The sequence below is a fragment of the Polyodon spathula genome, chromosome 2, assembly GCF_017654505.1.
Source record: "Polyodon spathula isolate WHYD16114869_AA chromosome 2, ASM1765450v1, whole genome shotgun sequence".
NCBI classification, from domain to species: Eukaryota; Metazoa; Chordata; class Actinopteri; order Acipenseriformes; family Polyodontidae; genus Polyodon; species Polyodon spathula.
The window spans coordinates 37,296,044-37,440,222 of NC_054535.1; the positions used below are offsets into that span (position 1 = coordinate 37,296,044).

The 144,179-nt window shown below is 38.1% G+C and overlaps 4 protein-coding genes and 1 pseudogene across 5 annotated transcripts in view; 1 reads left to right on the top strand and 4 right to left on the bottom strand.

Moving 5' to 3' along the window:
• The first annotated feature begins 31,809 nt into the window (after window positions 1–31,809).
• On the top strand, window positions 31,810–75,820 carry ecpas (Ecm29 proteasome adaptor and scaffold). 2 transcript variants are annotated; one of them, XM_041221389.1, is made up of 49 exons: window positions 31,814–32,028; window positions 33,644–33,774; window positions 33,900–34,016; window positions 34,469–34,587; window positions 38,883–39,032; window positions 39,306–39,477; window positions 42,904–43,043; window positions 43,436–43,517; window positions 44,713–44,832; window positions 47,245–47,330; window positions 47,972–48,047; window positions 48,163–48,212; window positions 48,522–48,588; window positions 48,684–48,806; window positions 49,784–49,887; window positions 50,209–50,332; window positions 50,822–50,902; window positions 51,203–51,422; window positions 52,244–52,335; window positions 52,645–52,779; window positions 53,600–53,765; window positions 53,877–54,049; window positions 54,476–54,577; window positions 54,886–55,009; window positions 58,336–58,481; window positions 58,745–58,799; window positions 59,250–59,364; window positions 59,735–59,803; window positions 60,110–60,227; window positions 60,730–60,897; window positions 61,207–61,286; window positions 62,508–62,613; window positions 63,026–63,073; window positions 63,342–63,460; window positions 65,327–65,477; window positions 66,224–66,289; window positions 66,714–66,803; window positions 67,878–67,944; window positions 68,247–68,338; window positions 68,424–68,490; window positions 69,329–69,520; window positions 69,954–70,165; window positions 70,304–70,347; window positions 70,695–70,887; window positions 72,873–73,020; window positions 73,337–73,442; window positions 73,857–73,945; window positions 74,448–74,519; window positions 74,893–75,820. In XM_041221389.1, exons 1-49 carry the CDS (start codon window positions 32,007–32,009, stop codon window positions 75,030–75,032), a joined length of 5,529 nt encoding a protein of 1,842 aa, XP_041077323.1. In that variant the 5' UTR covers window positions 31,814–32,006; the 3' UTR covers window positions 75,033–75,820. The 2 variants fall into 2 exon arrangements, with proteins under 2 accessions (XP_041077331.1, XP_041077323.1); XM_041221397.1 differs by lacking the exon at window positions 73,857–73,945 and having other exon boundaries at window positions 31,810–32,028; window positions 74,893–74,985.
• A 2,409-nt stretch (window positions 75,821–78,229) lies between these two features.
• Window positions 78,230–87,673, bottom strand: LOC121326519 (annotated as a pseudogene).
• A 7,024-nt stretch (window positions 87,674–94,697) lies between these two features.
• Window positions 94,698–96,894, bottom strand: LOC121296160 (interleukin-8-like). The gene is made up of 4 exons (XM_041221422.1): window positions 96,754–96,894; window positions 95,842–95,977; window positions 95,598–95,681; window positions 94,698–95,235 (listed from the first exon to the last, which is right to left on the bottom strand). The coding sequence occupies exons 1-4, from the start codon at window positions 96,809–96,811 to the stop codon at window positions 95,223–95,225; spliced, it is 291 nt and encodes a 96-aa protein (XP_041077356.1). The 5' UTR covers window positions 96,812–96,894; the 3' UTR covers window positions 94,698–95,222.
• A 7,317-nt stretch (window positions 96,895–104,211) lies between these two features.
• Window positions 104,212–105,835, bottom strand: LOC121296152 (interleukin-8-like). Its single transcript, XM_041221408.1, has 4 exons — window positions 105,681–105,835; window positions 105,287–105,413; window positions 105,071–105,157; window positions 104,212–104,790 (listed from the first exon to the last, which is right to left on the bottom strand). Exons 1-4 carry the CDS (start codon window positions 105,739–105,741, stop codon window positions 104,772–104,774), a joined length of 294 nt encoding a protein of 97 aa, XP_041077342.1. The 5' UTR covers window positions 105,742–105,835; the 3' UTR covers window positions 104,212–104,771.
• Window positions 105,836–144,161: 38,326 nt separating this feature from the next.
• The window catches only part of LOC121296164 (interleukin-8-like), a 1,709-nt gene continuing 1,691 nt past the window's right edge, over window positions 144,162–144,179 (bottom strand). Inside the window, exon 4 of the mRNA XM_041221431.1 lies at window positions 144,162–144,179. This exon is cut by the window's right edge and continues 641 nt beyond it. The gene's annotated coding sequence lies outside the window, so the exon portion shown is untranslated.

A 144,179-nucleotide genomic window follows, 5' to 3' on the forward strand; every position in this document is an offset into this window, starting at 1 on the left:
CAGGTGAAAGCCTTTAATGCCATATGTAATTAATTATACCTAATACACTGGTTCAGCCTCACACAATTAAACTGCAGTCCTTAGTTAACTATGGAGGCCATTACCCAGATCCTTGCGTATTGGTTCCACAGTCCTCGTTTTATCAGTAGGTAAGGATGGGTTGTGCAGCCCCAGACTGATAAACATTTAAGAAGAAACATATTTGTCTGTCTTAAGTTAGGTAAAAATAAATAAAATAAGAAAACATTGGCTGTGACAGAATATCATATTTTCAAGAAGAGAAAGCTGATTTTTAATTTCAAAGTGGGATTCACAATATTGACAGTTTTATTTGGTTTATTCTGGTATACAGGGGTTCTAAACAATTAATGAACTTTGCTTTTTTTTGTGGCATTTTAATCCCACATATCCATATATTTCCAGCACTGGTGAGCAAAATGTGATTTAACACTTAGGAGCCATTCATATTTTCTCACAAGCTATTTAAATTCCTTTGTTGTCTGCAATTTTGTCTATTTGCAATTTCCAAAAGAAAGACAAGCTTTCTCACATGTTGCTTCTATTCAACTTTAACACATACACCATTTCATAATTACAAGGTTCAATCTTGAATATTATTTGTAGAAACAAGGTATTTCTACAGATTACAAGACCACTTGCATTGTGACTCCTACCTTGTAATGCATCTTTTTTTCAGTTTTCCTAACTACTGTACCTGAACTTTGAAATGTGTAACCAGACAATCGAAAGAATGTAAGCCCATGGCTCTTTGCATTTTATTCATTAATATTTAAATTGAAATCAATAAAGAAAGAAGATTCTATTCAGTTCCCATTTCTAGATATGGATTTGCAGCCTGTGCCAGTGCAGCTGTAGTGAGTGTCCATAGTTAAGATTTAATTGAAAACCACTGAAGGGAAGGTTAGGTACTGACTAACAGTGAGTAGTATTCCATATCAAATCTGAATTTGAATAATAATGTTAAATCTTTAAGGTCGCTTACAAATGTAAGGTCATAGAAAGCAACATATTATCAGTGTTGTTTAAACTGCTATAAATACTACCAAAATTAAACATGAAATAGTCCATTTTCATTTCCTTTTTGATCAAGGTGGTTTACAGTGAGAAGGTTTTAGATCACTGAAGTAATAGCTGTATAGTAAATCGAAAAGAAATGGTCTCCAATTCATGCTGGAAACTGCCACTACAAAGAAATGTTTGCCAAGTGTCTTCCTCAGACTCATCCCAATGAATCTATTAGTCTACCAGGCATTGCTTTGACTTTGATAGTGGATTGGAAACAAAAGTTACTCAAATGTTAAGTAAATATGGGTCACTATTTAGAATATGAGGCATATATACCATGTAATTACATTTTAGTCTCTGTGTAACTACCAATGGTTTATGATCTTACATGGTAAACTACTGGTGGAATAGGTGTGTACTTACATGGATATGGCCGTCACCAAGGTGATATCAACAAATTATACCTGGTAACATGTTTGCCACAATTTCCATTTAATAACACAGTGCATGCCATGTTAGAGTAATATAATTAAAAGGTTATTCATGCCCTGTAAATCTAAAGTGGTACCAAATTCAGATTAGCCAAGATCAACAAATGTACATCTCTCACAGTATGTTACAATAATGTAAATAATGATGAAGAGCACAGCATGCCACTGATTAAAAATAATGTGGTCCTGTGCAACTACACCATTTGGCCACCTGTTAAAGATAAACATTGTGAGCAGATGGTGCCGTATTTTATGAAAATGCCACTGCATTTAAAATATTAAAAATAAAAATAGAGGGACATTTATAAAAGACACCTTCTCACAAGCCTCAAAAACATTAACGACTGACAATCCCACGTTCAGAAAATTTTGAGTAAACAGATAAGGTCAAATGAGAGTGATGTCCCTCTTCTGTTATTTTCATTCACTAAATGATCTTTCTGAGTCCAGAATATATTTTCCTGTAAACAGCGTTATGAAGAGCAGAAATGCATTTGTGAATTCAAATACCCGGTTTGAAAATAAATCAGTTGTTGTCGAAACAAGATAATAAATTTATAAGATGCAGACCAAACAGTACTGAAAAATATATGGTTATTTTGAGTGTCTATCTCTAGTGTTTCAGCTCTGTAAACTGTTGAAATTTATTTTAACACAAATCAGCACCCTCTGCAGTTCTCTTAAATGACGCTTTCATTAGGTTTGTTTGTCCTTCACACTCAAAAAATAAGGCTGTGGAGGTCACACAGTTCAACTAAGTCACATACAAGGACTGTGTGGGAAACCTTTGGCCTCCAGTTCAAAGTCATTAAATACTATGACTGTCAGAAACAGTGAACATTCTCAATGTAGAACCAGAACCTGTCTAGTTTTTTTTGGTAATGTGTTTAATTCCAAGTGCAAGACTCCTCATTTTATAAATATGTTTAAGGGCTTTTGTATTTTGCTAGTTTAGCATTTACAAATCATGCAGAAGAAATAAACCAGTGGAAAGTTAACTACTGTATTAGCCAGAATTAGGCAGTTTAAAGAAAGTACTGATCATTTAGAAACATCAGAAGCACTTGACAACACAGATATGATATCTTGCTTATCTTGACTGAAACTGACTTTAAAAAGGAATGTGCAGTTTAACGGGAAAATTGTTTAGCCAATTCACATTTTTCTATTGAACCTTGATTGTAAATGCCTTTATGTGTTTACCAAGCGTAGCAATACATTTGTACATGCAGCATCCTAATAAACGCACGCATAAGAACAGACAGATGGACAGGCTTCTGCATATATCTCTAGATTAAAGATATATAGTATTTAAGCATATACATGAGTCTCTCTACTAGAGTATATCCCTATGAACAAGATACAATTGTAGCAAAAGTATTGGCACCCTACACTTATTATTCCATAATTCAAGGCAACAGATTAGGGACAAGACTTTAGTAAACTTGAAAAACTTTTTAATAAAACTAATTTAAGAAATAATCTTTAAATTAAATACATTTTTGATAAAGTATTTGTTCATGACAATAGTATTGTCACTCCTGCTTTAGTATTTTTTCTCATACTATGGCTTTCTGATGTTTATGATAATTCTTAACCAGTGTGTTACATCTTGTTGGTGAAATCTGGGCCCATTCTGTCTTGCATATTTCCTTCAGCTCGGACAGACTGGATACACACAATGCTTGGCTACTGCTTTTGTTTTTCGACCAAGGCCATTCCAGAACTTTTATCTTTGTTTTCTTCAATAATTCCACAGTTCACTTAGTTGTATGCTTTGGGTCGCTGTCTTGTTGGAAGACTGTCCGCTAATCAGCCTACGAGTAGATTGTATCATTGTTTTTTGTAGAGTGCTTTCATACATCGCTGCATTCATTCGATCTTCAATCAGATGAATGTCTCCAGTCTCTGAACTGTTAACAAACCCCTATATCATGACTGAACCAACATGTTTAACTGTAGGTACAAGGTTTTCTTCATTGAATGCTTCATAGGACCAAAGCATTTTGCTTCAAACTGCTTATATTTCTTGGTGTTCAGATTCCTTTGTACAGTTCTTTTGTACACTCTTGTGTCTGATGCCTAAATCTTTCTTTAAGTCCTTGGCTTGGAAGATTCTCCTACCTGCTGTACCCCACATTTTCTTTGGACATCCACTTTTTTCAAGCCTTTCATTTTAATTTGTTCTGTGGTAATTTCCTAATACTTTGAATACGGTGTTTCTGCGATGCAAATGTTATATGTGATGTTCATGAATACAACTTTTCAGTTGTATCCGATAGTATGTCTTTCATTTTCATAATGAAGCCGTTTAAAAATGTACGGGTCAAAGTGACCCATGTGGCAGTTTTAGGTAGTTCAAAAATCCAGCGGTTGTAGTGTTCAACTACCTAAAATTTGTATTTTGGCCTTTGTCATATTAATTAATGGCAAACGTTCACTAAATGCTTGTATTTAACATGTTTTCTCTAATTACCTTATATTTAGTGTAGGGTGGCAATACTTTTGTCTCTGACTGTAAATAATCTCACGTGTGTCTAATTAAGTTCAATTAAAATTGGAATGGGTCAAGCCTCTATGCAATGATACAGTGTTGTGTGCACATGAAGGGCTGTATCCTGATCACAGCTCAAACGGCGCTTGCTCCCGTTTCTGTGGCGCAAAAATGGAGTAGAGTTATAAAAAAACCCCTGCTGCGTTGAAATGGTATTCTGAAGACCATGTCCTGCACTGTTATATAGCACCTGTCCCATCGCCACATGTCGGCATATTTCGGGGTGTGGTATCATTAATATTCACCAAAGCAATTTCTTATGACAGCGCTATGGGGTGACAAATAGACAATTGAGCATCATGTTAAAACATGCTGAAACCAGGTTTATTAGGTGGTGCAATCTGGAACTTTAACAATTGAACACACTATAAAAAGCAAAGTAGTCCTAAGTAGCAACTATGTGTGTGTTTTGACTGAAATAGAAAGATGAAATCAAGGAAAGAAAAGTAATAGAAAAAAGAAAAAAGAACCTAAGATGAAAAAATGACAAAACGTAAGATACTAACAATATTATTCGTAAATTAATAAACAAATATGAATTTGAAAAAAAAAAAAAAACTCTTTTGAAGATACAATGGAGTACTACATTTATTTTCACGAGGACTGTAACAATTTATTTTCATGGCAATTATTACAAGTGAAAATATTTACATAGTGTATGGAGAGCAGCATAACAGGAGCACCCCTTCTGTATCTGTATGTCTGTCCAGGACAGTTGGGCTCCAGGAAATATTTCATGAAATTAAAGCCCTGGTTACATTGAAACTCTAGTACATTACAAGCTCAGAGGGAACTTGAAGCAGCACGTCATGCCCCGCTAGATAATTAATCAGCAGCCGCTACTGGCAGACAGATCAGTGAGGGTAGTAAGTATTTACACTTTACATGAAATAATGTATCTTGAATTTTTATTATAACTAATAAATGATTGCCCTACGTGCATCTACCTCTTCCATTAATATATGAATCTCCTGTGTCGTGAAGCGTGGTTTACGTATTCTTTCTGCGAGTGACCTATCACTTGCTGTTCTGACTTGCGCTGTTTTTCCTTGCTCTGTGCTACTGCCGCTCAACATGATCGCCACTTCTACATTCAAAATGGAGCCTTGCGGTGACACAAGCGCATTCTGTCTCTTAAAGGGATTGTTGCCTGGCCCTGATTGGCTAGTAGATTCCCCAGCTTACTCAGCATTGATTGGCTTGGCGCTGTCACTGCACCACTAAACATGCTTGCGCTGGGTTTTTATTTTGATCAGAAGCGCAGTTTTGGAGAAGCCACACCCTACGGGGCAGAAGAGTTTGACTTTAACCACTGCATCTGCAATTGCGCTTGTTTCATCAGAATCAAGCCCCTAATCTCTTCAACACAGTCCTAGTGCCACACAACAAGCAGATCATTCTGTTGTATTCAGTTCCTGTTACACCGTGGCTGATTCTCTCCCGAAGGCACATGGAAGACAAATTACTGCTAAGTACTTCTGCGAAAACATTAAACACTGTAGATAGTAACAATTATAGGTAAAGCACCTTGCCAAAATATTAAAGTATTCCAATTTCATTTTTTTTGAGCTTCCCCCATTTTTGTTGATTTTATATATATATTATGTATTACCTCTAAGGACTAGCCCAGAAGCTGTTTCATCCAATTTATTAAAGAATATACTTAATGAGTCACAGGAATTTGAATGTATTTTTTTTTTTTTTTTTAACTTTGCATTTTACCTCAGCACTACTTTTTCATTTTTATCTTAAGAATCCATTACTTTGCACATTCAGCAATTATCTAGAAGACTGCTTATTAGACATGTGGAGAATACTGAGATTTAAGCTTGGCTTTAGACAAACTCTGAAATGCTCTATAATAGCAGCACAATTAACACCAACATTATATACTCCCATATAACTACATACCAGCAATTTGAGTGTACTCATATATTCACATAACATTAAAAAAGCACAATAAAATGCTGAAGATAAATGTTTCCAATAAATTCCCAGAAAATACTGGTAGGTATTAAATCAAATAAAGGGACCAGCAAGATGTGGCCTTAAACTTGAATAATGGGAATGTAGTTAATTAAGTCACCCAGGTATGGGCATGAAATGTAGCCATCTAACGTATTCTTCTTATTGTTTCTTCTGTCATCACGACTGGACGGCGTAAGAAATGTGTCAGTAGAAAAAAAAGACAGAGCAAAGGTGGCATTTCTTATATCAACTGGGAGCAGTTATGCAAGGGCACAGGGTGCTTTAAAACTTGTAAGTGACAAAACGTCACAAGGATGTAATGACTAAAACAACAACAAGAAAACATCAGGCCCACACCAAGTTGCTCTTTAAACTGCCATCAATAGGTGAAATCAAGACTGTAAAAACAGTGTCCTTTTCAATTATTTAATTCTGAGACAGGAACTAAATCAGGACATAAAGTATGTTCCCATGTAACAAATGCACAAGCATAGTTTATCGTTCAAAATACTGAAATACTTTTATAGGGACACAACTATTCTGTTAACCGTTTCCTGTACGCTACCTGTGCTTGCTTTCACTATGAAGGATTCCTTAGATACTAACAGCCCCAGCTGATTTACTTTGTTTAATTTTACAAGATTACATAAATAGAATTCCACTCCAAGGCAGGACAAAATGCGTTTGTGATGCACTGTAGCAGTGTGACCTCCCCTCTGCATATTTATGTTTATATGTTGCGTGTTTTGTGTTAATGTTGGTGTATAGTCATTCGTACATGGGACATAAATGGGTCTGTGTATCACAAGTGATTTAAAATATATATTTGTATTTAGGCACGAGAATTGCACAGCACTTCACGTGCAGGTAAAATGTAATAATTTGTGAGCACGGGGAATTGCACTAAATGAATTCAAGTGCAGTTGTACAGAGACAACAATTGAATGATTGATAAGCAATCGAGTCTCGGTAGAGCTGCATAAAAGCAGCATGTTTTAACTCACTCAGGGTTGCGTGTACAGTGAGGAGGTATGGGTGAGGGAGAGTATTATGTTAGAAACTATTGCTAGGTGTGCTGGGAAGACCAGCACGATACTTGTTTGTCTGTGCGTCCCGTTTGTCTTGTTTAGTGTTAGTCTGTTTGTTTGTTTATTTATTTTGGTCTAAGGTGCCGTGTAATGTTATGTTTCCTATTCAATCCCTTTATTTCTGTTTAAATAAGTGCACAGCAGTGCATTCATCATATCATTTCATCAGTCGTCTCTGTATTACTTCCTTGTTCTGACGTCACCACTCTACTGTCTTTGTGACATGCATCCAGTCTTGTTTTTCATAATTGCCTTAGTTGAGATGAAGACATTACTAAATCTGCTCTGAAGGAAATGGAGTTATCTAACCTAAATAAATCTTACCTAAGTCATTAGGTCTATAACTGATTACCTGCACGGTGAGGCACCAATGAAGGGAAATCAGATTACACTAACTCGTTCAAAAGCATATTTAGCATGGGCCAAATAGCATAGATTGCTAGAACCATATGATAACAAAGCTAAAAATACCATGACAGTTTAAACCTTCTGAATGTAGCCAAAACTGTAAGTGGAAAAAATAGTACCCAAAACACAAGCTGTCTTATCACAAGAGGGATACATGCAAAATAATTACTTTATATGACTATATGAATATGACTTTTTAAATAGAAGCCTCTTGCTTAGAAGACATCAGAAAGTAAGTAAAGTATCAGATTCAGGCTAATCCTCTTGCTTGAAATGCACATTACAGATACACCTACACAAAATTGAAAAAGGAAGAAAGAAAATCCTCAGGTGAGCCACCAGCTAAAGGATTCCACTCTAAGGCAGGACAAAACTGCAGCCGTTATTAGATGAGATTCTGATGTCTTTTAGATACAATATTTGTATGTGGCACAGTCAATCAAGATTTCAATGGGAATGGAAGATGAAAGTAGTCAAGCATCAAGAGCAAGTATTATAATGTGGGACAAGATAATGGAAAATAGCCTGGCTTTTTGTATAATTATGTATCAACTCCTGACTACCAGCGTACACGAAACGGTTAACAGAATAGTTGTGTCCCTATAAAAGTATTTCAGTATTTTGAGCGATAAACTATGTTTGTGCATTTGTCACATGGGAACATACTTTATGTCCTGATTTAGTTCCTGTCTCAGAATTAAGTAATTGAAAAGGACACTGTTTTTACAGTCTTGATTTCACCTATTGATGGCAGTTTAAAGAGCAACTTGGTGTGGGCCTGATGTTTTCTTGTTGTTGTTTTAGTCATTACATCCTTGTGACATTTTGCCACTTACAAGTTTTAAAGCACCCTGTGCCCTTGCATAACTGCTCCCAGTTGATATAAGAAATGCCACCTTTGCTCTGTCTTTTTTTTTTCTACTGACACATTTCTTACGCCGTCCAGTCGTGATGACAGAAGAAACAATAAGAAGAATACGTTTCATGGCTACATTTCATGCCCATACCTGCGTGACTTAATTTACTTTTACTTTACTTTATATTTAATACATGCGTTTGGTATGTTCAGAATGGTATTTAATTATTTTGTTGGCCATTTATTAAGATGAACAAATTAAGTTGATAGGGTGTGCTTGATTTTTGTCTGCCTTTCTCCTGCTTTAACAACTTTGTTGAGAAAATATCTTATGACAAGTATGTTAAAGTGATGTGGTCTTGAAATCTAAATGCTATATTATGTTGTATAATATACTTTTCATAAAATATTTTCTCAACAAACATTAATTTTAATTATAATTAAAAACATGTATTGAAAACTAAATAAATGAAACTACTGTATTTGTATTCACTAGAACTGCGTCCTTGGTTACAACCCATGCCTCTTTCCTTTCACTCTCGTCAGTGTTAGCATTTGAGGTCATCAATGTGGAATGGCACACATCCAGTGATTGGCTCAAACAGGCAATAGGGGATGGGAAGCATGCAGCCTTTTGCCATTATTTTAGACGGCTACTCCCGTATTCCATTCTGGCCATCTGAAGAAATGGAAAAATATGATTGGCTAATAGACACGCTAACATAACTATAGAGAAGGCAAGCACCCGTCTGCCTGTGTCTGCCTCCTCCAAATGTACAGGGGTGACTGAGTGGAGAATTTTGATCGGGCGGCTGCCTCCACCTAAAATTAAATAAGTTGCATATTACATATAAATAAGCGCTTACTTATTTTAAAATTATCGAGTAGGCAGTGCCTCCTCTGATGAGCCGCCACTTTTGGTTTGAACAATTTGGTATATAATTTTTTAAACAGAGTTATATTTGCCGTGGTAGTCAAGGTAATAGTGATAACAGGTTTGAAGATTGTATTTTGTCTATTAGATTAGCAAATAATCTATGATAAAATCGGAATTAAAAAAAAAGTTACAAATCATACATTTTAAAATGCATCGTAGAGTTGTTCATTAAGTTTTTGCAAGATATGCCCATTTGCTAATAAAAAAAAAGTAAACAAATGGTTTGGCTAATGCCTCGAAAAGTGGGTTCTCTTGAGCGCATTCTCAACATCTCCGTCAACCAATAGTGCTTTTCAGGCCAATTTAATTCAGGTGGATGTCAACATCTATTTTACTTGAGGTCAAAGATAAAAGTTTCCCACAATCCTTATATGTCACTTAGTTTATCTGTGTGACAGTGATTTCATTTACTTAGTTTGTGTGATTTGTAGTGTGAAGGATGGCCTGTCAGACAGCTAGCATGTTTCAGTAGACTGCACCTTACTTTGCCTTGCTGTGGATAATTATTAGAATAGACACCCCCACTACCGGGTGGACTTTAAATATATGGATCAAAATTACTGCAAATAAACAGCCGATAGTAAGCAGATTATTCTAATTTCAATCAGCTTTAACCACAATTAAAATAAAAGCTTACTAAATCTCATCTCATATTTATGTACTATTTGACCTAAAGTGATTTTTACAGTTTGACTTTGTGATTATCAAATTTCATTGAAAGGGTCATACCAAGACCAAGGATGTTTCCTACTGAATGTGTACGATTCCATGCTGGGAATGTTATTCTCTGATGTTGGCTGGTGGATAAACTTTTTTAAAATAACTCTGTTCATCTGCCCCCTCCTTCTGTAGTCACTTCCAGAATATAATGTAATCATCCATCGACTACAAAGTGAGCATAGGCTCTGCCCCAAAAATCAATTGGAAAAAAATCCAGTATAAAAACACATAGACAACAAATTCAGATAGTCTTAGGGTGCCAGGAGGGTGGGTAGGATACAACATGGTATCTTACACATTTAGTAGGAAACATCCTTATTCACAGTAAGACCCTTTCTTTACCTGAATGATCGATTCCATGCTGGGTAAATACCAGAGCACAGTGAAAATGTTTTAAAATGGTTAAATACTGCTAGATACGTAGCAGGTAGAAAATGCCACAGACAGTACGGGCCAGGCCAAAGGTCACTTATCCAGACATAACATCCATATTATAATGTCTGGTAAAAAATTGAGAGGATGCCTAAGTGGCTGCTCTATAAATGTCTTGCAGGGGCACATATTCCAGATCTGGCCATGTTTTTGCTGCCCCTCTGATATTGCCCTCCTGACATCCAGAGTATGAAATAACTTCTTCCGTATTCTTGTGAGGATGAGGGTAAAAATGTAGGAAGAGAAATGACCTGAGATAAATAAAACACTTGCTCCAAGACAATTTTAGGGAGAAACTTTGTGAGGGGTCTGTCTGTATGTCTATTTAGTATTTTGTTTGTTGTTTTATTATTAAAAGGGTGCATTAGTGCTGAAACTTCCAGCTTCTGTGTCTGAGTCTCACTTCCTAGTAGTAAAACCCTTGCATGTGACTGTTTTCGCCACACCCTGTTAAATGATTTAAACCCAAAGACAGATCAGAAGCCAGCGTCCACTGTTTAATATGATGCTATGACAAAGAGTGAATGAATCCTAATCAACAATCTCCCTTCCTACCTATGAGGACACTGTATAGCCAGAGCAGAACAGCCTGGAATGGGTGGTTGGGCAGTTGATTCTAGGGTCAGTCGGAAGCCGATCATCCAGGAAGGGGGCGGAGCCACAATACCAGAAGTCAGAGCCTGAATGCAGTAGATGATGTGTCAGTCACAGATTGGATGAGACGTGATTGGCTACACTACCGAAAGAGGGCGTGGTGGAGGGTATTAACGGGAAGTGGCCCCAGTGATCTGTTTCTTCACTATGGTTACGGAAAGGACTCTGTTGAGGTAACGGAAGTAATTAATAAGGAGAGTGAGTGTTAAGTGTTTTGTTTGTTTTGCTAAGTGTCTGTGTTTGTCTTTGTAGACAGCTAAATATCCAGGAGCTGTCGATATTCAGCCAGCATCAAACCCAGACTGAACTGCACTTTTACTCACTGTTCACTGTTCAAAACACCACTTGCGCCAGGAGCACTCGCTGTTGGACTGGTGATCGTGCAGATGTTTTAAAGTGTATGTTATTGTATTATTTGTTCAGGACTGAACCCCGTGGTTTTGACTGGCTGTACACATAGTTGTGTATAGTCAGTTGTAGTATTTAAAAGCAACAATAAAGCTTCGTTTTGACCACTGAACTGTTGTTGAACTGTTGTTTATAATCACTGCCTCACCTCTACACCTGTGCACTACCAACCACACGTTGACAGATGCTTAAGGTGATTTATTCCCTTCATGAATTATTGAACCAAGGTGTGTACCTGAACCAGGTAAAATGTTAGCTACTAATTGTTCCATCCATTCCAAAGTCCAGGAGATCCTTTAGATAATCCAAAAACTGAAGGTGTTTCTCCAACATGTGTGAAATTCTTCCACTTTTTGTTGTAGGGTAAAACAGTGGAGTCCTTTCTGTCTGATAAAAAGACATTAATTACTCCCTCAAGAATACCATTGTGCTTTAGCCTGTGCCTTTCAAAGTCAGGCAGTTATATGGCAAGCCAAATTGGATTTTAGGATATTTTTAAATATTCAGCTCCACTACAGCAAGTATGTCTCTCTCCACTGGGGGCTTCATCACAGTAGGTACATCGGCCTTACAGCAATTGGTCCCATGTTGTTCTGCCCCTCATTGCTTTCATCTCTTCTTCATTTCTTTTGCTCCCTGTTCTTTTGTGGGTTGTTTTAAAACTGGCAGTCTGTATCCTTTAGCTCGGTATCTAGCTTTGAGCGTTTTCATTGTTTGGTGCACATTGATTCTTCGCATTCCACTTAGTGCTTTTTCACCATCATCGAAAACTGGCAGCAATGGAGCACACTGAGAAAACATGCGCAGTTTCATCACACACATACAGTTTACTCCATTTTTACAATCTCTTGACAAGTGATCAGTTTCTCAGCATTTTCCACACTTCAGTTGTGACAGTCATACTGTTTAGGCTGACCAGGGTAAAAACAGTGAACATGGCCTGATCCAATTATGAAGGTGTTTGGAATGGTATCCCGTCAATTTGTAATGCTCTTTTCACCACCAACAATTCATCTCCAGCGATAATTCATCACAAACTTCTCATCACAAACTTTTCATCACCAACAATTAATCACCAGCGACAATTCATTACGGACAATAACTCACAATATATCATAACAGCTGTGCTAAAAACAAATAGAGCTATAATAAATCATAAATAACAGATACAGTACGTATACACAACTTAAATAAAACCCATAATTTACTAACTTTTACTAGTTTGTGACCACCCAACTAACAAACAGACAAGCAAAAAAACAAAACAAAACAAAAACAACAATTTTGTTTTTCAAACCTTTATTTTAACACTAGAAGCGTCAAAATTTCAAACTATCTACAAGCGGCGCACCGGTCATTTTCACCTGTAGCATTTTAAACAGCTGTGATATGATAATGTACCCTCTGTGATGTCACTGGTGATGAATTGTTCCTTGTGATGAACTGCTGGTGATGAATTGTTGGTGATAAATTGTTCTTGATGAATTGTTAGTGATAGATTGTCATAGACCCATTTGGAATTTGATGGAACCCAGGTTCTTCATCATCTTAATCAACTTCCAGCATGTAGTCTGGAATCTTTCTGTTTTAATTACTGGGGGTGGTTGATTTGAAACCTCAGAGTGTCTGTTCAACCAGAAAACAATGTCATTACATCAACACTTTCATTCCTGAAAAAAAAGAAATTCTGACATCAGACTGGGAAACTGGGACTCTGAAGTTCGCCCAAAGTTGCGTTTTCTTCATCTCCTGGTACTTTATCCAGAATTTGTCCATGTGGCAAAGTGCCCGCCCCTGTGTATATTTTATGTTATGCATTGTGTTTTAATGTTGGTGTATAGTCATTGGTACACGGGATATAAACAGTATTTAGGCATGAGGATTGCACTGCACTTCACGTGCAGGTAAAATGTAATATGTGAGAATGGGGAATTGCACTTCATTAATTCATGTGCAGTTGTACCATGACTCCAATTGAATGACTGATTAGCAGTCGAGTCTCCATACAGCTGCATAAAAGCGACATGTTTTCACATACTCGGGGTTGTGTGTTCGTTGAGTGGAGAACGGGATAGGAGACGGAGGTAATACTGGTAATAAGAATAATAGTAATCGTTAAAAATAGAAGCTCATCGTGTGCTGTCTGTAATCCATTTTGTTTGTCTTTGTTTTGGCTACCAGTGCCGTGTCCTGTGTTTTTGTTTGTTACAACCATTTATTTTATGTCTGTCTGTGCACTATTAAATGCTGAGCAAGACCATTCACTCAGCTCCACCAAACTCCACCTCTCTCTGTCGTTTATTTCCTGGCTCTGGTCAGACACCACCCACTCTGGCCGTCTTTGTGACAGTCCAGCATTAATCCATTTAACGGCAGGTACTTTTGAAGGTAATAAATAAATCACACACAGAGAAGTCCAGGTGTGTCATGTTAAGAATGAATGGCTGGACAGCATTTGATATTAGTTGTCCCTTATCTGCACAGAATTACAATTTCAATTTTCCTAATACAGAAGTTAATCATTTTTATTTACTAAAATATGCATGAATCAGCTTTATATTAATGTACATCCCTGTAATGTTTGAAATGAAATCTAGCCAAACAATGCATTACATTCATTATCTTGAAACACTAGCATTATTATAAATTACAAAACAAAGTTTTTACTACAAGGCATTTCACATGTTTTTTTTTGTTGTTTTGTTTTTCAAAACAGCGCCTATGCTCTTTGTTCTCTCATCAAATAAGACTTCAATTGTATGATCACTGTCCATCCTAACAAACCACACTGTCCTGAACATGGCATTACAGGGATCAGCAAGCAGGCACATCCAATACAGGTCTTGTCCTGGGGTCAGTGAAGTTATGACTATACATTTTCAGCACTTAAAGGACATGATAAACGGGTTACAACAGGTTTTCTGTTGGACACCTCTGAGTCATCCCCATTTATAAACTGAATCAGATTTGTCATTAATATAAACTGGTTTCTTTATGTCTGACAGACAGAAGGTTATATACAATAAGAGAAGACTTAGCCTTTCATAACTATGGAAGGACCTCATCAGTTAGACAGCACTCATAGCAATTCACTATGAACACACATTTAAATCTGTTCCAATTAAAATTTAATCAACAAATGACAGGTATTGATTTAACTTGCTTTCATAAGAAACTACTTTGAAATGCTTTCAACCCTTTTTTTTTTTTTTTTTTTTTTATCTTTCACAGACCTTAAACCGTTACATGAATTTATTTAAGATCCAGAGATTGAAGATTCAGTTTAAATCAAGTTGTAATTCATAGCTATTTCTCTCATTGGCATTCATTAACTTTCTAGATGTTAGTCACTTGTGAGATGAATTACTTCTTCTATATCACTCATTCCCTACTGAAAAAAACACACAATTTGCCTTGCTTTGGATGTTTAGTGTTAAAGAGCTCACCATACAGCTAGATAGGTTTAAGCTTAAAATCTCAGAAATTCTTGTATGACCATCAACTGGGTAAAATGTCAGCCGGGTAGCGTAAAGTAACAGTAAAGTAACATGCTTTCTGCTAAACTGAAATAATACATTTAGTTCCCTTTCAAGTGGAATGACAACCATTACCGAATGGGAAGAGCGTCTGACTCAATCACTGAGCATATATAAAAAAGCTGCCCTATCAGGGCCCTGCTTTGAAGAAGAAGTCCCTCCCACCTCCTGCTGAAGTGGGACGTCCATACAGTAGCATATCGCCATTTGTTCTCTCGCCTCACTGAGACAACACACGGATTGCCTTGTGCTTTTCTTTGTGCTGGAAATTGGTTCATTTGTACAGTTTCGACCTACAAATTCGATTCATAATCGTAAGCTTCATAACTACGAGTGTTTTTGAGATTGCTAGTTGCCTTAGTCTCACTTCGGTAGATTCTACTGATTAGAGTTGGTTTCGACCCCTCTGTAGAGACTGGCGCCAGGCTTTTATTCTAGATTATTACCTTGTGTAGTTAAAAAACTGTTTGCCAAGTCATGTGAGCTATTGTGGTGCTGTAGGGTGACCCCGTGGGCTCACGGCACCATCCGCTACGCCGATTTACTCGGCTGCAGCTACCATCCAGCTCAGGCTGTCCTAGCGCTACCGCGCTCCTCCTCGACGATGCTGCCAATTGACTCGACTACAACAGCCTGGCACCGACTACGCTCGTTCTCAGCGCCGACCCTGACACTGACTGAACTCGGCACCAGCTCGAACAACTCAGCACCGACAGCGCTCTTCTTCGGCACCGACCCCGGCGTCGATGGACTCGCCCCCGACTGCTCGGCACAGAGTGTGCTCTCCCCCGGCGCCAACTGCAACAGCCCAGCACCATCCGTGCTCATTTCTGCACCAACACCGATGCTGATTGGTTCTGATTGGACTACGCTGACAACGGTCACCGACGCAGACAGCTCAGCACCGACGCCCCCGCACCATGTCAGTGCGCTTTGCAGGGTCCTCCGCTGGGTTCCACCAGTGCAACCAGTGTGCAGCCAAGCTCCCCAAACAGGATAGGCACACTTCTTGTGCATGGTGCCTAGGGCCAGACCACGCGGCCAGGGTGCTGGCGGGTGATTTGGACTGCTCTCCCTGCCAGAGGGTCTCAAAAAAAACAAAGCGCAGGAGGGTAGCCCTCTCCCCAGCGGATTCTCACTCATAAAGGGCCTCTGGAACCCCGCCTGCCTCTGTGACCAGGGAGCTCCCTCATACCCCTGGGTCACCCTCCCCTTCCCCACCACTGATGCAGAGATGTAGGCACCCCTCAATAGAATCCAGGCGGACAACGCTGAGGCGGCACCACTCAAGAGGGAGTTCACCGGGAGGCAGGCGATCGTCGCGGAGGTATCGCTCTCCTTCCCCTTGTAAGCGCAGGCGCTCCACCTATAAGTCACCAGAGAGATGCCAAAGCTCGGCTGAGCATCACTTTGAGAAGCTCTATTAAAATCTAGGTGATAGAAAGTAGCCCTTTGAACTACTATACACATTCCATGCGCACCCACGTATATATGCTACAAGCAAAGTTTAAACTTAGCCAATCCTCCTTAAAATCCTCTACTGCTTCCCAGGAGACCATTCCAGATAAGATGCTGCATGTCAAATTGATACACGGCTGCTACACTTCCAGTAAAAAGGCTTCGTCTGGGCTTTGTCTGTAACATATCTTAACAACCAGTGTTTACCAATGGCTTCAAATTCAGGAAGATGATCGTAAAGTTCTAGCCTTCATATTTTAAGCTAATCAGCGGCCAAAAATTCAACAGAAAAGCAGGTCATACAAATGACCCAGATTCTTACATACTTAAGAAAATGTACAGTACTATAATGTTTACAGTTAGTGCAGCAACTATTCCCAGGGATACAAGCAATCAATTCTGCCACAGCAAAACAGATGAGCATTCTACCCCCTCACAGGCACTTCTGTTCTGTATATATATATATATATATATATATATATATATATATATATATATATATATATATATATATTATTAGTATTACATTTTCTCTTAAAAATTATTAAGTTCCGTCGAGACAGGTCCTCACCACCCAACACCATGCTGTTCTCACTACAGTTGTCAAGACCACCCTACAATTAGCACTAATAAGACAGTTCTGGCCTAATTAGCACAGCAAGAAATCAAGAAGAAATCAAGCAGAAATGCACAAGACGAGAGCTTTTAAAAGAGGTCTGACGACTTATGCATCTACTAAGTGCCAATTACTTCTTTCCTCTACTGTTCACATACAACATATAATAGTAACAAAACTTTCGTCTGCATGTAAATTCAGTTTTGAATTTGAAGTCGACAGTAGTAACATAGGAACAGAGGATATCAGTAGTTGTCAAGATAGGACCATTTTCAAATCATTGCACCCCTCCTAATAGAAATAGTTTCTGTTTTTTAATTAAACAAACACAAACAAATACCATGATTTTAAATGTAATTTGCGGTCTTAAAAGTATAGTTTCATATTTTAAATAATGTTATACTGTGTGCTCAGAACCCCTTTATTACCAATCTTGTTACAGCCTGTCACTCTCTTTTTCTTTTCTACCGTATTTCAAAGGGGTTGATTTGATCAACCTACACTATTCCAGGATGCGCCACAGCTAATCTTTATATGTACAAATATATCTGTACAAATGAGTTCCCAGCTTCCAAGAGATTAAACACTTCAACTGGCCAATTAATAAAAAAAAAATGTATTGAACAGCATTTAGCAAAAGAACAAAACCTAACATATTCATTCACAAATGTGATTTTCTCTTCACTTTGAAGTTTTTTTTCCTCCTAATCCTTATTCATTATCTAAAAAGCCACTAGCAAATACCCCCTCTATGTCATAAACTTACTGACTTGCATTTCTATAACCAAAGGTTTAATGTCGCCAATAGGCAACACTTGATTCTAACTTACTTTGACCTGTGATATTAACACAATGTGACTAATCTGAAAGGAAAGCACTGTCAATTTACCCAGACACAGATAAGCTTCTATAATGAATTCTGCGATGTAAAATGTCTATGCATTTCCCCCAAAAGCCTATCCCACTGATTTGTTATATATATAGCACAGTACATACACATGATATTCTGTACCAACAGAATAAAACGCAAATTCCCTTCTGACATAGAACTCTTTACAATCTGCAAACCATGAGTGACCTCTAGTGGTAATAAGCTGTTATAATAAAATAATCAAATCATAATAAAAAAAAGTATTGCAGGTCCTAAGCAATGGAGTATGTGTTTTAGTACTTTGCAACTTAGCAATCGAATTAACAATGTTGAGTCTCCTTTCAAATAAAACCGCAGCTGATTTGGTGCGCATTTCCTTTCTGTTGGGCGACGATAACTCTATAAACACCCAGCCGGCTGCTGACAGTGAGTGAACTTTGAGCACACACATGGCTATTTTACATATAGTAGAGGGGAGTGGAGTGCCCACTGACTACAATGGGGAAAACAGAAGGGCAGTCAATACCTCCAAATCCCAGACAGGAATCCTAAAATCCTGAATACACTTTCTTTAAAATAAACTAGTACACAAAATAAAAGTAGAATGACATGGAATGACGGCTGCTTTCTATGGAATGACAGGCCTGGAACACCAAATTATTTTTGTGTTAAAGAATGTTAAAGAATAGGTTAATTTCATCTAAAATTATCCAAAAATGTTTCAGATTTCCTAGCATTTAAAAGCACTGAGGGTGTTTTTCACTTAATCAGCTGAACAACAAAGGGCTGGTAACCTCTAGGTGTAAACAGTTATATCTCAGAGTTGAATGCTCATATTTCAATTTTCCATAAAATCACTTTTACTAAGTTTGTGTCGATTTTCACAAAACAGAAATATTTTGAATTTACAAGCAAGTCTCACAAATGAAATACTTTGGAAGTTTTATGGTATTTGTTGAAAGGCAGGCTCCATGATACCACTTCCTGCATTGACAACAAAGAACCATGCAGTTGTCAGTTGAAAAGTTGCTGGAACACGAGCTATCTGCACAGGTAGACCATCTGCTGTTGTCATAGTTAGTAAGTGTAGTTAAGTAGTGCATTAGTGGTTTTTCTGTTAGAGGCATGCATATATCTTAGATGTGTTAAGATGTGTGGGAGGTTTTGGTAACCTTGATGAATGGAATCCACAATTCCTCTTTCTCTGTCACTAACAAGGAATGGCATGTATTTTGTCACCATTTAGCAGGTTCAAAATACACCTCAGAAAGCTCTGATGATAGATTTTGATCCTTCTTTCATGTAACAGGAAGGCAACTGGAAACACTGGATCCCCAATCAAATATACATTGCGAATTACAAAGGGTGATATGTAGAAATCACCAAGATTAAATGTTGTATCATATGACAACTGAGGAAGAGCAAGATCATTGCTGCAGATGTCAATGAGGACCTGAGCATCGTTTATGAGAATAGGGTGCCCAAATGAAACCAAAAGATCTGGATAGACTGTTATGTTCCACACGTAATCTTTCAGGTGCACTGCAAGTTCAAACAAGCTGAATATTTCGTCATTGGAAATTCACTGTTTTTTTTTTTTTATTTCTTGGTAAATAACATTTTTCACTTGCTTCAAGTTACGTGGGCGATCCACAGCTATGTGCTTGTCAAAGCCTGTGTTGGACTGTGTACTGAGAACATTTTGATATTTTAAGAGGCTCCCCCTGTGATGTTGCTGCCTCCTTAATCTGCTTCATGGTAGGGATGAATGGTTTTTCAGAATGTTTTTGTAAACCGTGTGGTGATGGTTTGTATAAAGCCTTATTTCCCAAGTAATGTATGACATACATTTGTCTGTTTTGTGACACTCGTAAACAGTAAATATGACAGCGAAGACCAACAATTAAATCTTTTCCTTTTCCTTTGCTGTCGTTTAAATAATAGTACCGTTTCAACACAGCTGGAGGATTCCGTCGTCTAGGATGATAGTATGATCCTTTGGATACCCATCTATACTGGTCAAAACGGACATCAAATGCATTCTCAGTAGAAGAGGATACTGAACAATACACGTACACTTCTCCTCCCTTTGGTTGCACGGGAGGCAGATTTATGATTCTAGCATCTTTAAAATCTGTTGTTGTAAGAATGCCATACACCTGTTCCATAGACAGATCTCTGTCTTGGTTGAACATATATGAAGTATTAAAATATGTAATTTTGTATATTTTTCTCCAGTGCTTCAATCTTTACACCGTACACATGTACCAATAAAATACCACTAAGTAGAGCAGGTTAACTGAAATGTGTTTGTTTTCTTTTATCTTTGAAAACTAATCTTTGAATATTTTCCATACAGTATAATGCGGAGAAAAGTACAATGCAAAATGTAAATAATTCTGTCAAGGGATTATTTTTTAATATGATGTAAAACTTTTGTATTATTTTGTGGTGGTGGTGGTGGTGGTGGGGGTTTCTACTAAAATTTTAAACCAGTAATTCTTAGGCTTTAAACTTAATAAAACAAAAACATATTCACTTATTTTTCTATTAAATAACTAATCCAAATTAATCGGGACTCTGTAATAGTTCTTAAAGACAGCTACTACTTGCTTTGCTGAATACAATATAAAGAATGTTCCGAAGAAATAGCTTGAACCAAAAACAGCTCAAACAGCTAAATGTTAGCAGAAAACAAACTAGATGAGAATAAAACAAATCCTTGCATTTAAACTATTTCCCCCAAAACAAGCCTTTTTTAAATGTAGCTAAGACCGCATAATGCACAATAACCTTTAAAATTTGATAAATTTGATATAGACCGTCAATCCTATTTGTGCTATGTTTTCAGTGTGTTTTCGGTATTCCAGGCCTGTCATTCCATAGAAAGCAGCCATCATTCCACCTTTATTTTGTGTATTAGTTTATTTTGAAGAAAGTGCATTCAGAATTTTAGGATTCCTGTCTGGGATTTGGAGATATAGACCATCCTTCTGTTTTCCCCATTGTAGTCAATGGGCACTCCACTCCCCATTGTAGTCAATGGACATTCTACTCCCCTGTAGTCAATGGGCATTCCGTTTTGTCATTCGCTTTAGTCTGTCCTGTGTTTTTCATTATTAATTAATTTAGTTGCAGAATTCCTTTGTCGTGTGAGTGCATAACATTTTTAGTTGGTGCCTTTGCACCGTCGTTTTATTTTATTTTGTTTGTTTTTAACAGCAGTTTTCCATTTACAATACTTGGCTAAACGCTAGCCCCTCCTCCTTCCCTGTGTGCAGAAAATCAATACTTTTGTTTTTGTTTGTTTGTTTTAATGGCCTACTTAAAGCTTTTTGTAACTTGAAGTCCTATTGGTTAACTTTTAAATACAAAATGACATAACCCCTGTGTATGGCTGCATTGTTTAGTAATCAGGGCTTTTACTGAAATCTGCCCTGCAACACATGACAAATTATTAATTTTGTTTTCTAATCTTCTCACCAATGCTGTTTGGCTGACGAGTGAATCAGATAATAATAATAATAATAATAATAATAATAATAATAATAATAATAATAATAATAATAATAATCTTTCTTATTACCAACAAAACAGCCAGTGGTTGAGTAAGACAATAACAAACACTCAGACAAATTATTATCTACAGATTTGAAAGAGACAGGAAGGCAGGCAGACAAACAGAGATGCAGGTATGCAGATAGCTGGAGAGACTAGCGCTAGTGTAATTGTTCTACAAAAGTGATAAATAAGGATATATTCTGTTTATTAATATGACTACAGAGCACCATCTGCTGGAAGGACTTTAGTAACTAATCATGAACAGTAGAGATACTATACTATAATAAGATCCAAAATGGAAAAGCAGAGATACTATACCTATATGGTAACAGTATCCTGGGAGACAGTCAACATGGTTTTAGGAAAGGGAGATCATGTCCAACTAACCTGCTTGATTTTTTTGAGGATGCAACATCGATAATGGATAATTGCAAAGCATATGACATGGTTTATTTAGATTTCCAGAAAGCTTCTGACAAAGTCCCGCATAAAAGATTAATTCCCAAACTGAATGCAGTAGGGATTCAAGGAAACACACATACATGGATTAGGAGTGGTTAACATGTAGAAAACAGAAAGTAATGATCAGAGGAGAAACCTCAGAATGGAGTGTGGTAACCAGTTCCTAATCTACATTAATGATTTAGATTCTGGTATAGTAAGCAAACTTCTTAAATTCACAGATGACATCACAATGACAGCAAAGGTCATTCAAAATGATCTAGACAAGATTCAGAACTGGGCAGACACATGACAAATGACATTTAATAGAGAAAAGTGTAAGGTACTGCACACAGGAAATAAAAATGTACATTATAAATATCATATGGGAGATACTGAAATTGGAGAAGGAATCTATGAAAAAGACCTAAGATTTTTTTGTTGACTCAGAAATGTCTTCATCTAGACAATGTGGGGAAGCTATAAAAAAGGCCAACAAGATGCTCGGATACATTGTGAAAAGTGTTGAATTTAAATCAAGGGAAGTAATGTTAAAACTGTACAATGCATTAGTAAAACCTCATCTTGAATATTTTGTTCAGTTCTGATCACCTCGCTACAAAAAGGATATTGCTGCTCTAGAAAGAGTGCAAAGAAGAGCGACCAGAATTATTCTGGGTTTAAAGGCATGTCATTTGCAGACAGGCTAAAAGAATTGAATCTATTCAGTCTCGAACAAAGAAGACTATGCGGCGATCTGATTCAAGCATTCAAAATTCTTAAAGGTATTGACAATGTTGAGCCAAGGGGCTTTTTCAACCTGAAAAAAGAAACAAGGACCAGGGGTCACAAATGAAGATTAGACAAAGGGGCATTCAAATAGGAGGCACTTTTTTACACAGAGAATTGTGAGGGTCTGGAATCAACTCCCCAGTAATGTTGTTGAAGCTGACGTCCTGGGATCCTTCAAAAAGCTGCTTGATGAGATTCTGGGATCAATAAGCTACTAACAACCAAATGAGCAAGATGGGCCGAATGGCCTCCTCTTGTTTGTAAACTTTCTTATGAGATGGAAATAAGACTTCTATTGCATAATAGTTTGACCCATTCCTGGTTTAACTATGAGTTTAGTAAGACACACCTGAGCTTGTTACCTATACACTGTGGCTAATCAAGCTCGTAGTAAAACCTGGAACATGCGAAACTGCTATGCAATATGAGTCTTATTTCCATTCCTGATACACCTAGCGTATCACTCACTTCAGAGAACAATTGATCACAATCTTGGATATTGAGTGAACCCACCTCAGCACACACACAGACACACAAAGACACTAATGTTTTCAGTTGTCCAAAAAAAAAAAAAAAAAAAACATGAACTGAAGCAGAACAAACCTACTGCAATTTTTATAAAGACTTATGTTCAACACAAGTCTGCAGACCTGGAAATAACAGGGTTATGAATCAATAATCTATTAATGTATAGAAATATAGTGTGATTCCCTCCATGATCAGTTAAATGTCCTAAGATTGTGCAAGTGTACAGTGGTCAAAGAAATCTAATAAATATCTGATGTGGGTATCGGCCATGCCAGGGAGTACTTATCTGATATTTTTATTTTCTTGTATTTTATATATATATATATATATATATATATATATATATATATATATATATATATATATATATATATATATATATATATATATATACATACACACACAGTGCCTATAGAAAGTCTACACCCCCTTGAACTTTTTTTCACATTTTGTTGTGTCAGTGCCTCAGAGTTTCATGCATTTAAATGAGGATTTTTTTCTACTTCTCTACACACCATACTCCACACTGTTAAGGGGAAAAAAAGTTTTTATTGAGAAATAAATTATATATTGGATAAGTCTCAACCCCCCCTGAGTTAATACTTGGTGGAAGCACCTTTGGCAACAATTACAGCTGTGAGTCTTTTGAGATAGGTCTCTACCAACTTTGCACACCTAGATTTGGTAATACTTGACCATTCTTCTTTACAAAACTGTTCAAGCTCTGTCAAGTTCCTTGGGCAGCACTGATGGACAGCAATCTTCATGTCATGCCACAAATTTTCGATTGGATTTAGGTCGGGGCTCTGACTGTGCCACTCAAGGACATTTACCTTTTTCTTCCTTAGCCACTCCAGTGTAGCTTTGGCTGTGTGCTTTGGGCTGTTGTCATGCTGAAAGGTTGGTTACACCTGAGCCAATTTAGGACTGCTTTTACAAGGGGGGTGGACACTTATCCAACCAAGCTATTTCAGTTTTTTTTTAAATTAATTTTCAACAAATTTCTACAATACTTTTTTCACTTGGAAGTTGCGGGGTAAGATGTGTAGATAAATGAAAAAAACAAAAAACAAAAAAAAAAAAAAAAAAAAAAAAAATTTTAACACATTTTAATTCCAGGCTATGAGGCAAGCAATTCTGAAAGGGCGTGTAGAATTTCTATAGGCACTGTACATCAAAATTGATATATTGTCTGTTTGGCATCCCATAATTTTGTTATACAATTATAGTATCTCTAGGCCATTTTAATAAAACATTAATCATTTTTTTAAACTATAGTACTAGTTCTTAACACAGTAGATCTAGTTGTGACTTTTTATCATCTTTTCCTGTCTGTATGAAACATACATGGTTACTTTTGATGAACAGTTTATACTTCTAAAAAAAGTGACATTGTTGATGACATTGGTATGAACGTTCAGTTAACAACGAATTAGGAAAGCGAGTCAAAGGTTAACTGCATAACTGTTGTTTTAATTGGCCATGTTTATTTCGCTGGCGCTAGCTACAATGAGGGAAAATACAATGCTTATATTTACGTTTGCTTGGCTTTGGCTTTGGAAGTTGGTAGATGGCAGACAGCAGGGTGGCAATACTACAGGTAAAAATAGCACTGTTTTTATATTGGTGACATTTGTTCAGAGAGAATAGCTGGCGGTATGCAAGGGTGGCAGTATAACGCAGGACAACTGTAAATGATAGTGGCTCTGCCTTTATGCCATCAATCCCTGTGAAGGATGACCTCTGCTGCCCTCTAAGGATACAAATCAGCGACTGCAATATTTCTCAACGTACAGAGATCAAAGCAAAACATTAACCTGTCCTCTCTGAGGAACTGTATGGGTAGTAACCTTGTGACATTAGAAAAATAAACACATTGTAATTCATATAGTGATATATGTGTTAAGGTCATCATCAATGAAGCAGTAAGTCTAGAAAGGGAAGATCTATATTATAACCAAGCAGCAGATATCAAATAGTAAGCAATGAATTCAGTCTTTCGTTCACTCCTGAGTACTGGCATTAAATACGATTTAAGCTCACCTAGAATCACATTAATGCATCAACAGCTTAATGCTGCTTTATCTCCCAACAGCTAGGAAACCAGGTAAATGTATTCCTTCTTTACTCTATACTTAATACAGAGGCTTTCCAGAGTAATCCAGTGCTTATCTTTGACAAGGCGTCAGGATCAGACTTTTTCTTTCTAATTCAGGACTTGTTAAAAGCTTTATTGTTAGAGCGAACTTATATAACTTGTTATAGTGAATATTTATGCTTGGTATGTCTCAGGGCCGGCATTAGTGGGGGCACGAGGGATGCGACTGCACCTGGGCCCAGCCTCTACTGGGGCCGACACCAAAGATCTGTGGGCCCCAGTAGAGGTATCTATAATATCTTTGCCCATACCAATTTTTTTTTTTTTTTTCCCCAAAGTCCATTATCGAAAAACACAAAACTGTTCTCCCGGTGATTCAAAAATAAACCATGGCAAAGTTGTACTGTCAGTCAAAACACACATGATCAAATCAGAGCTACGTAGGCGGGATTCAGCGTGAAACTTTATAATAGGTCTGTGTCGATTAAAAATCAACAGAATGTTCCATTTACGGGGTGGGGGGTTGCATTTCTTTCACAAGGTATATAATCACAAATACTTCTGAAAAAAATAAACACATAGGCCTATCAGCCAACTTTTAACTATTCACCCCCTTTGCTATGACACACCTAAATAAGCTCTGGTGCAAGCAATTGTCTTTAGAAGTCACATAATTAGTTGAATGGAGACCACCTGTGTGCAATTAAGGTGTTTCACATGATTTCAGGTTAAATACACCTGTCTCTGGGAGGTCCCACAGTTGGTTAGTACATTTCCTAACAAAAACTACATCATGAAGACGAAGGAACATTCAAAGCAAATCCAGAATAAGGTTCTTCAAAAGCACCAATCAGGGGTAGGATATAAGAACATTTCCAAGGCATTGAATATCCCCCGGAGCACAGTAAAGTCCATTATTAAGAAATGGAGAGAATATGGCACAACTGTGAATCTGTCTAGAACAGGCCGTCCTCAAAAACTGAGTATCCGGGCGAGAAGGGCACTAGTCAGGGAGGCCACCAAGAGGCCTATGGCAACTCTAAAGGAGTTACAGTCTTCCATGGCTGAGCTGGGAGACACTGTGCATACGGCAACAATAGCCTGGGTACTTCACAAAACTGGCCTTTATGGGAGAGTGGCAAAAAGATAGCCATTGTTGAAAAAAACTCACATCAAATCTTGGCTAGAGTTTGCCAGAGGCATGTGGGAGACTCTAAGACCAAGTGGAAGAAGATTCTATGGTCTGATGAGACCAAAATAGAGCTTTTTGGCATCAACGCTAAGCGATATGTTTGGGGCAAGCCTAACACCGCACATCATCCTGAGAACACCATCCCTACTGTGAAGCACGGAGGTGGCAGCATCATGCTATGGGGATGCTTCTCTGCGTCAGGGCCTGGAAAACTTGTGAAGATAGAGGGCAACATGGATGCAGCAAAGTACAGAGAAATCTTGGAGGAAAACCTGCTGAAGTCTGCAAGAGACCTGGGACTTGGGAGAAGATTAATCTTCCAGCAAGACAATGACCCCAAACATACAGCCAAAGCCACACTGTGGTGGCTTAAAAACAAAAAGTTAAATGTCCTGTAGTGGCCCAGACAAAGTCCAGACCTCAATCCAATTGAGAATATGTGGAAAGAGATGAAAATTGCTGTTCACCAAAAGGTCCCCATCGAACTTGTTGGAGCATGAGCAATTTTGCAAAGAATAATGGGCAAAAATTGCAGTGTCCAGATGTGCAAAGCTGGTAGAGACTTATCCAACTAGATAAGGCCAAAGGTGCCTCTACCAAATATTGACTCAAGGGGGTGAATACTTATGCAATCAATTATTTTCTGTTTTGTATTTGTAATTAATTTAAAACAATCTGTAGATTTTATTTTTCACTTTGACATTATGGACTTTTGTTTGCGTTGATCAGTGGCAAAAACTCCTAATTAAATCAATTTTAATTCCATGTTGTAACACAATAAAATGTGGAAAAGTCCAAGGGGGGTGAATACTTTTGAGAGCCACTGTACATAACGTATGGTATATCGAATATGCTATCAAAACACATTGGAGCAGAAAAAACATTTCCCAAAAAGAAGCAGAAAATGCTAAAAAAGAAAGTGTACAGTAAATGGTTTGAAAGTGAGACGACAACAGCAGATGGAATTATAGAGTAGCAGCGGAACTGCCAACCTCCTTGCACGAAAAAATAAACAGTTGAGCCAGAGGAAACACCTGAATCAGAGACATCGGATTGGAAATGTACAACAACAGCAAATACAAGGTACTGAATCATGTATTGTAAACCCAATACCCAGTCAGGCACCTTTATGTGATTTTTATGATCCAGCTACTTGGCCTGACTTTTGTACCAAAGAGCTAAGAGTTTAAATCATGTAACATCAACCTGTGCAGCTAAATAAACTGATGTTGAATTCCCCGAAAGTTAGACATGATTTGTACTCATTTTTGGAAGAAAACTTCAATTAAATTTATTTTAGTTTCAGTTGTTTTTTGGGTTTTTTTTTTGGGGGGGGGGGGGGGGGGTCTACTTCACACTCTTGCACCAGGGCCCAGTGAATCCTAGCACTGGCCCTGTTATATGTTAATGTAAATCCACCCCCAAGAAGGGAGTCAGCAAGATGATCATTTTAAGAGCCCCTAAACTGATCATATATATATATATATATATATATATATATATATATATATATATATATATATATATATATATATATATAGACACACACACACATTACACTTCTTGGCCACTTTATTAGGACCTGATCACGTGGTGTAACATGTGATCCCTGCAGCACTACAGGGCTGCGGGAGCAGGACATTTGGAAGAAATCAGGAAAGGCAAGAAAGCAGCGATGGGCAGAGGGGAAAAGATGGTAGAGTGGCTCACCTGAAATATTAATGACTGTATAGGCCACCCACCCATTTTTGTGTGTGCATACCAGCACCTTTTTCAAACCACTAACACTGCAGAACACTCACACACTCAAACAAAACACGCAGTTCTGTGGCCACGTCCCCTGCTCTGAGGATGGACACAGCTTTTGCTCAGACATAACTAGGAGAAATTTCACTGGAGTATAGTTATACACATTTAAACATAATACTTAGTAGTACTTTACAATAAAGACTTTTTGACAGTTGTTTGGAAAGCTATGTGCAAATGTACTCTGAAGTACTGTACAGTAGCTGTAACCACCGGAATTCATAAGCCCACGATGTAGTTTATCAAACATTTTTAGTAATAGTTTGAAACAGAAACTTGGTAAATACAATCTGTACAATACTTTACAAACACATTTAGATCCATGTATAATTAGTATTATGCAAAGTTCTAGGAAAGACGGAGAAAAAAATGGGGTTACCTGCAACATCAATCGGATAATGGAAATAGTGCAAACAAAACACATTTCTGCTGCCATTTTTGGATGTGGAGGAGGCAGAGATGATTATCAAGAAAAAAAATCATAACTTGGGAAAAGTTATTTCATAGAAAAATATTTTTTAACTCAATGCATTTCATAAGATTTATGATGCTTTATAATGAATATCATATTAAGGCACCCCTGTACATGAATATAAAGAATGCCAGATATAATAGTATAAATTAACAGACAATTGAGTCATGTTCTGATATGCACAATAGGCTCCAAAACTAGAGGGCAGGAGTGAAAGTATCCTACCTTAGCCAGTCCTGCTCTGTGAGAACCTTGAGACTCCATGTACACCAGGTACATTTGAATTCCTCCATGGTAGGTCTGAAGGTCTTTATTTAACATGCCAGGTTTGCAGGGGAAGCCATCTTGGGGCAGGGAATGCAATTTAAAAGTTTAAAAAAGTGGTCAAAATGTTAAAAAAAAATTGATTAATTAAACTACACACACCTTACGTAAACAGTTGTAGCAACACATGGGAACATGTAATACAATAAAATAAAAAGGTCCTTATGTACCATTTAAATGCCTTTCTGAAAAAAAAAAGTACTATTTGACTTTAAAATTAATTACTTGAAATTAATAATCCTAACAAAGCACATTAAACTCTTGTGCTGTTTGGTATATGCTAGAGCCAATGGGGGTGAATTACCTAGCAACAATGTTACGTAGAATATGCATGAAGGTAGCACCTGACAGATATACAACTAAGCAAGGTTTTTTTTTTATTATTATTTAAAGCCAGAAAAATGAACAAATACATCTAAGCTATAGTTATTTAAACTCTTTATTTAAAAAAAATGCATTTACTGAAACAAAAAAAAACTCAAAATGTTTTACCTGAATATTATTTTTAGTTCATAGGAACTTTATAAAACCAATAAGGCATTGGGTATGGGTTGTGCTGGATATTGTCACTTCTTGGTTGGTTGTGGGCACTCGGCTGCAATTCGTGTACAACAAAGCACCAAGAAGTGACAATATCCAACACAGCCTATGCCCTCTTATTGCTTAAATATTTTGCAGCATTCATTGATGCCAATGTCTGAGGAAGAAAAACAAGCCCATACCATCTCACAACCTCCACCATGTTTAACACTGGACGTGATGAACTTTTCTTTAAATTCTTCTCCTCTCTTCCTTCAAACATATTGTTGCTTTCTTGGTGAAAAAAAGTTGTATTTTGGATTCGTCTCACCATAACATTTGGTTGAAGAAATCATCAGGCTTCTTCAAGTATTTAATGGAAAACAATCGCTTTCTTTCGTGTATTGTTTAACAAAGGTTTGCAATTTGGTTTTCACCCATGGACATTCATCTTGTTAAGCTATCGAAGAATTGTTTGCTCATGAATTTCTTGACCATCTTCTCTCAATTCTTGTGTCAAATCTTTTGTAGTAATCCAAGAATTTTGCCAGGGTGTTCAAATGATTACACTGTGTAACAAAATTATTATTTTTTTTGTTCCTAGGTAGTAACTGTTATTTCAAAATATCACTATTTCCAATGGGCAAATGTGTGTCTTTTCGTATAAATACATGTTAATTTGGATTCATATGTTGTTTTTTCTGACTTTATGTGAACGAAAAGACATACATTTGCCCATTTGCCCATTGGAAATAGTGATATTTTGAAATTTCACTGTCCTGGTCACAAAAGCAAAAGAACAAAAATTGTGTTACATATTGTTATTCTTCAAGATTTGGCAAAAATATTTTTTAGTCTTCCACACCTGGAGCTAGTTGCAGTAGTTCCTGTTCTCCTGTGTTTGTCAAGAACAGCCACACAGTGCTTTTCAGTAAACCAAGTCTTTCTGCGATTTCTGGTAGTTTCTCTTTTTTCGTACAGTAATCACTGACATTTTAATATAGTTGCTGAACTCTTTAGTTGTGTTGCTTTTTTTGAATCACAAATTTCCAGTTTATTTTTCAGCACTTTATTTATTTGTTCTATAATTATCAGGTGTTGGCTTTCAATCATGATAATTGTCAATATTTAGCAACAAATGGGTTTCATACAAAATATGTTGATTTCCCAGATACTTTTGTCAAAATATGACATTAGTTTTAGCATGCTATTTTTCATTGTATGTATATTATTTAATAATTTGCTGTTTTATTATAAAGCTGAATCTCTACTTTAATTTATATCTTTCAATAGAACAATCAGAAATTATAGAAATCACTTTCTTTCTGTTTTTTCTTTTTTTTTAACCTCCCAAATACTTGTGTCTATGACTGATTATATGTTGTGGAATTTGTAAAGTTAAACAACACACATTTGATTACCCCTTAATGATTCCAAACTGTGTAGTGTTTATTGGTTTGTAAACAAGTTTTATAACAAATTTATACATGAAAATTGACAACATCATTGACATGTTGGTACTCTAGTTTCAAAAGATAAAGAGCCCATTAGTTATTTTAGAGCCCCCATACAAAGTAAGAATTATGGATTAGTAACTGCAAAAGTATGTGTTAACAAATTGTCTACAATGTTTATATTTCTATTTACTACTGTTTTTTTCTTGCAATTTTACATTAAAGTCTGATCATAACACAATCATTTTTGTTCATGTTAAAGAAGTATGGAAAATGTGGGCTAGTCAATCACATGATAGAGAACTTCAAGTAAACACTATCACAGGTAATAAAGGTGTACACTTTTTACACTGCTAAGCAAAGTACAATGTAAAAACTTACTTGTCCCATGTCCCCATTGTAAACAAACAAACAAACAGACCAGTACTAAATGAACTACCCCGCTCTAAGAAATGGAGACTAGAGAGGTAGGGGTAACATTACAACAGCTGCACGTATGGACTTTGAGCAGAGCAGTACACTGGTTTACAGGCACAACCATGAACACTACAGAGACAGGCTAGTGTGTTTTGGACTCCCACTTTTTGTTTACTTATTGTTTTTCCCCCAGTCATACCTTCATTCCAACTCTAAGTGGTGCTGTTGCGTTACAGTCTGGAATTGTTTTTGTAGTCTCAGCTATTTCTAAATATACAAAAAAAAAAAAAAAAGTTAAAGGCCGATACAGTTGTGTGTTAGAGCTCTGGCAGCAGGATTGCTCTCGATTAACTGTGTGAGGAACTGACCCGCTGCAAAAATGGCTGCTCAGGATGAGCTGAGTAAGTTATGTGTGAAACGGAGATACGACAGTCAGTCGTTTATGTAAAAAAATTACCGTTTGTCATATTTAATGTTAAAGAAATAAATGTGTGTGTGTGTGTTTTTTTTTAAACTGTGGTTTTGTTAACGCCCGGAGCCTTTTAATGTGCAGTCTGAAAAAAGACTAGGCCTAGTGCACAGTCATGATGTGAAAACAAAACTACTTTGTGTACATTGAAAATAATGAATACGTTGTATCCGTATTAATTGGGTAGATCAACACGCATTTAGTAATTTCAGCGCATTATTGGCTATCAATATCAGACTTTTTAAAGCTCGTTTTTAGCTGGTAGACGTTGACGCTGCATGTTGAGAAATGTAAGAATACAAACTACACATAGAACAATACGCTTGCTTATTCACACGGCATAAAAACGGGCAATGCTTCAAATATCACAGTGCTTTTTATTTACTTTTTTTTTTTTTAAATACTTGATACTGTCAAATGGCCTTTTCCAAAAGTTAGACCAGATTTGAAATGTTATTGATACTGGGAATACATTTAATAAATATCTCACAATCGCCACAATATCTGATGTTAAATAATAAACTAGATACAATACAATAACAACAACAACAAAAACATATCCTATTAATTGCACAATCATTTGGGCTATTTTGTATTGAGAATATTGGTAGTTGGTGTGTTTGAACTTGTGGACGGTAGATTTGCTGCAGCCCATCCTTAATTTAGATGAACTGAGAGTGGCATTATAAAGAAAAAAAAAAGAAAAACTTGCTTTACAAAACAGAGAATAGGCAGGGTAAAGATAATAAAAATGTAGGAAACAGTTGTCGTATTTGGAATAGACACAACATAAAAATGAACAAATTAAACATAAGATTTCTTAAATTCAATTTCCTGTGTTATTTTATTTTAGTTGTGTTTTCCATTGGAGTGTAATTTATAAGAAGACTGCTAGTTGTGCATTTTCTGTGCCTTGTATGCTTATGTACAGAGAATGTTGTTAATTTAACGTGTTTGGTATGGTATTTTTTTTTTAACATGTCCCTATTTCAGTGGTTTAGTGAATACAGTATTTTTATTTTATACTGTTCTGCTCCCGCATATTGAGTGATGGGATTCTGATGTCACTCCCTTCTCTGCCTCTATTTCTGCAATGTGGCTGGCTTTCAACAGAATACTTGTTGAGACAGCTTAGCTTAAAAAAAGCAATGATAGTTTTATTTCCTTAATTGATATAAAATAATTCCTGGTGCTTTTAAATATACATGAGATGTGATGGTAATTTCATATACAAGCATTTTTAAGAACAAATTAAGATGGTGTTAGCACCTTGGTTTATCGTGATCACTATTATTTCTAGGCTCTTGAAAATCCAAAACATCACACAAACCTTTCTTTTCATGTGGAACCCTTATTCCACTGTGGGGTGTGCAAGACAAAGTTTTGGCATGCTAGGGATACAATGAGGGGGAGTTCATGTTGATTTAATTAATATTATGTCCTTGCAGTATTTAGAGATCTCCAGTCTTCAGTAGAGAGCGTTACATGCATCGGATGTAAAACCTACTATTGTATATTATAACTTAATTATTAATCTGTCTTATCAGACCAGCTGGAGCGCGTCTTTCTGCGCCTTGGCCATGCAGAAACAGATGAACAGTTGCAGCACATCATATCCAAGTTCCTCCCTCCAGTTTTGCTCAAGTTGTCCAGCATTCAGGAAGGTGTGAGAAAAAAGGTACATATTTTTTTTTTGCATTTTAAGAAGTGCAGTGTCAGTATGTAGTCTTGTTTGGTGATTAAAACTTCTTGTATAATAATTTTGCATCTACAGGATTTTTATTGTATTTTCTACACACTCAGGTCATGGAGCTGCTGGTGCACCTGAACAAACGTATAAAGAGCCGGCCTAAGATCCAGCTGCCTGTTGAGACATTACTGGTCCAATACCAGGATCCTGCTGCTGCCTCTTTTGTCACTGTAAGTAAACAGTAACATTGAAACTCTGATATACCAGATCTGTTCACATTGACATCTGAATCATAAGTTCTCTGTAGTGTTAAATAGTGTACAATAAAGTTTCTCTGTCTGACTTCCTCGCACTTCTTGTTAAATACAGTACTTGGTGGTGTTCACTACTTTTTATTGTAGATGAGATGTTGGAATTAGGGATAGGCAACACGTGGCACTGCTCATGATTTTCACATACTATAGAATTTGTATTGATGTAAAAAAATAAATAAATAAATAATGAAGCTTAATATAATCCACCAGTACTATGCAAAAAAAAAAAAAATGTGTCACTAAAATGGTCCATAGCCCGGCTTATCTTTAGTTCTCAAATCTATTGGAACATTACTGGGTCAAAGTAAAGAGGCTGGGTAAAAGACTACTTTCATATGCCTTATTAGTTCCATGTTTTGTTCCAACAGAATTTCACTATAATTTACATCAAGATGGGTTATCCTCGTTTAGATGTGGAAGAACAGTGTGAATTGGCTCCTACTCTACTAACGGCAATGGAAGGAAAACCACAGCCACAGCAGGATAGGTAATTATTACCATTTTTTAAAACTCAACATGTGTTACATCTCCGACAGTCTAAAGGATTTAAACAAATATTTTCATGTATATATTTGTCGTGGTGCACAGAACAGACCAGTGAATGAAAGGTTCTTTAGGGAATCAGTAGGTCCCATCATTGACATCATCATCCTATAACCTCTGACCACAGATTCCACTAGTCCAGGAAATTGAGATACTGGGCTACATTATGGAATAGTTTTGCATTGAATGTCTTTTAACTGCCATGATTTGCAAGCTTTCAACATGTGTCCTTTCATCAGGGAAAGTGGATGATAATACATCTGATGAATAACTCTTGCACAGCTGTATCTAGGTGTGGCAAAGTGGGGTTTGTTTGGCAACGTTCGGGACCCTGTATGCTCTCTTCTAGTTTAAGGAAATATTACACGCAGAATGTACGGTTCACAACAGGGCAATACCTGTGTGCTTGTTTATTTTCTCTACCAGCGTCCTTACGTAGAAGGCCTTTGGTATGGCCTTTGGTTGTAATACAAAACAAACCAAAATAATTAAAAACAAAGTCTAGCTCGGTCAGCTACTTTTGTTTTAGTTCTGTCTTTCGAATCGGATGACTAAACCATTTCCCGGTTTTTAAACAAACAATTATTTATAGTACCAGTAACAATGCTGTTCTTTAGGCACTCCACTGAGGTTTATTTATTTTATTTAGTTACATTTTTATAGCACCTTTAGCCAAGGCACTTCACAAGTTTAAAAAAAATGGTACAATCAAGGAAAATGGATGAAAAAGAATGTAAGTTTATTGGGCTAGGGTGGGGTGACAGATTAGTTGCTTAAATGAAAGAAGAGGGCCAGAGGCTAGGAAAGGGTCAGGAAAAGAGGGGCATAACAGGAGGTCAGGGGCCAGAAGTAGCAGTAGAATGGGCTAGGGAGAAGAGATGCGTTTTGAGGGAGGAACGGAAACTATGCAGTGTGGGTAACTGTTTTATGATAAGTGTGAGTCTATTCCATTGAACGGGATCAAGACCGGAAAAGGAACGGAAACGGGATTGGGCACAGGGCGACAGAGAAGAACAATAGTGATTGGGAGCGTAAGGGACGTGAGGGAATATAGTAAGGTAATCAATGCAGCAAGATAAGGGGCAAGATCATGGAGAGATTTATACACAAGGGTAAGGAATTTGAATAGGCAGCAATAATAGACAGGGAGCCAGTGAAGCTGGAGGAGGAGAGGGGAAGTATAAAAGGAGTGGGGGAGGTTAAATGTGATACGGGCAGAGGCGTTTTGAATTTGTTGTAATGGTGTAAAAGCGTAAGATGGAAGGCCAAGGAGGAGGGAGTTGCGTGTATGGCAGAGATATGATCAGAAAGGGAGAGGGTAGAGTCGAAGATGACGCAGAAGTTACGAGCAGAGGGGGATGGAATGAGGGACAAGGGAGGGAATGAGATGCTGGGACAGGGTGGGGGTGAGTAGCGGGAATGGAAGAATAGGATTTCAGTTTTTAATGGATTGATGAGGAGGTATCGGCGCGCCATCCAAAATTGGATAGCAACCAAGCAAGCTGATATATGGGCGGCAAGGTCAGGGGTAAAGGAGGGGAATGAAAGTAAAATCTGTGTGTAATCAGCAAAGAAATGATGGGGGAAGTTAAATGAGGAAATAAGAGCTTCAAGTGGTGAGGTGTACAGGGGGGAAATGAGGCTGTTGCAAGCAACAGCAGAGGTGCGTGTAGATAGGTACACACACCACAATCAAGGGGTGTGGCAGAGATGCCGAGGTTAGAAAGAGTGGAGAGATAGATGGGGTGATCGACTGTGTCAAAGGCAGAGGAAAGGTCAAGGAGAAAGAGAATTGAGGAGTTGGCCATATGATTTTGGACAGCGAGAAGGGCGGTCTCAGTGGAATGGGTGGGACGGAAACCAGATTGAAATGGGGAGTAAAGTGAATTAGCGGATATGTTGTGTGATAGGCATGAGTGGACTAAACGCTCAAGGAGCTTAGAGAAATATGGGAGGAGAGAGATTGGGCGGTAATTAGCAGGGCAGTCAGGGTCGAGAGAGGGTTTTTTTAACAGAGGGATGATGGTAGCTGATTTGAAGATGGCAGGAAAGATACCAGTGCAGAGAGAGGGGTTAAAGAGGGAGACTAGGTAAGGGAGGGTAAGATTGATGAGTGGAGGTATGAGGGAGGCAGGGACAGGGTCCAGGTGGGAAGAGGTAGGGTGAGCTTTGTCAATAATGGAGGAGAGTTCAGATAATGATGTGGGGGGAAAGTAGTAAAGAGGATATTAGGAGCGGGAGGAGGTGGGATGGGAAGCTGGGGTTGGGGGCTAGTCTGGGGGAGTGTCAGGTGGTGTAGGTGAATAGTACTAATTTTGGTGGTGAAATAATCAGAGAGATCAGTAGCAGTGAGGGTTGGGAGGGATGGAGATTGAGATGAAGAAGGGGGACGGAGTAACTTATTAAGGGTTGAGAAGAGCAGACAGGGATGGGGGGGACAGAGCAGTGATGAGGGTTAGGAAGTATTCATGTTTGGCTAGTTCCAGAGCAGAGTGAAAATTGCAGAGGAGGGAGCGGTAAGCTTTGAGGTTCAAAGGTGAGGGGGAGGACTTCCAGAGTCGCTGGGAACGTCGGTCATTTTTAAGGGAAGTGGTCAGGTCTATCCACAGGTTTTTAACTTCACACAAACAACCAGAATAAACTATTACACAACTGAAATACTTATGCTTAATTGCATTTAGGTGATGTTCATTACTGTCTTAATCTACAATTAACTAAATGCACCTTGGAAAATGTGGTCCCGATGTCCCCCGTCTAATTTGAGACTACATCTTGCATTCACGAGACCCATAGGTATGGCCCTGTGAAGATCACGGAAATTCTTTAAAATTCATGGCAGTGTCACGGGTAAAGTATCGTATTTCGAGGAATGTGCACAGAACTATTTTATAAATTGTATACCAATTAAATTATTATTTTTTTTTTTTTTTAAAACATCAAATGTACAGGTTAATACACTGACATAATCAAAGTTATTCAAGCACTTTACAATAGCTTATGAAATGTTTTTGTAATTAACAGCCTGTAGGTTAAGTGTATCTACAAGGACAACATTCAGTTCTACTAGTACGTCAGGTGCATGTTCACCATTAGGTCTTGCAAAACAAATACAATCAGTAACCCGTGCCTTGGGCATCAGTCGACTCGTCAGTGATCACTGACAAGCAAGCAGACTGTTTAACCAATTCCATAATCTCCTGCTTGTTATACTCGGCAACTTTAGGTAAGTATTTACATCTCAGCTGGGCTGATGAAGGAATCACTTCACTGTTTGCTACACTCAGTTTGAAGAATTTACGTAACCTTTTTGGTTGTCCAATTTTGGTTGCCCGGTCAAAATGTAATGTGTTTCGTGCTTCACGGTTTTCAGTGGACTTTTGGAACATGGAAGTCACTTTTTTTTTGTTTTTTCTTTGCAAGTAAAGCAGTCGCAGTACTGCTGTGGATTTCCGCCTTTCTCTTTCAGTGAATACTTGAATCTAAATGTGTCAACAGCCAATTCTCGGTATTGATATGTTGCAGGGCATACAGAAGAGGTTACCTCCATCGCTGTGCAAAACTTCTGCTGGACACCGCCTTGCATGATCTGCTGCAGACACATTTTTAGCCTTTTTAGAGACATCAGTTTTCTTGTTTTCAGTGTATAGTATTTTAATTTCCCGCCTAGATGGCATATAGTCTCGTGACATAATCACTGCACAGCACTATGTGCATGACGAATAGTACACATGGGCACACAGCAGAGCTGTACAGTTTCGTTAATGTGATTTTTTTTTTTTTTTTTTTTTTTTTTTTAGTGTGAAATACAAATAATTATGAAATTATTTTTATTTCTTAAGACTATTGTAAAAATATATTATTGGGCTAATTTCACGATTTCAGCTCAGGCCATGAAATCATGATTTACACAGGGCCTTGCCCATAAGGGATACAAACTACTTGTTATCCTCGGCCTTATGTATCTTCACTCTACAACCTTTCCCCACACTTTACTACGCTAGGGTACACTAATGTTTTCTTATCATGCTTATTTTCTTTTTTTGTTTGTTTATAATGTTCACACAATTTACAAACGTTAAATTTGTTGTGGTCTTTAATATATATATATGTGTGTGTGTGTGTGTGTGTGTGTATATATATATATATATATATATATATATATATATATATATATATATAATGTATATACAGGAATGTGGGGATTAACACAACTAAACTTTTTCTTTTTTTTTTTTTCAGCTTGATGCATCTTCTAATACCAACACTCTTTAGTATGAAGTACCCTTCAGAGCCATCAAAAGTTGCTTCTCCCTTTATCCTTGTTGAGAAACCAAAGACTGTGCATTTGCTTCTAGATTTCATGTTAGATGTTCTTCTGATGCCTTATGGGTATGTCCACATTTTTTGTCATATTTGGCCCATTAATACCGTTATTGTTTCTGTAGTTGGTTGAACAATATGTTAGTGAAATATAACACACTAGCTGAAAAGAAGTAAATAAAGCAAGCTAAGCTGTAAACGCAGTTAAGTCAGGTAGCAGCTTTTCTAACAGGTACTGCATGTGAACTTGAAAGTACATACCTGTATCCTTGGATTTGAACTACATAAAGCAGTTGGACAGTAGTAATGTATTTGATTTGAATCTTTTCTTCAATGCTGCAGGTTTGTTTTGAATGAACCCCAGTGTCGTCCTAACCCTGCCTCCCCTCAGAGCTCTGCGGGCAATGGTAGTGCCGGCGGTGTTGGAATTCCTCAGCCACCACCTGGCATGAGTTTTTATGCTGCTAAACGCATCATTGGAGAAACACCATGGACTCCAGAGCAACTTGAACAGGTACTAAAATCTGTGTGTACCATGTGAATTAGTGGTTCTCAACCCTGGTCGCGAGGACCCACTGTGTCTGCTAGTTTTCATTCCAGCTGAGCTCTCAGTTACAACTAGACCCTTGATTGAACTGATAATTTGCTTATTTAGACCTTTTTGAATTGTTTTCAGCTCTTAAACAGTTGCAGAGTTCAATTGACTTATAACAGCTAACTTGAAATATACAACTGTTAAGAGCTGAAAACAATTAAAATGGTCTAATTATTAATTAATAAGGAAATTATCAATTCAATTAAGAGTCTAGTTGTAATTGAAAGCTTAGTTGGAATGAAAACCAGTAGATACAGTTGGTCCTTGGGACCGGTTTGGGAACCACCGATTTAAATTATATATGTATTGTAGTTATATTAAAAAATGTAAGAATATGTACAGTGGTGCCCATAAGCATTGACCCCTCAATGAAATCTGCCAGTAGCATGAAATAAATGTTGATTTAAATTGTTTTAACACTGGGGTGAAAACTTCGAAGGTTTTGGTTCATAGCGCATATTATCTTCAGTTCTCAAATCCAATGGAACATTACTGGATTGAGTTAGAGATTAGGTAAAAGTCTTTAAGAATTAAGCAATTGGCTCTTGTTTTTATGAAAAACTGGCAAAAGGTATTCTTCAGACTTTTGCAAAAAGCTTGTGCATGCCATGCTGTGATAACTCTTAAGGAATTTAAAACCAAGTTGCTGTAAAGCCACACTGGATCAGATTGTGGGTGTCAGTAAAGCCCGCCTCAAGCCATCCGACTCATCTCAACTGGCCGTACAGAATCTGGGTGAATCGTAGCAGTGTGCGTGCCCTTAAAATGAAGATTATGCAGATTTCAGTCGGGATGTCTTCAGATTTGAAGATTGAACATGTTGAATCTTTTTCAGACACAGTTTCGTTCAGATGTGATCAGTCTGTCTGTGTGCGGCGGTTGCCGGCCAAGACTGACTGAGACCAATTAGCCATAAGGGTGTCAACCAATATTAAAGCAGGTTTGAGTGACACAGCTTGTCATGTACTCGTCATACAAGATTGCGGAATATTAACAGCTTTATTTCCACAGGTAAAAATACATTAGTCCTGAATAAAAAAAATACCAGATACAGTGTCTCTCAGAAGTATTCACCTGCCTTGGACTTTTCCACATTTTATTGTGTTACAACATGGAATGGAATCAAAATAGATTTAATTAGAAGTTTTTGTCACTGATCAACACAAAAAAGTCCATAATAAGTCTATTTGGATAAGTCTCTACCAGCTTTGCACATCTGGACACTGCAATTTTTGCCCATTCTTCTTTGCAAAATTGCCCAAGCTCAAGTTGGTTGGGGACCTTTGGTGAACAGCAATTTTTAACTTTTTCCACATATTCTCAATTGGGTTGAGGTCCGGGCTTTGACTGGGCCACTCCAGGACATTGATCTTTTTGTTTTTAAGCCACTCCAGTGTTGCTTTGGCTCTGTTTGTAGTCATTGTCCTGCTGGAAGATGAATCTTCTCCCAAGTCCCAGGTTTCTTGCAGACTTCAGCAGGTTTTCCTCCAGGATTTCTCTGTACTTTACTGCATCCATTTTGCCCTCTTTCTTCATGAGCTTTCAAGGCCCTGACACAGAGAAGCATCCCCATAGCATGATGCTGCCACCACCGTGCTTCACAGTAGGGATGGTGTGCTCAGGATGATGTGCAGTGTTAGGCTTGCACCAAATGTAGTTCTTAGCTTTGAGACCAAAAAGCTCTATTTTGGTCTCATCAGACCATAGAATCTTCTTCTACTTGGTCTCAGAGTCTCCCACATGCCTTCTGGCAAACTCTAACCAAGATTTGATGTGAGTTTATTTCAACAATGGCTTTCTTTTTGCCACTCTCCCATAAAGGCCAGTTTTGTGAAGCACCCAGGCTATTGTTGCTGTATGCACAGTGCCTTCCAGCTCAGCCATGGAAGACTGTAACTTCTTTAGAGTTGCCACAGGCCTCTTGGTGGCCTCCCTGACTAGTGCCCTTCTTGCCTGGATACTCAGTTTTTGAGGATGGCCTGTTCTAGACAGAGTCACAGTTGTGCCATATTCTCTCTGTTTCTTAATAATGGACTTTACTGTGCTCCGGGGGATATTCAATGCCTTGGAAATGTTCATATATCCTACCCCTGATTGGTGCTTTTGAAAAGCCTTATTCCAGACTTGCAGTGAATGTTCCTTTGTCTTTATGATGTAGTTTTTGTAAGGAAATGTACTAACCAACTGTGGGACCTCCCAGAGCCAGGTGTATTTAACCTGAAATCATGTGAAACACCTTAATTGCACACAGGTGGACTCCATTCAACTAATTATGTGACTTCTAAAGACAACTGGTTGCACCAGAGCTTATTTAGGTGTGTCATAGCAAAGGGGGTGAATACTTATGCAATCAGTTATTTTCTGTTTTATATTTGTAATTAATTTAGAACAATTTGTAGATTTTATTTTTCACTTTGACAATTATTTTTTGTGTTGCTCAGTGGTAATTAAATCCATTTTGATTCCATGTTGTAACACAATAAAATGTGGAAAAGTCCAAGGGGGTATGAATACTTTTGAGAGCCACTGTATGTGCGCATTTGAATAGTTTTTTTTAGGTGTTTACTAATCAAAGGTAAATTATTAATTTACCTTTTTACTATCAATCTACTGGCAGCCTATATTTTAAGACTGTGCTAAAACAGAAGTAACCAGTGTGCCGATCTCCAATAAGTCACAAATCACAAGCCCCTAGATCCACACGCTGAGAAAAAACCGCCAAAGTCAAATAAAAATCAACAGGTTGTATTTTATTTACCATAGGCTAAAGTGTAGTAGACAAACTATACAAAAAGTCAAACACTGCCTGAAACGTTTGCACTGTGTAAATGGTCAGTAACTAAATTAATAGGCTAAGCGTTTCTTTTTGGTTGCCTTGTGGCGCTGTCTCCGCTTTCTAATCAGCATATGATCCCATGCATAATATGAAGGTTGCTATGTTGGGCTAAGTTAATACAGAAATGTGTACAGGGCAGTATTAATTAAATTTGCATACATAGTAATCACCAGGATTTAGTTGTGGTCGGTAATTCAGTCTTAGCAGTGTGCAACACCCAGCCAGGGAAAAACTCAGTTGTGACATCAAACCAAAACTGAGCACAACTGATTGCAGAATCTGTTAATACCGAGTCTGGTCGGCTGGAGTCGGGCTGTGTGTGGTGGACTTAAGACTTTTATTAGGTACATAATTCATTTTTATTTTGGACTAATTGTAAAAAAAAAAAAGAAATGGGTTACCAAAGTATTTAATTAACCAGGAACAGTGCATTTAGACTGCTAAGTCCGCAGCAGTTGTATTGATTTTATATGTAATTTTTTTATTTGTATTTTTTTTTTATTTAACAGTGTAAACTTGGGATTGTAAAGTTCATTAAAGCAGAACAGGTGCCTGAAGTTGAAGCAGTTGTGCACTTGGTGATTGCTTCCAGTGATTCTCGTCACAGTGTGGCAACTGCTGCAGATCTGGAGCTAAAGAGCAAACAGAGGTAAGGAAAGTAATGTAGTATGCTGGGAGAGAGCAGCTGAATATACCTTTACCTTATAGTTTCACTTATTTGCAGCATTTTGTACTGTACTCCAGAAAGCTCCCCTCAGCCCCATCGTTCAGTCATTGTGCATGCTTTTGCAGTGCAGCAAATCAATTTATATGCAGTGGGATATACATTACTCATGACAGAATGTAGAGTGATTTTGCAGAATTATGCAACTCGTAGTAAACATTTGTTATCTCACCTGAAATGATGGCATTGTGTGGATGAGAGGTAAGCGATAATTGAAAATGTTAGCTAGAAACTAGATTGGCTTGTTGAGTACAAATTCTAGGTTGCTAAATTGTCTGTTGATTGTTCATTGCATAACTCAGTGTACTCTTTTGCAGCATAATTGACTGGAACAATCCGTCAATTATTAACAAGATTTATAAAGTGTACCTTGGGGATATTCCGCTTAAAACAAAAGAGGTAAGATGATGTAATACAAAAATGACTGCTTCTTCTGTTAAACTTTTTGAACAGTAAATATCAACATTTTTGAGAGGCAAGATGTGTTGCTTCATAATTGAAAAGTGCAGTCACTGTTTAGATTAGTAATCAGTAATATACAAAAGATATCAGCGTCTGATGTTTGTCTTTATGTTTTTATGGTTATATCATATTGTATCAAACTAATTAAAGTAAACCATATAGCATGAGGGCTCAAACTTTCGACAGTTTAGACTTTAGGCAGTTCAGACTACCAGGGTTTGGATTAGAAACTTTTCAGTATGCAAGTTCTTAACAGAGTAGTGTATGTTTATAGGAGACTGTGTGGTCCAGTGGTTAAAGAAAGAGGCTTGTAACCAGGAGGCCCCCGGTTGAAATCCCAGCACAGCCACTGTCTCATTGTGTGACCCTAAGCAAGTCACTTAACCTCCTTGTGCTCCGTCTTTCGGGTGAGACGTTGTTGTAAGTGACTCTGCAGCAGATGCATAGTTCACACACCCTAGTCACGTATCTTTTAAAGTGCTTTGTGATGGTGGTCCACTGTGAAAGATGCTGTATAAAAATAAAGAATATTATTATATAAGTAGGCATAATATATTCAGGCATAAGTCTATTAATGTCATAAAATGCTCTAGTATTTTTATATAATAGTAATAATTTACATTGAAAATTCTTATTATAGATGTGTTTGCTTAATGCATGTGTCAGTGAAAAAATACAAGCAGGTGAATGTTTCAAAATGTTCCATTATCTGTACAAGGACATTTTAAGTTAAAGTATTCTTGTATTCCAGAAGGATCACGCATCTGTTTATTTTTTCTATTTATTTTTTTTTTATTTTTTTTTTTTATTAATTTGTATTCTAGTTTATGATGTAAGTTAAGCAGACCTGTGGTCAGTTATAATTAGAATTACAATTAGAATTACAGCAGTATTACTTGTACAAATACAATTATATTTTGTTCAATTGCAGGTGCAATTATGCCTCTGTAATTGCATTTAAAAAATTAAGTGACAGGTGTGTAATTGAACTGTAATTGATTAATTAATTGGTCACAATTATGCCAGTGTGCCAAGGTTCAACTATGAATTACAAATTACAATTGTAACTGACCGCAGGTCTTAATTAAGGACTATTTTCTGTTTTATTTATTTATCGATGTATTTATTCCAGGGAGCAGCACTGAAACCAGAACTAAAGCGAGAGCCAGTCAGTACACGTGTTAAACTGAAGATCCTCCCTCATCTCCTGCGATCCAGGCTAGCAGCTGACACATTTCCAGCTAATATTCAGGTTGGCTTTTATTCCCCAGCAGAGTTTATCTAGCACTACAAAGTTATTGTTGTGGTGCCTTAGCTTGTATTTAAGCATTCCTGTGAAGGGAGCTTATGTATTTTTGTGAAGCAATGATTGAAGCTCTACTGAATATAAAGTAATTTAGTTTAATCTAGTGTGAACTGATTACTGTATTCAGATAATGGTTTTGGAGGAAAGGTTTTGTTTATTGTTTTTGTATGTGTAAGTATGATGGGGGTAGCCATGCATTTTGTTTTGTTATTGTTTTGAAGATTTATCTATTTATATATGATGGCAGAGGGACGCGTTTTGTTGTTTGTTTGAGTGTGTTCTGCCAGAGGCAAGGTAGCAGCTTGTCCTCTGTCAGGAATAATTAATAAAAAAAAATCTTGTGCAGAAGGTGGCCATCTCCCGAGTTGAGTTAATCACTTAATTAATGTGTTGCTAATCGGAAGATGGTCACTTGTATAAAAACCTGTGTTCAGAGGCGGAATGAGAGCAAGAGAGAGAGAGAGAGGAGAGAGAAATGTAAAATATAAAATAATACAGGATCAGTGTCAGCAGTCAGCCCAGCCTGACCTGTGTGTGTATGTTTGTGTTCGAGACTTTGTTTTTGTTTGACCTTTTATTTGTGCTCTGTGAGTGTTTATTTTTGTTCAGATATTTTATTTATTTTTTTGTCCTTAATAAAAACGGCGCACGCTGCATCTTTTTGCAACTGCAGTACCTGTTTGTTGTTTTTCCGGCATCTGGCCTGACGTCACAGCTCGGCCATTTCCTGTCACAGTACCTCTTAGTGTTAAATCCTTTTTTGAACAGATTTGCTAAACGGATTTGGGCCCTGTGCCAGGCATAAATAATACAATATTTAATGACAGATTAGCACAGGGTACAGGTTGATATTTTTTATAGGTGCCACTGTAGGGTAATAAAAGGCAATGTAAAGCACAGGCAATACTGGAATAAAGGATCATCCAATTTACTGTTTGCGTTTGTCAAAAATGGTCAACTGAGCAAATTCTATAATTTGTTCAAACATGTAATTCTGTTTCAGCATGCCAAATCCGTTACTTTAACAGAAATTCCATTGACAGGAAAATCATTGACCCTACCCTTGCATTATACCCCCTGACAGTGCTTTGTTTTTAGTCACAAAAACGGCCATTTTAATTCATTTTTTTTAAATATATTTTCATATATTGAAAAAATGTATATTTAAATAAGGATAAATTTCCCTATTGGGACAACATGTCCTTTAATATATATATATATATATATATATATATATATATATATATATATATATATATATATATATATATATATATATCGGCTGTTCCGGTATGTCCTGTATATTAATAGCCAACAAGATGCTCGGATACATTGTGAAAAATGTCGAATTTAAATCAAGGGAAGTAATGTTAAAACTGTACAATGCATTAGTAAGACCTCATCTTGAATATTGTGTACAGTTCTGGTGGTCACCTCGCTATAAAAAAGATATTGCTGCTCTAGAAAGAGTGCAAAGAAGAGCGACCAGAATTATTCCGGGTTTAAAAGGCATGTCATACACAGACAGGCTAAAAGAATTGAATCTGTTCAGTCTTGAACAAAGAAGACTACGCGGCGACCTAATTCAAGCATTCAAAATTATAAAAGGTATTGACAATGTTGACCCAAGGGACTTTTTCGACCTGAAAAAAGAAACAAGGACCAGGGGTCACAAATGGAGATTAGACAAGGGGGCATTCAGAACGGAAAATAGGAGGCACTTTTTTTACATAGAGAATCGTGAGGGTCTGGAATCAACTCCCCAGTAATGTTGTTGAAGCTGACACCCTGGGATCCTTCAAGAAGCTGCTTGATGAGATTCTGGGATCAATAAGCTACTAACAAACAAATGAGCAAGACAGGCCGAATGGCCTCCTCTCGTTTATAAACTTTCTTATGTTCTAATACTTAAAAACTCAATACTAGAATGTAAAAATAAAAAGCGCAATGGGAATTTGGTCTTTTTTTAAAAGCTTTTTTATTATTATTTTTGTTTTAATAAATGTAACAACTTTTCACAGAAAACACAAGACAGGTGTTTCAACTAGCGTTGCAGGTATATACTTGGCTTCCTAGTTGCTTTTATTGCCTATAGCAGAACCTGAGAGACCAAAGAGATTAAGTCGTTCTGAATCTTGTTAGTGGTACCCAAGAATGCTGTGGCTATTGACAAGTGATTACTTAACATGCTGATTTATATATCAATCAAAAAGTGTTTGCAATTGTACTTTCAATGTTCCATCTAATTTGAGCTTATTGTTTTTTTTTTTTTTTTTTTTTTTTTTTTTTTAACGTGATAACTCTAACTTGAAGATGGCTGGGGATGTATGTCACTAACATACTTGTTCTTTTTTGCAGGTGGTGTATGATGGATTGTTTGGTGCAAATACTAATAACAAATTGAGATCCCTGTCCTTGCAGTTTGTTCATCATATTTGTTTGGTGTAAGTGCTGATTAATGATATTAACGACCTTAACAAATACCTTGGTTTCATGTTCTTTTGTGCAACGATTTACAATGAGGGAGATATATACAGGAGTTTGTAGAGATCTGCAGTTTTTAGTTGAATAAAAATTAATAGAAATGTGTTTTTCTTTTTAACACAGTGGGGACATGAAAGATACCCAAGTGTACTGAGACTCAACAGGGCAAAAGACTCATGTAGTTTTAATCATCATTTCTCACCAGTGATCCTAAAGGAGGAGTTGCCCTGCCTCTTTAACTTTGTTTGCTTGCTTGGGTGGGTGGGTGGCTGTGTATCTCATAACCATTTTCATTTTTTTATTATAACTTAAATGCGTATATTCAGTTGATTTACAGTGACATATCGAAATATTAAAATCTCCCATTTTACTGAAGATTAAAATACACTGAGGAGACACTATTAGAGATGTTTGTTTTCACACAGTCACCTTCTTTTTACAATTTAAAATAACAGCAGTGTTTAGCTCCCTCACCTTTTTAAGATCATTCCAACTCCTGTACTGATGCTTTTTCAATGTTTCTTCTTTGAAATATTTTACTAATTTCAGCTGTGAAATAATAAATGAAACACTCGTTTGAATTTGTTTTCCCTTTTGATAGTTGCCCTGACAATAATAAGCCTCTGGGTCTCATGCTATTGAACGGACTGACAAAGCTTATTAATGAATATAAAGAGGTAAGAAAAGTGTTTACAATTGGAATTGTATATTGAAGATTAAATAATATTTGATGATGATCATTTTGTGTTGATGTGTAGATGATAAATGCAACACTATTGGTTCTTCTCCTAGGATCCTAAATTGCTGTGTGTAGCCTACTCTGCAGTGGGAAAGCTATCAAGGTAACATTCATATAAAATAGACTTCATATTTAATATGTTTATTTTTAATAAGTAATAAGTCAGTTATAATTCATAAGTCTTAAGTTGAGACTTGCAGTTCAGAGAGGCAGGCTACTGAGAGACATGTCACAAACAAAACGATGGATTTTCATAATGTTACACATTCCAGAATACAATTTATTTATTTTATCATGTATGTTTTGTAATGTTAGCAAATTATTTGAAATACTAAAAGTACTCATTTTGCTGGTGTTTAATTCTTTCCTTTTTTTTGTCGGAGTTTGACAAATTCTTTTTTTCTTTCATTAGTCGGATGCCTGAGCTCTTTTCAAAGGATATAGCACTAGTTCAACAGTTTTTTGAAGCTATGTGCAAGGTAGGTTTAATCAGTTGAATATTGGAAGTAGAGCACCTATTGACTTGATATTGAAATGTGAGTGTTTTTAATATCTTGAAATCATCACGTTTCAGGATGATCCTGAGGTCAGACTCTCCATTCAGGAAGCTCTTTCCATGATGGTGGGAGCATATACCTCTTTACAGGGGGCACTGTTGAATCTTATGGAAGCTCTTGTTGCTGCATATATGGAAAAGGTAATAAAGATGAATTGTGTGAGTTCTAGATATTTGCTGGCGTTATGTACTGAACTACATGCCATAACATGCAACGCATCCCTGACATTTGAAATGGCCATAACAACAAAATGACAGTATTTGTTGTAGAACTTAATACTGCTAGACTTAAGTTCTGGGATTACGGATTGACCCCTTGATTTTTCACATGAACACTTGGTACATCCATTTTAATACCTTGACTGCCACCACTAAAGTTTTAAATCAAAGCTTATGCAGAGCATACAAACTGCAGTGGACAGGCAAACAGAAGCCTGAAAACTGAAATGATTTGATAGCTGCAGAAGAAACTTCAATCCTCTTTCCAGCCGCATTATAACTAGGGCTTCTGAGTTTTGGTGTTTTCCACTGACTTTTCTACTCTCCTTTTTAAAAGCTCATTTGATACCTGTTAAGACTTTTGTATATCTCAGTCACAACTAAGAAACATGTTGATAGTAAAATATATTTAATTTACAAGGTTTTTCTATGAAACAGCTTAATGAGCTTTTGGGTCTTGCTTCTGCTTTGAAATGAAAAAGTGACTCCTTTTTATTAATGTAAATACAGTCACGCAGAACAATTGTAATAAAGTCTGTCCAGCGTAAAATACATAGTTGTTTCACAGAAAAAAAACCTGTAAATTAAATCAATTTTACTATTAACACGCTTCTGAGTTGTGATTTAAATACACAAATGGCTTGATGGGTAGCAATTGAATTCTTAAAGGAGAGTAGAAAAGTCAGGGTAAAGTACCAAAAATCAGAAGCCCTATCCTAACTTTGGAGGGCACGTCGTCATAGAAAATAATATAAATTACCACTAGTGCCTTTTCCATTGTGCTGAATAGTTTTCTGATGTGAAACTATTTAATCTCTGTATTCAGGAATTCAAATATTTTTTTTCTAAACAGCTTACTAAAAACAGGTATGAGCCTTTTTTTTTTTTTTTTTCCACAGGCAGAAGTGCATGTTCGTCAAGTAGCTATGAAATTTGCTAGCACAGTGTTTGCATCTGACCACATACCTTCCAGATACCTCCTCCTCCTGGCTGCTGGAGATCTGTAAGTATTTTATTGTGGGTTGGTAGTCAAACAAATATTAAGTTAAACCTGATTACACAAAAAAATAGCAGTAATTTTATCTATTTATTTATTTATTTATTTATTTTGCAAAGCCTCCATCTTTTGAGTTTCATTGGAGTGTAAATACCACATCGCGGTTGCGTTATGGCAGATAACTTTGTTGTGAAAACGAGATAAAATAATTTACAATGTGATATCAGAAATGGGTCAGCTGGTTGTGGAGTTGATAATGTTACACCACCAATGTCCGTTTGATAAAGTAAGAGGCTGAACATTTTGATAATTATTTTGTTTCCACAGTCGTGAAGAAGTTCATGGTGAAGCTCAGCGTGTACTGAGAGCGCTTCCAGTCAAGACTACTGAAAAGGAAGGTTCCAAAGCGATGCCTTCCTTCCCTGAAATGGTCAGCTACATTCAGGAAAAGGTACTTACTCAATTTCTACTCATTATTCAGTGGTCCAGCATCCTGATCGTTTGTGGAAATGGGAGTTAATTTTGTTGAATGTAATTAAGGTTAAGTCAGCATACAAAAAACTACTTATCCCCTGCCAGGTGCACATGATTCTTTAAGTATTTGAACATGGTACGGAACTGAGAGGACTTACATAATGTGTTATTTTATCCCTGGCAGGGGGATTTTGTATGTTCCTTTCCTGCATTTGTACTAAATGCTGCTTTCTTTCATCAGTTGCACTACTTAAATTGAATTCAAGCTGGATTTAAACTCGAGGAATCTTATCCATAGATGTTATTATCTGACATGTTCCATTGACTGTCAGTTTAAACAGCTTTAAAGAAAAAAAAGATCTCGCCGCTGTTTGCAGAACCTAAACATTCTAGTGATGATGTGTGTCATTGCTTTTTGATTGTGCAAATGTTTGTTTAATAATAAATTAATATTTATTTATTTTAGGCATCACAGAGAATGGAAACACCAGCAAAGTACATTGTTGGAACTTGTACCCTTCCTTTTAATCCTTCTGCGTTTGGAGAGGTAATTAATATTATTGAGGAATCTGTTTCGTATTAGTTAAATAGAAGAAAATATATAGAGTATCCTAGAACATAAAATATGTTGATGCTTTTAATTCAGTTTTTTTCATCTGCTGTGTGAATATTTAGAAATACAAAACTGGAATCCCCTGAGGTTATTGAACATGCCCAATGAAGGGCTGAATAAGGGAGGTCTTTTAAAGGGAGGTCTAATCATTTAGTTAAGTCATATCTTGTTAATCCTAGGTTATAACAAACCAAACCTCCAGTACGGTTCAATTATATTGATTGCCTGTTTCAGATTATCTTGTACCTACGAATGTGCCTTGCTCACAGTGCAGGGGCTATGCCCACCTCCCAGAGTCTGGCTGACATGCAGGATAACTCTCCAGCTATTGCGAGTTATGTCCGAAACCTACTGTGTGGAAACCACAATTCGTTACTGGTGCACAAGGGAGGGGATGCAAACCCTGTGCAGCTTTATATCGAGCTGCTTCAGCAGTTGCTGTCAGCAATCGGAGGTTAGTAAGCCGTTCATGAAAATCAAAATTTGAGTTGTTCCAAAAAGAAATACAAAACTAATAAGAACCTTATTTTTAGTGTGTTTTCAAAACAGAATTTGGGAGGGCAGCTTTCAGTGTTCCTGTGCCATGCAATTTTTTATAAACCGTAAAATAAATAAATATAGAATAGTAATATTAATTCCATAACATACATTGACATAGAAGTAACTTTAATTAATCTTTTAATTTTAAAAGCAATTGGCTTAAATTCTAAAGCCCATTAGTTATGTTTATTTATCTCAATTGTTTATGTTTAGTAAAATCTGCTTTAAGGACAGCTTTATCAGGTTCAGCCAATCAGAACTACACTGTGAAAGGGGGGTTGTGGGTATCCACTAACTGATGGGGCGAGACACGGAGGTGATGTTGAAATGCCACTCAGGCACGCAGGATTTATTTACAAAACAAACAATTGTGTGTGAAAATGAAATAAAGGAAAGGGAAAGCAACATGTGTCAGTCCAGTTCAAATATATTAGAAACTGAAATTAAGAATGAACAAGGCAGGCCAGACAAGCATCACTGACACCTTATTTTGTATTTCTTAAATGTAGTATACAGTGATCCCACAACGCTACTTTAATTGTGGTGCTTGTGTAAATCTAAATTTGCAGTAGGAACTGTCCACAACATAAAATCTGTTCATACTGTAGGTTATAATTGTATGTAGGTTATAATTGTATGTTTTACACTTCAGCTATTACCCAAAATCAAATACTAAAGTTTCAAAGATAACATTTATTTTATATCCTGTTTTTTATTTATTTATTTTTTGTGTAGGTGTTCCTGTTATGTACTGCCTGTTGGAAGTGGTGTCTGTTTATCCACAAAAACTTGCAGCTAAATTCACTGACAAGATTGACTGGATTAAGGTAATGAGGGTTTAAAATTGTGTGCCCTGCGATGGAATGGCGTACCATCCAGGGTGTAGTCCTGCCTTGCGCCCTGTGTCTGTCGGGTTAGGCTCCGGGCTCACCGCGACCCTGTAAAGGATTAAGTGGTTAATGATAATGGATGGATGGATTGGTTTATAATTGTGATGTGTATACCCGCACACAGTTCTGGTGAACACCTTTTTCAGCACTTAGGATAGACTGCTGGTTACTGAAACTGAAGATTATTCTTTTTAAAACACATACAGTATAAGTTGTATAACATCTAATGGTACTTGGGTTTCACAGGGTTTAATGAACACCAATAAAGAAGATATGCGGGAACTAGCTGCTCAGCTGTATGCAGTGGTGGTATCGACCATGTCTGGGAGTGATTTGAAGACTGCTGTGCAGAACCTTGTTAAGATCACAAAAGATAACCATGTAAGTAGACTCAACTATTAGCTGTGACTTGGTTCTTTAAATGCTGAACATGTTTTATTTATGCTCTATTTTGTGGTGACTAGTCTTTTTTCCACTGAGCTTTCAAAAAGAGTACTTCTAATTGTTCTATCAAACAAAATTCTCTCCTGTGAATTCCGCGGACTGAGGAAATGGAAAGAACAAACAAGACTGATTCAGTGATCTTTTGCCATGCAAGCCAGTGCCACTGAGCACATCCCCAAGAGATGGTTTACAATTGTGATTCTGTATATATATCATAGATAGGTTTGCTGAACGTTGTAGACAGTTAGTCTGGATTTTTACTGTCTGGATAAAATAAGATAAATAACAAACCAAAACATAATTGATAATTTATTAATGTACCAGATTAACTGTATTTTATTGGAGTAAATCTTGTTGTAGCTGAAGTAGATAAGAGAAAGAGGCAGAATGGGTGAAAAGAAACAACATGCTTTGTGTATCATTTAGTTATGGGGGTTGGGGGGGTGCATTAAATGGCAGGTTGCCTTTCATGGGCATTTAAGAGAGGGATAGAAAACAATATTAAGCTAGCATCTGTGTTTTTTTCTTCCTGTTGGCAGCTGTCAAGCACTGAAGTATTTTGGTAGAATGTCAGTGTAAATTGTGTAGGGAAGAATTTTATATATGTGTGCCTTCATAAAGTTCATACAGAGATGGATTTTTAATATGTGTTATATAGAGAATAAGTGATGACCTGCAGTAAATTACAGTGAGAATATTTCATCAGGGGGGTAAGAACACAGCCTGTAATATTATTATTGTTATTTGTATTCTCTAGAGTCCAGAAACACAGCATGGAGCAATTTTGGCTTTAGGTTACATGGTAGGGCGATACTTGGCCAAAAAGAAAGTTTCAGCTGCTATCCAAAACCAAGAACTGCCAATGATCACCAGAAGTCTACCTGAAGATGAAGAACTGATCCGGTCTGCCACAAATACTATTGGTAATTTATTTGAGCCCTCAGTCTATTCCGGACATGTTTTTTGTTGAACAGTTTCTGAAAAAAAAAAATCAAGACTAACAATGTTTTTTGTTTAATTTCCTTCATTTTTAGGTTCCTTTTTAGACAGTCCCTCTCCTCTTTTGACTGTTGCGGCATGCACAGCGCTGGGAGAGATCAGCAGGAATGGAGCACTGCTGATACCCAATGAAGGCACAGGGTTCACAAAGCTACATCTGGTGGAAAGCTTGCTGGCCAGAATACCATCTGGCAAGGAGAGCAATAAGGTGAGTTTACAGCAATCTTGAGGTCTTGGCTTTGTGTACTGTATTCCTTAACCTATTTTTGTTTTTGTTTAAGTCCAGTTTAGACAAAAGACAAATTGAACCCACTTTAGTATGTGTCCAGTAGGTGGAATATAGTGCTTGCCAAATATTAAAGCTAAAACAGATTTTGATCATATTTCCAGACATAAATTTGAAAAAAAAAAATTTCCATTCTTGCTTGCCAAAAAGCTCCAAAACCCTAGTAGAGCCCTCAAAACTTTGTTATTGTTAAAGTAGCAACAACTATAAATATATACGTATACACGTTTAATGTTTGTGTTATTTGCTAGCTTTGTATGATGTAGATGTGTGGTTGTTTAATCATGGAAACAAATACATTTTGCTTATGACATTTGAACAAAGGCTAATAGTTTGTCTTTGTTTCAGATGAAGGAGCGAGCTATACAGACATTGGGGTTCTTTCCAGTGGGAGACGGAGAATTTCCTCATCAAAAGAAGTTGTTGCAAGGACTTATGGACTCTGTGGAAGTATGGAAATTTGACTATAATTGAAAGTACTAGATATGCCTGAAATTTAGTACAGTATGGGTGCCTTGTAGGTTATTAATGTGTCATCACTGGAATTTGGAATGGCAAAGAGTGTACTTTTAAAAGTACAAAAATGTAATTTAACTTTAGTTAAGAATATTGTTAAAGCTGTCAACTCTGTGAAATACTTGATATTTTGGACATGAGAAATCTCCTAAAGGAGTACACTAGGGGCTATAGCCCATCATGAATGCCTTGTTTTGAAATTGCCTTGACCTACGGTAACCACTTTTTTCTTTTTGCTTCAGGCTAAGCAGCTAGAGCTTCAGTTCACAGTGGGAGAAGCAATCACCAGTGCTGCCATAGGGACTAGCTCTGTAGCTGCACGAGATGTATGGACCTGTACTGAGGAAGAATACATTCCGCCTGCAGGTACGTTTATGTATAAAAAACGATAAAACACCCCTAATACAAAAAAAATAAGTCGTTGTATAGCCAATAAACACAGGAAAAACAGTGGAAAGGGTTAATCAATTCACTTTAACCACCCCTTTCCCATTAAAAAATAAAACTTACTACAAAAAAAGTTTCCAGTTCAGCTGGGCAACGTCCCTCTTTCCTGACTTGGTATCCACCATTGATTTGTTCTGAATACTTTAAACCCACCCCACCTTCTTAATAACAGCACATTGCTACATTTCTATTGGATACTACACAAGATTACAATTAGCCCCTGATGATTTGCGATCTTTTTTGTGTTTCTGGCAGAGCTTTGCACATCATACCACCCAAATCCTTGCTGTAAAAAAAAAACAATTTCCATATCTCTCTCCCACCCACCCCACTGTCACAATTTTTCTTTTTTTTTACGCACTGGCTCCTCTTGCGGTTCTTCCAATTCGCTTTCTACAAGTTGCTCTTCATTGACTATAATGAGGCTGCTCTTTTCCATTTTCTGCATTTTCTTTCTTTTTCATCATCGATTTTGGTTTGGTAATTTCCACATTCATTGTCACTTTTTTGCTTAGAAAATAATCAATTATTTTTTTAGCAATCATTTTAACATTTCAGCCTCTAGAAGTGCTTAAAATGGAAAAGCCACCCCTTCAACTTTCTGATTGGTTAAATGTAGTATCATGATGTAACATAGCATACAGCTGTCATCTAGTTCCAAGTTTTTATTTTTTCAACCAGCGCTTGCAAGTGATCAAGTCTGTTGGCAGTGCAATCAATCCTTATCGCTAAAGGCACAGTAGAATCTGCAAGACAGGCGGATCAGGGTTGTTCAGCTGGGCGGCGACAGTCACCTAGTCCAGCTGAAACGGTGTGTGGAGAACTCTGAGATTCATAACTTTATTTTCCCCTTGTATTTTATTACGTAACCTAAAATACTGAACACGTTCAGAAAAATAAAATAATTTGAAATACATTATACACTCAATACGAACAGCACTATTCTCTGGCAACGCACAATATGACAAGTAAAACAATGTAAAATAATGTACAGTATATAACAGCCCGCAAAAACTGAGTTATAGTAATGCAGTACAGTAAAACATAAAAGTTAAACAGGTGTGTACAGTACCTTACCTTAGATCTTGTGACTACAACGTAGCAAAACAATGTTAATGGAAGTATACACAGTATTCGGCTGATTTGCTGATAAATAGACTGACAACCATTTGCCTCCATAAAGGCTCATAGTGTTCTGAGGCTCGAGTTTCACAGATTCGCTTTGCCATTTTCTGTATCTTTCTTGCCGGCTTTTCCCACTGTCATGCTGGTTGTTATGTGCTCTACGTCACTGCTATTGCTGAAACACTCAAAGGTTTTTTTTTTTTTTGTACAATGGACTCGTGGACCACGCAGCTTCATGCAATTAAGCGAATGATGCATTTAACTGTATGCATTTAACAATCGCATAAAATGATGCACTAAAAAAACTGTACCAGGTGCTTGCTATGCAATTAAGCAGTTTATGCAATTATCCAGTGTGCAAATAAGCGGTGTGGACTGTATATAAAAAGTGAAAGCCCCCGGAAAAAAAAAAAAAGTATATAAAACTCGAAAATAGCAAAAAATAAGCACCGAAAAATAAAATTGAAAATATATATATATATATATATATATATATATATATATATATATATATATATATATATATATATATATACAGCTCTGGAAAAAATTAAGAGACCACTGCAAAATTATCAGTTTCTCTGGTTTTACTATTTATAGGTATGTGTTTGGGTAAAATGAACATTTTTGTTTTATTCTGTAAACTACTGACAACATTTCTCCCAAATTCCAAATAAAAATATTGTCATTTAGAGCATTTATTTGCAGAAAATGACAACTGGTCAAAATAACAAAAAAGATGCAGTGTTGTCAGACCTCGAATAATGCAAAGAAAATAAGTTCATATTCATTTTTAAACAACACAATACTAATGTTTTAACTTAGGAAGAGTTCAGAAATCAATATTTGGTGGAATAACCCTGATTTTCAAGCACAGCTTTCATGCGTCTTGGCATGCTCTCCACCAGTCTTTCACATTGATGTTGGGTGACTTTATGCCACTCCTGGCGCAAAAATTCAAGCAGCTCGGCTTTGTTTGATGGCTTGTGACCATCCATCTTCCTCTTGATCACATTCCAGAGGTTTTCAATGGGGTTCAGGTCTGGAGATTGGGCTGGCCATGACAGGGTCTTGATCTGGTGGTCCTCCATCCACACCTTGATTGACCTGGCTGTGTGGCATGGAGCATTGTCCTGCTGGAAAAACCAATCCTCAGAGTTGGGGAACATTGTCAGAGCAGAAGGAAGCAAGTTTTCTTCCAGGACAACCTTGTACTTGGCTTGATTCATGCATCCTTCACAAAGACAAATCTGCCCGATTCCAACCTTGCTGAAGCACCCCCAGATGAGTCCAATTTTCAGCTTTGCCCAACATCTTGTCGTCTAATGGTTAGACGGAGACCTGGAGAGGCCTACAAGCCACAGTGTCTCGCACCCACTGTGAAATGTGGTGGAGGATCGGTGATGATCTGGGGGTGCTTCAGCAAGGCTGGAATCGGGCAGCTTTGGCATGAATCAAGCCAAGTACAAGGTTGTCCTGGAAGAAAACTTGCTTCCTTCTGCTCTGACAATGTTCCCCAACTCTGAGGATTGGTTTTTCCAACAGGACAATGCTCCATGCCACACAGCCAGGTCAATCAAGGTGTGGATGGAGGACCACCAGATCAAGACCCTGTCATGGCCAGCCCAATCTCCAGACCTGAACCCCATTGAAAACCTCTGGAATGTGATCAAGAGGAAGATGGATGGTCACAAGCCATCAAACAAAGCTGAGCTGCTTGAATTTTTGCGCCAGGAGTGGCATAAAGTCACCCAACATCAATGTGAAAGACTGGTGGAGAGCATGCCAAGACGCATGAAAGCTGTGATTGAAAATCAGGGTTATTCCACCAAATATTGATTTCTGAACTCTTCCTAAGTTAAAAGATTAGTATTATGTTGTTTAAAAATGAATATGAACTTATTTTCTTTGCATTATTCGAGGTCTGACAATGCCGCATCTTTTTTGTTATTTTGACCAGTTGTCATTTTCTGCAAATAAATGCTCTAAATGACAATATTTTTTATATATATATATATATATATATATATATATATATATATATATATATATATATATATATATTGTCAGCCAGTCTCTCAGTTTTAGTATATTTATTGTAGAGGAAAATCCTTTTACTTAAGTGAAGGTGAATGATGTTGTAACATGGGTTCTCAACATGATCCTCAACAAATACATTATCAGTCAAAATCCTCATGTCCGCCAAGCTTCCTGCATTTGGCTGCTGTCCTTGGTTAAGAAACTCAGCCAGCACAAGGAGATCAAGGTAAAACAGTTTGGTACAGTAGTAAATGGTTAACCTCACAAAGGTTCTATGGGTGCTTTTCATTTTTGTATGCATTGTAACACCTCTGCTCTAGTAGTTCCTAGTTTAAGTTTGTCTGCCTGGTTACAAAGTGCTTATGGTTAGCTAACCAGTAGTTGTTGGAGATAAAATATAGCCTATTTTGTGTTTGCTCCATAATTTGCAAATTGTAACTTTTTTTATTTTTTCTGGTTTTTTTTTTGTTGTTTTTTCTTTTCGGTCAGTCTCATCTGAAAGAAATTCAGACTGCATTCATTTCCATCCTGTCTGATCCTGATGGTAAGTAATTGTAGCCTAACGTTTCTGTTAAAAACTAATTAAGTGACTTTTAGAATAAAGAGTCATCACCCATGAGTGAGTACAGCTACCCCCCCTACATCTTCCAAATGTTTCTTTTTGTGCTATTGTTCATACTTGTTTAGGTGCAGTCTAACATTTGGACACACAACTAAATAGTTGCTGTTGTTCTGCCTTCCATCTATTTTTTATGGTTGAATAATATTTTTTTCAAATATTTTTACAAGCAACATAATAGCAATTTGAGTTCTGGGAAAGTTTTAAAGTGGAATCTTTTGTCTTCTCAGACGAGCAACAAAAATATATGTATATATTCCAATTGCATTAAACCTGTTGTAAAGCAGAATACAGTGCTGTTATAGTATAGTAGGGCAGCTATGACATGCTAAGTGGACAACACTACATCAATGTACTTTATTGTAATGCTTTCAGAGTTGAGCCAAGATGTTGCTTCAAAGGGTCTTGGCATGGTGTATGAGCTGGGCAATGAACAGGATCAGCAAGAGCTAGTTTCCACATTAGTAGAGACCCTGATGACTGGAAAGAGGTAATGTGTGCTTCTCATTATACTAGCATTGATTCAAAAATTGTAAGATAAAAAGATTTTTAAGACTATTTTCAGATGTACCATGAAAAGCATTCTAAGTAAATTTCCGAGTCTGCATTTATGGACCCTGTTCAGAAAGCTTTAGCTAAAATGTTACCCCTATAATCTTCGCACAGCTGCTGTATTGCAGAATCAACCTGTAATTCTTCTACCACTGCCATGCTCATCTCATTTGCACCCCCTGTTATGACATCTGCAGAACATCCTTAATAGTCATGTTGCTTAAATTGGCAATGTGTTTTTTGATTATGATGCATAGTTGTTTATAATTTTAAAAAAATCGGGACATTGTCTGTTTATTCCCTCTCAGGGCCAAGCACGGAGTATCAGAGGACACTGAGGTGTTTCAGGGTGGTTCACTGGGAAAAACCCCAGATGGGTAAGTGTACAAAAAATAATAATAATACAGGTACAGGAATGTCTCAGATCCTGCTCTGAAAAGAGTACCCTCAAGACAGTTGGTGAGAACCATTTGTATTAAAAAAAATGCAGTCTGATTCCAACAAACAGTTACCCGATTATACCAATGTGCAATTTCTAAGACTAAACATCTTAGAAATATGGTTTGGATGTAATAACCTCATTATTGCATTGAGAAGTGTTGGATTATCATAGAATGAAGTGCTCTAAATCCGTCCTGTTTTATATTACATTGTTTTATTTTATTTATTTATTTTATTCCCAGTCAAAGCTTGTCAACCTACAAAGAGCTCTGTGCACTGGCCAGTGACCTTAATCAACCAGACCTAGTCTACAAATTTATGAACCTGGCCAATCATCATGCCATGTGGAATTCTCGAAAGGTAATGTAATACATGGTGAACAATAATAAATGGTGGTGGTGGTTGTGCAAGGCCTGTGTATCGCCAGTTAATGAACACAAAAAACACTGTAAATGTCAACACAAATGACAATGTCTTCATATTTAAAGTTGTATCCATAGAAGACAGGGAAAAATAAGTGGAAGAGCAGAATAACGCATGGTATGTTAGACAGAGGGTCTTGAGTGACAAGGAAAACTTCAATCAAGTTTTCTCAGATTTCTTAGTTTTCTTACTGGTGACAGTGATAAATTGCTTGAGCTAGCACTCTCATGGTGTATGTCACCAGAAACCTTTGGTAGAATTATAGCCTTATTCTGCATAGTTTTATGTTCAATATACGGTATATTACAATCATTTATAGATAAAACAAATTGATACCATTTAAGACATTTCTAAATCAGAGGTTACATTTTTTTTTAAACTTAATTGTTAATGGGATTGCGGCAATGGCTTAATCTCTGTCTCTTGTTTCTGGTACTAGGGAGCTGCCTTTGGTTTTAACATGATAGCAGCAAAGGCTGGAGAGCAGCTGACTCCGTATTTGTCCCAGTTGGTGCCACGTCTCTACCGTTATCAGTTTGATCCCAATTTGGGAATCCGACAGGCAATGACCAGCATATGGGATGCTCTTGTTACTGACAAAAAATCTGTATGTCTCCTTTTTTATCATTTATTGTTTCAGTGTATGTTTGTAATGTAGTTGTATACATAGTTGCTGTACTTCAGCCATTTTTTTACTAATTGGAAAGGACTGCTAACATGATGAGTGGAAAAACTAGCACATTTTATATATTTTAGGCTACCTGTAAAAAAAGTCAGAAACATTTTCCATCTGTGTATATTTAGTTAGTTGTATTTTAAAACAATGCAGCAAAATCCATTTTCATAATGGGTCTTCTAGGTGAGGAGTGGATGTAGTGTACTGAAGCTAAAGTCTTGCAACCTCTTCTCTACACAGGTTGATCGATACTTGAAAGAGATTCTTCAAGATATAATATCCAACCTAACCAATAATATGTGGAGAGTTCGAGAATCTAGGTATATAAGTGTTATAAGTTGTTGCTTTCTTAATAATATACACTTCCTTTACATTCTATATACAGTACATGGCTTTTGATATTGGCTCTGTTACATATACAGTACCATGAAAAGTATTTGTCCCCTCTGATTTTCTGCATTTTTGCATATTTTGCACACTGAATGTTACCAGATCTTCAACCAAAATCTAATATTAGATACAAGGGACCCTGAGTGAACAAATAACACAAAGTTTTGATATTTATTTTTTAAAAAACCCAATGCCCCCATGTGAAAAACTAATCGCCCCCTTTGACTCAATAACTGGTTACGCCACCTTTAGCAGCAATAACTGCAACCAAACACTTCCTATAGTTATTGATCAGTCTCTCACAGCGCCGTTGAGGAATTTTGGCCCTCTCCTTCATGCAGAACTGCATCAGCTCAGTGACATTTATGGGTTTTTGAGCATAAATTGCTCGTTTGAGGTCCTGCCACAACATCTCAATGGGGTTTAGGTCTGGACTTCGACTAGGCCATTCCAAAACTTAAAATTTCTTGTTCTTCAACCATTCTGATGTAGACTTGCTTGTGTGTTTTTGATCATTGTCTTGCTGCATGACCCAGCTGCACTTCAGCTTCAGCTCACGGATGGATGGCCTGACATTATCCTGTAGAATTCTCTGATACAGAGCAGAATTCATGGTTCCTTCAATGATGGCAAGTCATCCAGGTCCTGATGCAGCAAAGCATCCCCAAATCATGACACTACCACAACTATGCTTGACCGTTGAAACGGGGTTCTTACTGTGGAATGCAGTATTTGGTTATCGTAACACAGAACAGGGCCAATTTTGGCCAAAAAGTTCCACTTTTGATTCATATGTCCATAGAACATTGTTCCAGAACTCTTGAAGATCTGAACATCAGTGTGAAAGATCTGAAAAAGATAAATGTGAAAAATGTGCAAAAATGCAGAAAATCAGACGGGGCAAATACTTTTTTACTGCACTGTACATGGACCAATATTTTCAAGAAAGGTATCCCCTGGATATGATTGTAAGTAATAGGGAGAAGGTACGTTATGTCCTGGAATAAAACTAGTAACAATTTATTAGAGGCTTTCCAAAAAGCTCTGTTTTTATATATTTTATTATATTGATGTCTGCTCAGTATTAGCATATGTTCAATAATACATTTTTTTTTTTTTTTTTTTTTTCAATATGTTGTCCCTGGATGTAGTTGCTTGGCACTGAATGATTTAATACGAGGAAGGCAACTTGATGACATCATTGACCAACTTCCAGAGATCTGGGAAACTTTGTTCAGAGTGAGGGATGATATCAAGGTAATTTTATCTACTCCTGTCTGTTTGCAAGTACAGCTTTTGTGTGTTTCAGAAAATATTTAAGGCATACTGATAATACACTACAGATATACAGGTTTTTTTTTTTGATTTCTCAATAAGCAGTGCCACTGAGATGAGTGTATAATAAACTTCTGGAACATATGGAAACCTATAGATTAAAACACATACTTATCATAATTTTAAAATAATTTTTTCTCGATTTCAATATGCTGAGGTATTCTCTTCATATTTGGTCTCTTGAAGACAATTTGAAAGGCTTCATGTGATGGACAGTTCAATTTGTAGTGTGTGTGTGATATTATAGATGGTACAATAAGTGTTTCTCCTCTTTTTTTTTTTTGTCCCACCACTGTACATGCCCACTGGGTATTTTCAATTTATGTTTCCACAGGAATCTGTCCGGAAGGCTGCTGATCTAACACTTAAGTCTTTGAGTAAAGTAAGTCTGCTTTTAAATGTGATGGTTCCAAAAGGAATTTAGTTTCAGAAGGAGTTCCATCAAGGTCACTTTTAAAAAATGATTTTACTGACCTCCTGTAATTGAATCAGAATGTTATTATTTTTATGTGATGTTAAAAGTCACTGATCTATCCTCCTGAATTCAACACATAACACCAGTAAATGAGTTAAAGTACATCCTGATTTGTTTATCAGGCTGTGTTTTAAATCTTTGTAATCAGTCACTGTTTTGTTTTTTTCCCTTGTAGGTTTGTGTGCGAATGTGCGAGCCCTCAAGTGCAGCAGCACAGCGTACTGTTGCAGTCCTTCTGCCCTGCCTCTTAGAAAAGGGCATCATGAGTAACGTGTCTGAGGTCCGGGCGCTCAGGTATACCTCCAGCAGTTACATGTTTAACATAGAAATATCTACTGTAGACTGCGTCTGCTGAAATCAAGAGAACCATTGATACTAAAAAGCGAATTACTGTTAAAATCACTGTATTCCGTTACAGTCAAATTTAGTATTATTTTGTGTTTCTACATACATTCATACGTATATACGTACATAGATAGATGGATAGAGGTGTTTTTGCAGAAGTATTCACCCCCTACCAATAAGTATTTGTAATACAACCATTTTGTTGAATTACAAATAATGCATGAACAGTTTTTCAAACAAACTTTTTTTTTATTCAAAGCTGTAGTGGTTAAACTGAACACTTTTATATGAGGAGGAGGTTAAATGTCAGCAAAACTTGCAAAGAAAATGTACAACATGAAATGTATTGTTTGCGTAAGTATTCAGCCCCTTAAGTCAGTACTTGGTAGAAGCTCCTTTTGCAGCAATTACTGCTATGAGTCTTTTTGGATAGGTCTGTACTAGCAGTGGGATGGTGACATTTTTGCCCATTCTTCACAGGAAATTGCTACAGTTCTGATACAGTTTGTTGGGGGTCGTCGATGGACTACAATCTTCAAGTCTCACCATAAATTTTCAATTGTAGTCAAGTCATTAATTCTCTTGTACAACCACTCCAGTGTGGCTTTGGCTTTGTGCTTTGGGTCATTGTTCTGCTGAAGTGTGAATTTCCTCCCCAGTTTCAGAGTCTTGGCTGACTCAAACAGGTTTTCCTCAAGGATTTGCCTGTACTTTGCACCATCCATTCTCCCCTCTATCCTGACAAGCTTCCCAGTCCCTGCTGAAGAGAAGCATCCCCATAACATGATGCCCGCACCACCATGCTTGACAGTTTGGGTGGTGTTGACTGGGTGATGTGCAGTGTTGGGCTTGCGCCAGATGTAACACTTGGAATTTAGACCGAAAAGTTCAATTTTTGTCTCATCTGACCACAAAACCATGTCTGCAGTATCATCTACATGCTTTTTCGCAAATTCCATACTTGCTTTAAGATGAGGCTTTTTGAGTAATGGCTTCTTTCTTGAAGTTTGGGAGGGCGACCTGATCTAGGTAGTGTCTGGGTGGTATGATACATCTTCCACTCATTAATGATGGATTTCACTGTGCTGAGAGGGATAATCAGCACTTTTGAAATTGCCTTGACACTTCTCCTGCTCTGTGCCTCTCTACCACTTTATCCATGACTTGTTTTGAAAGTTCCTTGGTCTTCATGGTTGCTTTGTTGGATCACTATGTGAGCTGCAGCTTGAAAGTCTTTATATACCTGAGGGAAAGTATCTACAAGTTAAACCACTTTGAGTACATGTAGGCTGAAACCATTTCACTAATTTTGTGACTTTCAAACAAATAAGCACCTGAGCTGATTCAGGGCTACAGCAGTAAAGGGGTTGAATAACAACTGAGATTAATCTGTTTTTCTTGTAAATGTTACTTATTTATAGTCTATTATATATGCATTTTTTAACTTTATCAATGTGGAGTAGTTTGTGTAATCTGCATGTGAAGTCTAATTTGAAAGCGTCATGGAGTACGCTCAGGTGCCAACAAAATGTGAAAACTTTGCAGGGGGATGAATACTTCTGCAACCCAATGCATATATCTTTTTACATTTTTTGTTTAGTTATTTGGTTTCAAAATGTTGATCAAAAATATTATATTTTATTATAGTAAGGTTCCATGCTACAAAATATTTTTCTGAGAAAATGCTTCTAGCTTTATAGCTTGCAAGAAGAATCTTGCTGCAATCTGTTTCCACCAGCTTGCAGAAAAAAAAAAAAAATCTGTCTTTTGGCTTGACCTGCTTTTAAACTAGACTATACATTTATTCTATTTCAGCATTCAGACTCTGGTCAAGATCAGCAAGAGTGCTGGCGCCAGACTGAAGCCTCATGCTCCAAGGCTGATTCCTGCATTGCTGGAGTCATTAACTGTGTTAGAGCCACAAGTTCTTAACTACCTCAGTCTACGGGCCACAGAACAAGAGAAGGTATGAAAATTGAATGTGTATCCTTTTAAGATGAGATGCTGCTTTGTCTCATTACTGGGACACATAGGCTGACAAATGCACAATGAGCTGAAATGATTGCCAGACTGACATTTAGTAAGTCACTGACTGCAGTGGGATTTGAAATACGGGGCCCTGTTAAAAAAAAAAAAAAAAACTTGAGTGATTTTTAAGAATGCTTTTTCAACAAGTCTGTTTTTCCACAGTTTGGTTTTCATTAAACAGCTGTAGGCTGTTATTAGCATCTTTTAATAGTTTAGGGTTTAGGTTTCATAATTATAAAATCTAATTTTAGGTAATGCGTTATTGAAATAACTCGTCAGACCTGTGAACTCTCCCACGACACATTTTCTCCCATATTTTGCTCAAAACTCTACTGTTAAATCTCTGTATGTCAGCAAACCTTTCGTGTCTGCAAAAGGCATGGCCGGTGTGTGGTTACTGCAATCCCCCTGTACATAGCAGGGTTTAGAACCCAGGGGAGCCCTTCGGCAGGCATGTATTCAGTGCGCGAGGCAAGTTCACATACTTAGCCATGCACTCCCCCCAGGTATCCCTGCACCTGCACCCATACTCCTGACTTTGTATTTTCAAAAGTTGACAGGTATGCGTCATATTTGTCAATAGGGCCCACTGTGTGTTTATTTATACCACATATCTGTACTGTATGATTTTCAGAAGCTATTACATTGTAGGTTAAATTTGCTCTCTTTGTGTTATCTCCTCAGACAGCAATGGATGGTGCCAGGCTTAGTGCTGCAAAATCATCTCCAATGATGGAGACCATCAACGTGGTAAATTTACACATTTAGTAATGCAGATTGTTCGAGTGGTCAGTGTTATTTATTTTACTGTATAATATACAAAGTTTATATGATTTGTCTCAAATCTACAATTAATATATTTTACAAAAGACCAATTACCTAGTAACTTCATAAATTTACCATTTGTAGTTTTGTGTGGAGATGTTTTCTTTTAACATGTATTCAAGTCTGTAGTGTTGATACAACATAAACTTTACTTGTTTCTACTTTTGCAGTAGTTACTTTTTTTCTTTTTTTTTTTTAATCCTGCAGTTTTATGTTTATTCCCAGTTTGCCTGAGTCACCAGATTCTAATTCTATAGATGTAATGTTAATGACTTGAACGCTCCAATTGTGTTTTGGGGTCAATCGATGTGATATAAAATAAAATGGTCGTGATGGTTTTGTATTGCAGTGCCTGCAACATTTGGATGTTTCTGTTCTTGGACAGCTGGTACCAAAACTGTGTGACCTGTTAAAAGGTGCAGTAGGTCTGGGCACAAAGGTAAGGTTGTACATTAGGTCCTAACGTGTGTTTTAAGGGCTCAGGATGGGGTTCTTTAAAATGGATGATTGTCCCTTTGTGTGTGTGTGTTTAGTTGTGGCACAAGGCAAATGAGCTTAACTGAGGTGACCGACCACTATGTGTACAGACAAACTGGAACCCTCACTACTACACAACACTTTGTCCTTCAGTAGTGGTAGATTAATAGGCTTGCATTGTGGAAATCATTTATAATACCAGCTAATTAGTTAATCACCCATTTGGAAATTGCATTATAGCTGAGGCTGATATAAGGAATCTCAACACTTTAATACACTGCTAAAAGTGTATCACCCTTAACATTAAGCAAACTGGATCCTATGTATCATGCAGCCTTGAGGTTTATTACCAATTCAAGTTACAGTACTCATCATTGTATGTTATACAGTTTGGTTGACTGGACCTCCTTGGCTTTGCGAAGGTTGAAGCACTGGTATATTCTGTTATATAAGGCTATTCTTTGTAAATTGCCGCCCTATATAAATTACTACTTCTATAGTCGCTTTTTGTAACAACAGTGTAAGATCACATACACTTTTTTATGTTATTTCACGGTTCCTAAAGTGTGTACAGAGACTGCTAAAAAAATCATTTGCCTATTTTGCTCCTTGGTCTTGGAATGATTTACAATCTAAACTTAAGTTGCAGTCCTGAATAACTTTTAGTACAATTTAAGAGTAAGCTGCACGATATCTACTTTAGAGTTGTGCATGTTTTTAGTTGAGTAGACTCATTACTGTTTGTTACTATTTGGTTGTTGACTGTTTGACTGATTGTTGATTGTGTCATTATGATTTGTATTTTATTTTTGTACCTGTGTATTTGTACTGTGTTTTATTGTGTTGTTGCTGCCTTTCTTGGCTAGGTCACACTTGTAAAAGAGATTTCAATCTCAATGTGCTTACCTAGTAAAGTAAAATAAATATATATTTTAACCACTACCCTAAATCCTTGTTTATTAGTCAATGGCCCAATTCAATCATCTTGGGACAACATTCATTTGAATTAAAAAAAATCCTTACAATTGTATTTCAGGGAGCCTGTGCTAGCGTCATTGTTTCTCTGACTGTACAGTGTCCTCAAGACTTAACACCCTACTCAGGTATTTTGCTTCAACTTGTGTCATTCATCCAATCATTATCGCCTTTTAATCCTTCCAGTAAATGTTAGATCTTCCCATTCATATTTGCATGCGTTTTCCCAGTGCTTTTGGAGTGATTATGTTTAAAAACCTAATGTAAGATTTAGTATTTTAAGTAATCCAGTTAGCATGAGAAGGAAATATGTGTTGATTTGCTAACATCGCCGTTTTCTGCACAAAAAGCTTCAAAACAAAATCAAGGTTATATTTTTTGCACATTTTATTGTGTTTATGATTTGAACAGTCTGTCTGTTTTGGGGCAGGTAAACTGATGAGTGCTTTGCTGAACGGGTTAAATGACCGTAGTAGCGTGGTTCAGAAATCGTTTGCATTTGCCCTGGGACATGTAGTTCGGGTGAGTAAAATTCAAGTTATTCATAGCAGAACACTTCATAGTATTGTTTTTCAAGTGATTTTTAAACCAGATTTCCTTTTGACAGACTGCAAAAGATAGCAGCGTGGAAAAGCTGCTGACTAAACTCTGCACCTGGTATCTTGAAAAAGAAGGTATGACAGTTAGAAAGCTTTTTTTTTAATATATATAATACAGAAAGCCCATGTGATTTTACTTCTTTAAGTTTTGAGCTTAATTAAACATACTGCATCCCGTTTGTACAGGTAATGCACAAATAGAGCTCAAATGAAAGCATATAATTGTTCAGTATACAATGCAATTGGGTCTTACGTTATTCCCTGTAGTTGTAGACCATATATTAGGTAACATACAAGTTCAGAAATACAATATATTTTAATGTATGCTTTCTTAACCACCAAACCAAGGGCTATGTTGGCTGCTGTGGGATTTCTTCAGTTTTTGTATTTTTTTTTTTATGTATTCTCATTGCTGATGGTATTGTGTCTTTTAAATGTCTACATGTTCTCTTGGCTGATCCTGTTCTACGTGAATGTGTATATCTGAATAATGGAGAACCTTAAGGGCATCTTATGGCAAAAGCACCCTTGCCAGCTCTAGATGCCTATAAAACACTGTAAAACCTTAATTTAAAGGGTACATAAGGACCTTTTTTATTTTATTGTGTTAGATGTTCCCATCTCAAGTTACATATGTGAGCAGAATGATGGGAAATGTAGTTCTGAGAGGTCTATACGGATACATGTGAAGCCATCTTGAAGCAGGGAATGCAATTTAGAAGTTTAAAAAAGTGGTCAAAATGTTTAAAAAAAAAAAAAAAAAAAAATTAAAACAATACACACACCTTACATAAATAGTAGCAACACATAGGACACGTAACACAATAAAAAAAGGTCCTTCTGTACCCTTTAAGGAGGTTGAGGAGCATATTGAAGTAGCATATTCTTTCTCCCCCCTCCCCCCATGTCTTAGAGCCAATTTATAAATCCTCCTGTGCCCTAACGGTGCATGCCATTGGGCACTACAGTCCTGATGTGCTGAAGAACCATGCTGAGCAGGCACTGCCCCTGGCATTTCTAGGAATGCATGAAGCTCCAGATGAAGAGCAAGGGGAAAATGGAGACTCAACCCTGTGGACAGAGGTCTGGCAGGATAATGTACCTGGTAGGTATTTGCAAGTTTGGTCATGGTGATTTTTAAATTTTTTTTTTAATTTAAATTTTTATAACTTTTATTAAATGGTGTTGCAGAGAGATTTAGCCACTTTTAATTCAACAAATTTGCCATGTAAAGTTATACAAGCAGAACATAGTGATCATACACCTGCGATGTAAGTATACAAGCATTACAGTCCTTATACATTTAATTCCTGTATTCTTTTCTTGAGTTGGAGGAATTAGACTCTTGGATTGGTGTGATAATGTTTTCATGCATACTGTCTGAAATCTACAACTTATTGTTTCTTAACACTGTGACAGCTGTCACTCCTGTATTATTTAGTATATTTTTATCATAAAGAAACAATGACGAAGACAGTTGCCAACCTGAAGTGGGTATATACTCATCCATTTGTTAACTTCTTTGCTTGTCTATTCAGGTAGTTTTGGTGGCATCAGGCTGTATATGCAGGAGCTCATTGCTATCACCCAAAAAGCATTGCAGTCACAGTCCTGGAAAATGAAAGCACAGGGGGCAGCTGCAATGGCCTCCATTGCTAAACAGCAGACCGGGTCTCTGGTGGCTCCACACTTGGGAATGCTGTTGAGTGCACTGCTGCAAGGACTGGCTGGGAGGACCTGGTCAGGAAAAGTATGTTCTAGCTTTATTTACTTGAATTAAATAAATAAATAAAATCAAAATATTACACACACCGGGAAAACCTCATTAAATTGGCACAGCCAGTGTTCAAGATGGTGTCATTCTCAGTCATGTTTTGTGTCTTTACAGGAAGAACTACTGAAGGCTATAGGGAGTGTGGTGTCAGCATGCAGGTAAGTTAATTAATGACGTTAAAGGCCTAACAAGTTTAAGTTGAATACAACACTCTTCTCTCTGCTTGTTTCTTGATGATGAAAACAAGAATAACAAACAAATTGATGATGAAGTAAACACGTTTGCTAGAATCCTGGGAAAATCACATAGCCGTGTGACTCTTAGCTGACATGCAGACACACAGGCAACTGGCAGAAAGTGTACTTGGGAAACATGTCCAATTGAGCTTTTGCAAACAATTCAGTAGCTCTGTCTTCTGTGATTTTTGATTGCATGACTGTCCTTACCTATATAACACTCTGTTAATTAGGAAAAACCTAATAAAATGTTGTCTTCCTCATTTTAGTGGAGAACTTAAGAAGTCTGTACCTGGACAGCCCAACATCATTGAGATCATTGAGTTAGTGTTAAAAGAGTGCCACAAAGAGAACCTTAGGTACAAGATAGCTGCTTTAAAATGTGCCGCAGACGTCCTCCAAGCCACCCAAGAGGACCGGTTCCAGGAACTGGCGGGCATTCTGATTCCGTTGATAAAAAAGGTAACAATAAATAAATAGTCTGAATGGAGGATCACCCTGACAAACAGGGTGTGAATCCTATGAGCTATGCTGATCGACTGTAAGGACATGCTAAATGTTAACACCCTGCTGACTATTTCATCACAGCCAAGACAAGCCACAAAATGACCAGAGTATTCCAGAGATGTTTATCCAATGGCACTCCCTGTTCAGCCAATTGCAAATGTAGCAGCATTATTGTTCTCATAGGTGTTTCCTTCATTATACCCTGTGTGTCCATGTATACATATGTCACACTTCAGAGCTTTTTATATACCGTATTCCTTCGAATTAAGGTGCAGCCCAAATTTCCCACACTCAATTTGAGGAAAAAATAAAACATAAAATAAAGATGCATTTACAAAGATACAATCTCAGTTACGCATATGGAGACAGTTTGCGTCCGTCTGCTGTCACACAGAACATCAGTTATGTGCTGCTTCTCGCACCTTTTTATTTCTTTCTCCATTTTTGTGAACTGTGGTATTGCTTGGCATGTCAATAAATATGGGGGTCTGATCAGCATTTCCGATCTGGCCAAGCTGGTACTGTTTTGTTAGAACTGAGCCTAACAACGAAACACTGAAATTGTAAAACTTCTCTTCAAATTCCTCTGAACATTAATGCTGCTTCTTTGAAAACGGCTGCCTGTATGTCATGGCAGTAAGTCACGTTCCTGTTTGTGTACTCGGGTAGTGACGTCCTTTTTTTTTATTATTTTAAATGCATGCATCACTATACTCAAAATTAAGAAACAGTCCATTTTTTGAGAAATTTGGTTTAAAAATTGTGTCTTAAATTCGAAGGAATACGGTATCTAGAAAAATTGTTCTCCAAATAATAAAATTTGTTACGACATTCTTTACCACACGTTTCTGTTTCAGAACCTGGGGATATAAGGATGAACCTGTCACTCTGTCTGCCTGTCATATATATATATATATATATATATATATATATATATATATATATATATATATATATATATATATATATATATATATATATATATATATATATAGTTGCGTGTCGTATGTCAATTACATTATTTAGTAAAACATAGTTTATGCATGTTAAAGCAATTGTTTAGAAACCGTATACAAATCTTTTCGTATAAAGATATAAACTAATATGAGGTGATCTTAAGTAGTTGAAAACAGTAACGTGTGTGTGTGTGGGGTCAAAATGGTTACAGCAATTTTGCACTGGCTTCCAAACTGTTAAAAATAAATACCTAATGCAAGCCATACATTTTCATAATAAATGGGGTGATTTTAACCCAAATATACTTCCTGCAAAGAATGCTTTATATTGCAACTTAAGCAATTAATTACACCTAGCAAGCAAACATAATGCAAATTGACTCTTTACATACATTTGTATCCTAAACACGAGTAGAGGTACAGTCTGTAACAAAATGCATGAGATACTAGAGAACAGCATGTTCTATTTGATTTCACTGCTTTTTCCTAAGCCTCAGCAAGACCTGTGCTGTGAAGAGCCAGGACTGATTTCTTACTATTTTTCGTTTAACTGGCTCTGAGTTGTAATTTGAAATGGAAATGTTAAGCACAACAACCCTCGATTTTAAATTTTTTTGGCCCTCACTATTTATCCCCCTGAATTACTGAGGGGGATATAGTGAAGGTGCCCGTATTTCACACTTTTTTACACACAGTATATCTAGTGCTTCTAATGAAACGGCACAACGTTGTTATATATGGAGGAATCTTGTCCATCCGAGTATGTATACACATCCTCAAACGGACTATTGACAGTAGAGAGAGGTCATGGACATCCACTTTTTCATGATGCTGATAACTCTAATATTGTATTTACAACTGTGGTGGGAGAGCTGTGCTACAACAGCATACATACAAAAGAGAAACAGAAAATACAGGCCATAACACTTTTTAAAAGCCTTGAATAGTTGGTATTTGTCTCAAGCTTCTGAAATTCACTTTCAGAATTCCCCAACCAGTGCACATACCCGGAAGAACAAAGAGGATGACGATGATGACATGGATGAGAAAGAGAAGGAGCTGCAAATGGAGTCTCTGCTTTGTGCCTTTGAATCCCTCGGCAAAGCCTGGCCCAAAAGCCCAGTGACCCAGAGTAAGGACATGGAATATAAATGAGTACCTTAAGATTAATTTTGCTTTCTTTCATTGTGGATACAAGCAAATATGGGGAAGTGGAAGGTGCTATTCTTTAGTAGAGTAATCACACTGCCACTTTTACTTAGTTGACCCCTCTGAAAAACTAATAGTAAGCAGTACCCCATTGGGAACTGTTCTGTATATTATCCTAACAAATTTAAACATTAAAACATACTTTTTGTTTAGGGAGATTGGTAGATCTGCTTTAACTCATTTTCTATATTTCCCTGTTTTTGAATGTGAAAATGTAATATTACTTACTTCATCCTCAGGTCAATACCAGTTACAGTTTTGTCAATTAATGTGCGAGAGACTGAAGCTCAGCACATGGAGAGTTCAGATTGGAGTTCTGCAGTCCATGAAGGCCTATTTTCAAGGGTAAAGGAAAGTTATTTTAAATTATATTACAGTAGAATCCCAGAGTTATGAACACCAAACCAATGACTGGTCTGCCGAACACCCCACTTTCAACCAGACATATGCAATCCCTCAATTCTGTGTGCAATGCGACAGATAGGCGTACCTAGAGAAGGCAAAATTACTGTACCAACAAATGTATCTGGAAAGGACAATTTTACTCTGAGCATTATAATTTTTAAACAAAGCACAGTTTGTTTTCCATGCCAAAGGAGGCTGAATGACCGAGCAAGCTGTATTAATGCATTTTGTTTAAAATACAATAAAAACAAGCACTACATTAACCCATGTTTTCCTGTTTTAGATCCTAACCGTGTAAATAGCTAGTTTGTAGTACTGTATAAAACAATTAACTGGTTTATTCTGTTCTTCCAGATTATTACTTTTAGACAAGGACCATACAGATTCTGTTGCATTATCAGAAATCTTAACTAAAACTTGCACTGCAGTCACATTTCCATTAGGTAAGATGCATCTTTATTTCCTTATTTAAACAAGTGAATAACTTTAACTGTGTTTTGCTTTTTTTCTTTGTTTCAGAATTTGTAAATTTTCACACCCTGTGGAAGGCAGGCTTTTCAGAAATAAAGGTGTTACAAACAATATGCAAGTGATTTTCATTACATGAGAGTAGATGTTAAAACTTCATGCTGATTTGAACTCGGCTCTCGCCAAGATAAGCACCAACTAAGACGTAGCTTTAGAGTAAACTAATGTGATCCATCTGCGTCTCCATCCATTTGTGTTTCCTTCCATGATGTAGATAGCCTGGTGTTGATGGCTGAAGTGTAATGCTGGCTCCAGGGATTAGCTTATTTTGCCTCCTCAGCGCATCAGCACACACAATGGCTGCGATGCTGGCTCTGGGGATCAACTACAGTGCGGTCTCCCCAGCGCATCAGTAAAAGCAAAACATTATTAACATAACCTGTTTTTAAACATTGTAATTTTCTTTAATTTATTTAGAAAACAAGAGCTACTCCTCTGTAAGAACAGAAGCTTTAAACATAGTGGAATTGCTAATAAAGAAAATTGACGGTGGGTATTTTTTGGTTAGTAAATTTGTGTTGAAACTGTTTACATCACAGATTTCAGTGGTCTTGCCAAAGATACATACTCAACCTTTGAATTATTTACTGGATATATTTAACACTTTCCTATTCTGTTTTGACTGTTTTGAATATTTTGTAAAACTTACCATTTTATTTGGTGATTTCAACAACAAATTAGCACTGTTATGTAAATACAGGAATCCCATTTGTGTTGAATAGTGTTAAAACTTACATTCGTGGTTGTATCAATAAATGTGCTGAGGCTTTCTTTAGTGAATCTCACATTGTAGATAAATGGGGGGGGGGGGGCGCTTAGTATTTATCTATCGTTCTGATCTAAATTTTATTAACTATTTCAGAATGTCATCAGTGGGGATGTTTGAAACCAGATAGTAGAAACCAGCTGATCAATTCCTTAACCATCATGGAGTCGGACAGCAGGCCAGAATTGGGAGAGAGAGCCACTGAGTTGAGGAAACGGTTACAGAGTCTCTCGTGAACTGCACTGGGAACACCCACTTGTTAAGCCGCCTTCATAACATGGCAGTCTGGGTTCTTTCATTTGTGGCTGACCAACCTCTTGCTATGTATCAGATAATGCATCAGGATGTTTTAGCTTAACTTCAGACTTAAAAAGTATTGATGTGAATGTTTAATGTGTGTACAGACCATGCCCAATGCTGTGTTACAAAGGATTTGAATATACAACTGTAACAAACTGGTTTAGATTGTGAAGTTTATTTGATATTTTATGGAAATTTATACCTTACCATGGATATTATGAAACACTTTTTTTTTTTGTCTGGAATATTGTAATATCAGTATAAGATGAACTTCACCTTGGCTGTATTAAATACCAGAGCCATATTCATTATGTAGCACTGAGAAAAATTAGTGTGATGCAGGAAGAGTCTACAGCAGCGTTTTTTCTCTTGGGCCTTCCACCCATTAACCAACCATAACTTGATAAAGTGTATATTTTCGTTAAATCTTAATGGGGGAGGGGACACAGTTGAATCTTATAATTGTGGCTGTGCTACCATGTTCAATAAAATTATTGCACTATGTTAAATTTAAAACACTGTGCCCAAAGTGGGCATATTTCGCTGCTGCAGTTTGCCACTGAAACAGGTTTGCTTTCTTGTAGTGGGGCATTGGTAAAGCCAGCCCTATTAGTAAACTGGTTTGTTCAGGAAAGATTTAGTGCAATGTCTCTTTATAAATTATACTATTCTGCTTGCATGTTTTGAAGTTGTGTGGAATTAAAAAATAAAATAAAATACCAAAGTTGGTAAAGAGGCATGCATCTTTTGGATATTCCCATTGGTGACTCCCAGATGACAATATGTATTAATAAAGTTGCTTTATTGGGAGTTTTGGTGTTTCTTTAACAGTATGATCTCCAGTACTTGTTATAGTATGTTTAGTGGATGTGGTTATTAAATAGGGGTGTGTTCATACTTATTGCCTTTAAGAAGTATTTATAGGCAGATATTAAAGAAATTCATTGATTTCAAAACAAAAGCTGTCCTTCCTTCATGTTTACAATTAGGTGACACTGAATTACAGCCCAGGTATGGCAAAAAACAATGGCAGATCCCAAATGAAAGGAAAATTAGCTTCCAATCTGCTTTTAAAACACTCAATGCATAAGTTATTTGCCATTGATTGATTTGTACAAATTGTAATGGTTAGGTAAGGGCATATTTTCTTGTTTTGAAATCAACACATTACAGCCATTTAAAACCTTTATATCGGATGATTAAAATGAGCTACAGTATACTGCTTTAACTATCAAGTTAGGTTACTGTGATTTTCACTCATATCTTGTGGCCTTGATAACAGCTTGCATCATACAAGTCTCTATATGATATATGGATAAGGCATTTTTAACTAGCCTTCAGAAACTTGCACCATATAAAATCATATGACTCAGATGTATCTGTAGACTTCAGCCAAGCATTGTAGACCAATTGCAGAGGTGAATCATTACAACACAATTGCTGCTTTGTGGTATCAGAACAGGTGCAAGTTGTTGGCTGTCAAGCTCATATTATTGCCTCTCAGGGCTTATCCAAGTTCTTTGTTCGCAAAACACAGGTAAGTATTCCAGCAACTACATCGTTATTTTGGTGTATTTTATTCAAGTACTTTTTGGTCATTAACAGATTCCAGAGTAACGTTCAAACACACAGATTATATTCAATTTAACTGAATGTTTTTATTCAAATAATAATCTTCCCCCTTGGGTTTGACTAGTTCTTGGTCCCATGGTTGTTCTAACATCATTAAAGCTAGTTGCAGATGTAGTTCTATAGTATAAGCACTAAAAGGAAAGTTACAGTAGAACAGAGGAAAACACAGCGTTGGTTGATTGTCTTTCCAGGTGTTACCAAGAACAACTTGGAAGAGCAGTTTTAAAAAAAAAAAAAAATAATAATAATCTGAATAGGAAGACACTTTGACTTCACTATAAATGTAAATTAGCTAGCCTAATAACATTATTAAACAGGATTTATAAAATGTCATGGACAAAAATGGTCATGACTACAGGAATTTTTGCAGTCCAGATCTAATTTTGTAAATCAGAGTGAACATTGAATCTTGTAATTGAATTGCCCATTTTAAAAATGCAACACCACTACAGGATGTGCAGTAGTTAAGAAATGGCTGCACTTCTTGGGTGCCTGAAAGTACTGGGCTCTTCATGGTGCCTCACAGACCCAGGCTGCTCAGTTATTTCTTAACTACTGTTGTGGGCTATTGCTTATATTAACAGATAGTTGCTTTCAAGCAAATGTCTTAAGTGATTATTTTAAAAGGACCCAAGATAAATGTTTAAAATGTAGTGTGGAGTTTGTGTATGGGACAGATAAAGCTCAAAACATCACACTGTACAGTATATAAATGTCATTTTATTAGCAATGTCTTACTGAAATAAAAGCAAGGAAAAAAACAAAAAGGACTATCACTTTATCATAAAATAAAAGGATATAAGCATGTATTAGAGAGTTAAAATACACAAGAAACCCTGTGAAAACAATTATATCAGGTACACTGTAGGGGTGTTTGAATGAATCCTTTTATACTTCAGACCAATAGTCTTGTGATTTTTTTTTATATCAGTCAAGTACTTGTATTTATTTTTCTAAAATGTCAAGATTCAAATCTGTGTGAATCTGCACACCCCTAATGCAAAGGTTTTTGATGAATAACAAAAGACAGTTCATCTACAAAGAGGGCATTTCTTCAGGATGCAAGGCAAATGTGTGCAGGTAAATAACCAGTTTAGTTACACCGTGTAACAATTATTTTTTTTTTTGGTTCCTGGGTAAGTAAGTGTTATTTCCTAATTGCTTATGCCTCAAAAGTATAGAAAATGGCTATTATTCCCCCCCCCAAACTATGCTTTTGTGACCAAGAAAAATACAGTATAATCTTAAATCTTGAAAAACTACCCATTTCTAAATCTTTTGTAGTCATTTGTATTACTTTAGTATAAATACATGTTAATTTGGATTCATATGTTGTTTTTTTCTGACTGTGAACGAAAACACATTTGCCCGTTTTCCCATTGGAAATAGTGATATTTTGAAATATCACTGTCCTGGTCACAAAAGCAAAGTTTGTGGGGAATAGCAGCCATTTTCTATACGAGGCATAAGCAATTGGAAAATAACACTTGCTACCCAGGAACAAAAATTGTGTTATAGTGTTATCAGTGTGCCGTCTTTGATTTAGTTTTGTCTGGCCTGTTCTGCCCAGCCTTGCTGACCCCATTCAGGCTCTGCGCGAACCTTGCCACTGTAGACACGCCATCCACAAACTTGGTCTTGAACAGAACATTGGCATTGTTAAACATGCCATCCTTGAGAGACACCACTATGAACTGGAACAACAAAAGGAGAAATTTAAGTAATGAAAGATACCATAGTTTTAATGACAAAAGCATTATTCTTATTTAAGGCAAGGACTGAGTATTTATATGCAAGCAATAACACTTGGTTTTAGAATCTATTGATCGGCTGCATTTTGTACTACAGTCCAAGGCTTTAAGGCGTTCACTGTGGCCGACTGGATCGTGGCTTTAAAGAAAAGTAATCTGAGGAGACTGACATTTAAGTTTGTATGACTCCATTTACTTTCTTGCATGTTAGACTAATAATTATGAACAAAGGTTAATCTGTGTGGCCTGTAATGGTGGTGAATATTTCACTTTAAAATGCTGCTGACCCAAACCCCCTTTGATCTTAATGTATGAAATGAACAATTGGTTTCATTGTTTTAACTGTCTGCCTTTGGAATTTCAGCAACCAATCAGAATGCAGGAAGTTTAAGCCATTTTATAAGGTTGCATTATAAACCCCCAGTCAAGGTGTGCGTTTATTGGCAGCATTTGATTCAAAATTAGCAAATTTTTTTTTTTTTTTTTTTTTTTTTTTTTTTTTTACACACACAATCCAACCAGTGCACTCATCTATAATAACTGCACAGAGATATCCTCTACCCAATAAATGCTGCAAGTCACCCCTCTTCTGTTCTGAGCGAACCATTCAAAATCACAACAGGCACTGCACATGTGGAATACCTGCGAGTGTCGGAAGTGCGTCCGCAGCATCTGGCCAATGTTCTGTGTGTGGGAGAGGTCCAGGGCAGCATCGACCTCGTCTAGAATGTAGATTGGGGCCAGCTTGAAGAGGAGCATGGCCAATATTAGGAGACAAGGCTACCAGAGACCTGCGGAAATATTTTAAACAAATAAATACCTGTGCACTTCTAATTTGCAAATGAAGCAAGTGGATAACACCCCACAGGGACTACACATTTACTTGTAAATGTGAATAGAAAAACAATGTTCTAGGGTCTTGTCATGACATTGCTAGAATGATGCATTAGTATGCTATGCATGTACTTACAACCTCCCAAAAAAAACACACAAAAAAAAAAAAAACACACAACTAACCTTTGACCCCCACTAAGTTCAGTTAGATTTTCTTTCCAGGTGTTTCCAAGAGCAACTTTGAACTCCAAGCCATCAAGGGCACTTTTACCTTCAGGCGGAGCCAGTCTTGCATCTGCTCCTGGCAGCAAGGTGGAGAAGATGGAGCCAAAATCTTTGTTCACCTAATACATTTCAAATATTCTTATGACTACCTATAAATACATACCCCATTTTCTGCACTTTATTGTGGGAATGCTGTACCCCCTTTCACATTACCACTCAAACCATATCAGTATCTGATATTCTACTGGTACTGTCGACCATAATCAATACTGAAGTTCTTAACTTTATTTTTACTTTGTGAAAGAAAAAAGGGAAAAAACTGATTCATCACTTTTTGTCATGCAATGTTAAGAGCTTCATTTCTCTTTTGGTCTAGCTCTTCAATAGTTGTATGGATTTTGGATTTATCACTCAACAATTCTTTTCTTCTTCATCAGGTCATTGTACTATCACAGAAGAACAAAAACAATTCCTCTTACTGTTCTGAACACATTTCAAGGACTTATTCAGTGATGCCATGACTACAGGTCTAAATTCTATAGTAACTGTTTAGCTTTTAATTTTAGAAAACTGAAAATGAATGTCTTACTCAGACCTACATAGAATATGGAACCGACGATGTATGTAGACATTCTATGCCAGAATAGATTGAACACATGGGGACCCCTTTCCATGGTTTTCTATTAATGAGGATCCATCCACCCTGGTCCAGATTTGACATACATGCCCTTCAATTGTAAGGATGTTGCCTGTCAAGACCCTGTACATGTTACATGGGATTTTCACCAACAGGTTCTGTGGAACCAGTATTTGTATCTTGTATGCGGGAATCTTGACAGAAGGCAAAACATGGACCACTACCCCATAGTCATTCACTATGACAACCCAGCAGAAACTATATATTTGCATTTACAAATCACAAGTTTATTAATTACCCTCTCTTCAGCCTGACTGAGCATGTTCGTTGCCCTCATATTGATGTTTCTTCCCAGCTTCTCCTTAGTCTCTTGTAGTTTAAGTCGCTGGCCGGCTTCTTTGGGGTTATTTGTTTTAAAGTCATAGGCTGTGTTGGGCTGGCCAAAGAGATGCTTTCCTGTAGATTATGTTATCAATGTGCAATTGTGGCACGCATTCTAAAATAAAGCTTGGTGGGAATTGCCACGACTATTAATCTACCTTTCTAAATCATATGCCCCTGTCCAATGAAGTGATGCCTATGACTTTCAGTGCTCACTCCGTGCAACACTGACAAAAAGTAGAAATTAAATCTATAGACTGATAGTTTAATAAAACACGATTTTTTTTATATAGCAGACTTACAGCTGAAGTGCAACAATCTTGATATGAAAATAAACATAATACAGGTTTCTCTTCAGTACATGCTTTCATATTACTCAGAAAGTGGGTCTTGTTGACTGCTCCTGTCTTAAGATCCTACAAATGTTTTAAATGTAGACACACAAGCTTCTTCTCTTAAATTGGTATCATTTGGTCCCATTACTGAGATAACAGGGGCATGCCTGTTTACTACTCCCTACAGCATATATATATATTATATATATATATATATATATATATATATATATATATATATATATATATATATATATATATATATATATATATATATATATATATATATATATATATATATATATATATATATATATATATATATATATATATATATATATATAATAAACAACTACTAATAAACCCAACATTTAAGCTTAGCATTGCATAAAATAGGAAATCCCTATTTTCTTTTACACAATACTTTATACAAATTTAAGGTAACAAGTTCTGTTGACTAATTGTCACACATATGGTTAATTTACCAAGACTGCAACACTGAGCTTCAGCCGAGTGTACCGGTTATGAAAATGAAACTGAGCCTGAATGCTGCAACAAAAACAGGAAAGCCTGACCTACCCTAGCCGCTGCATCAGCACTGTCTTATGCTTGTTGATGTTATGCTCCAGCTCTTAAGTTGAGCATCATTGTTCTGCTCTCCGAGCTTGGTCGCCTCAGACGATTTTTCTTTGATTTCCTTGTCTTGTGTCATGATTATTTCTTTCTGTTTGGCAAGATCATCTTGGGCCTTCTTGACTGCTTCCTGAAAATACCAAGTTCATGTTTTAATAAAATCTGAGATGTACACGCAGGAATATTATTGCCACATGTATACCAACCTTATTTTTGGAGACTTCAGAAGTCATACTGTCAATCTGTTCCTGAATGCCTTTCATAGCTTCATCCACAGTCTCGATCTGCTGCATGTAGGCAGCCTGCTCCCTCTCCAGTTCCAGAACCAAGGTATCAGCTTCCTGTGAAGTAAAGGTGTTTATCATCCCCTGATAACTGTTCTTAAATCATTTAATACCATTTCTGCACTCAGCATATTTTACCTTTGGTAATAGAGTATGGGAGCAAGGTGATATTCAAAACACAGAATACTTCAAACTAGACAGATCTAAATTCCAGCAGACTTTTCTAGCAATGCAATCAGAAACACCGGTCATAGGTGCTGCTTGCAACAGATTAAAAATCTGACAAGTATGGCAAGCGTGGGGGGAGTACCTTCTTTCTTGCAAATATGCCCAATTGTCAACCTCGTTCAAATTCACCCCACATGTATCATTTACCTGCTGCTTTCCCTTCATCTTTTCATTAGACGTCCGCCTTTCTAGCTGCGTTTAGTTTCTGCCGAGCCTCCTTGAGCTCCTTCTCACGCTCTGCTTCAGCATTTTTCATTTTGTTTTCCAGCACTTTGTATTTCTCCTCAGCTTTCTTCTGCACCTCCTTAGTTTTAAGGACCTCCACTTTCCTCTAACAATCAGACAATTGTGAGGCTGGATAGCAGGTCGTGGGGAGGGGCATCTGATGCAATTAAAATATTGCAGTTTATTTGATTCTTTAACTATGAGATATCTTATTGAAAGAAATACATGTTAAAAAAAAGAAAGAAAAGAAATGATACAGCTCTACTTAATAGGTTTCTAAAATATTAGAGGTAGCCACCGAACAAAGTTGAGTGTACTTTCTCTTACAGGCCTGACACAGCAAAGAGTACATGAGAAATACACTCTCAACTTGACTGAGGTAGCCACTGAACATTTACTGTCTAAACATACATTGCCACAGGCTGCACAATTTAAATGAATAAATCAACTTAAGGATTTCTACAATACAGAGCATCAAAAACACCTTGCCCTTCATTATCTTTTCTACACCCAAATTTACCAATAGTGTTCCTGAGTGTGTCTAGTTCCTCTTACCGTTTGTGGTAGGAGCTCTGTGAAGTTTGGTCTGTAAAATGTTTGCCTTTTCAGTCTTCATGTCCAACTGTTGTTTAATCTGTCTGTACCTGCAGAGTTAAAAATCCATTATGAATATAACTTGTACAATACTACAATATGCCAATATCTACACTAAAACATTAAACATTTACAAATAAGGCCTTTTTTTTCTCCACTGGGATAGTGTACAAAGTGATTTGGTCCTGTTTGATCCCATTATTAGCAGATGTGAAATTAAGTTATAAATAAATACAAAGAGAATTCACTTTGGGCCAGGTCGCTCCGATGACTGGGCTTGCATCTTGTTATCTTGGACATCCTTCAGCTCCTGTAGTTTAGACAGAACTGAAGCAGTCTGGGTGCGGGCACCTAGGAATACAAACAATTGCTGTACAGCTAGGTTCAGCAAAGATGCCACTAAACTACAGTGGTGAAGCAAGCAGGGATGTAAATGTAAACATTTAGGCAGATATGCCTCAAAATACATTTTAGAACTTTGCTGAAGCTTTTAAAGTTTGTTAAAAGCTGTGTTGTGAAAAGTATGCAATTGCTTGGCTCAAACATCCAAAACAAATAACACAGTTAGCTGAACTAAATTGCTGTTGAAAAACCAAAACATCAGGTGCAGAATCTTCAATATAGAAGGATTGTTGAACTCGGTATACAAATTTATACTTCAATATAACTTGGCCTTTTGTTTTTACCATGTTTTCAAAACCTGGCCAAGGCACAGGACATTACCTCCACTCAGTGCTCCCTGGGGGTCAAAGGTGTTTCCCCCAAGTGTTACAGTTTGTCATGACCCTCTTGTTGAAGGTTACTTTTTTGGCATTATCAAGGCAATCACACACCAGAGCGGATCCAAAAACATACTCCATGGCTTTCTGAAGTCCCGATTCATATCCAACCAAGGACAGGGCAGTGTGTACATTATCAGCGCCAACCTAAAATAAACAGTTATTAAATACTAATGAAAACTGTTTATACAGTAACTGTTGGTTTGACATTTGTCTTATAGAAGGTGTACATCTTCAAGCAAGACCCCCCCCCCTCCCCCTCCCTCAGTCAGCCGATTCAAATTCAGCGCCATTCCGCGACACGGACACAGAGAACTGGCACACCCCCAATTCATGGAAGTCTGCATCACCCCTAACAGATGGAAAGCCACCAGGGAGATAGAAGGTCAGAACAGCTGGGTTCAGGTAGGCAGAAGCAGGGAAAAAAAGAAACTCTTCGTCAAACACAACCACCAGAAATCAAAACAACCAACAAATTTGAGTCACTTCAGAATTTTGATGAGCAGAACCAACAACAAGAGAATGAAAGGAACAACATCCAGGACCCTATTGACAGTAGTGACCAGACAGCAAAAAGGGAGGTCATGATTGTTGGGGACTCCATATTGAGAAACACAGCAAGTTCAATTCGCAGTTTGGACCCCCTTACTACAACAGTGTGCTGCCTTCCGGGAGCCTCGGTCAAGCACATCACTGAGAACGTGGACAGGCTCCTAGAACGAACAGGAGACGACCCGGTAGTAGTCGTCCACATCGGTACAAACAACATTGGAAGAGACAGACCAAAATCCCTGCAAAACAAATTCAGAGAGCTAGGAAGGAAATTAAACCAAAAACCAAAACTGTGGTATTTTCTGGTATACTACCGGCACCTTGCAAAGGACCATATGGACAGCTGGAAATAATTAATCAAAACGCATGGCTGAAGACGTGGTGCACACGGGAAGGCTTCACCTATCTTGATCATTGGACCACATTCTACAACGAGGACTATCTGTATAGACGGGACGGACTGCACTTAAATAACAAGGGAACCAGTCTACTTGGAGAAAAGATCCTCGAGCAGGTTCAGAAGCATTTAAACTAGAAAGGAAGGGGGGAAAAAAACAAAAAAACAAAAGGGAGACTGCATCAAAACAAGAACAACAACTCAGGTAAGACAACCATTAAATGTATTTATCTAAATGCTAGAAGTAGCAGAAACAAAATTCTAGAACTTGAAGCTACTGCACTAACAAGTAACTATGATGTGATAGGTGTTACAGAAACTTGGTTGTCTGAGAGTGATGGGGATGAATATAATATTTGTGGGTATACACTGTATAGGAAAGACAGGCAGGACAGAAGAGGAGGAGGGGTAGCACTATACATAAGAAACAGTCTTGAAGCCCAGGTGTTAAACCTGGACAAAGAAAATAAAACCGAATCAATATGGGTCAGAATAACGGACAAAAATTCAAAGGGCATAATAGGAGCATGCTATAGACCGCCAGATTCAAACGGTGAGCAAAATAATCTGTTATACAATGACATTAGAAATGCGTGTAGCAAAGGAGAAACCACACTAATGGGGGATTTCAACTTCCCATATAATGGGAAAACCCGATGGGTAGCACGAAGGACGAAATTGAAATGGCGGAAATGACACATGACTGCTTCCTAACACAATTTGTCAAGGCACCGACTAGAGGGGAGGCATGCCTTGATTTAGTCTTTTCAAATAACGAAGACAGAATAACTAAAACAGAGGTCAGAGAACCACTGGCAAACTCAGACCACAACATGGTCTTATTTGAAGTGTTTAAAACCCCAAAAGTAATGACTAAAGCTAAGGTTTACAATTTTAGAAAAGCAAACTATGAAGGTATGAAACAGAGACTAACAGCTTCAAAACCATCTTGGTCCTTTTTGTATCCACAATCCATCTTTTTAACTTCAGCCTGCTTGGTCTTCAGCTCTTGTTGGGCATGCTTCAGTTTCATCTGTGCCTGAAAGTCAGAGAACAGTATTAATAAGATTCAAACCTCACAGACACACAAATTCCTTCAAATTTCTATTAAAAGAAACCTTTTAAGATCTTTATACGAAGTGCCTTTCACACAACCAAACCCCTACTGGAGGACTTGTTATTGAAAGAATGTTAAGCCTCAGTCTCAGCTTTGCTTGTCATTTTTACAGGTCATAAACAGCCCTGCCAGAGTGGCCTCTTCCCCCTCCTCATTGCTGGACAGCCCTGCTGAGACAGCATTGAAGTGCTGCTGGGCTGCAGTCAGGGCTTCAGCATCTTGTTGACTCGCCTCTTGCATGGCACTCAATCCATCCGTATTTCTCTTCACTTCCTCCTTCTCAGCTAGGGCTAAATAGGTAAACTACAATGTAAGTCTATTCACTACAGTATTTCATAGTTCTGCCTTAAATCTATTTTGGTTACTCCCCACAACTATTTACCTATAGGGGCACAACCTTCTTGATATAAGTGACCATAATCTCAGGCACCCAGTTTGTAACAAAAGCCAATAGCTGCATGATAAGGAAGTGGGGGTTGTTGACATTGAGCCCAACTGAACAGAACAGGTCCTGCACACGGGTATTGTTCGCATTTACCCCATTGATGAGGTACTTGTTTCTACCAATGACAACCTTGAAAACAAGAAACAGTAGGTTAAATATGAATTATAAATGGGGAAGGCAATGTATTTGAATATATGCATCCGGTGTTGACGCATTTGACATGCAAGTCTAGTTTAACATTAAGAATGATACATTTACTCTTTGCTAAACTTAAAAACATGTATTTATTTAAAACTGATCTACTTGATAAATGGGATTTTTTTGCATGATGAATGTTTCACTGAAACCAATTGAAAAACATGATGCAGGAGTAGTCTGTAGTATGCAGATGAAAGAAGAAAACAAACTACCTGTCTGGTGACAGTGATTTCATCATGGGCCTCAAACCCTAGTGGACTTTGCTTCTTGTCAGAATTGTCAAAGGTAATGGAAACAGTAGTTTTGGTAATCCCTGCTTGACCATTTTTGTACACCAAATCCTGGAGATTAGAGGCATGCACCTAAAGAGCAAAATGAAATCGCTGAATACAGCAGTAACTGCAAAATAACATTTCAAAAACACACACATATATATAGTAAACGATCCTTTCACTTTTCACGTTCGTTGCCCCTTTCAAAGTAGACCCAGGACACAAATGGAATTGATTTAAGTGCTGATGTGCACTTTTAATAAACACCAATCAAATAAACAAAACAAACACCTAGCTCCTTCTTGGAGCACTAACTATACAGTCTGGAACCTAACTCAACCAGGACAGCTAAGCTGTTTACCTGTAACCCAAACACAACTCACAAGGTTTAACACAGCACTTTACCTTGACTGCTTGGAAGCAGACCACACCTTCTGCCTCCCTACACACAGCAGCCCTGAACAAACTGCCTGTCTCTCTTAAATACCCTGCACCTGGCTTTAATTTACAACTACCACCAGGTGCAGAGAATTACTAAACAATTAAACAATTACACAATTAAACCCAAATGTGCATTCTCACAAGGTTTTCAGCAGGGAAGGATTTTAACCCCCTCCCTGGTACCTTACTATATATATATATATATATATATATATATATATATATATATATATATATATATATATATATATATATATATATATCTGATATATATAATTAAAGTTACTTCTTTCTCCGACCTTAGCTCGAAAGCTAGTTATATCGATATACACATATACAGATAAATACAAACACACACACAAATACATAGGTACAAAAAATAAAAAATGTCTACTTGTACAAGTATATAATATAACATACGGTACAGACAAAAAATGCATCAACGCTTATGTAGAATGGGAGTGTCACAAAACTGAGCTACAAATTGTCATCTTGAGAAAAACACAAAACTGTCAAGCTGGCTATACTTGAGTCAGGTTGGAGATTCCCAGCAGAAAACAAACCGAATCAAGGATGTTGGACTTGCCGCTGCCATTCAATCCAGTGATGGCGCTGAAAAGTTGAAAAGTTCACAGTTATTACAAAATTGAAATGACTCCCAACTTAATTTATTTTTCAGAAGTCCAGTTTCTCAATATACTATAGGCACCCATACTTTTGTGAAGTGAGAGTACAATGCCCATACCTAAAAATCATGGAAAAGGTTTTTTTTTTTTTTTTCTCTCTGTTGTAATATATGAATATTAAAATCTTACCACGTAATCTTTATATAATTCCAGATTACTAAATTATTTCCTGTCATTTTTATCGTTTATTTTACGTCTCAATAGATCTTGTTAGGCCTCTGCTTGTCATAATTGTTTGATTCTGACATTTTTTATTTCTTGTTATTACGATTTGCAAGCTAATTTGTAGTCCAAACCCCTCATGTTCTCATCTGCCTGTTTTTTTTTTTTTTTTTTTTTAATTACTTTCTTCGAAGCCAAAGAATAAAAAATGAAACATGTCATTATACTGTTGTACAGCATTCGAACTGCTATGGATTAGTTCACCGCTAGCTATCGCTGTGCTACTATAGGAAACCACTGTTTTCTGCCTTCTATATTGTACTTTTTTGTATTCCAAAGCAGCTGAATAGAAAACAGTGCAATCAGTAAAAATAAACAGGCATACAACAATATTTCATTCAGTATTTTGGTATTCTCTGTATTTTAAATATAATATAGGGAAAATACAAGTGGCTAATGTGTATGTTATCACTGTATGTTATCACTTAATCCTGAACTTTACAGGTAGCGAGTGCAGCTGGGAAAGGGTGTGTGTGTGTGTGTGTGAGGTGATCACATTTTTTTACACATGGCAAGGATCCTGACAACAGCATTCTGAACTAGCTATAGTCGGTTTATGGAGACCACCATATAGAGAGTTGCAGTAGTTTAGTCGAGAGGAGACAAATGCATGACAAAGTATCTCCGCTTCTGGGAAGGAAAGGTAGGGACGAACTTTGGAGATGTTTTGAGGAAGATCCCTGCCACCTCCTCCTGCTTGCAATGGATAAATACTTTGTGGTTATGGTCCATAATATATTAAAGATTACTAACTTTGTAATTCAAAGTTCCTGCACATGTTACATATTTCAAGAAATGCATAAAAGAAAAGAAATGCCACAGACATCATGCCCACGTCATTGAGAAGAACACATTCCAGAGCCTTCCAGGATATTAAAAGTCTGCTGCCAAGTATTGCTCTGGCATTTGAAATCTGTTAAAATAATAAACATGGCTCAAGTGATATTCCACTTTTATTCACGCTGACCTACTTCTTTACAGTAACATAGAACTTGTTCCCCAAAATTTAAAATAACAGTAATTGAAAAAGAAAAAAAAAAGTGATTGGAATGTTTTTTATCATAGAAGTAAAGACAAATACGTATGGAGGTGGAGGTGCCCTGTCTTTCTCTCCATTGTATGCTACACTTGCCGTAAAACTAGATAAACACCCGGGTGTTTATTTACAATATTGCTGGTATCCCCGGCGACAATTTGAGACTGCGTTTATTATGTAAGATCAATAACATCTGCAAATACTTCAGATGCAATCATGAAAAAGCTGCCTTACAACATTTCAGCAACATCATTAAAGGTTGTGTCAATGGGTAATAAGAGTTTGTGTCATAATAATAATAAAAACAGTAAAACTCATTAAAGACAGCCCTGTAAATATCAGAACACATGCGCCTATTAAGGTAGCATAATAAAAAAAATAAACATGGTTTTAAAATTAATAAAAGCAATAAGTATCATCTTGTTCACCTTCAAAACTTGTACCACAATCGCTAATTCACACACTGAACAGACTTGTGTAGGTGTTTAATGTGGGGATACAATAACGGGACTATTATTTCTGGACCAGCCCAGGGATTGTAAATGTAAGTAATACACGCCGCTGTATTACTTACCAGCGTTATTGTTTACTGTTTGTTTTGCTGTCAGGCACTGGACATACAAATCCATTAAGCAACTTTGCACCTGGATTATAATTGTCTGTCAGTTCATTCATCACTTGCACCTGCACCTGTTAACCACTTTGCCACAGTGAGTTTACTCAAAAGCTTATAGTGTATATGTTTGAAGTATCAAAATGGACCTCTGAAAATCTCACCAGAGACAAATGTTTATGTAATTCGCATCTTTTGCAATAAGCCATTGTGACTTCATTGCCATATTAGAATGTGATGGTGAAATGGTATGGGAAAATATATTTGTGGTGATTCAGTTGGTGATCACTGTGTGCATTTCAGTCACTCTGGGAATTGATGTCCAGTCATCAAGAAAGTACTAAACATGCCCAAAAAGAAGTTAATTTGCCTTTGCAACACTGCAGTAACACCAGTAAACTTGGTGCGCTGTCGCTAGATACATAATGTCACCTGAGAGAGAACTTGTGAGAAGATGAGGAAGAGGGGAGGAATCTAAAACTAATTAGTGTGTTTAAATAATGTGGGTTGGTAATTTTGACTAGCTGGTCCATAGGTATTGGGCATATTGGTTGGCAGGGAGGGGGTTAAATTCCCCACCACAAAAACAGGTGGAAATGTGATAAATATTGTGCTATTATATATTTATTTGTTGCAGTTTTTAATGTGGTTTTAAGTTTACTACACATGGAGACCTGTTAGAATTCAAAGCTTTAGGGTTTTTTTTTGTTTGTTTGTTTTGTTTTTTAAATAAAAACAAATCAGATTTATTTTATTTAAATGATATATTTTTTATTTATTTCTTTATTTTTTAAACTATGGATTTGTTTTTTGTAGTACCGTAGTTGTAGCTCTACACTACTTCCAAACTGTACATTTAAGGATTTTTGAAATGGTGGTTTGTGAATAGTTACATACCAAACTAAATTAGACCTGATCAGACTGCTGTGGGATGTTCCACCACTCTTCCTGTTCAGCTGCAGTCAGCTGGTGAAGGTTGGCTGGTCGCAGATGTCTCCTGTGGATGGCACTGGCGATTTTGTTCCACAGATGTTCTATAGAACTCAGGTCAGGAGATAAAGCTGGCCACGGCAAGACCTCGACATTGTTTTCTTGAAGTCGTCTCAACGCGTTGTCTTCCGTCAGGTCTGTCAAAGGCAAAACGGCATTGATTGGTGTATAAAACACTCCACCACTCTCTCTGCTGCCACCTCAGATCTTCTCTGACCTCTGGCCCACATTGTTGAAGCAGAACATCTCATTCTCCGGTCAACTTATCTCACCGACAGGCTGCCTTCAATCATGCCGATAGCAACCAGGTGATCTTCATTACTCAAGCAGGGCACGGTCATATCTTTCGATGTTCTTGCCTTAATTAAAATCATGTATTTTCGATTGGCTATTTATACAGATTTTTAATCAACTTATTTTGGCAATTTTAACTCAACTCAAATACCAAACACTGAGTACCTTGTGGTTTTATGAAATCACATGACTTGAGCCCAGTATTTTATTATTCCAAGAAACAATACTACTCAAACAATCAGCAAGCCTATCTGCTCACTATTTGCAATGTAAATAAAATTATGTATGTTCCCAACAATGTCTAGAGCCCTAAGGCAAATACCTGTAAATAATAAATGCTGGAGTGATAGAGCGGCGTGTATCACTCGTAACTGTAATCCTCCGTTTTGACCCGTAACCAAAAGTCCAGATTTTTCAAACACCAACACTAAATACGAAACACAAACAGGAGACAATGAGTGTATTTCAGTGCCAGTGGTGATTACAGTACTGTGTGAAATATGATGTCTGGGTTAATGCTGGCTTGGACTCCAGCTCCGGATCGTGTTACTGAGAGTCTAAAAAGACAAACAGTTACAGCCGACACTTTACAAACACAAAACAAACACTCATGGTTCTCAGCAATTGTTACTCCTTACCAAAGGAAAATATCACTTTCACTATGCCCCCTTGTGGAAGGGGTGTGGGTAATTCACTAACCAGGAGACAGACAGGTGTAATTGAAAACACCACACAGGTGCCCAGTTTTATTTTTAGGCCAGTTCTTATTTTTCCAAAGGCAGAGGGCACTGTTGGCGTGGGCTGCCTATCAACAATGATAGACAGCACCACGGAAATACCAAAGTTGGTAAGCGAACAGCAAGTGCACTCGCACGTGCTCAAAGAAATAATAATGAAAACAGAAGGCGAAAAGAACAAGGGAAAATAAAACAGTAATAAAACTACAAATAAAAGGTGCTGCACAGCGTTATCCCGGTCGCCGCTACCCGCACGACCCGAATCACCGTCCTACTCTGTCGGCTCCCTGCCTGCTCTAAACAATAGTTCGGGGTCTGCCCAAGGGTTCCCTGCTGTCACTCTCTGACTTGTTCGCTGTTCTCAGCTGGTCTCTCCGTCCTCGACCAGCGCTTCCGCACACACACATCGCGTCTACAAAGGCAGAGCTGAGGAAACAGCAGAGCATTTTTTATATAAGGCTAGCAATCTGCCAAGAGTTGCCTCTCAGCCATTCAGAGAGGGGGAAAGTCCACACACCTACCTTCCCACCTCCCCGTGTCACTGCCATGACTCACAGGCGGTTGTTGGAAGGCTGCCGCCCTCTTCCTGCAGTACTGTGAACACGCCAGCAGAGTCAGCACAGATCTCTCCCTGCTACACCCCTATTTATACCCTCACTCATGACCCCTAGGTTAACGAGCGCATCCGCTCCTCCAATCTTCAGATGTCACGCCGTCTCCCGTCAGAGTCATTGAACTTGGGTGCCGTAGCTCCACCCCCTTCCTAAATGACCGACTTCCATCTAACCTAAGGAATAAGTTGTTGTGCCATTTAGTTAAGGGTACTCTGTTCCTTTTACACAGTGCCCTCACAGGTCGGGAAGGAGATCTAACACCAAGAATCATTCGATCTCTGTCACAATATCCTATCTCCTGTTTGTTATTCCTAGTTGATCATTTCCATATATTGTTGGACCATTATTGATTCAGGGACACAAAGGTGTTTAGTAAGCAGTCATTCTGAGTGGAGTAAAACAAGCAACATACTGTGGCCTATATCTATAAAACTTACCGTCTCTTTTAAATGCCAGTAATAGTGTTTAACATGATAGTATTTAATAAATAATTTTTAAAAAGTGTCTGTGTAATTATCCAATAATTATGTAATTTAAATATTTTGTTATTTGTAATTGTGGCAGAGTGAATGCAGTGCTGGTGCACAGGTGTGGGCAATATTTGTTGACTCCCATCGATTTTACAGTTGAGCCTATTTGCTTTGTGCTGGGCAAGGTTGCCCCAATGATTGCTTGAAACTTGCCTTGTTTTTTGATATCTCCACTTTAAATGGCTGGGCACTTTTGATAACTTGGCATTTTTTCAATATGTTTTTTGTTTCAGATATCACTTCTTTTTTCACTTAATGGATAATAACACACACACACATTACGGGAATAGCAAAATTCTCCTTAATAAAGTACTGATATGCCTAAAACAGAACTATAACTTCCAGTGTGTTTATACCTGCAAAAATGCTACAATACTGTATCAAAACCAAAAGATGTATATTAGTAACAAACACCCCACACCACGGCTTTAAATCCGGCCTGTTGGAATGTTCCAGTACATTAAACTTCTCATCAGTATATTAAAGAATTATAATCTGTTGACTGTTATAAATAACTACTTATCTGTGCATGGTTGGGGGTTTAATGGTCTATCACAATTCTAATATTTAATTGTTACTCTATAAATGTGCACTTCAGTTAATCCAAAAATATTTGTGCACACTGCAAGGCAATCTCTGTATGTACAGTATGTATGAATATGCATGCAGTATGAACAAACTTTGAAATACATTCTACATAAATCTTTAAAGTATACATTATATATATATATATATTATATATATATATATAATATATATATATATTATATATATAATATATATATATATATATATATATATACACACACACATATATATATATATGAGTGTAACCCAAGAGTTTCAACAAAGAAGAAACAGATGCCCTAGTTGTTTATGTGTTACAGTGTTATCATATATCCAGTTTGCCACACCATTGAACATTACCCAGAAAAGGTAATGTATTGTTTAGTTTGTCAATATTTGAGAAAAGACAAACCAGATAAGACCCACAGACACAAGGTCTGTGTTTTCCTCTTGGAAAAAAAACAAACTAGAAAGTCCTAAAAATCTGACCTCAAAATTATGTATATCAGTGAGCGACTTAGTCAGCCAAACCTAGAACACTAAAGTCAGTCCTAAAGGCTGATATATGCCTTTATATTATTTTGACAATATGCAATTGCAGCTAGACTTGTTGTAGGAACATTTCCTGATTCTTTTTACTGGTGTATGAGTATGATTACCGTCGGCTGTGTGGTCTGGTGGTTAAAGAAAGGGGTTTGTAATCATGAGGCCCCCGGTCCAAATCCTGGCTACTCACTGACTCACTGTGTGACCCTGAACAATTCGCTTAACCCCCTTGTGCTCTGTCGTTCGGGTGAGATGTTCAATCAATCATTATTTATATAGCTCCTTTTATAGTGGAACACCATCACTAAGCGCTTTACAAGTGACGTTGTTGTAAGTGACTCTGTAGCTGATGCATAGTTCACACACCCTAGTCTCTGTAAGTCACCTTGGATAAAGGTGTCTGCTAAATGAACAAATAATAATAATAATAATAACGATGTAAAAAATACCAAACAGAATAGCCTTGTTTTTAAAGGCACTGTTAGAGACATTACTGTGGTAGCATTTTGCTAGTGATGTACTGTATGTTTATATATTAGTCTATTTTTTATTACTTTAAAAATAAATACTTTTCCAATGAATTTGACACTATTAAACAAATGTTTGTCTTTTGCATAGACTTTTCTTTCAGTTTGCATGTATTTTAGGGTTGGATGTTTAAAGTTATGGATTATCATACAACAACCGAACACTGCTCACCCATTGTTCTCTATGGAGGTCGACCATGCTGTTGTTACTGAGAAGTTCAACAAAGTGGAATCAGTATTTCAGACTTATACTAATATTAAACACTTTATTTTTCCTTTAAAAAAATATACAAAACTGACTCTACAGGGTAGAAAGATTACATTTACAAGTCAGTGGATACATCCTTAGAATATATGAGTATATTTGAGTTTAATGCAGGAGTGGTTCAGGTAGGATTTTAGTTTTTATGATACAAAATAACTTGAATTTCATTGTAAACTGCAATATTCAACTCCATACAACTCTTATTGCAAAGTGTGTATAATATTGTAGCAAATACCATTACTGTACTCCAAATTGACAGAGAGAAATGGTTCTTCAAGCTGCGCATTGATAGGTGCACTACTAAACACCCATAATCTTTTGCTAATATTGCTCAGACCCAATCTGAAGTAAGGCCTCTGTGTAAGCCTGAGCCAGCAGCATCCATATCTCCACTAAGCCACGGGAGAGCTGTAGCTGGCAGTCTGTGGCAACAGAATCCAACTAATACAGATATTATTTTACATTATTATACATATTATTTCTCATACTAGAGTGGTGTGACCTGTCACCAACAAGCAGGTGCTCTTTTCTTCTTGCAATCAATCTTTTTGCCTGGAGAAAAAAGTAGAAATAAATTGAAAATCTAACGAGAACATGGAATTTCAATAATATTTTAAAATTTCACTGATTATAATCACCAATTAAAATCTGCCCCCAAAATATTATTTGCATAATTGGCAAACTGAAAACGCACTATTTTCATAATTAACTACAATGTTTCGGCTTCCGCCTTTTTAAGATAGTATGATAGAAATTGCTTCAAAATAGCTGTAGGTAGTTATTTAAGTTTTGATGTCTCTTATCCCCCCAAAATATTTAGATTCTTTGATTCTGTGGGATGTAGTCACATTCTTTAAATTGTGAGTACTGAAACCTTTTGTCACAAATTAAATAATAAAGTTTTGTAAACATACCTGTTCAAAATTCTTTTAATTATCATCTTCACCCAATTAGCGCCAGGATTCAAGCAGACTTTTCGACCAGATTTCAGTTGTACACTGGAAAAAAATTATATGCTTATAGTATTATGCATTATTATCAGTAGTAGTATTTGCAGTTTCACTGTATGAGCATTTCTGTTAGTGAAGCACATACGTACATAATTTCTGTAAGTGAAGCACTACATACATCATTTCTGTTAGTGAAGCACATACTTACATCATTTCTAGCTTGATGCAGTGGGGTCCTGCAGGAATCATTTGAATATCAGCAAAGTGTACTGGGTGGATAAAATGTGAAGAGGTTTGTAGACACTGACAACGGAAAGTGATTCCTGCTCTGCCCAGAACTCCAGCTGTAAAAGAGGAAAGGATAGGTTCAATCCAAACAACACATATAAATGCAATTTTTTAAAGGGTTAACAATGCTTAGTGTTGGACACGCTAATGAGAAAAACGTATTAGTCATTACTTGTCTCTTCAGAAAAAAAAGTAATATAATGTCCTGTGGCAGGGCAGGGGCCCTGCTATTGTAAATAGTGGGTTTATCGGAAGGTAAGGTTGGCAGGGATGGAGTTAAACCTGCCCCTGCCAGCAATTACAAGTGTTGCCATTCTCCAGTTAAGTAATTGATGCTAATTGGGGAGCGGCCACATGTATAAAAAGGAAGCAAGTAACTTAAGTAACGCCACCAACTCTGACCCCCAACTTGACAATGCTACAGTACCAATGTTACCTGATAAGCATTTGGTCTTAACTGTAAAAAAAAACGTTAATATGACAGATGCATGCACCCTTATTCATTCTGTAAACACAAAGCATTACATTTCCAAAGATTGTCGGTTCTTTAAACTACTTCTCATGTACAGTAGTAGCTGCTGGTATATAGAATGATTTACCAAACTAATGTAGCAGTAAAAGATTGCATTCCAAGTCTCTACATAATAAAACTATAAGCCAGTAAAATACTTTTACATATGGCTGACTGCTGTTCCAATCCACTTTCATCAAAGTGCAACAAAAGCTTTTTGTGTGCTACTTTGTATGAATTTTCTACAGACAACAAAATATAATACACTACAGACAACATTATAAATACAAATGATGATATTTCTATTATAGTTGAACATACCTTCTGAAACTGCAGCACAAATGACAATCCATAATATAAAAGAACACTTTTTATTCATTGTGGTAATAGTTCAGTTTGGCTGCCTAATGTTTCTGCCTGCTACACTTTGACTTGTGCTTCTACTCTCAGAAAAGTTGTCGCTTATATGCTACTACTGGCTAATCTGGCTGAATGACGTTAAACAGTCAGCTGGAAACACTCCAAAACTAATTTCTCTGAAAGGGAAGGGCAGTAAATGTTTGCTTTCCTAAGGTAACTTCAGCTGTGTGTGTGAGTGTGTGTGTGAAAGGGGCGAGGCGGGTGGTAGGGGAGCTTCCTCCTAATTGAAATATGTTTTCTATTAACATTGTAAGTAGGCATGCTCCTTGTTGCAGCAATAAGAAGTTATACATGATTTTTGTAATACATGTATATCTATCTATCTATCTATCTATCTATCTATCTATCTATCTATCTATCTATCTATACAGTATATGAAATACTGTATAATGCCTTACTTGAAATGCCCAATTATTATTTAGACTCAGCTCAATGCTACCACCCCTGCGCTGACTCGGGAGCGGCGAAGACGAACACCCGCTGTCCTCCAAAGCGTGTGCTGTCAGCCGACCGCTTCTTTACAAACACCGTTGCAGCAGCAAAGGTCATTCAAAATGATCTAGACAGTATTCAGAACTGGGCAGACACATGGCAAATGGCATTTAATAGAGACGAGTGTAAGGTACTCCATGCAGGCAAGAAAAGTGTGCATTATAAATACCATATGGCCACGTGGAGTGCAGGGAGCACCCTATAGCAAGGAGATCGCAGTTTCGAATCCAGGCTACATCATTGCCGACCGGGACCGGGAGTACCCAGGGGGCGGCGTACAATTAGTCGAGCGCCGCCCAGGTAGGGAGGGCTTAGGTCGGCAGGGCAATCCAGCGACCCCTGTGTCATTTCAGAGGACGCGTGTTTCAACTGCCATTTCCCGAGTCGCCAGGGAGTTGCAGCAAGTGAACCGGGATTAATAATAACATAATTGGCAACTCTAAATTGGGGAGAAAACGTGTGTAAAAAAATCATTGGCAATGAATATATTAAAAATAAAATAAATAAATAAATAAATAAAAACATATGGGAGTGTGGCAGGGCGATTGCCCTGCACAGTGGTAAATTAGTGTTGGTGTGATTTATGTGGGAATGGGTTTATTGTGTATCGTTTTGGAGTTGATTAGTTTGATTGTATTATTGTTTACAGACGGGCGCTCGATTGAGACTTGCTGCCTGCTATGCTTGGTTGAGGGGAAGGGCAGCAAGTGATTGGCTGTGCTGGTCTTCAATCAGCAGGTGGGCGGGTCTCGACCGAGTGTCCATCAGTTTAAAAACATCCACGGGAGATAGCTCGGGGCTGCTGCAAGGCCTGCCGTTTTCACGGCACATTTTGATTTATAGTTTGTTGTACTGTGTTTTGTTTTGCACTTTTTGTACAGTTTGTTGTATTAGTCCTCTGTGCGTTACCATCGCTGGTAACGTCACATGACCACCTTTATTTTACTTTCGTTTACTGTTTGTGTGTGAATAAAACCTGTGCGCCTGTGCCGGCGTTTCAACACCACCTCTGTCTCTCTGTATGCTTGAACAGCGGCTACCCACGCGTGACCCGAGGAAGACCCTGTCACAGGGAGATACTGAAATTGAAGAAGGAATCTATGAAAAAGGCCTAGGAGTTTATGTCTTCATCTACACAATGTGGGGAAGCTATAATAAAAGGCCAACGAAATGCACAGATATATAATGAAAAGTGTTGAATTTAAATCAAGGGAAGTAGTGCTAAAACTTTACAATGCATTAGTAAGACCTCCTCTAGAATATTGTGTCCACTTCTGGTCACCTCGCTACAAAAAGGATATTGCTGCTGTAAAAATAGTGCAAAGAAGAGCAACCAGAATTATTTAGGGTTTAAAAGTCATGTCATAGGCATACAGGTTAAAAGAATTGAATCTATTCAGTCTTGAACAAAGAAGACTACGCGGCGATCTGATTCAAGCATTCAGAATTCTAAAAGGTATTGACAATGTTGACCCAAGGGACTTTTTTTTACCTGAAAAAAGAAACAAGGACCAGGAGACACAAAGGGAGATTAGATAAACGGGCATTCAGAACAGAAAATAGGAGGCACTTTTTTATACAGATAATTGTGGGAGTCTGGAACCAACTCCCCAGTAATGTTGTTGAAGGTGACACCCTGGGACCCTTCAAGAAGCTGCTTGATGAGATTCTGGGATCAATAAGCTACTAACAACCAAATGAGCAAGATGGCCCAAATGTCGTCCTCTCATTTGTAAACTTTCTTATGTTCTTATATAATCTTTAAACCAAGTTTCATAACAATTGGATAAACAGTTCTTCAGATATATTAAAAAATGTAAGTATGACATTCTCAGTAAATTATGCCAAATAATGCTAATAGTATATTAAGTTTTGTGGATTTGATTCTCACCTAAAGTAAGGTTTGATATCATATATATATATATATAGTATTATCTATATATATATATATATATATATATATATAATATATATATATATATATATATAACACTACTTTGAACACACCCGTAACACCAACTCTCACCTATAAAACCCGATACCCGATACGCGTAGCTGTACCTGTTTTAAGGAAATGTAGTCCTGCTGGTCTGGTGTACCAGGACTCTAATTCCCAGGAGGCCATGGGACCGATGGGCAGCCATTTTAGATAGCATAATTTTAAAATAGGCGATTGTGTAATTGATTCAACAGCTGCCATCAATTAAACAATTGGGAACCTTTTAAAAAGGGCAGGGTCAACTTGTTGGTTCAGTAGAGTTGGAGTGTAAGCTGTGTGAAGGAAACAAGAACTGTGTCTTTTGTGCAAGGTGGGACTTAAGAGTCCTTGTGTTTTGGAGCTGGTAGCAGCTTAGCTGCCTGGACTGTTAGTTGGGGATACTTACTTGTATAGTTAGTAATCCATTAAGGAGTTAGGCCTTTGTTTATTTTAGATGTTTTTTTGTTTTTTGTTGAAGCACTGTAAATAATAAACACACAGGTACCGTCTTGTTTAAACTGCATTCCTGGAAGTTTGACTTTCTTTTATGCTAGAGGACAGTGTAAAAGGTCCAGAAAAAAGTGACAAACATATCAAACATTTCCAGAGTTGTCACCATATATATATATATATATGGAAAAAAGCATTCCACCACCTTCTCTACAGGTAGTGTCTTCATATTAACAGTTTATACCACATCTACTGTGATACTAGTGTGTGGAGTGTAGACAAGGTATGGAAATGTATTAAGTGGTAAAATAGTGGAATTATTTGTTTAAAATATTGAAAGGGTTAAATGAAGACTGCATTGCTGCTAATATTTAAAGTGTTGTTTACTATTGCTCACATTCATGTTTACATCTGCAGTTGCAATCTGATAACTTTTAAACAAAGAAAGATATTTAATAGTAATTATTGGGTATTGCTAAATAGATGGCAGTAGAACACAATATAATTTTGAACAGCAACTACCATGTAACAAAATTAACAGTTTGTTCAAAGCTTGGAAAGCCATCCCCTGGTCTTTTATACACTCTCTGGTCACTTTATGGGTATCCCCTACCAGAGGCCACAAACGCAACAGTCATTTGATTGTGTTGACAGAAGTCTGTCTCATGCGCATCAAACTAATCACAGACAACGTGGTGAGCCCTAACCAGGTGCTAACTAGATGTTATTCAGACTTCCAGGGGGAATCAAAGGACCCAGTCTAGTTTGCATTATTTAGCTTATACAAATTACATTTAAATATATCCACTAAACTTTAGAGTGTCTGTTTTAAATATGTTTTTAATTGTGTTACATGAAATTATACCTTTAATGTTACTTGAAAATGCTAACTTACCATTTTCACCTTGACACACTTTAGAAACACATTTAGGTGTTTTTAAGAGCAACACATTTAATTGAAAATACAGATTTCAAGTGGAAGCAAAATTGAAAGTATGACAGTGTAGGGTTGCACAGATTGTTGCATCAAAGGTTTATTGCAGTATTGTATTCTGCCGGGGTAAAGCACATACATGGTTTATATAGTTCCTACATAAAATTCCCTGCTCCTATCAGGATTTGGCACACAGCAGACAATTCATCCATCCCTACCCCCTAAACTCATATACTCAACCAATAGAGGATAGCTGTAGGCATGATTGCCCCCTCCATTGCGGTTGTTATGTTCACTTCGGCCTGGAATTTATGACCTAGCAAGCAAGCAGGCATTGCCCTTCTTCTACCATCCCCCCACTGCCCCTGGACATCTGACCCAACCTAATGGTGTACTGAAACATTCCACCCTTCCCCCCTCCTTTCACAAATTCCTTACTAAACATTGTAAAACCGCACCCAAATGATCATTGGTTGATCATGTTATAATATTTGGTTCCTTCAGTCCACCCTTATGGTCCATGACCATAGGTCAGATAGACCATAGGACTTGATCTTCGGGTCCCCGCCAGAGGTTACTAGCACTTGTTGGGGACCTAATGTCTTAAATGCCCAAAGCATTCTGGTAGATGGGTTCAGGTCTCAGGGGTTGATGTTGCAGATGTCTGCGCTCTCGTCGTATGGTGCACATGTTCCTCCGCATTCTCCAGAATAGGATGAGTACAATAATCAGGCACACAAATGAGCCCAAGGATGCAATCCTACCCGAGATGTTCCACCACCCAAACCAGTCAGGTCCACCTTTACCAGATGTGCGGGACAGACTTATTTTAGCCAAATCAGTAGCCATATTAGCAAGTATCTCAGCTAACACTGCTTCATGTTGAATTTCAGTTAGAGCCTTGGTTATTTTCTTAATTGTTTGATATAAGGGTTTATGGTCTATTGTGTGCAAAAATGCTTGAGCTTGCTGGCCCTGATACTTAATCAGCTGAGGGGGTGAGGGATGTATAACACGGCTGCCTAAAGTCACAGTATAATTTACATATGAGCAATAACTAATATTAGTAGCACAGAACCGGGTACCCATTGATAGATGACGCCGATCGGATGTCACACACCAATGGGTTTGGTTTAGTTGCACAATCTGCTCAAACCCCCGTAATGGGCGTACTACCACCCTCAATGATAGATTAGTTGCGTTCATGCGAGCATTACAAGTACATACAACAATTCCTTTAACTTGAATACAACATTCAATACTAAACATACTACCATTACCTACCCATGTATAGACATGGTTTCCCTCTGGCATTGCCAGCGCTTGCACCCAACGCACAACCTGCTTTGGAGCTTCATTAAACCAAGTGTTCTCCATTCAAGAAAACGCTATCTCCCGTTTAGTTCAATACAAATTAAACAATCATCAATATGCAAACTCTTGAAAATAAAATGTTGATTTAATTCTGGATTTTAGAAACCAAATATTATTCTACCTGCCATTCTCTAGCTTTCCACTCTAAATAACCCCAATCTATTTCGTCCTTTTCTTCTCCCCTTGATTTTACATCAAGAAAGGGTTCTGCATGCTTACTCTTAGCCAACGCCCTTTTGGCACTGTACCAAGTCCTTTGTTCCTTTTTGAAACCACTCAGTCTGCTTGTGGTCTGGGCTATCTGGTTGACAACCTTTTTTTTTTAGTGCTTTCTCCCTGCTGTCTGCCCATTTTTCAGCCAAGTACTCTCGCACTCCTGGCTGAGGCTTTGAGCTTGTCATTTTAACTACTGTCCTATGACACTAATACCACCCCGATGTATCTCGCCAACAAAAATGTTTTTAGATTTACACCCTCTGAGCTGTATCGTCTGTTCACGCTTCCTAGACACACTCCGCTGTACAGGTCACCGACCACTAATGTAATGGGGACGCCACCCCACTACTAGTAGGCTACCAACTACTAATGTAGTGGGGACGCCACCCCACTACTAGAAGGTTTTTACCTGACAGCCTAACTATGCAGTGACGGCGCCCTCAGACACACACTCACCTGCCTAGTTACAACCAGATGAACACACTCAATGCCTTTTTACTCATTACACCTATGCAACTTCACAACCCACAGGTTTTTGGATTCCAGTTCACCCGCTACGCACTCAAATGGTATTGCTTACCCCAGACATCTAATCACGAGTCCGCACCCCAACAGAAGCGCAACGAACATCCTGGAATCCTTATAATAAACCTTTGATGCAACAATCGGTGGCGATTGATTGTCTCTGACATCTCTGCACTTTATTTTGCGACCCTACAACAGCACTGCAAGGTTTTTTGTACATGAGCAGCTATACAGTTTGTACAATGTACAGCTATACAGTTAAACCTTGAAACTGCACTGCACACCTGAAGACAGGTTAAACATTGGCTGCAGCACTTGAAAGTTGAACACTCAAACAATTCAGCTCATTACATTGGAACTGGCTTCATCTCACTGCTTTGCTGGCCCTTACAGTGCCTAATTAACAATTGCCAAACATGCCCCACCATAAAAAAGTCAACACACTACATTACTGTTGACAACATTACATATATATATATATATATATATATATATATATATATATATATATATATATATATATATATATATATATATATATATATATATTATATATATACATTCAAGGCCACCCAGACAACTTTTCATGTAGTGGCAACACTACCAGGTGTTTATCCAAACAACTCTTGAAAATACAAGTTTGTGTTTCACTATGTTAGAATTTTCTACAATGGTGGTGTTAAATGGAGAGTTGGGACCCTCAGAGGTACTGTTTTTTTTGTAATGAATATTGTTCAAGGGTCAATTTTCTACTTTCCTACCTAAAGCATCCGACGTCCTTTACTTTTCCATTGCTGCCCCTATTCTTTCACAATTGCTAGATGGGCCTGAAGGGAGCAGCACATGCTTTGTGTTTCAACACAAAACCTCTCTGAGCATCTAATCAATCATTAGACCACAGTGCATTTCAAAGTCAGTGTTTATAGTGTAACCTTGTGTTACAGATGGTTAGCATTTTTTATAGGAGGATTATAGTATTTGAATGACAATTGGATCATTTATAACCACCTGTTTCTAAGGATTTAATTAAATGTTGCTCTCTGCACACCTTTTTTTTAATTTTTTATTAATCAAATAATACATTTATTGTTGGTTAATTATTTCAGTATAGGCATAGCACAAACAAGCATGAAAAACATAAATACACTTAAATATACAAAATAATAATTATTAACATAATTCTTAATATCCACCAGTGTAAGTAGTTACTGTATTACACTTTGAAAAATACATTCATGAAAAGTTAATAAAGGTATCTTACATTTTACACACACACACACACACACACACACACACACACACACATATATATATATATATATATATATATATATATATATATATATATATGAAAATGTTCGGTACATTACATGTCAATGGAAACCTTTCTTAAGTTATACGCTCCTAAGTAAGTTAACGTTTCTAAAATATTTTAACAGCTATTATTACTATCACAACTAGTCAATAACATTAATTGTATGTTTTGTGTATTTTTGTTTTGAAAAAGAAAAATTAATAAAACTGTTTTCAAAAAATATTTTTTTAGTTTTAAAACAACTATGAATAATCAAGTACTTGCACCGAGAGCTTCAAATTGTACACATCAGACAAATCTCAGCTTCAGGGTAACCTTATAACAATGCAGTGTGCCATACATGACAGACAAAAATGCCACAGGAACATTAGGATACACAAATAGCTCAATAATAGCCCTCATATAGTGATTTCGCCTTGTCCAAGTATTAGAAGAACAAAATGCTTTACTTAATGTTGCTAGTGGCAGCATTATTATACCACAAAGTACAGCATGAAGGCAATATCCTATTTCTCAACTCAGTTGTCCCCATCATTAGATTCTGTTCACTTCCTGCAGCAGTAAGCTAGTGCATGCAGCTTAAACTGACAATTCACAGGGAATTTTCATGTCCTCCAAGCAGATGAAGATTCTTCTTATTGTTTCTCTTTAGCGCTGAAAAGAACAATTTTTTTTTTACAATCCTTGAACAAACACAATGATCTAAGCTTTTTTTCCAAATACATTTTGCCATTTGCATTAGAGAACTATACCTATATATATATATATATATATATATATATATATTTTTAAGTACAACAACCATTTTTTTAGATACAACTCATCTGGCAAGATTTTTATTTTGTGTACTGTATATTGTTGCATCACCATACATACTTAATTATGCTTTATTATCATTTTAGACTACAAATATAAAACAACTAGAAACACATACCTGTGCAGCATTCTTTTAATAGCTACATGCACCCATTTGGCTTCAGGATTTACACAGATCTCCTTCCCTCCCCTCTTCAGAGTGACACTAAAAATAAAAAATAAAATAAACAATTATAAGCATACCTAGTATTGTATTTTTTTAAAAAACAAACAAATGCACATTATATTAAAATTCTGTGCCTGTCAGACATTTTATAACAAACGCAGTACTTACATTACTTCCATGTTAGTGCAGTGTGGTCCTTCTGGTGTTATGTTTAGGTTAGTGATTTGTTTTGGAGGAATAAAGTCTGAAATCGTCTTGACGCACTTGCAGCGCAACTCCACTCCCAAAGGAGAAGCTGAAAAAGAAAATAATCTGGTGTATGTATGTCATGCACAAATATAGTTTGCACATCGTTACCAACAAACAAACATGCACGCTTACAGTTCACCGTTTGCATACTAGTCTACGTCTTTGCTTTAGAAATCTTCAGTGGTTTGGTTTACAATTAAGTAGCAATATCTTACAGTGCTTTTTTACCGTATGCAGTACAGTGGTTCAGCTGCAAAATATCAATGAATAGGTACTGTACAGGCTATAATGAACCGCAATACATGTCACGTACCATGGATAAGAACTGTACAACATGTCAGCAGAAGCAGAAGAGTCAGTGAAAGTGTCCTCATTTTGCTCAGAGAGTTTGCGCCTCTTTACCGTTTTTCTTTGGAGTAATTTATTTTAGAAGTTAGTGATGAACTGATTGCGGCGGGGTTTTTTTTTTTTTTTATAGCTCTCCGTGTTGCTTAACTTCGTAAAAGGGAAATTACAGACAGTGTGCTGGCAGGAGGAGGAGCTTCTTTACTCAAGGTACGGTGACGTAAGCAGAAAAAAAATATAGTTTGAGGGCTTGCGCCAAGCGTAATTGTGTTGATGATATTTAATTGTATTCTCTAAAAACTATAAAATAATTGCAGTGTGAGATAACACCATTAAAATGTTGTAATGGAGATGTCTTGTTTACTGAACTGCTGTACATAAAAAGCGTAAGAAATCAGTGTTGGTTATGACGATGCGGTATACCAATTGGCCAACTTTCAGCACTGTAAACTGCATATTCATGCTACAGTCAGACGGGGAAACAGACAACCAAAGGTAATCAAAGGTAGTTTCTTAACTGTTATCAGCTTTAAAAAATGTATTTGGTAGCCTTGATTGTACCGAGATTGTTTCTTGTGTTGATACTTAGGTCTCTGGTGCAGGTCACACGTGATCTGATTGTACCAGGCAGCAGCAACAGCTACCTTTATTTACAGCATTGCCTTTGAAATATTGGCATACGTTATTCAATTTTGATGTATAAAATATCGGCAATTAAATTAATTAACATTTTGATTTACAGTATCTTTCACTAGATAAATGTGTCGCCTTCTGAAAATGGACTTAGACATTGCGCAAGGTATGTTTAACCACAGGATTAATATCGGTGAGTGTTCAAGAAAATCCCAGAATCTTGCAGATGGGTGTAGCTCAGACTGTATCAGAGACATTTGATATTAATATTGTAATAAGTTAGTGAAGAAGGAACTAATTGCGGCAGTCATAGCAGTTTATAGTAAATCGGCAGGCTCACCACAGCAACTCCCTGACAACTCCCGGGACAGTTTTTCTCCCATATTTTGCTGAAGTCTACTGTTAAAACCCTTTGTGTCAGCAAACCTTTAATTTTTGCAAAAGCCATGTGGTTACTGTAATACCCGTCTGTAGCAAGCAAGCTCACAATGGATCCTAAACTCAACGATAAGTAGTAACATTTAAAAAAAGAACATAAGACATTATTATTGTAAGACAGTTTTATTGTAGAACATGAAGGGAGAATTAGCACTGAGCTCCAGGAAACATTTCACTTCATTACAGAATGACAGTCTGTGTTAAGGTCTCCTTCTAATTGCTTTTAAAAAGGAAAAATATCAAAGAAAGAAAAACAACCATGACTTGCTTCACAGTCAAGTTCTGTCTTGGCCCCTGTGGTTCTTATTGCACTGTTGTTGTAGGTGACTGATTTGGCAGCAGCATCAATACTTTGTAAACTGTAGTTGATTTTTCATGACAGCAAAGCATACATACACAGTTGGTGTTGTCATCACACAACAAAACTAAAAGATTAGCTATGGCACCTACTTTATAACAAGAAAAAAATGTCAATTCAATGTCATCATTTTAAAAAACAATTACACTGTACAGATGCAGAACCCATTTCTATTAATACCTTTAAGAACTTAAGTGCCAATTGAGAACACAGGCTGTTTGTTAAGTGTTCTGATTATTTTGTCTTTGTAGGCAAAGCGGATTTAAACTGAGTCAACCCCCATCCCAAAAGAAGTTTTGGTGAACAGAGTATGGAGTGATTGGGAGACGCAAGGAATATTGGTTTGTTCAATGGTGAATGCTTGACAACATTAGGTTACTTACCGTAATCCTGATTCCCTGAGAGAGAAGACGACAAACATTATGTATGGGATATGCCTCCCCGTTGGGTAGGTATCGCTGAGCTTCATACCAGAGCTGCCGATAGGCCCCTTCCTGGGATGATGCACTCTGTCCCGCCCACCGAGTGAATAAAACTGTTATCTTGAAGAAGTAATTTCTCTTTTTCCATCGAACCCGTGAGAGCGACCAATGCGACCTCGCGGTTGGTGGTCGTCTTCTCTTTCAGGGAACCAGGGTTATGGTAAGTAACCTAACGTTCCCTTTCAATTCGAAGACAACCACCAACTTAACATTATGTATGGGATAATGTATACCAGAGCAGTCGCGAGGAAGAAGGAACGGCAGCATTTGAGGGATGCACTAATAAAGGCAGGTCAGGGTCTATCACATTAAGGCGATAGAATCTGGAGAAGGTATGCTGTGTAGCCCAGCTAGCCTCAGTACCAATTTCAGACATCGAGGCTCCTTTGAAGACGGCCCAAAATGTAGCCAACTATAAAGATAGCCGCTAAATACAACTTCAAAGTGGAAGGTGACCTACCAGCATCAACCAGTTATTGCAGAAACTGTAAGATGACTGGCATAGAGCAAGATATTGGGTCATGGCTTCCAGCCAGACACTAAGCTTGGAAACACCTCCACTTATAGGTGTACAAAGACTTAGTGGAGTCTGCCTTAGTGCTCTGCATCATACCCACAACCACACCTGATAGCCCTAGGGCTAACCAGCGGGCCCTTTCAGGGTCTAGATCCATAGCTGGAACCTGCCCAATTCCGGGTGCCAAAGAGAGCCTTTCGTCAGACTGAGGAGATCTATGCGCAGTGGGATCTCCCAGGGCTGACCATGTAACAGCTGGCACAGGGTTGAAAACCAGATTCCCCTGGGCCACTTGGGGGCCACTAGGAGAACTGATGCTTCCTCTAACTGGACCTTTTGAGAAAGGCCAGGAGCAGCGGCATAGGCACACTTTGGGCCATTCATTTTCTAGGGTGTCTATGCCAAGTGACCGCCCAAGCGGTGGAGTAACTAAGATTTTCCTCTTGTCCCTCTTACCATCTTGGGAGTGGCATGGCAGCTACAACTAAGTACATTTTCAAACACATTAATAGGTGTTAAAACCTGCTACACATACTATATGTGGCAGATCAGTAATACCACTGTCAGTAATATTTCATTGTCAACTATCTTCTGTTTTAAATGAACACACTAGTACTGTAAATAAATACATATTATAAATCAATCTGAATTCGTAAAGCAATATTGATGCCGAATAATGTAGCAGACACACCTTTCACTATTTATGTGACTTAGATTTTCCTGCAGAATACTTTGCAGTTTGTGAGTCTGGGAACAGGTTACTACATATTTACTGAACTAGTCGCAACATGTAAAGGTCTCTGCATATGTAACTTTATTTCCCTTTAGCAACGAAAGATGTTATTGAAGCACTGGTTTTCTGAACATCACTGGCTTGTTGGTGTTTTTGTGATCTCTCGTGCTTACCACAAACGTCATTCTTGATCCCACTGTTAAACTCTATGACAGATGAAAGTAACAAAAGTAAATAATATAATGCAAACTCATCTGTTAACAAAAAAACAGCATAAATTGAAATTCAATTTACCCTAGGTGCGGAAGTTCTTTATTTGAGCTGTGTACAAAACCCCCCCCAAAAACAGCTTCCCTTAAATTGAAATTCTGTTTTTGCCAGGGTGAGCAAGATCTTTTTGAGCTGTGTGTTTTTGCTGCACAGTTTATTTCACGGGGCACATATGAGTGCTGGGTGTTAGAAGACAGATGGGACAGACCTACTTTTCACTAGTCGGAGGACCTAGAGTAGCTTCCTTGCTCAGTCTGGGAAACAAATACCCATGAGAGTGTAAAGGTTTCCATGTGATTCCATGCGAAAACATATAGGAAGAGCCCCTATTGCTCAGAGGACCAAATTCTAGTGGCCTGGGTAGACTCTAGTGGCAGAAAGGTCTCTAGGTTGTGCCAGGCATCTGGTGCCGGGTTGTGCACCCTGAAAGGACTAGTAGAAACAGGATTAGGATAGAGCCTATGTAGAGGCAAAGCGCATGAGTTGCGAATGTACGGGTGTGGCTGAGTGTCCCCACTGGCTTCCCGTTAGAGCCTCTGCCGTATTGGCATATGGGTGACACGGCCAGAACCCGAGGCAGGGAGAGTGAGCTTCACTGCCCCCCCTAGAACGAGCCCCATGCATTTACTTTGCAGGGAGGAGGAGGAGGAAGAGACAAATGCAAGACGAAACATGGGTCTTGTAATCTAGCTTTTATAGGAGAGCATAGATTGACAGATGAATTAGCCAAAGAGAGTTCCTGCTCCCCCTCCCCCGGGAAAATGACCTGGAGTAGGAATAAGATATATGATTCGGGTGTGCTGCGAACCATGCAATCGAAATTGGACATACTGACTTGGCCAGTTTAGGAAAGCCTGCATCCAAGCAGAATTGAGGTAAGGATATGAATCATAGGGAAAGAGGCCCTCTACATGTGCCCCCCAAATTATGCCTTAAGTCTGACATTTAAATAAGTTTTAATTGAACTGTGCAAACACAAAGTGTCAATCATTCTCCTCAGCCTTGCCCTCTTCCATCGAGGACATCGGGGCTTGCTGTTTCTGTCTGCCAACACGTTCAGCCAATCACAGCTAACTTGAGTTGGAACCCAAAACTGATACTCAGACAAGTTCTGGATGGGAGCTCTGAGCTTTAAAGAAGAACCGGGCTAAACTAACTTTAGTTAGTTACTTATTTCTGATTTGAGGCTGAAGTTAGTTACTTATTGTAACTTATTGCACAGTTACATATTGAATATTAGCTCACATTCTAAGGGGGAAATCACATAGATAGTCTGGATGTGCCAACTCAAGTAGGGTTTCATTTTAAAGCTTGAGCATTTCTCTTCAACATAAAGTAGATTGCAGAGGGGCACAAGTACGCATTCATAAGCTATGCCGTAAAATCTACACACACCATTCTTTTCCTGCATATTTGCGCACATTGTTAGGGCTTTGACACCTCAAGCTGGGTGTGATGTTGAAGGTTAAGCAGTTGTCTTGCGAATAGAGTGTGGTCCATAGTGGCATGTACAGTACTATTAAGTGTTATTTAGTATTGAAATTAGAGCATTTATTAATTATTTTGCTTAAATTGCAAAATGGAAAATATCAAACAAGCAAAGAACAAAATAGTAAGGAAGAGACAGCAGAGACAGACAAATGTAATTTCATTCTTTGATAATTTGAAATCTAAAGTTATTACCTCATGCTGTTTGTTCATACTCTTCAATCAGGATGAGTTTGGTGCATAAATCCACAAAAAAAGTCTAGCGATGCAAAAGTATGGATCCACACACAAAGAACTACAATGTTACATTGTTTTAGTTAATTCATATTTATTACTTAAAAACAGAGATCAAAAATAACAGACATGTTTCGACTGAGAAAAAGCTGTCCTCAATGTTCAAATGAAGCAAACAATCACCACTCTTAATATAGTTGTCTACATGATTGGATACTGGTGTGACCAATTAACATTCAAATCACTTCAGGAAAAAAACATAATTGATCACAACAACGATTTAAAACAATAGCTTATTGTATCTTTCGCATTAATCAGCCCAAAAAAGGAAGTTAAATTATTTTTTTTCATTCAAACCATTAGGTGTCACTGTATTTAGGGTTTGTATCCAGAAAGATTCCCATTGTAAGAGTTTCTTATTAATATCACCACCTCTTATACCTACTAATACTTTTTCAATACCCACACATCTTAAGGAATGTATATTGTGTTTAAAGATATCACAATGTTTAGTAGCCAGAGATTTAAGATCCTTACGTTGTATTGAGTTTTGTGTTCGCTGACGAACGTTCAATTGGCGAGACATTTTACCACTATACCCATTACCACTTGGACATGAAAAGTAAACACCAAGTGTGCTATTACATGTGATGCGAATTTAAATGAAAATCTTTTTCCAGAAGTTGGATGTGCAAATCTTGTTGTTTTCAATATATTACTGCATGAAGCACATTGTTGACATGGAAAACAACCAGGGGGAATGAGAAAGAATGGATGTGGAGGAGTAAAATCATCTGCTCGTGCAAAGAGTCTCTCAAGTTGCTCCCTCTTTTTATGAGGAAAAAAAAGGGGGGGGGGGGGGGGGGGGGGGGGGGTTTGTAAATGCTCAAATTGCAAAATGGTTATTGACCATGGGTGATTAGTAGAGATTAAGATTAACATTAGTAGAGAAATTTAATTTTCAGAAATGTGGTGCATTGAATGTACCAGGCTACATATATGTTTTGTTGCGTCATGTAAAATTTCATTCAAAGAGGAGCACAAGACATATTTTCATTAGTTAAAGGATTTTGTAGCTTTAAATGTTTATTATAAATGAGTATATTTCACATACTGTATTTGTTGTTTAGTTCAAAACAACGTGACTTTTTAATTAAATATCTGTTATCAAACAAGGCCTTTTTCTTACAATTCATAATCAATGCTCTAATTTTCATTCTAAGTAGCACTTAATAGTACTGTACATGCCACTATGCACCATACTCTATTCACAAGACAATTGCTTACCTTCAACATCACACCCAGCTTGAGGTGGCACAGCCCTCACAATGTGTGCTAATATGCAGGAAAAGAAGGGTGTGTGTGTATATTTCATGGTGTAGCCTATGAATGCCTACTTGTGCCAGTCAGCAATCTACTTTATGTTGAAGAGAAATATTATTATTGTTGCTGTTGCCTCATTAAACAATCTGGTTTCAAATAATTATACCAAATATAATATTTTCATAGGAAACAGAATTTCAAAACACCTCTTGACAGCAGCACCCTGCGCTGGAATAGCAGTTCTGGGTACTAGTAGAATAGATGGACTTTTAACTGTGAACAATAGCCTGTTTTTCAAGCCGGTATGCCTGCTTGCATATTGTTGTCATTAACTACAGACTTAGTTATTCTAACTTATTTTTTGCCGAGCTCTGTATATACCATAATGCTTTGCGCGCAGTGAGACAGAAGTCTCCATTGAAAATCAGCAGAGTTGAGTATCTTGTTAAACAGAATATCTTTTGAAATGCCCTTTTTAATAAACTGCAATATTATTGGCAGAAGCATTTTTGAGTGAGACTGGATTTTCATTGGTTAAAATATTAGTGTGTGCTCCCATTGGCTAGAAAGGTTGCAGCGTTTTCGGAAAAGTGCAAGATTGACAGTTGGAAGTTTGTCTGTTTGTTGAGAAGTTTGCAGGGAAGTCCATCTGGTTGACTGGAAATTTGCAGGTTATGCACCTTTTGTTTTAATGAATTGACAAATTAATTAATGAATTATTAGATGAAGTAAGAAATACGTTTATTAATTACTGTATGAATTGACGACTTTATGGAATAATTACTGGACAAATGAACCAGTTCATGAATTGACAAATAAATTGGCAAATTAATGGCTGGCTAGTTTTGGCACAAAAGACGCAACTCGGCGGGATGCGATCATTCTTGACGTTTGAAAATTGCAAGTTAACTGGGAGACTGGTCCAAAAAAAAACCCCAAAAAACAAACAAAACAAAAAAAAAAAAAAACAGGGAATGCCCTGCAATGCCCACAAAGTTGCAACAAAAAACAGAATCATACGCAAGGCTTCTTTTTCAGTGCAACTCTGATATTGAAAATCTGACACAGTTACGACTCTGTCCTTGCATTCCAAAAAAGCCATGCAAGTCCCACAGCACCGTCACATCTCCTTTGAAAATGACCCACTAATTAACTAACTTCAGCCTTCGAATTGGGAATAAGTAACTAACTTCAGCCATCAAATCGGGAATAAGTAACTAATTTAAGCCCAGTCCTTCTGTAAAACTCGGAGCCCCCATCCAGAACTCGTCAATTGAGTGTCAGTTTTGGATTCCAGCTAAAATTGGCTGAACTTGTCGGCAGACAGCAAGAGCAAGCCCTGATTTCCTCTATGGAAGTGAGCGTGGCTGAGGGTAATGATTGACACTTTGCATTTGCACAATTGAAATAAAACTTATTTAAATAAACTGTGGAGCAAAAGCACATAGCTCAAAGATCTTGCTCATCCTAGCATAAATTGAATTTAAATTTAAGGGAAGCTGTTTTTTTATGGAGGATAATATGTGCCAAAATCTAAATAAATAAAATACATTACATTTATTTATTTAGTTTTTTTTCATTTTGGCACGATCTTTTCACATTAGTATTTTCCATTGAGCGTCAGTCATACTGGAAGGGCAGGACACTGCTGCTGGTGGTGCGTTAGGGTCAGCATAGAATCGAAAACTGACAGCTGAAACCTTTCAAATTAACATCCTTAAAAAGAGGTTGCTAAATAGGTGAACATTTAACTCATTTAAAATAAAAAATAAAAACAGTTAAAAGGACTGTCAACTGCATAGCGAAGCAACTGACTACCTGGAACGGGATCCATGTATACCTCTAGTCCCACCCCTGTTTCCAGCAATAGTCCATAACACAGCTCAAATTTTGAGCTCAATGAGAATTTTTTTTGGCACAAACAACTGAGGGGCTCGTTTCAATATTACGACATTGTAAGTTAATTTAAGTTAATGTAAGTTAAGTCACTGCAATCTGTGAGCAACGGTATATAGTACGACATTGTATGATCAAACGAGCCCCCGGTTTTTAGGGTGAACAAATTACAAATACTGTATATAAAAACAAATCAGTTTATATTTTATTGGGTCACTCTAACCAGCAGACCAGTTGGTAGATAATTTAACTAACCAGCAGCAGTGTCCCATCCTTCCAGTGTGATTGACGCTCAACAAGAAATACTAGAGTGAAAAGATTATGCCAAAATAAAAAAAAAACTAAATAAATACATGCATAAATAAATAAATACATAAATAAATAAAAATGGAAATACATTACATTTAATTTATTATTTATTTCATAATTTTGTCACAAATTGTCCTTCATAGTTTTTTTGTACAGAGCTCAAATAAAGAACTTCCGCACCTAGGGCAAATTGAATTTCAATTCAGGGTATGCTGTTTTTGTTCTTGTATAAATTGAATTTCAATTTAAGCTATGCTGATTTGTTGTTAATAGATGAGTTTGCGTAATTGTTACCTTCACCTCTCATAGCCTTGCGCACTGATGTCACAGGGCTCCACTGGATCCTAAACCTTGCTAGGTACACATGGGGATACAGTATACCAAGACTGTACATTACTTTTGCAGGCTTGCTGACATAAAGGGGTTTAACAGTAGTTTTGATCAAAATACAGGAGAAAATCTGTCCTGGGAGTTGTCCGTGAAAAGCACAAACTGACGGTGACTGGGCAGAATTGGTATATTCTTCAAAAAAGTCTGGTACCTCCGACTGGGAATGCAGCTGGGTGATAACAGGGTTGCACCAGTTGAAGTTACCATGTAGAATCACAATTTGTATTTACTGGGAGAAGAGAAATTGAAATAAGAAATTAGAAATTAAGAAATTACATTTACAAATGAGAGGAGGCCATTCGGCCCATCTTGCTCGTTTGGTTGTTAGTAGCTTATTGATCCCAAAATCTCATCAAGCAGCTTCTTGAAGGATCCCAGGGTGTCAGCTTCAACAACATTACTGGGGAGTTGATTCCAGACCCTCACAATTCTCTGTGTAAAAAAGTGTCTCCTATTTTCTGTTCTGAATGCCCCTTTTTCTAAACTCCATTTGTGACCCCTGGTCCTTGTTTCTTTTTTCAGGCTGAAAAAGTCCCTTGGGTCGACACTGTCAATACCTTTTAGAATTTTGAATGCTTGAATTAGGTCGCCACGTAGTCTTCTTTGTTCAAGACTGAACAGATTCAATTCTTTTAGCCTGTCTGCATATGACATGCCTTTTAAGCCCGGAATAATTCTGGTCGCTCTTCTTTGCACTCTTTCTAGAGCAGCAATATCTTTTTTATAGCGAGGTGACCAGAACTGCACACAATATTCAAGATGAGGTCTTACAAGTGCATTGTACAGTTTTAACATTACTTCCCTTGATTTAAATTCAACACTTTTCACAATGTATCCGAGTATCTTGTTAGCCTTTTTTATAGCTTCCCCACATTGCCTAGATGAAGACATTTCTGAGTCAACAAAAACTCCTAGGTCTTTTTCATAGATTCCTTCTCCAATTTCAATATCTCCCATATGATATTTATAATGTACATTTTTATTTCCTGCGTGCAGTACATTACACTTTTCTCTATTAAATGTCATTTGCCATGTATCTGCCCAGTTCTGAATCTTGTCTAGATCATTTTGAATGACCTTTGCTGCTGCAACAGTGTTTGCCACTCCTCCTACTTTTGTGTCGTCTGCAAATTTAACAAGTTTGCTTACTATACCAGAATCTAAATCATTAATGTAGATTAGGAATAGCAGAGGACCTAATACTGATCCCTGTGGTACACCGCTGGTTACCACACTCCATTCTGAGGTTTTTCCTCTAATCAGTACTTTCTGTTTTCTACATGTTAACCACTCCCTAATCCATGTACATGTGTTTCCTTGAATCCCAACTGCGTTCAGTTTGAGAATTAATCTTTTGTGCGGGACTTTGTCAAAAGCTTTCTGGAAATCTAAATAAACCATGTCATATGCTTTGCAATTATCCATTATCGATGTTGCATCCTCAAAAAAATCAAGCAAGTTAGTTAGGCACGATCTCCCTTTCCTAAAACCATGTTGACTGTCTCCCAGTACCCTGTTACCATATAGGTAATTTTCCATTTTGGATCTTATTATAGTTTCCATAAGTTTGCATATAATAGAAGTCAGGCTTACTGGTCTGTAGTTACCTGGTTCAGTTTTGTTTCCCTTTTTGTGGATCGGTATTACGTTTGCAATTTTCCAGTCTGTCGGTACCACCCCTGTGTCAAGAGACTGCTGCATGATCTTGGTTAGCGGTTTGTAAATAACTTCTTTCATTTCTTTGAGTACTACTGGGAGGATCTCATCCGGCCCAGGGGATTTGTTTATTTTAAGAGCTCCTAGTCCCTTTAACACTTCTGCCTCAGTTATGCTAAAGTTATTTAAAACTGGATAGGAACTGGATGACATGTGGGGCATGTTGTCAGTATCTTCCTTTGTAAAAACTTGTGAAAAGTAATCATTTAACATATTTGCTATTTTTTTTTCTTCCTCTACGATTTTGCCATTTGTATCTCTTAAACATTTAATCTCCTCTTTGAATGTTCTCTTGCTGTTGTAATATTGGAAAAACATTTTGGAATTTGTTTTAGCTCCCTTAGCAATGTTCATTTCTATTTCTCTCTTGGCCTTTCTAACTTCCTCAAGGAAGCACTTACAAAGCAACATCAGACAGTGAACAGAGTTTGGATATGAGTGGTTTTGAGTGTCTTTAGCCTTACAGAGTGAACTCCTGAAGCACGCTTGTACACTCTTTGTGGAACTCTATTAGGCTCAGGAGATGATGACGCCCTTGCTTTTTTCACTGTTTGCTGTTCTTTCCACATAGGTGCACAGTCCTCCATTTGGTATTCAGGTGGATTGATAGGTGGAATATCTGAAGGAATTGACATAGGCTCCTGCCTTTATTATTCTGTATGTGTTTCCTCCAATTATTTCTCCAGTTGAAACTTAGATGCTTTTAGTGCATGTGGCAAAGTGGCTGGTAAGGGGAACAGGTGTAGCGGTGATGCGGTGCAGGAGTGATGAACAGACAACGGTGATTCAGTGAATAAGTGCTTTATTGCTCTTTTTCCAGGTCTGGTGACCGTCAAATAATAAATCCCCGGCAATACACAACAATGTGTAAAGCACGGAGATAATGAAAACAAGGGCACGGTCACCAGTCCTGGGTGATCGAAAATGTGCAGGTGCTCAGTGCAGTGGTGCCCCGGATGGTGCTTTCCTTTCGACAGCTCCTGAGGTGTGCGTTAACTGTCTATTAGTGCGACAAAGACAGACAATTACAGACAGACAGAAAATAACACACAACAAGTATAGCACTCTTCACAAATATTCTCTGAGAGCTCCTCTCTCAGTCCTTCTTTCCTAACATTAACCCAAACGAAGGAAAAGATCAACGTTACCCTGGCCCCTATATGTAATCCCGCATGACATCTAGGTAAACGGTTGCAGCTGCCACTCGTTTACCTTTCAGGTCAATACGGTCTTACAACAGAGTCTCGCTTCTTTCCAGACTGACCCACTTCCCGGTCCCGGAAACGAACAGTCACGCCAGCCCTTCCAGGTAATTCTTCTCTCGTTCTTTAGCGCCCTCACAGGTCGGGAGGAAGATTTATCACCAGAACTCATTATCCTTTCTGTCACATGCCATTTTTCTCACTGGTGAATAACTTGTTTACAAATTTGACTGGGTCTTTCTAAAAGGTAGTTCTTTTATTAAGTCTAGACTTTCCAGGAACAGTTTGTACTTTTTCCTTCCTTTTTTCAACTCCAAACCACTCGCTTCTATATGCTTAGGTGATGTCCCCAAATTTATCCAGTTCAACTGTTCCACTTAACCTTTCCAATGCAAAACAGAGATCCGTGTTTACTGTTTCCCATGCAGTTTTCTCACAAGCTCTTGGCCATTTAACTCCAGGCTTGTGCCCTTTTCTCTTTTATGCTGGTTTGTCTGACTGGGTTCACAAGGATCATTAGGTTCATCACTAGCTGTATCCACGCAAGTCCTCCTCACATCTATGACAGGGGTGCTGATATCCTGTGAACTGTGGTTTGCTTCCTGTTACTGGATTTCATTCGACTGACTTGACTGACTTCGTAAGAAGTACTGATCAATGCGCGGCCCTTGTCCCTTCTCCCTCAAGCATTTCATTCTCCACTGATGAATTTTCAAACCCCTGACCATTGTTGCCTTGCTCCAGACACAGACCTGGAGCTTCATGTCTTCAGCTTGTGAAGTATTCTCCCTTCTCATATCTGTTTCCGTTCCTAAGTCGTTATCCGTGTTGTCCAACATTGAGTCATCTTCCATCCCCGCTCTCGCAGACTCTACAGTATTTTTCTCTTAAAATTTCGTAGAAGCCTTGGACGGGTGTGTCCAGCATACTGTAAGCACAGAGCTGGATGCTGCCGACAAGGGTAGCTAACCCTTGCCAGCCCCAATGGGGTCTCTTTCCGCCTGTCAGTTGTCTCTCCAGGCTGTCACATGGTCTTTCCCTTGTTGCCACTAGAATACTAGTTGGTCTCAGTGCTTGAGTAGGACTGCATACTCTATTAAAGAAGATACAAACTGTGTTGGCTGCACACAGTATATTGCTGCAAGGATTACAGTTGTCTGCAAGGTTGCTATTTGCTATGATTTCTGATTTACATTAATTATAAAATATATATATATATATATATATATATATATATATATTATATATATATATATAATATATAATCTGTATAAAAGGGGTGTGGGAAAACACAAAGCAGAGACAAAGTTTAATGATGAAATGCTGACACAAGTGCCCAGATTTATTAACCTGCGCTCAGTTGGCAGGTGCTTCTATGATAGTTAGGGGCATTGTACCAGCATTGGTATTGTGCTCCATCTCCAGATAATACACACACAAGCAGGATAACAAAAACGAATAAGGATAAGACAAAAGGAAAAAGGAAAACAAAAGACTTTAAGGAAAAACTGCAAAATAAAGGGTGCAGGTTTAACTGCAGCTCGTTGCTCCCTGTAGAGGTGGAAGCCCCAAGAATCAGGCACTGCTTTATACCCTCTCCTGTGTACTGTGGGACGGCTCAGTGCGTGGTTTGCTTGCACCATAGGTCTGTGGGTCTCACTCTGGAGCTGCGGCGCTGTCTCTCCAACTCGCTGCTCTAGAGTTTCTAGTTTCCACTTTTCGGGTTACGATTCTGCCGTGAAGTCACGCTCCACCCCACTGGTGCCTTTGCCCCTATTGGAAGCTCCGTTTGATCTGTTGGGATGGACTGGAGAGGAGCGCGGCAGGATACACCCACCTACTTGTCATTTTGGATTACGCTATGCGTTATCCAGAGGCTATTCCCCTCCGATCTGTCAGCTAAGTCTGTTGCCAACGAGCTTGTGAAGGTTTTCTCCCGGGTGGGGATCCCCAAGGAGATACTGACCGATCAAGGGCCAATTTTAAGTCCCGGCTAATCCACGGGACATGTAAGCTTTTGGGAATTAAGACCATTAGGACCTTGGTGTTTCATCCTCAGACCGACGGTCTGGTGGAACGCTTTAATAAAACCCTTAAGAGCATGTTGCTTAGGTTGATTCGTAGTGATGTGTGTTATTGGGACCAGCTGATTCCTCCCCTTCTCTTTGCGATCAGAGAGGTACCACAGGCTTCCACGGGATTTTCACCGTTTGAACTGTTGTATGGGCGGAGACCCCGGGGCGTGCTCGATTTGGTCAGAGAGATGTGGGAGGAGCAGCAGGACAATTCAACCAATACCGTCCGGTATGTGTTGGACCTGCGCAAATGTCTTGAGTCTGTTGGGAAATGGGCGCATGACAATTTGCAGCAGGCTCAGCACAGACAGGAGACACAGTACAACCGAGGAGCCTGGTTGCGCACATTTCAGCCCGGGGATAAGGTACTTCTGTTATTACCCAGTTCCGAGATGAAACTCTTGGGTAAGTGGCAAGGAATCTTTGAGGTTACACACCAGGTTGGGAAGGTGGACTAGGAGATCTGCCAGCTGGAAGGACGGAGAGCAAGACATATTTGTCATATCAACCTCTTAAAGCCTTGGTTGTAACCAGAGGTGTTGTTAGTGGCGCACGCAGATGACGTCCCAGACCTGGGACCTGATCTTTCTGTGTTGGCAAGAAAATGGTTGGTACAGATTGCGGAGAATCTGACACCAGCACAGAAATGTCAGGCTCACGGTCTGGTGACGGAGTTTCCTGACGTGTTCTCTCCCGTCCCGGGGCAGACTCGAGTAGCCCATCATCACGTTAGTATTGAGCCAGAGGCTGTATGTAATAAAATAAAAAGTGTGTTCTAGAAAGTTCTAGAAATGCGTTCGAGTTCATCTGTGCCCTTGCCCTATAATAACCCGTATCTTATATAACTTGTTTTTGTCACGTTTATATAACTTGTTTTTGTTAGAATGTTCTAGGGAAAGGGATGGTTTATTCAGAGGGCCGAGCCTCGAGGGAGTGATCTGGCCAATTACTCTCTTGCACGCAGAAGCCTAACTTGGTAAGTTATAAAAAGGACGGGGTTCTCCCCTGCTCTGATGAGAGTCAGCCGTGAGGATTAGCGCGCAGTCCTGCTCGGTATTTTTTGGAGACAGCTGCTTTCTCTTACCAGGGTCGAAGGGCTCTCCCGATCTGCTTGGAAGGGTAAGAATTAGTTCAGTTGCGTCTCATGGATTGTATTGATCTGTGATTAATATAATCTTTGTATGTAACCTTGTTGGGTTGTGTCCCGTTAGGGATATCGTTATTCGCAGTATATCATCTGTGTTTGTAACTGTGTGTGTGTGTGTGTGTGTGAAATAATAAAGGACCTTTTGAAATTACTCTGTGAAGTAATTGTCTTATTTACCTCCACATCAACTTCCTTTTAAATTTAAAGTAATTAAATTTCACACAACACTGTACCATATACCTGAGCGTAAAAGACAGGTAATAAAAATGGAAATTGATGAAATGCTGAGACTGGGGGTAATAGAAGAGTCCCAAAGTGATTGGAACAGTCCAGTCGTTTTAGTCGATAAGCCAGACAGGTCAACTCGATTTTGCATTGACTTCAGACGAATCAATGAGAAATCAAAATTTGATGCTTATCCGATGCCCCGGGTAGATGAGTTGCTGGAGCGTCTAGGGACCTCTCATTTTATGACGACACTGGATTTAACGAAGGGGTACTGGCCGATACCACTGACCCTGGAATCTAGAGAGAGGACAGCGTTTTCAACTCCCTTCAGGTTATAACAATTTAGGACCATGCCTTTTGGGTTGTATGGAGCACCGGCCACTTTCCAGCTCTAGAATCTCACTGTGGTACTTGGCCTTGTAGCCCTATGCCTTTAGGGTAATCCACCGGGCAGGAAATCTGCATCAAAACGCAGACTTTTTCTCTCGGGAAGGCTTGGGGGTGTAGGATTTTCAAATGAACCAGTGGTGTCATTCTGAGGGGGAGGATATGTAGCAGGGGGGAGATCTGTGCGGACTCTGCTGGCGTGTTCATAGTGCTGCAGGAAGAGGGCAGCAGTCATCCAATACCTGCCTGCGAGTCATGGCAGTGACATGGCGAGGTGGGAAAGGGGGTGTGTGGACTTTCCCTTTCTCTGAATGGCTGGGAGGTGGGTCTTGGGGAGATTGTTAGCCTTATAAGATAATGCGCTGCTGTTTCCACAGGTCTGCCCTTTTAGACGCACTGAATGTGCGGAAGTGCTGGTCGGGGAATAGAGAACCAGCGAGAAGAAAGAAACAGACCCAACAGCAAGACAGTGACAGCTAGGAACCTTTGGGCAGACCCCCAAAATATTGTGTAGAACAGGCTAGTGAGCCGTGAGTGTAGGTCAGTGATCCGGGTCGTGCGGGTAGCGGCGACCGAGATATCGCTGCCACGTGCAGCACCTTTTATTTGTAGTTTTATTACTGTTATTTTCCCTTTTCCTTTCGCTTTCTATTTTTGAATTATTCTTTTGAGCACGTGTAAGTGCGCCTGCACACTGAACTGTTTTACCGTTGTTTGGTATTCCCATGGTTCCCTTTACCATATTTGGTAAGCAGACCACGGACAACAGCGCCTTCTGTGGGCTAAAAACCAAAAGCACAACTTGAAAATAGAACTGGGTACCTGTGTGGTGTTTTCAAGTACACCTGTCTGGCTCCTGTGCCAGTGAATTACCCATCACCCTTCCACAATGCATTTTTTAACTTTATCAATGTGGAGTACTTTGTATATATTCTACATGTAAAGTCAAATTTGAAGCGTTGTGGAGTACAGTCAGGTGCCAAGAAAATGGGAAAACTTTGCAGTGGGGTGAATACTTCTGCAAACCACTGTGTGTGTGTGTGTATAGACACAGGAACTTGCAGTTTTAGCACGATTGCAAACTTATTTACAAAAACACAGACCTAGCTTGTTTTTGAGCACTGACTAAACACAAACAGGAACCTAACTGACAAACAAGATAGCTAAGCTGTTTACCTGTTAACACAAAAAAACAGTTTTTACAAATAACTATTTTACAAAAGGCTACACACAGTACCTTTCTTTCCCATATGCTTGGGCACAATCTCAAGCAGACTGGCTTGTAATTTACAATTTCTCCCTGCCGTGTTTAAAAAAATAAATATTTATATATATATTATATATAGATTTATATATATATATATATATATATATATATATATATATATATAGAGATAGAGAGAGAGAGAGAGAGAGAGAGAGAGAGTAGAGAGAGGCATGGAAAAGTACAGAGCAGTTTAGAAGCAGTAAGGAGAACTTGCATCTTTAATTGCTTTAATCAGAAAACACAGGACATTGGGGAAACACAGCAGCAGCTCAAAGTCAAACAGCCGCGTGTGTTTTTCTGATAACAAACAAGCTGAAACTGAGCAGCTGATTCAAATTCAGCACCATTCTGAGACACGGGCGAGGGGAGGAGCCAACAGCACAGCAGAACAACGCAGCTAAAACAAGGCAGTCTTCCCAGCGACCGCAAGTGGAAGCGATAGAGTGGGAAGTGCAGGCGTGGAAAAGTGCAGAGCAATTTAGAAGCAGTTTGACAGCAGCAGAAGAAACTAAACTTCAAAAAAAAAAAAAAAAAAAAAAAAAAACCTCAACATGGTCTTCAAGCCAGTAATCTGTGACACCTGCATGATGTGGGAAATCCAAGAAAACCCAGCAGAGCTAAACCAAGTGTACGTAAAGTGCTGCGCGATCCAGGATTTGCATAAACTAGTAAGTATGCTAGAAATGAAGCTGGAAGAAATGAGACAGCAACAGGATCTTGCGGAGCTGGCACACCTACAATTCATGGAAGTCTGCATCACCCCTAACAGAATGAAAGCCACCAGGGAGATAGAAGGTCAGAACAGCTGGGTTCAGGTAGGCAGAAGCAGGGAGAAAAAGAAACTTCGTTAAACACAACCACCAGCAATCAAAACAACCAAATTTGAGTCACTTCAAAATTCTGATGAGCAGAACCAGCAACAAGAGAGCGAAAGGAACAACATCCAGGACCCTATTGACAGTGGTGACCAGACAGCAAAAAGAAGGGAGGTCATGATTGTTGGGGACTCCATATTGAGAAACACAGCAAGTTCAATTCGCAGTTTGGACCCCCTTACTACAACAGTGTGCTGCCTTCCGGGAGCCTCGGTCAAGCACATCACTGAGAACGTGGACAGGTGTTACAGAAACTTGGTTGTCAGAGTGATGGGGACGAATATAATATTTGTGGGTATACACGGTATAGGAAAGACAGGCAGGACAGAAGAGGAGGAGGGGTAGCGCTATACATAAGAAACAGTCTTGAAGCCCAGGTGTTAAACCTGGACAAAGAAAATAAAACCGAATCAATATGGATCAGAATAACGGACAAAAATTCAAAGGGCATAATAATAGGAGCATGCTATAGACCGCCAGATTCAGACGGTGAGCAAAATAATCTGTTATACAATGACATTAGAAATGCATGTAGCAAAGGAGAAGCCATACTAATGGGGGATTTCAACTTCCCCCATATAAAATGGGAAAACCCGGTGGGTAGCACGAAGGACGAAATTGAAATGGCGGAAATGACACATGACTGCTTCCTAACACAATTTGTCAAGGCACCAACTAGAGGGGAGGCATGCCTTGATTTAGTCTTTTCAAATAACGAAGACAGAATAACTAAAACAGAGGTCAGAGAACCACTGGCAAACTCAGACCACAACATGGTCTCATTTGAAGTGTTTTTTAAAACCCCAAAAGTAATGACTAAAGCTAAGGTTTACAATTTTAGAAAAGCAAACTATGAAGGTATGAAACAGAGACTAACAGAAGTAGATTGGAGTAAAATAGAGAAAACACCCACAGAAAAAGGATGGTTGTTCTTCAAAAATGTAGTACTAGAGGCACAAAACAATTACATCCCTAAAGTAGACAAATCTAAATGTAAAACTAAATTGCCAAAATGGTTTAATAGATCAATTAAAAAAATATTCAGCGAAAAAAGGCACTTTACAGAGCATTAAAAAAGGACCAAAAAGAAAGTACACAGAAAGTACATGGAACTGCAAACGCAAGTCAAAAAGGAAGTTAGAAAGGCCAAGAGAGAAATAGAAATGAACATTGCTAAGGGGGCTAAAACCAATTCCAAAATGCTTTTCCAATATTACAGAAGCAAGAGAACGTTCAAAGAGGAGATTAAATGTTTAAGAGATACAAATGGCAAAATTGTAGATGAAGAAAAAAAAATAGCAAATATATTAAATGATTACTTTTCACAAGTTTTTACAAAGGAAGATACTGACAACATGCCCCACATGTCATCCAGTTCCTATCCAGTTTTAAATAACTTTAGCATAACTGAGGCAGAAGTGTTAAAGGGACTAGGAGCTCTTAAAATAAACAAATCCCCTGGACCAAATGAGATCCTGCCCATAGTACTCAAAGAAATGAAAGTAGTAATTTACAAACCGCTAACCAAGATCATGCAACAGTCTCTTGACACAGGGGTGGTACCGACAGACTGGAAAATTGCAAACTTAATACCGATCCACAAAAAGGGAAACAAAACTGAACCAGGTAACTACAGACCAGTAAGCCTGACTTCTATTATATGCAAACTTATGGAAACTATAATAAGATCCAAAATGGAAAATTACCTATATGGTAACAGGGTCCTGGGAGACAGTCAACATGGTTTTAGGAAAGGGAGATCGTGTCTAACTAACTTGCTTGATTTTTTTGAGGATGCAACATCGATAATGGATAATTGCAAAGCATAGGACATGGTTTATTTAGATTTCCAGAAAGCTTTTGACAAAGTCCCGCACAAAAGATTAATTCTCAAACTGAACGCAGTTGGGATTCAAGGAAACACATGTACATGGATTAAGGAGTGGTTAACATGTAGAAAACAGAAAGTACTGATTAGAGGAAAAACCTCAGAATGGAGTGTGGTAACCAGTGGAGTACCACAGGGATCAGTATTAGGTCCTCTGCTATTCCTAATCTACATTAATGATTTAGATTCTGGTATAGTAAGCAAACTTGTTAAATTTGCAGACGACACAAAAGTAGGAGGAGTGGCAAACACTGTTGCAGCAGCAAAGGTCATTCAAAATGATCTAGACAAGATTCAGAACTGGGCAGACACATGGCAAATGACATTTAATAGAGAAAAGTGTAAGGTACTGCACGCAGGAAATAAATGTACATTATAAATATCATATGGGATAAATTGGAGAAGGAATCTATGAAAAAGACCTAGGAGTTTTTGTTGACTCAGAAATGTCTTCATCTAGACAATGTGGGGAAGCTATAAAAAAGGTCAACAAGTTGCTTGGATACATTTTGAAAAGTGTCAAATTTAAATCAAGGGAAGTAATGTTAAACTGTACAATGCACTAGTAAGACCTCATCTTGAATATTGTGTGCAGTTCTGGTCACCTCGCTATAAAAAAGATATTGCTGCTCTAGAAAGAGTGCAAAGAAGAGCAACCAGAATTATTCCGGGCTTAAAAGGCATGTCATATGCAGACAGGCTAAAAGAATTGAATCTATTCAGTCTTGAACAAAGACGACTACGCAGCGACCTAATTCAAGCATTCAAGATTCTAAAAGGTATTGACAGTGTCGACCCAAGGGACTTTTTCAGCTTGAAAAAAGAAACAAGGACCAGGGGTCACAAATGGAGATTAGACAAAGGGGCATTCAGAACAGAAAATAGGAGGCACTTTTTTTACACAGAGATTTGTGAGGGTCTGGAATCAACTCCCCAGTAATGTTGTTGAAGCTGACACCCTGGGATCCTTCAAGAAGCAGCTTTGATGAGATTCTGGGATCAATAAGCTACTAACAACCAAACGAGCAAGATGGGCCGAATGGGCTCCTCTCGTTTGTAAACTTCATGTTCATATATATATATATATATATATATATATATATATATATATATATATATATATATATATATATATATATATAGTGAAGAGTAATGTTTTTAAATATATTCTCTTCACCCAAAACTATGCTTCAAATAGACCCTTTTTACTAAATGTTAGTACCTCTAACACATCGTCCTAACCTTGAAATATGAACACTTAGAACAGGCTCCGATTGAAGCCTGTAAGTTAAGTGCCATCGCAATAAAAAAGAAAATAAGAAGTACAATTCTCATATAGAACAAAGTGGTAATTACTGGAATATATATATTTTAAACGATCCTGCCACTCACATAGTTCGTTGCCCCTTTAAGAACTGACCCAATACACAGAAATTGATTTTTCAGCGCGATTGCACACTTTTAATAAACACAAATGAAAAGAAAACACACAAACGAACACCTAACTCCCTTTGGAGCACTAACTAAACAGATACTGGTCCTTCACTGACCACAGGACGGCTAAGCCGTTTACCTGTCACACAACTTAAACTTACGTTCCACACAACCTTCCTGGTACGACTGCTCTCACTCACACATAGTCAGGCTCTTTCCTCAGTAGCCCCTAGCAGTCTGGCTGCTTCTCTTAAATACCTTGCACCTGGCTCCAATTTACAATTAGCACCAGGTGCAGGGGATTACTAAACAATAAAAACAATTAGAAACCCTTAGCCCAATCACCCAAAAGTGCATTCTCACAAGGTTTTAGCAGGAAGGAATTTTAACCCCCTCCCTGCTATCTTACAAAATAGATATACACACACACACACACACACACACACACACACACACACACACACACACACACACACACACACACACATGGATGAAGGCTATATTTGCATCCTGAGCCATTCTAAAAAAAAGACAATACCACAGTAGGGATGTCAAAAAGTGAGAATTAATTAATCTTTAATCTGGTCAAATAATTGGAGCATCCTCAAAAGAATCTGGACACGTGGCACTGGTTGACATATCTTTGGATGGGGAATTGGATGCTCGAAGGAAGGGATTTTCATCCCTGTTTTGCCTTGGCCTGGACACCAGTGGCAAATGACAATAAGCAAGTTTAACGGTATAATGCAAGCATTATTTAATGTAATCATTTTAAAGATTTTTTTTTGTCACATACTATTATTCCTTTAATAAGATATGTTGTAATCATTCTTAGAAGTTGAACAGTGCAATTTATATTTGAACTTCTTGTTTATAGTACTGTAAAACAGATCATCATTTTCCATTTTGCTAAGGTCAGTGAAATTGAGTGGGAAAGGAAATGTTTGTCAGCAAATAAATTTAATTTTCAGTAATATATCAAGAAATAAGGAAATACTTATTTTGTTAAAGGTCAGTATTTATTGTAGTATAGCTTACTCTGCAGATTCAGTAAATTAAGTAAATACTGTTAAACATAATGCAGATTAGGAGGAGGAGGAGGAAGGCTGTTTTATGGCTCCCAATCCCCAGTATCAAAGACTTCAGACAGTAACTTCACCAATTCTCCAGAAGAAGATATTGCAAGTTTTTTTTCCAAAAAATGCATCAGAAAAGGTCAATTGTACTGACACAGGCATGATGGTTTTCATGTTTGGAGTTAATCAAGTTTTTACACTGAAGCAGTTTTTAATTTAAGAAGTATTTGAATTCCATTGTCCCCTGGAGGATGCCAAACAAATTTGGTGGCAGCCATTTTGATTGTAACATTTCTTGTAGCAACTTCTGCTTTCCAAACTTGAAGCGGATTTGGTGGCTGATGACATATGCAAAGTTTCATATCAATAGGTTCACTGCTTCCCAAGAAGATTTTGAAAGGTTTTTTCAAAAAATGCGTCAGGCCACCATCTTGTTTGATGCATGAGCACAATTTTTTTGCATCTGAACTGTAATTTACATGGGATGATACCTGCCAAGTTTCATGTTGATTGGTTACACCACGTGCGAACAGGAGCAGTTTGAAGTTGATGGAATAATAAGAAGAAGAAGAAAAATCCTAACAATAACAATAAGCAAATAGCTTATCATTTTAAGAGCAGTCTTTTATTATTGTCAAGAAGGGTGTGTTTTAAGTTTTATGAAAATCACTGTTGAAAGGGATTTTATTTTTAATGATTTTGTAATATGCAAAACCTGACTTATTGCACCCACTTTGTATAAATGAGTTGTCCCTCATGTGACTGATTTATTTGTTATGCCAAAGGAATCACTAGTAACACTCAAAATTGACAATTCAGGCCATTCTGTAGAACAGAAAAAACGGATCAGTAAAGTCTATAGAAGTGGTCAGTATTATGAAGACTTTACAGATAACAGCTCCCACACATGCAAGTACATTTCCAGTATTGTAAAAAATGATACTATACGATTGTGGCAAAGTGGTTTGCAGTGCACAGCTGCAGAGGTGATGCAGTGCTCAAGACAATGACAAACAACAAAGTACTGGTGAAATGATGGTTTATTTATAATCCAAAGTCTGATGACAACTTAATATAAAATATAAGACAATAGTTTATTTAAGAATTAAAAGGGGTGCACAACTAATCTAATATTACAAAAAGGAAAAGCAATAGGTTAGAGATACGCATAAATAGTATACAGGTCATCGATTTCATAGTCAAATGGTTACAACAACCATAACATCATTAGTATACATGGTTAATATACTAATATCAATTATGTCTGATCACAGAAAGTGTGTAAGTATTTTCATTACCCATTTCTTGTTGTAATTCATATCAATATGCACGAGAATTAATTCAACTTCTCATTCAGAATGGAATCTGACATTCCAGTACCTAATTTAGCAAATTAGTTTTACCGTGTTAATTTAGTTTAGACGTTATGTGCCAAACTAATAATATGTTATCTGCCTCAATTAATTGTATATTCAAATTAACTCAGAAATGGGGCAATTATCAAATTCTCTGCATTTATGAGGCAACTCCTTTGAGTTGCACATTTCAACAAACAAAATACATTTCTTAGGGACTCTAAAACAGAAAGTTATATTCTATTCCTAGAACAATTTATCCACTAACTTGATATCATTTGCTACAGTTAATTTCTTGAGTCATAAAGTATTTAAATACTTATCGATTTCCAACAACGAAGAAGTCAATCTTTGTTGAATTACACTACAGCTTCCCTCTCTGGATCTGAAGTTCCAATGAAAGAAGACGGTACTTTGCTTGAAGTACACATTCTATTTCGTCGGCTCGCAATAAACAAATAGTTATTTTCAAATGGAGATCAGCTTGTTGATTTCCAAGTCTTGCAGCATTATCTTTGTTATCAGCAGTTTTCCAACTGGAAATAGTTCAGTTGATCAGACGTAACTCAGTTCAGAGAATGCGTTGCAATTGAAAGGTTATGTAGTTCGTAGAGGTGTTCTCGTTGCAATTCTTCTGTACGGCTACTACTACATCATCTTAGGCCCAGCTGCTGGCTATGCTTCCGTCCATTCTTGGAGTGACATGGAAACCAAGACCCGCTTTCAGATCAAGGCAGTGTCTGTTTCATTCTCTTGTAGGACAAAGAGCTAGAGCTCTCTTCAATTCAAAGCTGATTTCAGCCTTCTCAGAACATGATTTTAGCTATTCTTCAGAACACTGGTTCATCCTTGCATTCCGTGAATTCGACCACTTATGCTCCCATGACATCAGAAACTTTCTTCAGAGCAGTTTAGCTTCCATTTCGTTTCTCCGAACTCCAAGCCACTCCCTCTCCACAACTTTCTCTTGTCTGGAGGCTTGTTTCTCCTGTGGGGAGCTTGCTTAATATGGGAAGCGCGTTGTTTGAAAGTCGCACGGCTGCTTTTGTTGTTCTCTCTTAAACCCTGTGCTTGGATAGTTTGTTCATTTTGGGCGGTGCCTGAATCCACGTGAGGTGTTTCCCATTGGTTGTTCTCGTTCCTAGACGGCCCCTTGTTCTCAATTGTTCTGCATCCGGGCGAGAAGGGCACTAGTCAGGGAGGCCACCAAGAGGCCTATGGTAACTCTATAGGAGTTACAGTCTTCCATGGCTGAGCTGGGAGACACTGTGCATATGGCAATAATAGCCTGGGTGCTTCACAAAACTGGCCTTTATGGGAAAAAGAAAGCCATTGTTGAAAAAAACTCACATCAAAGCTTGGGTATAGTTTGCCATAAGGCCTGTGGGAGACTCTGAGACCAAGTGGAAGAAGATTATGTGGTCTGATGAGACCAAAATAGAGCTTTTTGGCCTCAACGCTAAGTGCAATGTTTGTCGCTAGCCTAACACTGCACATCATCCTGAGAACACCATCCCTACCGTGAAGCATGGTGGTGGCAGCATCATTCTATGCGGAAGCTTCTCTGTGTCAGGGCCTGGAAAGCTTGTGAAGATAGAGGGCAACAAAGTACAGAGAAATCCTGGAGGAAAACCTACTAAAGTCTGCAAGAGACCTGGGACTTGGGAGAAGATTCATCTTACAGGAGGACAATGACCCCAAACATACAGCCAAAGCCACACTGTGGTGGCTTAAAAACAAAAAGTTCAATGTCCTGGAGTGGCCCAGACAAAGTCCAGACCTCAATCCAGTTGAGAATATGTTGAAAATTGCTGTTGAAAATGCTGTTTACCAAAAGTCCCCATCCAACTTGATGGAGCTTCAGCAATTTTGCAAAGAAGAATAGGCAAAAATTGCAGTGTCTAAATGTGCAAAGCTGGTAGAGACTTATCTAAATCGACTCATGTAATTGCTGCCAAAGGTGCCTCTACCAAATATTGACTCAAGGGGGTGAATACTTATGCAATCAATTATTTTCTGTTTTGTATTTGTAATTAATTTAGAACAATTTGTAGATTTTATTTTTTACTTTGACATTATGGACTTTTTTTTTTTGATCAGTAACAAAAACTCCTAATTAAATCCATTTCGATTCCATGTTGTAACACAATAACATGTGGAAAAGTCCAAGGGGGGTGAATACTTTAGAGAGCCACTGTATGAGTTGGACTATTTTCTGTCTGAGGTGTCAAAGCACCCAAAATATATTTCAAATCTGTTAATTTCATACACAGAATGATATTATAACCAACTCTGATGCTACAATCAGTTAAATCCACGGGTTCAGTCCCAAACAATAAACACAGTATTTAAATACACACAGTGAATACAAACACGGTCATCAGTCCGAAGTGAGTGCTGTGGTGCTTGTGGTGAAAATACAGTTTATCGTGAACAAGTGCAGTGTTGTCTGGGCTTTGTGCTGGCCTTTAGCAACAGCTCCAGATCATGTTAGCTGTCTAATAAGGACAAACAAGTAGATTTTAGACGACAAAGAAAAGAGATTTATCACCAAAATTCATTCTCTCTCTGTCACATACCCTTATTACTGTAATGATTTTATTAAGTCTGTATTCAAAGAGGTTGCATGGTTATACACCCTAATTAAAAAAGCATGAGTCGTTTCCCTAAGTCATTTACAGTAAATCCATACACAGTTAAAATGCAATGCCAGCATTAAAATCCGAGAAGTGTGTGTTCATCTGGCAGAAGTTTTACTGGAAAAATAGAAAAAAACATTTCAGTTTCCCTTATTAGTATAACATTTTTTTTAAAATTCATAAGATTTTATCTGTCCTAAAATAAGTCCAGCAACTGTTGGCAAGCCAGGTGGCCTGCTAGAGAGCACTGCATTTTCAGAGAAGTGTGAATATTTTCTCTGTTGCTTCTTGTGCCTGTATAAGGTCAAAATAGTTCAAGAGTTGGACTAAACATGGTTGGCTTTATAACACTAATCTTGGTCTAACTAATTTTATCTTAGACAATGTTGTAAAGGACTTTGCTGTTTATTTTGTAACCACCAGGACTATTTAAAAAACAGTACCACCAGTTCTCTACTACTGTGCTTTGCGCAGAATAAATAATGCTGGTCAATGCCAGAATTTCTAACAGTGATGGTGTGTGGTCATATGCAGTGCAATATATTGTCAGAATGAAGGGCACTCGGGGCTGTTACAACTGTCATTTAGTTGTAGACATCAAGTAAGCTCCCATTGAATTCTAGTTCCTGCTGTTGAGTATTTTGTGTTGTATGTTGTGTGTTAATGTTGGTGTATAGTCATTGGTACATGGGATATAAACGGGTCTGTGTAACACGAGTGTTTAAAATGTATATTTGTATTTAGGCACGAGGATTGCACAGCACTTCACGTGCAAGTAAAAAGTAACAATATGTGAGCACGGGGAATTGCACTTTATTAATTCACGTGCAGTTGTACCGTGACTCCAATTGAATGATTGATTAGCAATCGTGTCTTGGTACAGCTGCATAAAAGCAGCATGTTTTCACTCACTCGGGGTTGTGTGTTCGGTGAGTGGAGAACGGGATTGGAGACAGAGGTAATAATAATAATAATAATAATAATAATAATAATAATAATAATAATAATAATAGTTAAAAATATCAGCTGACCATGTTTGTTTAGTGTTTGTCCATTTTGTTTGTCTCTTTAATTTGGCAAATGTGCCATGTCCTGTGTTTTGTTTGTCTTGCAACCTTTTATTTTCTGTCTATGCACTATTAAATGCTGAGCGAGACCATTCGCTCAGCTCCACCCAACTCCACCTCTCTCTTTGTTTATTTCCTGGTTCCTGTTTCTGGTCTGATGTCCCCCACTCCAGCCGTCTTTGTGACACATGGTGTCATCGTGGAATAACCAGCACCTCCTAGATGCAGAACAGAGAGGGAACCGCAGTGTTTTTCTTGAAAAAAAAAATGGAAGGCTGGAGAGATGGCTGCATGGACCTGGAAGAGCTCCTTGCCTTGCCTTGCGGGGGGTACGGGCACGTGGTGGCTGTCTGCCCCTTCCAAGAGGAGGAGGAGCAACCGGCCCAGGAGAGGAATGTGAGGAGGAGGGGCAGAAATAATCTGCCCCACACAATATACAGAGGCGGAAGTAATGCCTGTGTGGGAGGAGCCCATACGTCCAGCACCCAAACGGGGGGACCGTGAGCGTACAGCGCCCAGAAGAGGGGACCGTGAGCATCCAGCGCCCAGACGGGGGGACAGCGGGAAACCAAAACCCGAGGGACTGCTGTTGTCACCTCCGCCAGCAGAGGAAGAATGCCTGCTGAGCCCATCTCCACCAGCAGAGGAAAAATGCCTGCTGTCCCTATCTCCACCAGAAGAGAGTGAGTGCCTGCTGGTATCACTTCCCCTACTGTCACCACCTGGAGGAGAGGAGCCGATGCTTCCTCTGCCTCCACCACCTTCCCCTGCAAGTGAGGGAGAGCCGCACCAGTCCTCTGTAATAAGGGTAGACTACATGCCGCTCCCACCTCCGCCGCCAGGAGACTACACGCTGCTCCCACCTCCGCCGCCAGGAGACTACATGCCGCTGCCTCTGCCTCTGTCACCTCCACCGCCAGGAGCAGAGCAGCAGGAGCTGCCTCTGCCTCTGCCACCACCACAGCCAGGAGCAGAGCAGCAGGAGCTGCCTCTGCCTCTGCCTCATCCACCGGCAGGAGCAGAGCAGCAGGAGCTGCCTCTTCCTCCTCCACCGCCAGGAGCAGAGCAGCAGGAGCTAAAATTTTGACTTCAGTGATGGTTAAACGCATGGACCTCTCAGAACTACATTTCCCATCATCCCCCTGCTACATACGTAACTGAGATGGATTTAACAGTGATCAGGAGGATGATGAGAAATGTAGTTCTAAGAGGTCCATGCAGATACATCAGAAGCCATCTTGAGGCAGAAAATGCAATTTAAAAGTTTTTAAAAAGTGGTCAAAATGTAAAATAAAAAAAATTCAAACAATGCACACACCTTACGTAAACAGTTGTAGCAACACATGGGAACATTTAACACAATAAAATAAAAAAGTCGTTATGTGCCTGTAGCAGGGGGAGATCTGTGCTGACTCTGCTGGTGTGTTCATGGTGCTGCAGGAAGAGGACGGCAGTCGTCCAACAACCGTCTGTGAGTCATGGCAGTGACACGGGGAGATGGGAAAGTGGGTGTGTGGACTTTCCCCCTCTCTGAATGGCTGAGAGGCGGGTCTTGGGGAGATTGTTAGCCCTATAAGTTAACGCTCTGTTGTTTCCTCAAGTATGCCCTTTTAAACGCGCCGAGAGTGTGGAAGCGCTGGTCCACGACCAAGAACCAGTCGGAGAGAAAGAAACAGAGTTTCAGAGCGAGACAGTGAGGGCAGGGAACCCTTGGGCAGACCCCTGAATAGTATAGCTGAGCAGGCTAGTTAGCTGGCAGCGTAGGACTGTGATCCAGGTCGCACAGGCAGCGGCGACCGGGATATCGCTGCAAAGTGCAGCACGTTTTCTTTGTAGTTTTGTTATTTTTTATTTTCTCTTTTTCTTTTCCCCTTCTATTCTTGAATTATTGTTTGAAGCACCTGCGAGTGTACTTGCACCCTGAACTGTTTTACCATTATTTGGTATTCCCGTGGTTCTGTTTACCATAGTTGGTAAGCAGACCACGGACCAACAGCGCCCTCTGCGGGCCAAAAGAAATCATTGCGTCAAAATAAAACTGGGCACCTGTGCGGTGTTTTCAAGTTCACCTGTCTGTCTCCTGAGTCAGTGAATTACCCACCACCCATCCACAGTGCCCTTTAATTTGTTACTATGCATTCAAGCAGCGTGTTAAAAAAGCTAATAGGTCAGTGTCCGCAAGTGTGATGACAGCAGAACTGGCATGAGTCTTACAACACTAATTACACAACAAACAGTTACTGGAAAATCACCTGATGAACAATACATGAATTTGGAAAACTTTCAAAACAGAGTAATGTTTGATATGATTACTGGAGTTGGGAAACAACAGAGCCATAGAGCCATTTTGCACTATTTTCACTTATTCCAGTAGCTTTTGTGACAATTTTATTCTGGTGCTTGCTGGAATGTTGTTTTCTAACATACTTTATGCAATTCATCAGATAACCAATGAGTTTAGTAATTATCACAACAACCAGTTAGATTACAACTTGGGATCTTATACACCATCCACATTAGAAATACATTACTCACTGTGGTTCTCTTGATTATGAAAGATCACACATGATGGAAAGCAAAGTTTCTCATCTGTCACCCCCAAGTTATTATTTCCACTCTAAGCAAAGGCTTTTCGTTTATCTCCTATAAACGGCTTTAATTATATCTTGTTTTGTACACATTATCTGTGCTGACAAAAACAGCTATTACTAAGAACATTATACATGATTTAAAATATATATATATATTGAATGTTGATAAAAAAAACATTCTGACAGACTGCTTTGTGCTTTCTTTGCCCGAGTTTGGCTGATTTGTCGTTTTTTTACTGTCAAGTTTCTTTTATCCATGGTAGAATCACACTTTTGATTCTCATGTCTGTTTACTGACAAGTGCTGGTTTCAACCCCTCTTCGGGAGATTGATAAGCGGCCATTACTCTCTTTCCACTGCACGAGGCCTCATGTAGTGTTTATATACTGCATGGGGAGCTGTTCTGGTGCTGTAAGGAGACCCCGCGGGCTCGCGGCATAGTCCTCTACGCTGATTTAATCGTCCACAGCTACCACAAAAAAAAAAAACTGCTCGGGCCTAGCGCCCCTCTCAAGCCTTGGGCTCTCCTAGAGCGGCTGCTCTTGCCCTCGGCGACGACACCGACTGAATCGGCTGCACACCTCGGCATCGACCGCGGTTTTCCCGCTGACTTTGAGGCTGAGAAAAACAGCGCCTACCTGGCCACGATTGACTCGGCACCGACCTCGGGACAGGTTGACTCGGCACCAACTGTTCGGCACCAACAGCGCTCTCCTCGACGCCGTTTCCGGCACCGATTGATTCGGCACGGGTGAACCTCTTCAGAGCCGTCTACAGCCCGGCACTGACCTCGCTACCTATCAACAATGACCTCGGCATCGATTGACTCGACACCAACCTCTCAGCACCGATCCCGGCACCGACTGATTCGGCACAGGTGAATACCTTCGGGGCGGTCTAGAGCCCGGCACTGACCACGCTACACATCAGCACCGACCGTAGCGCGATTGACTCGGCACCGACAGTGCTCTCCTCAGCACCAATCTTGGCACCGACTGAGTCAGCACCGGTGAATCACTTAGGAGCCGTCTACATGCCCGGCACCGACCGCGCTACTATCGGCACCGCGCGCAGCAGTCCCACCTATGACGCCATGTAAGTGTAGTCGACTGGGTCCTCCGCTGGTTCCCACCAGTGTGACCAGTCCACGGCGAAGCTGCCCAGGAAGGACGAGCACCGGTCCTGCTTCATATGCTTAGGGCCAGACCATACGACCAAAGCACTGGCAGATGAGTTGGACTGTTCTCCGTGAAGAAAGTTCTCTAAACGAGCTAAGTACAGGACAGCAGCCCTATCCCCAGTCTCTCTCCCCAAGATAGGAAAATGAGGTCAGTGGTCCAAGGCCCTCCGCAGAGGTCCTCTAGGACCCCCCCCCCCCCCCCCCCCCCCCTACAATGACCAGAGAGCTCTCCTGCATACCTGGGTCAACCTCCTCTTCCCCACCACCAGTACAGAGGCACAGACACCTCTCAGGGGAGGGGAGATGGTCACCACCTTGGCGGTACCGTGATAGCAGAGACTCTGCCACTTCCATCGGGCAGGCCACAGCGGAGGGCTCCTTACAGCCCCTGCTGCATGTGTTGCGGAGGGAAGAGTTCCGGGCGCTAATGCAGCATGCAGCTGCAACCACGGATGTTCCCTGGCCAGCAGAACAGGAGGAAAAGGGGAACCGCTTCCTCCAGAAAAAAGGGCAACCATAGTAAGCCCTCCCTTTGTGCCAGGACTTCCTGGAATTGGTGCGCTCCTCCTGGAGCAACCCAGCATCTGCACCCTCAGCCTCCAGAACAGCAGAGTCTCTGCTGCACACTGCAGGAGCCCAAGAAGCGGGACTAGGCACATTCCACACTATTGCAGACACGGTCAGGGTATTGGTGCAAGGTTCCTCCTTCACCAAGGGGGATAAGGACCCAACCTGTCAGTCTAAGCCTTGCAGGACAACGGATGCCATGAGCAGCGAATGCCATGGCTATACTGGTGCTTTACCAGACCCAGTTAGCAGAGAGGCTGCAGAAAAGATCCACAGAGGCAGACATAGGGGAACTTCAGGCAGTGGCAAAGGCAATGACTGACCCAATAGAGGAGTTATGCCAGGCATCAGGGAGGTTGCTGGTGGTGACGATGGCTGCTTGCCGACATTTGTGGCTAATGCAAGCCAATGTCGTGGAGACCAAGAGGGTGGCATTACTGGATGCCCCCATTACACCGGGGCAAACATTTGGGGAGACGATTGATGTGAGCCTTGAGAGGTCCCACAAAGCCATGGAGGTTTCCTCCAAATTCTTGCGCCTCCCGGCTTACCATCAGCACCCAAGGTGGAATTCACAGCCTGCTTGGGAAAAAGGGCCTGAACCCCGCCCTCCACCCCATAGTAGACAAGCAGGCAGAGACAGAGCTGGCGGGTAACCGGTTCTCAGGCTGGAGACTGAAGCCGGGGCCTCAGAAAGACCCGCTCCCTCCAAAGCCCAAGGGAGACCGGCCCTGAGGGACCCCGGCTGCCACTAAACTCCTCCACAACCAGACTGACCAATGACAACGACCCATTTCAAGGCTGCACTGAGGACTCCTGGGTGCTATCGACAATGAGATAATTAAATGTGCTACTTATTTGGAAATTTTCTCTATAAATATCTTCACATATTTAGGGAAGCACTTAAAAGAAAATACACATTTTAACAGAATAATCTATCTATCTATCTATCTATCTATCTAGAGAGGTGGCTGTGAGTAAGGCAGCTAGCACTGCAACACAAAATATTGCAGTTTGCCTGGTGTGGGAGAGACTGGGGGAGCTATATTGCAGTGGCAGATTCTGTCGCTGAGAAAGAAAGGCACAGTATTGACTTTGCTACCAAAGAAAGTAGATTTATGCAATATAAAGAACTGGCATCCAATAAGTATCCTTTTTACAGATTACAAAATTGTATTAAAAACTTTGGCGAACTGGTTGGGCAAAGTGATGAATTGTGTGGTGCATTTTGATGAAACGTACTGTGTCCCCTGCAGATCAATTTTTGATAATGTCTTTCTGATTCATGATCTAATAGCCTCCAAGCTTTTGGGATTTAAAGCTAGTCTCATTTCTTTAGATCAGGAGAAAGCTTTTGATTGCGTAGATCATAACTATTTATTTTATGTAGTTAAGCCTTTTGGTTTCTGTCTCAGTTTTTGGGGCAAAACTCAGTTACTCTACAGTAATGTTTTTAGTACGCTTAAAATCAATGGTGTGCTTAGCTTTCCTATTCAGGTGCAGAAGGGAATTCGCCAGGGTTGTTCCATGTCTGGGATGTTATATTCTTTCAATTGAACTGTTACTCCACAAATTAAGGCTATTTTGTCTGGCTTTTCCATTCCAAATGTACCGGTGGAGCCTATAAAAGTGATGGCCTATGCTGATAATGTTGCAGTCTTTGTTTTGAGAAAAAAAAAGATGTGCAAATATTAAATGATTGCTTGATATTGTTTGGAGAAGTGTCCTCTGTGAAGACAAACTGGTCAAAAAGCAATGTGTTTTTATTAGGAGATTGGGAAGGTAGTAGGCCTCCAGATCTCCCCCAGGGTTACAGTGGAGTCAAGCAGGTTTTAGATACCTGGGAGTGTTCTTGGGAGGGGAAGGGGTGGCTAAAGAGAACTGGGATGGGGTGTTAGATAAGGTCAAAAATAGACTGGTGATGGCTCCTGACTAAACTGTCCTATAGAGATAGAGTTTTAGTGATTAACAACCTAGTAACCTCCATGTTATGGGACAGAATAGGAGGTGTAGATCCCCCAGTGTTGTTATTAAAAGAGATCCAGAGAGTGTTTTTTTCTGGGACGGATTGCACTGGATAAAGCAGAGCGTGCTGTTTTTGCCTGTTGAAGAGGGAGGGGGGGCAGGGCTTGATTGATGTTGTGAGTAGGGTGGCAGTGTTTAGGCTGTTTTCTCTACAGAGGCTGCTCTATGCTCCTGAATCTCTCCCTTGGAGAGCAGCAGCTTTTTTTTTTCTCTCCAGTGGGTGAGGAAGTTAGATTTAGACAAACAGGTGTTTTTATTGAATGCTGCACATTTGGACTTGTCTGTTTTACTTGATTTTTACAGGGTGCTGTTGAATGCTTGGATACTACATAAAGTGCATCAAGATTTTAGGTGTGTGGGGTTGTATTGGCTCTTAGAAGAGCCGTTGGTATATAATTTTTAATTTGAAATGCCCAATTTTAGAGTCAAATAATTTTAATTGTTTACTAACTACTAAAGGACTGATAAAAATTGTGCAGTTAGTGGATCTTAAAAAGCGAGCTTGGAAAAGCCTTGAAGTCCGAGCATCTGAGTTGTAAATGATATTGGTGATGATGATAAGGGTAGCCTTGTTTAGTGAGGTGTCACAAAGATGGCCAGAGTGGGGGAAGTCAGACCAGAAACAGGAAATAAACAAAAAGAGAGGTGGAGTTTGGAGGAGCTGAGCGAATGGTCTCGCTCAGAATTTAATAGTGCACAGACAGACAGAAAATAAACGGTTGTAACAAACAAAAACACAGGACACGGCACTGGTAGCCAAAATAAACAGACAAACAAAACAGCAACACTAAACAAAACACGGTGAGCTTCTATTTTACTTATTACTATTATAATTACCTCCATCTACAATCCCGTTCTCCGCTCACAGAACACACAACAACAACCTTGAGTGAGTGAAAACATGCAGCTTTTATGTAGCTGTACCGAGACTCGATTGCTAATCAATCATTCAATTGGAGTCGCGGTACAACTGCACATGAATTAATAAAGTGAAATTCCCCGTGCTCACATATTATTACTTTTTACTTGCACATGAAGTGCTGTGCAATCCTCGTGCCTAAATACAAATATACATACTCGTGTTATACAGACCCTCGTTTTACCTCAGTCTCCACTCACCAAACACACAACAACCCAGAGTGAGTGAAAACATGCTGCTTTTATGCAGCTGTACCGAGACTCGATTGCTAATCAGTCATTCAATTGGAGTCGCGGTACAACTGCACGTGAATTAATAAAGTGCAATTCCCCGTGCTCACATATTATTACTTTTTACTTGCACGTGAAGTGTTGTGTTGAAGATATTCCTTTTGCTTTCATTCACAGGGTGGGAGGGCTGAATTTTGACAGACAGCTGTTGTTAATGAACACCAGCAAGCTGGCCTGTTTACCTGCGTTTTATTGTGAGATACTGCTTATCTGGCACATGATGGCAGTGAGGAAGAACTTTGAGTAGGTAGGGCTGTATTGGCTCTTAAAGGAACCCTTAATTTACAGTCCTTCTGTGATATGTCCCATTTTAGAGTCTAATAGTTTTTTATCTTTGTTGATTGACACGGGGGTTACTAAGATTAGGCATTTAATAGATTTAGATTGCGTGTAAATGACGAAAAACAAGGGAAAATCCACGGCTTGTTTCACATGGAAACCCGCATTTTACGTGTAAATGTTAGTGAATTTGTTCACTATAAATATTGCAAGGGAGCAGGTCAGTTGTTACTGTGGATTCCAAGATGGCAGAAAGTAAGTGGCTGATGGGCAGTTTTATGGTTAGCAGTTGTGTAGTTCACCTTAATGATAATGCATGCAGCTTTTTTTATTATTGTTTTTTGCTGTGTCTGGCCTGTCATGTTGTATATATCATGTGGGTTTACAGTTCTATATAAAACCACTTACCAAGAATTGCGGTGTACACTTGTTATAGTATTAAAACAGCTGTTTGAGTACCCTTGCTGTAAAAACTACGCTAAAGTTAAGACGCCGCATGTCCGCCCTCCACTCACTGGAGTGAGGAGGAAACCCGGGCATTAATAAGTATAGTTAGCGACCTGGATGTGCTGAACCAGCTCAATCGCCTGAAACAGCGTAACAAGCATGTGTACCAACAAGTGATTGATGCCCTCTCACAAAGAGAAATAGAGCTCACAACTCCCAAAATGCATTGCAATGTGTGTTAAAATAATTTTAAAAAAAGATCTGTTCCAGTGAACCTGGAACCATCTGGCAGCGGCAGCAGCACTCTGTTATTTCACTACATCTATGTTCATACATACTCAAGAGTCATCCTATGATTTAGAATTTTAAATCAAAGTTTAGCTAATTCACTTCATTTTCTAAACCCATCCTCCTCTACAACCTCTATAAATCTGCAATAGCACATTTTCTGAATGGAATAAAACCATTAAATGGTATTAAGGTAGCACAGAACAATAATTATTGACCTGATCAATTTCTTGCTATACAGTACTTTTAGAAATGTATTCCTTTCAGAAAATGTGTCTTTGCACTTAACATGATATTTAGACAATATCAAACAAAATCCTGAATAGCTGAAGCTGCTAAACAGTCTGATATAAAGGTTGTTGTTATTTCAGTGGTTGTCATGAATGAATGATCATTCAGTTCCAATAAATCTTAACATATTTGTGTTCCAACACAATCCAGGAAAATGGGATGTATCTCTCAGAAGCTATATGCTGGTTAAATAAGCTGCTTTTCCTAAATGACAGACAGTCGTAGTTTGACCCTGAAGACATTGCTAAGGTAAAATGAATTGCAAGCATAAAGGACACTCTGAAAGTAAGAAAGTGATTAGAGCTTTCTTCAACCGGTGTGCTGTTATTTAGGGGTGCACGTTAAAAAGTGGTACACCATATACCCTGGCATGTGCAAAGAATTTTAGCTCAGAAAACAAGGAAACGCCCATCTGACGGGGGTATGATGTACTTAGTTTGGCCCTTAAAGTTATTTTTAATATAATATTTTTTACAATTCAGCAATTTTACATGATTTTAACTGATGATCAACAAATTGGGTCAAGTTTTGGTACGTGTACCACATTCTGACTAAGTACCACTTTCAGGCCCTACACTGGTACCAGAATATGTATTCTGGATTCTCTCCAAACTACATGTGAGGCCTGTTGTGAATAGGAGTGCATGACTAAAGATTTGTAGAATGATTTTACTGTATTATGAATTACCAATAACCCCTTTAGGAATGGCTGAGAAATGTAAGACAATGCAATATTCAAGGCTTGCATCAATATAATATAGTTCACATACTTTCAGCATTCCTTTCCTTGTCATTTACTAAAAGACTGCTTGTGACAGGTATGAATAATGATGGGCAAATGCAAAATTATGATGACAATACATTGCAAAAATAATTCACCTGTCAGCCAGAAAGCTTTTCCTATGACGCACAGGAAGTAATTACTTTAGAACAGTGTAATGGGTATACATTTCAAAATGGTACAACTGATAATACAACTTACAGTTTGAGTTTTTGCCAATTTTGTCTAAAGTGACAGATTTAGGTGGCTGAGTTTCAGAGAAATAAACTGACATTTTGCAACAAAGCTGTTGACTTTTTTTATGAGGTAAAAAAGTGAAGAGTAATGTTTTTAAATCTATTTTCTTCACCCAAAACTATGCTTTAAATAGACCCTTTTTACCAAATGTTAGTACCTCTAACACATCGTCCTAACCTTGAAATATGAACACTTAGAGCAGGCTCTGATTGAAGCCTGAAAGTTATGTGACATCGCAATAAAAAAGAAAGTGAATTTACAATAATTAGCTATCAGGAAGCTGCAGCAGCTTTTTACCTGTAGCATTGTATTTCAAGGATTAAAATATATTCAACAGAAGGACAAGAGGACTGAGATACTATTTCTAGAGATACAATCTAGAGTATGGAATGTGGATTTAAACACAGGATCTACAAAAATGAATTATGATCTGCTAGTAAGTCCTTGTCAATGAGATGATATTCCTTGTTCCACAGTATGAACATCACTGCATACAGTGGTCTTTCCACTGTATTTAGTGATTTTGATAAGGGGTGGTACTTAGATCTGATGCTGTTTTGCTTTTTAAATTACACTTCATTTAGTACATTTCAATAGTTAAACATGGCTTGTCATGTATTTTTTTTTTTTTTGCTTTACTATACCTTTCTGTGCCTACATTGCTTACCTATGCTTTACAATGCTTTCACTGTGCTTTTTTACACTTTGCTATGCTTTTACTATGGTAAACTTTTATAATGGTAGAACATGTCCTATAATCTCTTAGCTCCAGCCTCTAGTTTGAATCACCTTTAGTTATAATTCAGTAATACATTTTTCTTAAGAAGATGTTTGAAAGCCAAATATTATTCAAATATTAGTTTTTATTTTTAACAATTGTTATTGAGACACTAAAAACATGGAGACACGGTATGTTTAAAATTAGGTTTCACACAGAGTAAAAAATAAATAAAAACAAGGACAAAACTATAAACACATTCATACTGGCAACACTTAATCAATAACTCTGATGAACAGATTGAATAATATATATAATATATATATTATAATATATATATATATATATATATATATATATATATATATATATATATAAATTTGTATTATTTTTCTAAAATATACAATAAATTTATTAGTAGTTTAAA

Coding starts and splice junctions, on each gene's coding strand:
- LOC121296152 (XM_041221408.1), bottom strand. CDS start 105,741: ATGAGGACACTTTCACTGACTCTTCTGCTTCTGCTGACATGTTGTACA. Junction 105,414..105,680: donor TTGTACAGTTCTTATCCATG/GTACGTGACATG, acceptor TTTCTTTTTCAG/CTTCTCCTTTGGGAGTGGAG. Junction 105,158..105,286: donor TGCACTAACATGGAAGTAAT/GTAAGTACTGCG, acceptor TTTTATTTTTAG/TGTCACTCTGAAGAGGGGAG.
- LOC121296160 (XM_041221422.1), bottom strand. CDS start 96,811: ATGAATAAAAAGTGTTCTTTTATATTATGGATTGTCATTTGTGCTGCA. Junction 95,978..96,753: donor TTGTGCTGCAGTTTCAGAAG/GTATGTTCAACT, acceptor CCTCTTTTACAG/CTGGAGTTCTGGGCAGAGCA. Junction 95,682..95,841: donor TGCATCAAGCTAGAAATGAT/GTAAGTATGTGC, acceptor ATTTTTTTCCAG/TGTACAACTGAAATCTGGTC.
- ecpas (XM_041221389.1), top strand. CDS start 32,007: ATGGCTGCTCAGGATGAGCTGA. Junction 51,423..52,243: donor GTTGCTGTCAGCAATCGGAG/GTTAGTAAGCCG, acceptor TTTTTTGTGTAG/GTGTTCCTGTTATGTACTGC. Junction 63,461..65,326: donor TCTGAGGTCCGGGCGCTCAG/GTATACCTCCAG, acceptor ATTCTATTTCAG/CATTCAGACTCTGGTCAAGA.